Source organism: Xiphophorus couchianus, chromosome 2 (assembly GCF_001444195.1).
Source record: "Xiphophorus couchianus chromosome 2, X_couchianus-1.0, whole genome shotgun sequence".
NCBI lineage: Eukaryota > Metazoa > Chordata > Actinopteri > Cyprinodontiformes > Poeciliidae > Xiphophorus > Xiphophorus couchianus.
Window position 1 is genome coordinate 33,395,075 of NC_040229.1, and position 144,179 is coordinate 33,539,253.

The 144,179-nt window shown below is 37.9% G+C and overlaps 7 protein-coding genes across 17 annotated transcripts; 3 read left to right on the top strand and 4 right to left on the bottom strand.

Annotated features, from left to right (window-relative positions):
• The first annotated feature begins 4,135 nt into the window (after positions 1 to 4,135).
• LOC114153418 (C-factor-like) lies at positions 4,136 to 9,281 on the top strand. Its single transcript, XM_028031965.1, has 3 exons — positions 4,136 to 4,348; positions 7,730 to 7,870; positions 9,029 to 9,281. Exons 1-3 carry the CDS (start codon positions 4,202 to 4,204, stop codon positions 9,140 to 9,142), a joined length of 402 nt encoding a protein of 133 aa, XP_027887766.1. The 5' UTR covers positions 4,136 to 4,201; the 3' UTR covers positions 9,143 to 9,281.
• Positions 9,282 to 11,456: 2,175 nt separating this feature from the next.
• Positions 11,457 to 58,182, bottom strand: bcar1 (BCAR1 scaffold protein, Cas family member). 3 transcript variants are annotated; one of them, XM_028038098.1, is made up of 9 exons: positions 57,712 to 58,182; positions 49,107 to 49,154; positions 26,877 to 27,587; positions 20,287 to 20,436; positions 18,586 to 18,681; positions 17,947 to 18,324; positions 15,191 to 16,063; positions 13,878 to 13,967; positions 11,457 to 12,854 (listed from the first exon to the last, which is right to left on the bottom strand). In XM_028038098.1, the coding sequence occupies exons 1-9, from the start codon at positions 57,721 to 57,723 to the stop codon at positions 12,309 to 12,311; spliced, it is 2,904 nt and encodes a 967-aa protein (XP_027893899.1). In that variant the 5' UTR covers positions 57,724 to 58,182; the 3' UTR covers positions 11,457 to 12,308. The 3 variants fall into 3 exon arrangements, with proteins under 3 accessions (XP_027893899.1, XP_027893911.1, XP_027893906.1); XM_028038110.1 differs by lacking the exon at positions 49,107 to 49,154 and having other exon boundaries at positions 57,712 to 58,181; XM_028038105.1 differs by lacking the exons at positions 49,107 to 49,154; positions 57,712 to 58,182 and adding an exon at positions 41,040 to 41,387.
• Positions 58,183 to 61,773: 3,591 nt separating this feature from the next.
• cfdp1 (craniofacial development protein 1) lies at positions 61,774 to 71,716 on the bottom strand. 2 transcript variants are annotated; one of them, XM_028002686.1, is made up of 8 exons: positions 71,599 to 71,716; positions 71,335 to 71,405; positions 69,348 to 69,468; positions 68,171 to 68,342; positions 67,898 to 68,007; positions 66,072 to 66,197; positions 63,101 to 63,259; positions 61,774 to 62,855 (listed from the first exon to the last, which is right to left on the bottom strand). In XM_028002686.1, exons 1-8 carry the CDS (start codon positions 71,610 to 71,612, stop codon positions 62,765 to 62,767), a joined length of 864 nt encoding a protein of 287 aa, XP_027858487.1. In that variant the 5' UTR covers positions 71,613 to 71,716; the 3' UTR covers positions 61,774 to 62,764. The 2 variants fall into 2 exon arrangements, with proteins under 2 accessions (XP_027858487.1, XP_027858495.1); XM_028002694.1 differs by adding an exon at positions 69,572 to 69,650 and having other exon boundaries at positions 62,674 to 62,855; positions 71,335 to 71,664.
• A 12,310-nt stretch (positions 71,717 to 84,026) lies between these two features.
• Positions 84,027 to 91,295, top strand: gal (galanin/GMAP prepropeptide). 2 transcript variants are annotated; one of them, XM_028003371.1, is made up of 7 exons: positions 84,027 to 84,200; positions 84,283 to 84,363; positions 85,952 to 86,006; positions 86,423 to 86,494; positions 90,165 to 90,251; positions 90,417 to 90,488; positions 91,087 to 91,295. In XM_028003371.1, the coding sequence occupies exons 2-7, from the start codon at positions 84,283 to 84,285 to the stop codon at positions 91,146 to 91,148; spliced, it is 429 nt and encodes a 142-aa protein (XP_027859172.1). In that variant the 5' UTR covers positions 84,027 to 84,200; the 3' UTR covers positions 91,149 to 91,295. The 2 variants fall into 2 exon arrangements, with proteins under 2 accessions (XP_027859172.1, XP_027859180.1); XM_028003379.1 differs by lacking the exon at positions 86,423 to 86,494.
• A 354-nt stretch (positions 91,296 to 91,649) lies between these two features.
• LOC114135782 (C-factor-like) lies at positions 91,650 to 98,949 on the bottom strand. Its single transcript, XM_028003361.1, has 6 exons — positions 98,719 to 98,949; positions 96,688 to 96,739; positions 94,398 to 94,585; positions 93,233 to 93,388; positions 92,941 to 93,051; positions 91,650 to 92,564 (listed from the first exon to the last, which is right to left on the bottom strand). The coding sequence occupies exons 1-6, from the start codon at positions 98,857 to 98,859 to the stop codon at positions 92,451 to 92,453; spliced, it is 762 nt and encodes a 253-aa protein (XP_027859162.1). The 5' UTR covers positions 98,860 to 98,949; the 3' UTR covers positions 91,650 to 92,450.
• On the top strand, positions 98,197 to 109,426 carry tesmin (testis expressed metallothionein like protein). 5 transcript variants are annotated; one of them, XM_028003315.1, is made up of 13 exons: positions 98,197 to 98,330; positions 99,829 to 100,088; positions 101,164 to 101,256; positions 101,492 to 101,573; positions 101,682 to 101,765; positions 102,386 to 102,509; positions 103,201 to 103,229; positions 103,336 to 103,421; positions 105,810 to 105,881; positions 106,353 to 106,455; positions 107,101 to 107,229; positions 108,175 to 108,278; positions 108,862 to 109,425. In XM_028003315.1, exons 2-13 carry the CDS (start codon positions 99,853 to 99,855, stop codon positions 109,043 to 109,045), a joined length of 1,326 nt encoding a protein of 441 aa, XP_027859116.1. In that variant the 5' UTR covers positions 98,197 to 98,330; positions 99,829 to 99,852; the 3' UTR covers positions 109,046 to 109,425. The 5 variants fall into 5 exon arrangements, with proteins under 5 accessions (XP_027859116.1, XP_027859133.1, XP_027859125.1 ...); XM_028003332.1 differs by having other exon boundaries at positions 102,386 to 102,503; XM_028003324.1 differs by having other exon boundaries at positions 101,492 to 101,567; positions 108,862 to 109,424.
• Positions 109,427 to 119,021: 9,595 nt separating this feature from the next.
• On the bottom strand, positions 119,022 to 138,980 carry pard6a (par-6 family cell polarity regulator alpha). Of its 3 annotated transcripts, XM_028040453.1 has the most exons (7): positions 138,711 to 138,977; positions 138,485 to 138,591; positions 132,861 to 133,083; positions 127,761 to 128,050; positions 126,227 to 126,352; positions 123,904 to 124,103; positions 119,022 to 121,409 (listed from the first exon to the last, which is right to left on the bottom strand). In XM_028040453.1, the coding sequence occupies exons 2-7, from the start codon at positions 138,557 to 138,559 to the stop codon at positions 121,103 to 121,105; spliced, it is 1,221 nt and encodes a 406-aa protein (XP_027896254.1). In that variant the 5' UTR covers positions 138,560 to 138,591; positions 138,711 to 138,977; the 3' UTR covers positions 119,022 to 121,102. The 3 variants fall into 3 exon arrangements, with proteins under 3 accessions (XP_027896254.1, XP_027896245.1, XP_027896236.1); XM_028040444.1 differs by having other exon boundaries at positions 119,022 to 121,406; positions 138,485 to 138,980; XM_028040435.1 differs by having other exon boundaries at positions 138,485 to 138,977.
• Positions 138,981 to 144,179: the final 5,199 nt, after the last annotated feature.

Below are 144,179 nucleotides of genomic sequence, written 5' to 3' on the forward strand. Positions count from 1 at the left end.
GAGAGGCGGGGTACACCTGGACAGGTCTCTAGTCTGTCACAGGGCAACACAAAGACCGACAGGACAAACAGCCATGCACAGACACACTCACTCACTAAACCTGACAGTCATGTTTTTGGACTGGGAGGAAGCGGGAGAACCCAGAGAGAACCCAACTATGCACAAACTTCATGCAGAAAGATCCCGGGTCGGGAATCGAACTGCAAGGCAACAGTGCTACCAACTGCACCACTGTGCAGCCCAGAGAGGGAGAACCGACTTTCTCAGCTCCCAAATGGCTTTTAAATTATGTATCCTCAGTTTAGCTTAACTTGGCAAATATAAATGTTTAGTATGTAAATTCTTTTGCATTCTGTGATTTTTATGAGAAGCTTTATGCTTGCCTAATTTTATGTATGAATCAACTGATGTATGAATCAAATCATAGTAATGATTTATTATAATATTGTATATTATATAATATCTTCAAACTGCAGTCATGCTGCTTTGTACAGGGATCAGTCATATTAAAGTTTTTATTTTCCTATAAACTTTACACATTTAGATATTCTGTTGCTGCCTCAATATTTTTTAAAGCTAAAGCTAAATATCTAGTTGTTGAATTAAATATTTAGTTTGAAAAATGAACCCTCAGACTGTGTGCTTTGTGACAAGCTAAATAACCACGTTATTGCATAGTGGTCACTACAGTGGACAGCTATCTAAAAGCCATTTTCTTGTGCTTCCTGTGGATTTTTATGTTATAAATGCACACAGACCACTGAAGTGGACACTAATGCATCATAAAATATACCATCAACTACTGGCCATCAGCTGCAAATGCAAGAAATTATTTTTGTTAAATACAATATGGCCGACAGACAAAAAAGCATGAGAACCGACCCGGTCCCTCCTTCTACTGTAGACGACTCTTGCAAGTAAAAAAAATATTGTGACATCAGATAACCCCTAAGGAACAATACTACTGATGTATTTTTCAAATAACAACTTTGTATTTGGACAAAATTACAATTGATCACATAAAAAAAAAAAAAATTATTTTTACAAAAAAATTTTCCTACCTTTTTTATGCCTTAAGAAAAGAATTTTAAAAAATGGGAAAAAAATTCTGACACAAAGGATCATAATTCATGCATGAGAGGGTTAATATATTTTACTGCGTACTTTACATGTGGCTCCCCATACTGCGAGGTGTTCAAGGCTTGGGCGATTGTTTTAGTGCTCAATCATTAAGCGTCTCCACAACTTTCTCTCTGATCTTCCTGTATGATCCTTGGTTTCATGACACTGTTTGGTCACTGATTAGGACAAAGTGGAGGAGTAGCAACTATTTTTCATTCAGATCTCTTAATTATTTCTATGCCTATTAATAGCTGCAGTTCTTTTGAAAATCTAACTCTTAGTTTTCCTCATTCTAGTTGCAAAGCACTAAAACCACTGCTGTTTGTTGTTTTGTATTGTGCATCATTACTTTTCATTTTTAGATCAGATCTCAGATTTTCATCTGATTTAGTGTTAAATATTGATAAAATCATTGTAGTGGGGAATTCAAAATAGTCTACCTCAATATAAAAGAATCTTTCGGCAACTCACAACATAGTATTTTTTCAGTGGAGAATAAGAATAACCCTAGGTATATTTTTAGTGCAGTTTCCTGTAAAGCAGGGGTCCCCAAACTTTCTCCTGTGAGGGCCGCATAACTTGTCCCTTCTCTGATGGGGGGCCGGGGTCAGTTTGTAACAGAAAAAGTGTGACGATTGTAAGAGTGCTAAACATAAAAATGTATTGTTTTTCAGAAAGCACAATCAAATAACCTTTTCTGGATTCTTCAGAGAACAAAAGTCAGGAAATAACACTATTTATGAAATAAATAATAACCAAATAACACTGGGTTCTCCACATAAAAAAAAGGGTTAGGGTCAATTATATGCATGTATAAAATAGTTACTAACTAGTAGTTAATAATAAATAAAGTTCATTACTAAGGAACATTTATTTTATTGCAAAAGTCCAACTTATCAAATAAAAATGCACATATATGAAAATACTCTGGTATTGTTCAGGGGGCCGGACCAAATGTGGAGGCGGGCCGCATCTGGCCCGCGGGCCGTAGTTTGGGGACCACTGCTGTAAAGGAAAGTCTGTTGTTTCCTCCAGCTCTCACCAGTATTGACTTTATAGGATTCCTGATAAACAAAACTATTAGCTCTCAGCAGGGAAGCATGGAAACTATGTTTGGACTGTTTTAAGCCAGTTAAGATTTCCGAGTTATCAAAAATATTGGCTTCTTCCAAACCTTCAACATGCATGTAGGACCCCGTCTGAACCAAATAATTTAAATAAATGTTCTCTGTGATTTTTATCCCCAGATAGACATTATTAACTTGTCCTTGGTACATTGACATGTACCAGAGGCTTTTAAGTTTGTAGTAATTAAACCTTTACTTAAGAAACCTTCTCTCTATCAAGATGACTAAATAAATTACGGACCTAAATCTAATCTTCCTTTTCTATCTAAAATCCTTGAGAAAATAATGGCTAATCGAGTACATGAGCATTTAAATAATAATGACCTGTTTGAGGAGTTCCAATCAGGTTTTAAAGCTCATGATAGCTCTGAAACAGCACTGCTGAAACGTACATATGATATTTTCTTAGCTTTAAATAATGGACTTGAGTCTGTTCTGGTTTTGCTAGATCTCAGTGCTGCTTTTCACACAGTTGAACCACAATATTCTCTCAGAACGACTTGCACATGTACATATAATGGGAACTAGACTGGTTTAAATCCTGTTTGTCTGAGAGTTTCCACTTTGTTCATGGGAGCAATAAATCTTCACACAACAGGGTTACTTGTGATATACCCCAGGACTCGGCTTGGATTACTTCTCTTCCAATTGGAAAATCATCAGCGTATGGGATAAAATTTTTGCTGTTATGATGACGATACTCAGCTATACATGTCCATAAATCCTGATTAATCCAATCCCTTAAACAGATTACAGGCATATGTTCAAGACAATCTGTGATGAATATATGAATATTATAATTAGTGAGATGACTTTTGAAGGCTGCTCGCTGAACTTGATTTTATTTAAAGGATCAGAATAAAAAGATCTGAAGACAAAACACTGAACACTGGGGCGTGCCGTGGTGGCATAGTGGTTAGCGCGACCTGTATTTGGAGGCCTTGAGTCCTCGACGCGGCCGTCGTGGGTTCGACTCCTGGACCCAACGACATTTGCCGCATGTCTTCCCCCGTTTCCTGTCAGCCCACTGTCATATAAGGGACACTAGAGCCCACAAAAGACCCCCTGGAGGGGTAAAAAAAAACACTGAACACTTTTTCTTCTACTTCACAATTAAGCACTTATTAGTGTTGGTCTAATATGTAAACAGTTCAAGGAGTTTTTCAAATGCTTCGTCGTCCTCAGAGTTTCTGAGAATCACTGATTCATCCATTCATAGTTATGTCAAACCCTTCTCCTTTCTGATAATCACTGATTCATCCATTCATAGTTATGTCAAACCCTTCTCCTTTCTGATAATCACTGATTCATCCATTCATAGTTATGTCAAACCCTTCTCCTTTCTGTACTATTCTTGTTCATCTTGTTTAGGTCACCAAACTTGATGGACTCGTGTCAGCTATGTACTTTCTGTACTTCTGTAAAATGTAACTGGCTGGTTGCATGTGACCTGTCTCAACCCTACTGACAAGAAACTATTAGCATGCAGGAAACTTTCTGAAAATCTCCATAGGGAAATTAACCACACTGCTTGTTCATGTTCTGACATCATGATTAGGCAATGATTATCTCAGAGGGTTATTTCTCAGTACTTCTAGGGTAAATGCAGTACCAGGTACCGAAGAAACAGCTTCAAAATGTGAAGTTGATGTTAGGACAGAATAAAATTCTCATAGTTTAAATGAGGTGATGAAAACAGACAGACTTTGACAAAGGAATAGTTTTTTCTGGACAGACTTTGGATCCCTAAAAGTCACATAGCAGCTGCTTGGTGCATGATGACTGTCTGAATCTAAATGTGTAATAAGTTGCAAATGTTGACATAGTGATCCTGCCCACTTCAGAACGTACACCTATGACACAAATCTATGATTTCAGTGACACTGTGTTCTTTCAGTTATACGTACTGACTAACTGTACAGGCAGACGGCTCTGAGGGCTTGACTGCCAACATGTCAGTGAATCTGAAGGGCAACATTTTGGTAACTGGGACCAACAGGGGCATTGGTTTGGAGTTGGTGAAACAGCTAGCTGAGAAGACCGGACCAGAAACCCAGATTTACGCCAGCTGCAGAGATCCTGAAGGAACGAGGGCCGAGGTAGTGAACATTCTTCTCATAGTTTTCACATCCCCTGCAAACACAGACATATGCTGCTGCGCACACAGGAACTTCAGAGCTGTTTATTGATTCTTTGCAACTTTCATTTCTGTACATTTATTTCTGTTTAGAAAGGCAACCACTTCTAACAGTTATGTCGTAGCTGTAAATATAATGTTAGGCCACACATAGCTTTTTAAAATAATTAAAAGAGAATGAGTTAAAATGAACCCCTGTGAACGTTTCGTAAGTTTTCGTGTTTCCATTTGGGTCTCAACTGCTTCTAAAAACAGCCTAAGCCCTTAAAAACATCCACTCAGTCATTTAATGCTTTTTGGTCATTTAATGCTCATTGTTAATTAATAAGCAATGGGGACCCAGCTGAGCCCTGTCCATTACCTGGCAGCCCAAGTGGAGCTTGGTGTGAAGAAATAAACAATTTCACTTTTTATTCACCCAGCTAGTAGCTATTTAGTTTTGGACTGTATTTCCTTTTTCTTGAAAGTTAGCTGTTCAGTACATGGGCTCTGGTTAGGGTGTGTTATGCAGAGGTATGAAGACTTTAACTGTTGTAGTAAACCCTGTGCCTACAGAACCTGCAGGCTGTGAGTCTGTTTAAAATGAGGAAATTATTCTCTGATACTTCCCCTCTGACTACATTTAGGTTCATAGAAAACATCACCTGAATAAATCTGACCTGACATGTCTTCTATGGACCTTTGTGCTTTCATCTGATTTCCATCAGGTCAGATGGGTTACATGAGCTGCCTGACAGAGGCAGATTACTCTGAGGGACTTTAAGTCAGTTTTAACTAAACAAGATAAATAAATTGATCAATCAAGTATATTTGTATAGGACATTTCAGGAACAAGGCAGTTCAAAGTGTGCTATATCATGAACACACACACAAATACAAAGTTATAGAACACATTGTCAAGTGCCGTCATTACACATCAGAATGTTGGTTAATGTTTCATTTATGATGTTTCAAAAGCAACTTTAAACAGGTGGTTTTAGTCTAGACCTAAAGAAACTCAGTGTTTCAGCTGTTTCACAGTTTTCTGGAAGTTTATTCCAGAATTGTGGTGCATAGAAGCTGAATGCTGCTTCTCCATGATTGGTTCCTGTTCTGGGGATGCAGAGCAGAACCAACACCAGAAGACCTGAGAGGTCTGGAAGGTTGATCTAACAACAGCAGATCTTTAATGTGTAGTGGTTCTAAACTGTTCAGTGATTTATAAACTAACAGAAGCATTTTAAAGTCTATTCTCTCAATGGAAGGACTTTAGAACTGGATTGTTTTTTTAGACAGACCTGTGAAGACACTGCTGCAGTAATCAATGTGACTAAAGATAATCTCATGGATACGTTTTTGTAGGTCTTGCTGAGGCATTAGTCTTGCGACTGTTCCTGTTTTTCAGTGGAATTTCAGTCCAGGGTTTCCAGTTGGAGACATGACGGAATGTATTATGGATTGAGCTGGCTCATTAATCCTTGGTACTCAGATGAAGGAAAGTGGAATTATAATGGCTCCGGAGGCTTGATGTTTTTTCTTTGGTGCAGTAGGTTGCAGATGAGAGGACGTCTTGGCTCTAAGCCAGCCGAGCTGTATCATCTATGTATAGGGGTCAGTCCTGTTAGTCATCTAGTCACAGATTTATTTTGGGGCTTTGCTCCAAGGCAGTTCCTGGGGCGCTAGCTGCTTGTTAAGTTGCTCACAAGTTGTTTGGTAGATATGGTTTATTTTCCAAACTTGAGTTGATTTTAATATTTACCTCCAGTCAAGAAACTCTCAGTTCTATCGACTGATGTCTCTCTAAAATATTGTTGATGTCCTTGGTGCCAGCTGGAGGCATCTTGCCTCAGAAAAAATAAAAAATGAAACATAAAAATTCTGCAGTCCTTAGATCTGAAATATTCCAGTTATGAGTAGACAAGCCAAGAGTAGAAACTAAAAGAACTGGGTGCATTAAGTAACTTTAACAGGCAGAACTATCAGGTGAGGATGGGGGACAGCAGGACAAGCTGTTCCTCCTTCACTGACTCAGACAAACAAATAAATACAAGACATATATATTGGCAATTTATAAAACCCGAGATATAAATACACACAAAGATTTAAAACATCAACAAGATTTCTGGGAGTTTTAATGTGACACACCAACATGTCAACGGTGGCAGATGGCCGCTCGGACTGAACCAGGTTCTGGTTCTGCTGGAGGTTTCTTCCTGTTAAAGGAGAGCTTTTCCTCCCAACTGTCGCCACATGCATGCTTAGTATGAGGGATTGCTATAAAGTCACAGACAATGCAAGCATTGTCTGCTGTCTCTTCAACCAGGAGGAGTGAATGCTGCAAGTCAGTGACTCCATGCTCTGCTGGGCTTCATTTTAAACTAACTTGAAAAATGAACTGAACGTATTGCATTGTTTGATAATTATGATCGATTGGAATTTACAAAATACAAAATTGTAAATTTATTTCAATTTACTCAAATTTAAAGGACATTTTTGTAAAGCGTCTCTCTATTACGTCAGAAAAGTTCTATTTATGTGATTTCTTAATTCTACAAATTTGCTAATACTCAAGTTGTGTTGTACATACCAACATTATACTCAGCTTTTTTCATAATTCAAATTCATCCATGATTTAACAAGAGAGTCAATTACTTTTTGACACAGTGCCATGGTTGTTTAGGTAGATTTTTTCCCTTTATAATATGGTGGAACTTTTTCATCAAAATGAAGAGGAAACTTTTCAGTAAATTAGAGAAAGGTTGACCTTTGTCTTTAGATGTTTTATTTGAAGGCTCTGTCACTGAACTAGTCAAAGTCCTGATACGAGTGTTTTTTAAACACTTCTCTACATTCTGCTCTAGCAACACAGACGGACTTACCTCCGGTCAGTAAAAGGACAGCAGCTCAGCATATAGAGTTCTGCTAAACACCAACTCCAATACTTTCTACTCTCTGTGATTTCACCTACATTGTTCACCTGTTTCTTGCACTTTGACTGGACTTCATGCTTGTATGCATGAGCTGATTAAAGGAAATTAAACAGACACATATAAAAGAAAACAAAATAGTTGTACATATCAATTTCTATCCATCCATCCATTATCTTACACACTTATCTCTAGTGGGGTTGCGAGGCGTGCTGGTGGTGGGTCACCCTGGACAGGTCGTATGTATCAATTTTCCATGACAATGAAATCTGCTTTTTTACTTTCTCAAGTTGTCTTTGCCTGGAATTTTTTTTCATCACATGAATGATATTTAGGGACAAAACAAAGGAATTCAAGAATGGGAGAAACTTGTTACATTAAAATGCGTCTATAACGTAACAAAACGTGGCGATGTTCAGAAGCTGTGAATACGTTTCAAAAACAATATGACTGTTGTGATGTCACAGGCAGCCCTGAACATGCTGACTTGCTGTCAAGCTGAAGACTTCAGGCGCCATGGCATCCTGGTGACGGCCATCCACCCAGGCTGGGTCCAAACGGAGATGGGTGGAGAACAGGTCAGCCTCCATAACACTTTATAGTTGCTTTATGTGAGTGAGAGGTGGTGTAATTCCGGTCATGATAACGTGAAGGAACAGATTTGTAGCCCGGACATTGAACTTCTGGCTGTGGGAATGCAGCCGTATTATTTACCGAGGGAGTTTACGTCCGCCATTTTGATCGCTGTTTACATTCCCCCATCAGCTGATGCAGCGGTGGCCTGTGATGTCATCAGCTCTGAAACAGCCAAACTCCAGACTCAACACCCGGACGTTGTTATTGTGTCTTGTCTCTATGCTGTAACTGCGAAGTAATTTCCCTGCTGGGATGAATAAAGTACTTCTATTCTATTCTATTCTATTCTATTCTATTCTTTATGTCATGTAAAACAACTTTGTTCAATGGGTACAACGGTCATTTTGCAATCTGTATGTTTTGGGTTCGACTCCAGCTTCCTTAGTTCACATACTGAAGTGCCTCTGGGCAAGGCACCTAATCCAGGTTACCTACTGATCTGTGTGTCGATGCTGAAATGTTTGTGAGGTTGGCTGGGTGGATATGGCTCCAGTGTAAAGTGCTTTGATTGGTTGGTATGAAAGAAGAGCAAATAGCTTCATATACTCAGTTTATCATTTTATTAAATACTGCATGCATATGGATGCCATCATGACTGGTTTGGATTGTACTTTTACTTTCCAAGAAAAATATGTACAATCTTAAATAAAAAGTGGTTATTTTCATTTCCATCTAGTAACTTTATAGGGTCATGACTTGATCAAGTTGAGTTAAATGATAAATAGCCTTTTAAATTTAAATTTAATTTAATTTCCCTTTGGGATTAATAAAGTATTTTTGAATTGAACTGAATTTATGTGTATCAATTCCAAGGATCCAAAAACACTTTACACCACAGTCAGTCATTCACACACACATTCACACACTCGTGGTGGTGAGCTACATTGTTGCCACAGACTGTCAGAAGTGAGGCTGCCATTTAGGGTTAATGATCCTCTGATGACCTTCAGGAGGAGAAGCAGGTAAAGTGTCTTGTCCAAGGTCACAGTGGCAAAGTGACTGAGACGGACAAAGCAGGGCTTCAAACCAGCAACCTGGTTCATAAGACACGTCCATACCTGCTTTATGTAGTTTTTTTTTTTTCTGTTTTTTCCCCAAAGGCTCCTCTGATGCCCCAGGATAGCGTAGCTGGAATGCTGCATGTCATGTCAACACTGAGCAACAAACACTCTGGCCTCCTTCTGGACTGGGAGGGCAACACAATCCCCTGGTAGAAACCATTGTGAGGACCACCAGCATTAACAAAAAATAACTTCATAATAACAATGTTTGTGTTTTTGCCACTTTTGTCTGTATTGTGAATGTAAGCACTGAACAACTTTCAATAAAGCCATAAACTAAGATCACAATTCAGCATCTTGTTGACTTACCTTCCAGTTCGTCTTTTTGTGTCGCTTTACGTCTTTGTACTCAACTGTTTCTGGACAACTATTGTTTCAAGTCACCTCTGCATCCGAATGAGATCAAGATCTGGACTTTACTCTGCTCAAAACTTTCCTTTTCTTTATTCAGCCAGTCCTTTTCTGCTTCGGCTTTTTACAGATCCTCTCACATGTCAAACACTTTAAGATACACAGTAGTATTCAAAATGCATTCTATGATAGTGAGTTTGTCACAGGGGTGATTGACAGCGCTAAGACCTTCCTCCAGGCTCTGATTGGCTGTTTCTGAGTGAGCTGTATAATTGTGCAGTAAGCCCTGGGAGAAGGTACAGAAACTCCATTTTTTATTTTATATATAAAAAATTTTTTATATATAAAATTTACATACCGAACCTTTCAAGTCACAATCCAAAATGTCACCACAGTTTTTGAAAGTGTTCCTAAGGCTTCTGGCCTGTCCATTAATGTTCAGTGTGAGCAGGTACCAGTCAATGAACACACTCTTTGTGGCATCCCTGTTAGTTAAAGACTCTGCAACATACCTGGGTGTCAATATCACTAGTACAAACAGAAGCTTTGTGAATTTCACTCCCATCATTGAAAAGTTCAAACAGGCCAGTTAGAGGGATTTGTCCCAGAGAGGATTAGTTCTGTTTGCTGAAAACATCCAACATTAAGTTATCCAGTCTTTATTTGTAGACGTCAGTTGACAATGCTCTTTGACTTGTTATGGAAAACTTGAACATATCATTAGTGGAAGAATAAAATTTCTGGTGCCATTAACGTAATTGATTTGTAATACTTTTAATAACACTTTAAAATAAAATAGATTAAAAATTATCTTAAAAACCTCTCTATCAAACATATTGTATATAATACATGATGTGACATTAAAATCACAGTGATTGGCAGGAAAAACAAGGTGATGTAACTTCTGCTCTTCACCGCAGACGGTTTTGTTGTGGTCAGCCATTTATTGACTCACTTATGCTTTCAGTTAAGATAGTTCGTGAGAGAGCAGAGTGACAGTGATTCCCTATGCTGTGTGTGATAAGTTATTCCTGCTCCCAGCCAGCAGTCAGATGCTTCACCTACCAGTGGAAGACTGTTAACATACCTACGGTTACTTTGTCTCCGACGATGCCTTTGCCTTACTGTAAAGTATCCACATCCCATTTTTTTCTTTCTGTTCTTTTTTTCCCCATTGTTCTTAGAAAATGTGCAATATTTTATTGATCTGATATGTTGGTAGCAAATGCAAAGATCTAAACTCCTGGGTAATCTGGAGAAAAAACTTTTTCTTTCACTTATTTCTACTTGTTTTCAATCATTTTATCTGAGCAGCCTCTTTTATGTTCCCTTTTGCAGTCAAGAGTTTCAGTGAGATTCTGTTGTTCTGAATAATATCTAGAACAGGGGTGTCAAACTCCAGTCCTCAAGGGTCAGTGTCCTGCAACTTTTAGATGTGCCTCTGCTGCACCACACCTGAATAGAATAATTAGATCTTTAGCAAGGCTCATGGAGAACTGATCTACACAAGGAGGAGGTAATTTCATTCCAGTGTTTTGTACCTGTGGCACATCTAAAAACTGCAGGACAGCGGCCCTTGAGGACTGGAGTTTGACACCTGTGGTCTAGAAGGACTCATTTTAAAGGCTTTCTTGACTGTAGTGGCCTTTATGAACCTGAACCGGTCGCAGTCACACACATAGGGGGCGCTCTATCCCTGCTCCACAGCACAGCCCCTGGAATCACTCATTTCATTCCTTTTCAGAAAGGAATTCTCTGTAACCAGACCTCACTGCCTCCACTGCTGTGCTGTTGAACACACATCATGTTTGTTAAATGTTTTTCCATGTAGAAATAAGCATTTTAGCTGAAACAGCAATTGATCTGTGTAGTGATGATGACCTGCTGATATTTTAAATGTAACTTTAGATCAGTTACTGTCTACAAATGTTGCTTTCAGATGTCTCTACAGTCTGTGAAGCATATTTATTCCTTCTGAAACAAAATAATATTAAATTATGAGATTTCTGTTTGTAACTTTTCCATAGTTGATTGTAGTGATTCATTGTCATTCTTTGACTGGAACGCTGGTCTGGAGGCTCAGCTGCTGTCAATGTTTTCACCATAACCATGAGAAGAAAGACAAAAAGCAAATTTAATTGCATTGGTTTTTAACCTTTTACACTTTAGTTGAATACATGCCTCTTACAAAACAACATAGATACAGTTTGTCAAAAAAAAAAAAAAGAAAATTCTGTGAGATGGCACCGATGATATTATAGCTGCACATGCAGCTTCAGGGCTTTGGGTGTCTTTTGGGCAGCAGCGGCACTCAGGTGGACCAGCTATCATAACATGAGCCACTTTGGACACAGTTTCCAGGGCAACCGCAGCTCATCAGGTGACATTGAAAGATGTGTGTCTGGAATGGAGAATGGAGGCACTCACTACAACATAGAGCTATACGTAGCATCTGGAATTTATACATCCCTACCAAGAATGATACAAAGATCAAGAATCAGAGCCATAATTATACAGTAGAGGCAATATTAATAACAATGATTTATATGGTCTTAGGCTACAATTGTGATTTCATAATTTTTTCTTTAAAAAAGGAACATTTAGTGTTATTTTTTGATGAATTGTTCTTTCTGTACGTCTCTTTAAACAGGGAAGATAAATATTTACACTGATTATTTTACAGCCCATCTACCATAATGTTCCTGTACTGCTGAGACGTTGAAGACAGGAATGATCCCAGTGAGAACAGGGAGGATGGGAAGAGAGATGACGGCTCAGCTCCAGTGAACAAGGACTCCAGAAAGTCTTACTGCTGCGTCTCAGGATTAAAGTGATAAAAAGTCCTGGATTTAGTCCAACCTCAGAACAGGAGTGTGCACGAGCTCCACTCAGAGGACATACCCCACCTCCACTCTGGCCCCCCCACCGCTGGGTGTGGAACAGTGCAGTGCAGTTTGTGTTTGGCGTCCTACATGAGCAGCAGCTGGCCCAGGCCCATCCTGAACTGCTGCGTGCAGCCGGCCAGCTCCTTCACCCTCTCCGTCATCTCTTTGGCTGCTCCAGCACATGGATACTGCAGCGCAGCCGTTTTCGTACTGATTACGATGTCTTTGAGTTTTTCACACAGGGTGTTGCTGCTCTGGGCCATGCGACCCCTCACCTCTGGAGACTTGGCCTGGCGTGATAGCGTGTCCCCAATGAACACCAGCTTGTGCGCACTAAGGATGACAAATTTGCTGTGTGCCACGAAGATCTTTGGCGGCTGGTTGGAGTTGACGGCGGTGAAGAAGGCATCAATGGCATTGGTAACCGTGGTGATGTTCTGCTCACACTGCTCCTGGTAGAAGAGGAGGAGCTGGCGGTCACTGTGACACAGCTTGGAGGATGCAGGCTCTCCGGCGCCGTTCGTGGACAGCTGGTTGGCCAGAGGATGGTGCGGAGAAGGGACCCAGTCCGTCATGTCATTGTTTATTGGCCGGCTGACTTCCTGTTCAAGCCGCTCAAATTGTTTGATCTTAAAAAAAAACAAAAACAAAGGAGCAACATTGGAGGCAAAGTTTACCAAGGATCACAAATGATTAGACAGTTGGCCATAAACACAAAAGCAGTTAGGAATCAGGTAAATGTTCAAAGATTTTATAAAGTTCTGTCTCCTCGGATTATAAAAGTAATGGTTTTTTTTCTTAAACTGAATCTAGAATTCTGAACAGGAGGCTCTGGGCTGACAGGGTGTCCTGTTTTACCACCATGGCTGAAAAAACTAAAAAACTAGACAGAATTTGACTGACATGAATCGATTGAATAAATTTCAATGTATCCATTGAATGAAAGTGATTATCATTTTACTATATTAACTTTAGTGTATTATTGAGCTTCTATATAATAGATCAACACAAAGTATTGTACAATGATAAAGGAAGAAAGACACCTGGTGCTCAGTTACTTCTTTTGCAAATAAAAGTGTGAATAGTGGAGCATCTCCACGTGAAGGCAGTTCCCCACAGGCTTGTCACAAGAACAGATTTTGTTGGACGATAAATTGTTCCAGAAGTTATTGCGATAGACAATAATATTGTTGTTTTGCAATAATTTTGGAGTACTATAATGGTAATGGCATAATAATGCAAGAACACATTCTCAAAGATCAATAAACTTTAAATTCTAATGAACATTTAAGTCTGAAGAAGCTGCAGAAATACACACTCCAGTGGACGGTTCCAGCAGGATGGTGGCAGCCAGACCTTAGACCACAGGGTGTTCGCAGACCTTTCCCATCCATTGTGGGTGACTCAGTTTGAGCAACTTAGCAAAGTCTCTAGGTGTGCTAAGCTGGTAGAAACAGAACTGTAAATATGCATTTAACCATATGCAATACTTTGTGTTGGTCTATCACATGACAAAACCTAAAATAGTACAAGGGCTATGAAGTATTTCTACTCAGATGTAGGAAACTCTGATTAAAAGAGTCTTTAGTCTTTTTTCCAGGCTTGTATAACTTAATGATGCCTTTTGACTTGTTAAACAGCAGAACACAAACCTGTTGCTGCTCCAGCTGCGTCTTGTTGTGTCTGATTATGTTGCCTTTTTCCAGAAGCTGTCTTTGATTCTTCTCAAACTCTTCTTTTCCCTTCCAAACCAAAGCAAACATATTACATTACTGCTTCTGCTTCCCCCTACTGGAGACTAGAAGAACTGCCATAGCATTGCTCCCTCAGCCACAAAATTCTGTATCAGCCTGCTTAATGTTTTTTTTTTAATTAAAATGAAAATATCTGGGCACAATATTGTCAGACTGGCCTCTCCCTTCAGCTTCACAACATGAATTACAGGCTGTTGTGACACAGACCTGAATATGTATTGTGAGATGTAAAGACCCAGTTCCTTAGTTCTTATACTCACATTATAGCAGTTTGTTGGTAAGCTAAGTCCTGAACAAAAGGCATAAAACACCCTGTGTCCAAATTTGTGTCATATTTTATGCCAGGTGAAACAATAAACGCTACATGGTGTAAAAATACATCCCTGGGAGTCCATTATGATACCAGGTGTTACAAATGGTACCTGGCATCTTTTGTACATGTGTTCTGATAAAATATGTAGCAATAAGTCATCCCTGCTATTTCCCCAGTGAACAAATCCAAAGCTCATTCAACCAACCTGCTCTCTGTATGGGCAAACAAGACAAGAAGATCCCTGATCCTAAAAAACATCTAACTAACAGAGGAATGTGTCACTTTCCCATATCAGAAGTGTAGTGACTTGTTCTATCTCGCTCTTTTAGAAACACAATTTCATAACTTTTGTTTTGCTTTGCTATTTTATCAAAAATAATTTATCACAATATACTAATTTTTTTTTTAAATCTTGTTCAAAAACTACTCCATCAAATCAAAAAATTTAATTCAATTCAAGATACATAAACCAATAAAATAAGACAGATTCAGTCACTATAATAAGTTTGTGAGTGGTTTGTAGGAAGCTTAATCTTGTTTAGTTTATTTAATAAATCTTGCATTAAAGAGCAAAGATAGCAGCTAGTAAACATGGAGTCTAAATAACAGAAAGTATAACAGATTTTTAACAGCAGATGGTGAAATTAATCCCAGGTAATGTGTTTTTACATCACCTAGCAACCAACCTGGTGCAAAATACGGAACTTGTCATCTGTGATGCCTTGTGGAGCAATATTACGATATATTTTTTTCTTATTTGGTTAATGTGAGTAAAAGAGCTTGCCATATGTAACAATCATTTAACACATTACACTGATATGGACAGAAGGTATTGTGTAAAAGAGACTTATGCCATAATAGATTTTCTAGCTCAACGTCTTGTGTGGCAGTAATGTACCTGTAAATGGACGTAATCATAGTCCTCCATCCAGCCTTCCTCTGTGACCTCATATGGTCTGTCCACTCCTTCCTCCTCTGCAGACGTAAATTTTGGGGGAGAAGGGAGGGGCCGTGACTGAATATGCACTTTCTCCCCTCCCTGGTAGGTTCCGCTACCTGATCCTGTCATGTGACCACTAATCTCCCCAGGGATTGGAGGGAGGGGCAGCTGCTGCTGCTGCTGCCGGTTTGTCCTTTTGAAGAGCAGTGAGGCGTTACCATGAAGAAAGGAGGCCAGTTGTTTGGCGTCATCAGGGATCCCTCTCGCTGTTATGATCAGTCGATCTAAGTCATCCCCTCCTGGAGTCGGAGTGGACAGTGCTGTGGGTGACCATGAGATGCTGTCTAAGCTCTGACTGTGCCGAATCAAACTCTGGAAGACCTCCTCCATCTTTCCAACCTGCCGACCCAGTTTGGTCTGCAGTAAGCGGTCTGTGGCCTGGGCAGCGTTTGCCACAGCACCTCGAGCAAATTCTAGGAAGTCTCGGACAGTGACTCGCACCCGGTCAGCAGCCTGATGAATGGCTGTGAGGTTCCCATCCAGGTGAGCAGGGCTCCTCCAGTTGCCTGTGATGAACGACATCATGAGGGAAACACTGGACTCGACAGCCTGCTGTAGGCGAGACAGACGCTCCATGGCTTGATCAAGGTCCAGCATGAGAGGTTTTCCTTGGATGGAGCCGGAAGCAGGAAGTGAGGACGTGTCCCGGACAGGAACCATGTCTAACGAAGAAGCAGAGTGGTTGCTCCGTGTGCTTCCTGTGCTTGAAGCAGAGAGGCGCTTAAACGACTTGGTCAGCTCTTCAGCATTGGACTGGGCATCACGGACAACCTGGAGAACAACGTGGATGCTGATTACAACTTTTCATAAGTCATGTACATACTGTATATTAACAGTAATGGATTTACATTTTGATGAACAACTGACCAAGTAACTGGACTGTCAAATGCAATGAAATGAGTAATAGAAGGACTGGCTGAACTTTTGAAAGTTTATTCCATTTGGATAGTGGCTCTCTCTATCCTACACTAGAGAGCACCCGGTGCAGCCTAGATCTGAAACAAGGTAGAATATTTAGGAACAGAGCCAACAGCTTGTCACATTATTCCACTTTACTACATGTCATATATTTAGGCTGCTATGAAACTTCTCAAGCCTCAAACCAAATCAGTAATAATTTTCTCATTTTCTACAGCAGTGGTTTTCATAATTTCTTATGATAAATAAATTCTACCTTAGATGGAAAGATATTTTAAACTGTAACAGAACTTCAGCTTATAAAGGAAAGTCAGACAAACTTGAAATTCTGAGTGGGAAAATGAGAGAATTCTCAGCAACACAAACTTCCAAACACATCATGGCAGCATGTTATTTAAAACTGACAGATGAACTCAGAAAATCCAGAAGTCATTCTGTATTTTGGTGATTTGGTTCTCATCAAATCTTTTACATACACACTACTAATATAAAATTCTCTTTAGCACTCTCAGTCTGTACTGGGAGTCCATCCCCAGTACACTCCTGTTTTAAGTTTCTAATGAAATAAATGTGTTTGATTGGCAATTTTACTTCTGGTCGTAATCAGTTGACCCAGATGGAAATAAGGACCACTGTCAGCAGAGATAAGCTTTACTTAGGGTCTGAAAATTAAACTTAAACTATGTAAAATTATAAGTCAGGCTTAAAAACATTAAGAGGAAGAACATTTGTTTATCTCCTACCTTTAAATTAAAGGACAAGTTGGTTTTGCTCTCTGTAAGGATCATGCTGCTATCTAGTGGATTTACATGAGTACTACTCATCTCTGTTTGACTTATTCTGATCAGATAACACACACCATGCTCTATTTTGCTCTGTTTGTTTCAAATGAAAAGATCTCTGTAACAGATGGAGTACCGTGTTAAATACAGGGTGTATGCACATTACTGTTTGATAAAACAGTTTTTGTAAGATGTGCTAGTCTTTAGAGACTAGAACTGCTGTAGGACAGTCTGGTTTTGTCCAGACATCAGTGTCACTACCTCACCAGGTTTATCCGAACCTCTTCCTCTTTTCCAATCTGAGACTGTTAGCAGAGGTGGTTGATAAATCTATTACAATATATATCACAAAGGACACATCATCAATATCAATAGAAAATATATATAGATAGAATGTTCAATAATTTCACTGAACTCCGACTCAGCCTTCAGGGGGATGTGGACAGACGAAGGATTTAGCCTCTCGATTGAACTTAATTGTTTCAAGTAAAGTGAAAGTAAAATGTACTTTTAAGTTAAAAATGTGTAACATTTAGGTTAATTCCAAACAAAAAAGCAAGTTGTCATCACTAAACAAAAAGAATTAAGTGAGATTAATGTAAAAAAAAAGTTCAGAACATGAACTATAGCCCAAATAGACTTTTTAGAGAGTATAACACTAAAGGTCAATAATAGAATTGAAGTTTGAGTTTACAACTTAGCAAAATGTGAAAAAGTTCACATGGTATAACAAGATATTAACTAGACTCTCTACAAAAGCTATGTGTTTGAGCTAAGCTAAAGTAAAATCTCTGAATCTATGCAATAAAGATAATATCAATTGCAAGTTTAGAAACTCTGTTAACAGCAAAACAAAAATGTTTGAAAAGTATTGACATGTGTTAGAATAACCTGGACACTTCTTTACAATGTATGCATGAAGATAAAATGGACAACACACTGAAGCATCCTTACCTGTGGCGGGACATCATAGACATACTGGTCTCCCCTCTCGCCGCCTCGGTCCTCTCGTTCCCGTGGGAAGTCGTACACATCCTGGCTGGGGAGGCCTCCGCCACGCAGGGTGGCTGGGATGTCGTAGATCTCCTGGCTGACTGCACCCCTCTCCCCCCGGTGATGTTTCTCAGTCAGAATAGGAGGCGGAACATCATAAACATCTTCTGGAATTAGCGGCTCATCATCATCACTGACGTTGTTGTGCTGGTACTGGCCAGGAGCGGCGGGAACCTGGTGCTTCAATTTGGCAAAGTGAGGTGGCACATCATAGGTCTCCTCCCTGATTAACTGACAGTCAGGAACATCTTTACTCACTGAGGGGGGGAAGCTGTACACCTGAAGAGACAGAAGAACCAAAATACACTTACATTTTTGGTCCAAACCTTGTGTTTAGTGTTCTTGATGTTCTTGCATCATATCAAAAAATAAAACTGCTCAACAAAATGGCTGAGAAATAGAAGTGACTGGTAAATACAAATACTTGTGCTTAGAAATGCAATAGGTTGTGGTCTTTTCAGGAGGTGCAGTTAATTAATGACAACTAAAGGTCAGCAGCTTTAGGTAATAGTTATATTCTACAGCCCAACAGAGCCTTACAGTTTGCTGGGGGTTCTTGTCTGTGATCGCTGGGGTGTCATATATGTCTTGACCACTAGATGGCCCCTTCACCACCATAGGCGGAGTGTCATACACCTAAGAAAAGTGGAAAAGACAAAATTTGTAAATAATTTGTTGCAGCATACAGGAAATTGGAACAACACAAAACCACACATTCACAAATGTTATCTCCATGTTTATACATGTGTCTGTCTCATCTTACTGAAATGATTATTAGTATCATTAAACCCATTTCAGATTCCTTTCTATATGAGCTACACAAAAGATTGTGCTTCTAACTTCCATTTGGGGAGGTTGGGGTGAGAATTAGGACAGATTATGACTCCAGCATAAATTGAAATAAAATAGTCTGGAGTCGACTGGCAAGGTCTGGATAAAACATCTCCACTGACTACTATTACATCTGAGGAATTCCATCTTACACCAAGTAGTAACATCAACTGCATAATTTTTGAAATGCCCATAAATGATGTGACTTATAAAATATAAGCCCTGAATACCCAAATAGCAAAGGATGTTTATTTCATGTTGAATTATGGTCAAAAAGGTTGACATTTTCTACCTGGGATTTTATTACTGGGAGTGCTTTTAAATTAAGCACGATATGTTGGGATCAGTGGATTGTGACTGCTTTCTGTACATTTCTCACTTGTCTGTAAATATTATTACTGACGGTTAGTGGATAATGTGTTCCCAGGTAGCAAAACATGTTAATTTGATGTTGAATTATGGTCAAAAAGGTTGATTTTCGTTTAAGGTTGACGATTGATGGTGGATCAACCATCAAACATCCACCCAGAGATCATACATCTTCCACCCCGGTGCTGAGAAGAACTCAGGGTTCAAGAAGAGAGGAAACAGTGGAATATGTAGAACTGTAAATTGGAATTGTTGCTGAAACCAGCTGTAGAGCTCAGCATAACAATGAAAAGATACATTGTCTCAGAAAACAATGTGTCTCATCTGGTCCCTTTAGTTTGAAGCTGTCTCAGAATAAGCTCAGCATTGTAAGGACTAAGCTGTCCTGATGATGGAGGACCCCATTCTGATACATAAAATAAACAAAGGGTAACATTACCCCCATGTTGCCCTCCTGTCATTAGCACAAAAATGACAGCAGTCATGTGACCAATGACATTTCGTCCTCTTCTTCTCATGTTCTCAGGTTAAATCCAGCCTCATCAAAGTCTATAAACCTCTATTAAAGTCAGTTGACCTTTTTATATTTTGTTGTGTGCCCCTCATTATTCACCTGTGTGTGTGTGTGTGTGTGTGTGTGTGTGTGTATGCGAGGGTGTGTGTGCGTGTGTGCGCACACCTGGTCACTGAGTTTAATCCTTTAGGCCATAGGTGTGCTCATTTGAAAGTCTGATCGATTTCAGTGTGAAAGGGATGCTAGTGTGTACAGTGTTTTGCAAAGTGTGTGTATAGTTGAGCAGATCTATGCTGGATGTTCATAAAAAACTGTAATAATAATAGTTATTTATCTGAATCACCTGCTTTTGACAATGTAGACAAAAACTGAAGTTGTAAAATTGGCTATAATACTTTGATAGGTGGACTTCTAAAGAAAGTACCAATGGGGTTGTACAGCAGCGAACATTAGCCAGAATGTCAACTACCAGAATGTCAACCCATTGAGCCAAACAGTTTTCACTGCAATCACACATAAACACTGACCTGGGTACTGTACTGCTGGCGGGTGGGTGGAACATCATAAATGTCCTGCTGGGCCGGTGGCTGATGTCTGGGTGGGACGTCATACTCGTCCTTGTCGGCCTTTAGTGTGTCGTACACATAAAGCTGTCCCACTCGAGTGGGAACAACCACCTGCACACAGCAGCAGATGGACACAACACAGTTTAGACTGGAAATAAGAAAACTAATAGTGTTTATAATCATACAACCTGCATCAGCCTGAATCAAAGAAGGACAGAACAACAGGAACAAAAAAATCAAAGTCCAAACTTTATGACACACGAGCTGTGAGCAGCATACAATTATGTCACTATGACAACCTGCAAAGGTAAGAGCCAAGTCAGTGTAATTCAAATTCAAAAAGACTTTATTAATCCCAAAGGGAAATTAAATGTTGTAGCTCATATTAATTCTAAGTCTTCAAAGAGTTATTGTAGATAGCAATAGCTGTTGGCAGGAAAGCTCTCCTGTAGCAGTCTGTATTACAGTGATCTGAAGAAGCCTCTGACTGAAGACACTCTGTTTTCCCAAGAAGAGGATGGTCAGTGTTGTCCATAATTTTCTTAATTTTATGAAGAATCCTTCTTCGCATCATCATCTCCAGAAGTTCTACAGTCGTCCCCAGAGCAGAACCAGAACAGAACCAGAACCAGCATTTTTTATCAGGTTGTTGAGCCTTTTGAGGTCCCTGGTTCTGATGCTGACATATGAATCATTGACATTAGCACAAAACAAATCCTGTAGCCATGTCTCAGTAAAACACAAAATATTGCATTCCCTATATTCTTTCTGAGTCTTTGTCAGGGCTTGAAGTTCATCCATCTTGTTAGCTAACAATCTCAACCCATGATGATGGATGGAAGAGATGATTTGAACTTCCTCCTTCTTTCTCTCCTCTTTGCTCCTGCTCTCCTTTTCAACTCTTCTGGCACTTCCACCTTCAGTTGTGGTATTATTTCAACTTTTCCTATGTTAATCAGCTGCTCCCTGCTGTAAACCACCTTGTTGCTATGGTTACACATCATAACATCATAGCAGAGTATGAAAAATAGTGCAAAAATCTGTCCAACTACACACAGCATCCAAAACAAGAAGAAATGGTTATCCAAAAGAAAGCAATTTTCCCCTAGAAAGGCAGGAGTGAAGTTTTGAAAAAGAAAAAAATTCAAAGTACAGAGCTACTTCAACATGTTGTCATCCTCAGCAACGCAATTTTAAAATTGAATTATAGTTCCTGAGAGATAAAAACTCAAACATCTTTGAGGAAGAAGGGGAATTTCTTGTCTTCACACTGAATGGACCGAGACTAAAGGTGTTCTGTCTCATCACAACACAGGGCGGACACAGTAAAAACACAGCCAATAACAACAGAGCAGGGGTCCAGTCATAGTTGTCGTGGGAACCAGGCTGACCTATTGTGCTCCTGTTTAAACTGTGAGTTATATGGTTTGAGTGAAGAGTCAACCTGTCAGGCTGGGAAATCCCAACGCATGACCAGATGGAACCTCACAACATCTTCATCTACGAAGCAGAGAGTCACATTTATTCAGGGAAATCTCAGTGTTCGGGTTCATTGATACAATCAGAGTTTCTGATTCTCCTGTTTGTCTGGTGATGCTTCCTGTACCATTAGGAAAATGTATCAAATTATTTAGACGTTATGGTTATAATGAATTAATTATAATCAATTGTATTTTTGCTAAATACCAATATTTGACGCAATAAACAAAGTTTTTTATTAAGCATCACTAAACCGTGTTCTCAGGAAATCCCTTACCAGATTAACTGAAGAAAGAGAGCACCATGTGTATCTAGACCAGGGGAGGAAAACTCCTGGTCAGTTCAGGCCACATCAAGATCAAGAATGTCCTCAACGGCTTGTGGCAGAATGTATTGCCAAAACTACCCCAATAACAAATATGAATAAATAGCGGTCTCTGCATTCACTTAGAATGTCTTGAAATTAAAAAAATATTATGGTAAACATCTTTTCACTTTGATGATGGCAGTATACAAATTTGATTGATAAAATACTATCTAAGAACACAACTGTAATACTGAAGGCTTAATTTCTAGAGTCTGCAGGGCAACATAAAATAATCATAATCAATTGTTCTTTTACTAAATAATTGTTTAATGTTAAAATTTAGCACTACTTTACACTGAAGCGGTCATATCAAATAGTGATACTAAATAGTGATTTCAAGCATTTTCTCTGTGTTGACCATCACTCATGGACAATATTTATGCCTTCTGTTGTCAAAAAACTCAAAGTAAATCCATGTAAAAATAAATTTCCCTGTAAAGAGCCAACGTTTATCATCCATAGCATGTTGAACCGTCCTGCCCTTATCCATAACTAAACCAATAAATAAATTCATTCTAAAATGACTACGCATACAACCAGAGAACTGTCAGGAAATTCCATAGTGAAAATGTACAGTATATATTAATTTTGTAAATGGTATTTTTTCTGAAATTAATGACTCGAAATAAATGCTTTGAAGTTCCAGGCCTAATCTAGAAAGCAGAGAGTCGTTTCAGCACAATTGGCAGCAGTTGGCTTCGACCCAGATGTCTCCTTTCTTTCTCTGTCACACATACACATAAACGTGGGCGCACGCGCGCACACACACACACACACACCCACCCACACACACGCGCCCCCCCGCACAAGCCCACGCACACACCCCGACACACACATACACACACAAAACACGCCACTACAGAACTGTCAGGTCAGCAGTCTTTTCCATGGTTATGTAAAATGCTCATAATTTCTGTATTGATAATCTTGTTTTGTGGCTCTGTCTTCTTTAGCTGTACACCAAATTGTTTTTCCTGTGGTGAAGTAAATTTAACATAAATGAATTTGACAAATAAACAATAAAAATTCAAGTTAGCATCTTTACACAAATATATTTAGCATTGAGGTCAAAAATATTTGGTCATTGTAATTCTTTTTCAGAAAAGAAATTGTTTAAGTACTAAGAGCCTGCCTTTTTAAGTTCATCCACACAACAAAAATCTATTTTGTTGTCTTTACTGTGCTTCAGTCGGTACTTCAAAACAAAAAGTACTACCCATAATCCATCAGAGATCCCAAGCAAAAACGGACCAGCGGTCATTTGAAATAGAGGCCATTTTGTGCTAGCAGAAGTCATTAAGGCGGATATTTAGTTTATGACAACAAAATCTATCCACTTATTTTGCGTTTGCAATACTGAAATCATACAACATCACTTCATTTGCATTTATATGTTGTAATAATTGATTTGATTTTTTCAGGACAATAGTTTATATTTGACAGTCAGGATTGGCCAGCAAAATATCCCACGGTGCATTGAACCACCAGCAGCAGCAACTAATAAAACCAACTTTTTATTTGTCACAAAAAATAGTTTTAAGATGTTTAAGTCAAAAATGTAGACTCCAAAGCTTCATCTATGCAGGCCCTGCAACTTCATTATTAACACCATTCATTATTATTCGTTAATTTTGGTTGAACATCTTCAGTGTTGAAATAATAAATGAATGAGAATTGTTGACACACTGAGCACACAGAGCTCTGTCAGCATGTCCAGATTGGCTTCATTTCTTAAGTCTCAAAGCAGAACTGCCTGAGGATGGCTCTATACTTCCAGATTTGCTGACCTAAATATCCAGCAAAGAGAAAGCCTGAGTCGTGATCTCTGAATGAATCAGCACTCTCATAAAAGCAGCAGCTACTCTGACCTATAAACAATAAGTGCATTCACACACAGTGACGGAGAATTCTTCCACATGAAAATATGCCTGCAAATTCAAACGAGCTGTGAGTGGCACGAGCTGGGATGCTTCCTTTTGTTCCATGTTGTTGATGACGTCAACCAGGAGTCTTTGTTCAACAGATGACCTTCGCTCTGAGCAATGTCCCTCCCCCGCTCACTACCAGAACAGTTCAGGCTGAACTGAACCTCCTGGTTATTCCACCAAATATTGATTTCTGAACTCTTCCTGAGTTAAAACATTTGTTTTGTTGTTTCTAAATGAATATGAACTTGTTTTCTTTGCCTTATTTGAGGTCTGAAAGCACTGTGTCTTTTTTGTTATTTTGACTATTTCTCATTTTTGTCTTGTAATTTCAGAGATATGTTGTCAGTAGTTCTTAGAATAAAAGAACAATGTTCATTTTACTCAAACATATACTTATAAAAAAGCTTCAGTGACAGCTGCCTTCGCTTTAGTGACTGATGCTACGGCAGTTACCACCAGAAGTGCCTCTATAGCTGCCATTCCACTATTTGAGCTCAGCTCAATCCATGTAGATTTATTCTGGTATCATTTCAACTTCATTCTAGCACAACCTTTTACTAGCAATATCATGAGCAATATTTATTCTTGTAATTTACTTTTTCCTCTTAGCCTGACCCTTAGCTTGCCCCTAAGTTTTGGGAGACTGGAAAAACATTTTTTCGGGGTTCTAAATATCAATTAATCATGAAGCACTTTGAGACAGACAGTGAAACACAGATATCACATTTTCAGAGGCAGTATGGCAGCAACAGCACCTCCACCAAACACACACTCATCTGTACATCTAAAACACAGACATGATCTGCTCGTCACCTGCTGCCACAGAAGAACACAGTCATCCAACTGAGACACGGAGAATGAATAATTAAATCCTTTTGTTTCACCTCATCCACCTATCAAAGACACACAGGAGCGTTTGTTGATGCTCTGCTGCGTTTCTATGTTTCCCATGTCATGTTTTGTCTTTTAACAAGTGGGACAATCTTTCACCAAGCAAACACATTTTGATGCATTTGTATTGTTTGGCCACATGCAAAATAATTGTTCTGCCTTTTAAAGTGAACATTTTCAAAGAGAATTTTTGCATTTCCTTGTGGGTTTGGCAAACAGATTTTGAGAAACCCACTGCTGATGTTTTTGCCAGAAATCACAACTTTGGATGAAGTTTACTGATGTTTTTCTTCATCTGTCACCATCAAACTTTAATGGGACAACATCTAACGTTATCTGATCCTCTCATGTTGTGAAAAGAAACATGTTTGAGGTGGATAGTTACAAAAACATGTGCAACAGTCAAGGTCAAGGTCTTGGCATATTTAGTCTAAAAATCTTAACTGACATAGCAATATGTACTACTGTATCTCCAAAACTTTAAGCACTTCAGTGTGACTTCTGTCAACATGTTGCTTCCAAGTTTAGATTAAGCCGACCATGTTGGCGTGTTGATCCTTCTGTAGGTGCTGGCATTGCTCACTTAAAAACAACTGCGGCTCTTTCCAAATTTAAAGCAACAAATGTGGATTAGCATGTTTAATGAATATGGCTAAAAGAAAGTACACCCCCTTTAAATGTCAAAGGGTTCTACTTTGGGCCTGGTAACTTTTGGCTCAGCTTGAAACTGGGTGGAGATTCTTACACAAAGAGGAAGAAATGGTATGTAGATGGATCCTTATTTTCCATAAAGTCCATAAGAAAATGTATATGCAACTTTTGAAAGTCACTTCATGAAAGTCTCAGTATGAGGCTGCAATAAACATTTAACCAGTTTCTAACTGGAAAAACAAAAACTAAACAAATAAACAAAAAAAGTTGGATGACAGACAAAGGGAGTTTGTTCCGTTTCTATTTCTCTGCCTTTGACATGAACTTGTTTCTTTTTTACCTCTGAAATTAGAAGAGGAGGGGCTTACACATTTGAGGTATGAGAAGGGCCCAAACTATGTCTCACAGACAGGAGGCAGAATGACTCCACAAACTACAGTTCTGCATAAACTCTACATACATCCTGAAAAAAATGACAGTGGAGCAGGGACACAGCAGGAACATGGACAATGTAGTACTGACCTTGTGACATGAAAACACTGTTGTGCATTTTAATCTACCATCGTGTTGAGTTCTGCATGTCACATTTTACAGCACTTCTCTAAATGGAGCTTTAGAATATAGAACTTTATCTGGGGTTCCAGACAAATCCCGGTCATATTCCTAGGATAAGAGTTTTGAAATTAACTTACATTTTTTCATTGTATTTGTATTTTAAAAATTAGTCAAAGCCTCAAGAAAACAAGTTTAGATTAACAGCAAAAGAACACAGCATTTTTATCAAGGCCTTTATGACAGATGTGTTTAATTGTTTCCATTCAGGTATTAAAGACAAAACCACAGCAGGTTGGTTGGTCAGCAGGTTCACTGCCAAGAGTCATGCTGTCAGCTAGATTCTTTCAAACTTTAAACAATAATCAAAACTCTATGGATATTTTTAATCTTTAGTGAGAAAAAAGACACATTCACACCTAGAAGGGTCTTAAAGAAACACAATGCCCAGAACATAACAGTCAGAAAAAACAAATGAGCCAGTGCATGAAATGTCTTCTTCTGTTATGCTGCTTTTCATAATTCAGTTACAATTCATATTTAGCCTTTCATATTTATTCTGATTCATTGTTTGACATTGTATTAATTCCTCTTTTCAAATTCAAAAGCAAAAAGCATTTTTTGATGTTTTTGGCAAAGCACAATATTTTAAATTCTTACTCCATTTGCTTCCTCTTCCTTACCTTGCCATGTGGCTTTGTGCTGTTCTCCCAGGATGGAGGTACCTGGTACACATCCTGGCCAGTTCCTGTCACCCCAGCTGAAGCGGTTGCCTGACTGAGCCCTGGGCCTACAGAGGGGGGGACTTGGTAGATGTCTTGACCAGGCAGCTCAAACGGTCTGTGGCCTACAGCTGAGGTCTTCTTAGGCGGTCCTGGTGGGGCTTGTGGTGAGGATCCGTTTGGACCACATGGAACCTGATATAGACTTTGGGAGCTCACCTTGGGGCCATGGGAAGGGGGCATCATGTAAACAGAGTCTGTGCTTGGTTGGACAGGATTGGGGCCGGAGTACGCCGGATGCATGGATGTGTACTGAACTGAAGGAAGGGGCTTATTTGCGTACACTGGTGGAGTTGATGTAGAGTTGGCAGTTGGTTTGGAGTATGCGCTTTGAGGGAGGAGGGGTCTTTGTACCTGGGGGGTTGCACAGGAAACAGCTGGATCTGGTGTGGTAGGGGTGACTTGCTGCTGTTGCTTACTGTCGTACATGCCAACCAGAATCTTGAGACGATTCCCTGGGACGATGCCTTGTCGGCCATGGAGAGAGCAGAGCCACCATCCATCCAATCCCTGCGTGTCCCGCTCCAACACCGTCATGATGTCACCCTTCCGGAAGGAGAGCTCATCTGGAGACTCAGCCACATTGTCATACAATGCTTTGGCCAAAATATTCTGCCAAAAATCAGAAACAAACAGACGGAATTATAAAATTACCAATAACATATTAAATAACATTAAAAGTTGCACAAATCAATCAGTCATACATTGGATCTGTAGTCAGACGTCAGTACTACACATCGGGTAACACATTACAAAGATGATAAAAGAACACTCTTTACACAAGTATCAGCATGCAGCTGCGTCTAAATGTAGATTATAACAGTGGCCATTAACCTTTGAACTCTGGGTGAGTCATTTTATTACTACAGGTTTCCTGTGACCAAACATCTGATTTACATAAATGTCAAAGAATGCTTAGGAGGAAGGAACACATCTCAAAAATGCAGAACAGGCTGGGGACCTCTGGTCTGTAAAACTCTTTTCATGGGTTTTCTTTGACTGACTCCACTGAAGTTGGAGCGTTCCAAATATGAAAGAATTGAGGTTTGTCAGTAAATTGTCGGACAGGTGTCAGGAGGTAGGACACACTTATATTTGGGTAGGAAATCAAACCTATTTAAAGGGATGTGGTGGAGACCAGAGTTGCATCACTAAGAAAGGATTATTGATATTATATTGAGTTTAATTGATTTACAGACCCAATGTTTCTTGTTAAAGTTCTTTATTTCAGCTGCACATTGACATTTGGTTGAACATTCTCGTGGGCAAGGCGACTAGCCATCATTACTGTACCGGGAGAATGTGGGTACAAATGTTAATATGTTTCATAGGATTTTATTTGGTTCAATTTGAGTTTAGCAATTGTTTGAATGATCATGTATGTTTCCTGGTGTGTCTCCTCAGCAGGGTGGAGCAACAAAAAGAGGGAAATGCTCCAAGTACTGCTGAAAGTAAAGGATTTAAAGAGCTCTTGAAATAAATAGAAAACAGCCATTCCACTGGATGGAAAATAGTCTTTAATTAAGGACACTCATAACACCTTCTAACAAGTCCAGACCTGGAAGTCCAAGTCAACAAGTTAAAGCAGAAGCTGGAATGGACCCTGCAACATGACAATGACACACCAGGAACTGCTCAGAAATTAAGAAGTGGAAAGAACTGGGCTGACTCAGTCCAGATCCTCATCTCACTGAGATGCTGAGGGTGACTTGAAACAGGCTGTACCCCTCATACACCTTAGAGCTTAAAGTGAGGAGTGCATTACATTGGTCCCAGTCCTACCAATGTTAGTGGCTGGCAGATGGAAAGAAGACGCCTCTCACTGGCTCATTGAACCAAAGGGTGTGGCACTGACTCTCTATGGGTAGGGTGTCCTAACTTCTTCCTCAGCTAGAAAACATGTTTTGTTGATACATTTTGTTTAATGAGTAAGACAAGATTTCCATAATACAATTTAGTGTACGTGTATCAAAAATCAATAATGCCTGATAGGTAAATAAGATGTCCTGGTTTAAGATGTGTTATGAAGACAGGCTGAGGACAGAGTACAGGAAAGAACTGTTTTGGCCAAAGACATCAGTTGTTAAAGAAGAGAGATCACATCTTGTCAGATTGGCAAACCATCTGTACTAATACAGTCAGTGATGTTACAGATGCCATGGTTTTATCTGCACAATGGTTCAATAGTTGATTGAACACACAGGTGTGAAAGCCGGAGTGCAAACAGAAACACCGTCAGCCTTTGTGGAACCCTTTGAAACTAAATCAATATTAGTCGTTCACGTCAGACCTCAGCCATGTCCACTCCTTCTGGGCGTCAGAGTCCCACCCCAGTTATCACGGACTGGTACAGGCAGTATTGGCTCTATGCCAGAGCGACGCTCACATACAGACTCCTGAGCAGAAAGTCCTGCCTGTCTGAGAAAAACCAAGTAACAGCTTTTACTTTCGTAGCACACTATGGCAGTTTTCCCATTAATTATCCATAATTAATGGGAAATTATGAATAATTTTAATATCATTCACTTCATCATATAATTGTCTCAACAAAATGTAAACAATGTTTTAGAAAGAGGATCAGATTAAGGGAACAAATCAGTTTAGTCCAAAGAAATAAAACAAAGTCGTCTCATCAAGAAAGAGGAAGTGGAATGGACATGAATCACACATCAACCTTTGTTATGTTATCATGAGGCCTTCAGTGTGTTCTGCTGGCCCTTCCTCTGATGGGTTTACTTGAACTCATTTAGCATGGCTGACTCATAGATTCCAGTCACGTTTAGAATTTTGTTTCAGAATTTCCTTGTTCTAAAGTCAGAATCCAGTCAAACAGCAACATTTTTATTCATAGGAGGAGAATCTAATTACAACACAATAGGGATAAGCCTGGTCTAGAAATACCTCAGAAACTGAAGACTGAGCTCATGTAAAGTAAGAAAAATGAAAAAAAAAAAAACAGATAAAGATCTCATTCTGTTGAGTCTTTTTTTTAGTAGCAAGACATGGTGACAACAGCATGTCTACACTGTAAAAAGCAACTTTATATTTAATTGAAAAAAAGTGTGTGAATCTAACTTGACTTTGTCAAGGTTTTGCTAACACTAAATTAAACCAAGTCCAATTTAGTGTTATATTTAATTGAGTGTGCAATTAAATATAAAGTTCACTTTAATCAAATAAATTAACCAGATTTAACTTATTTTACATAGTTATAATAAACACTTTATTCAAATAAGCTGATGACCTATTGAGGTAAAAATGTTTTAAAAATAAACTTGAAGTAAGGTGAAAGGGTCAGAATCCATTATTTGACAGTGGAGATTGGCCAGCAAGGTATCCCACAATGCAGCAGAACCCAGGTTGGAAGTGAAATAAAGATGATTTAATAGTGAAAAAGGCACAAAAAATCCAAAAGTCCAGGCAGCACAGATGAGCAGAAATCTAAGGCTCACAACTGGTAGCGACTGGCAACATAAGATGCGACATGATAGAACTGACAAACAGGTAAGACAAGGACCCGACAAAGACACAGAAACACAGGTGGCATTAAATACACACAGGGTAATCACAGAACGAGACACACCTGGGAACAATCAAGGGGTAGACAGGACAACAGGAGACTCAAGACACAGAAACCCAAAATAAACACACAGAAAAACTCAATCCTGACAAAAACTGCATTATGAGTGAGTTACTGTGTTCTGTCTGATTGTGTTTGCTTTACTGGAAAATAGTGAGCAAAATATCACTGCTTTCTTTCTATATTTTCTATCAAATTTGAGCAGAGAAACAAAAAGCAGGCTCCAGGAACAGTTTCAAGTAAGGAATTTTCTTTTCACATAAGTAGTTGTAAGTTAAAATTGTCCCTTCAGAAAGCTTTGTCTTTATTTACATGTAAAAAAAGGTTTTGGGTACAATTTAAGTAATTACAACATACTCTGATTCATTAAGTTACCTTAGGTTATGCTCATTAAAATTGCACAAGTTAATGTTACTCATTCAGTTTATTTAATGAAAACAAAAAAATAGAGGCATTGAATTTGCATATAAGTAAGGAGCTGATTATGTTTTACAGTGTAGAGCCCCTCCAGATTATATTTCTACAATAAACATGCAACCATGCACCCACTTTGTCCTTTCCATCATACAAACCTCCCACATCATGATCTTGTTGTGTTTTTAGAATATGCAGATCACAGCATTAATTTCAGCGATTATGTATAATATAAAATATACAGTAGTTTGTCTGTTTGTGTCTGAGCTCACCTGTTCTAACCAGGCTGAATGCTGTTGTTTTGATGTGGTTTCTTTCTCCATAAGGTTAGATAAGGTTCCCAAATAGCAGCTGGGAGTCATCATACTCTGCTTTGTTTGTTAAAGAATTGTGTTGAATCTTATTATCAGCAATCAGAAAATGTGAAAAAACTGCGAAAAACACATTTTACTCTTGTTGAAGTTGTGCACAATTAGCTATTTAAAGGGGCAGCACTATATGTTTTCCAGCCACATAGTCATTTTAAGGCACAATCTAATAATTGTGTTACCTTCAGTTGTTATAAAAATTCTGTACATATAATGTGACTTAAAATGTTTTTTTGACTTCGTCATTTACATAATACATAAACATAAACATAAATGAATAAAGAATTAATTTAGAAAGAGTGTATTTACTGTGTACTGACATCTAGGACATAAATATGTTTTATAACATGAGAAAACAAGGCGTTCACTGAACAGAGAGTAATGTGAACAGCTGGTGGAGCGAGTTCAATGCAGACAGGTTGCTCATCTGAGCATATGTGTGTTTGTGTGAGGTGGGGGGGAGATGGAGCGTGTGTGTGGCCTAAGATCCTTTGTCTCTTGCCTCCTATTTGACCCCTGGGGACAAACATTGCCTTGCCACAGCAGGGGTTGGATGTTTGAGTTTCTGGAAGTGTCTTTTTTTTCTTACATGACAAAAAGAAAAGAGGGGAAATTATATGTTTGATGTTGTTTTTCTCTCTACGTAAATTTCCACAAAAACCACAATTTAGCAGTGATCCTTGATGATCTTTGATATACAGTCTGTTGTTCTGTCATATTTCATCATTAAGTAGAAGAGCTTCAGTGTGTGGGGGTGTTACCTGTATGAGGATAAATGTGGTTCTGTTTCATTGCTTAAGTTTAAACAATAGAAGATTTAAATTATGAAAAAACACTGGGTTTCTCTCATTCTCCCTGGGTTAAATATCACTGAATGGAGTCAGATTTCAGTGAACCAAGGAGAGTTTTGGTGCTTTATTGTTTGCTATTGTCCACTGAAAATGTCGCATGTTTTCCCGTCAGGTCAAAGATTGTAGAATACTGCACACTTTCATGCCACATTCATTTTGGACACTTGCCATTTAGAGAGTGAAAAGCTAAAGCTCATGGAAAATGGTGGGGACATAGTGGCATAGAATGGTAACAATAATGTGTAGAAATGTTATCTAATCATAATCAATGTAATCATCATCTCAATTTTCAGCATCAGTATCACTATTAAATGCTTTAATTTACTATAAGTTAACAACTTTTAGATGTTTGTGTTTACCGTAGAGGGTAAGCGATCAGGATGATGGGTAGGTCTAGACTTGGCTTAGGACATGTTATAAAATGTTTTAGCAAACATACAACACAGGAGTTGAATACTTTTTAAAGTTCCAAAAAGTGTCAACTGTACACAGACGCGTAAAATATAAGGGAACGTCATTCAGGTACATGTTGATTCTGAGAAGTCAGGAAACTGCTACACAAATATAGCTGCTTTCTGAAGGTTGCCCTTATCCACAGCCAGAAGCCTAAAACATCTAAAACTAACAGCTTAGGCTGGTCAAGGAGCCACATTTAGCCCTTCAACACAACCAGGTAGGCTGGAATGAGAAAAACAAAGACAACAAAGAACAGCAGTGATCAGCAGACAGAGTCTCCATCAGCCTACTTGCTAAACGGCTGTTTGGAAGTGATACCAGAAAAACAGCCTTTATTTCCCCCCATTGCAAATACAAACATGATTATCAGTGTTTATTATTAATGCATTTCCTTTTCTGACTGAATAAATCAACTCATCAGTGAAGGATTGAGTGGGTTGCTGTGATTAGACATTCATGCATTTTATTTCTTCCTACATCTTTACCAGGACATGAAAATGGCCGATATGGAAATCTCAAGTAATTTTGTATTTCATTACCCAACCATGTGTATCTTATATCTGACTGATATCAGAGACAGGAGAATTGGATTTCTTCTCTAGATGTCTACCTGGTTCCACTGAAACACACCTCCACCACTAGACTGTCATATTGTAGCAAAACGATAAAAAAAAAAAATCCCAAAGCCTTTCAATTTAAATATGATTAATATATTTCTATTTAGCACTTTCCCCCAGTTTTCATTAGCAGGAGCTATGTTAAATTTGCTCAGAGTCAGAATCAGATCTCAGTCCAGCTTACAACCACAGGCAGTAAATCACTTCAGCCAAACCTGCTGACAAACATTCTGCTTACATTAGCAGCACAATTATTCTCTGCAGATAGTAATCTTTGGAGCAGGAGCTGACAGTCTCTGAGAGGAGACGAGTCTGATATGTGGCTCTCTTGCTGCTGCGCTCCATTCTTCCCTCCCCCTCTTTCTTTCCTGTCTTGGCACGTCAGATCTTGAGAAATATTTGGGAGCGCACGGCTGATTTGTTCCATGACAGAAAGAATGTTTCACCCAGCAGCAGCATCCAGTTGCAGCTGGACAGGTATTGCTTTAGGAAACTAAGTCTTAAATTGTCCTTACAGGGATACGGCGCTAGAAGAGCTCTGTTACTTTACTTAGCTTTATTGCCCAAGAAATCTGACACACAAGGAATTTAACCCAGGCTGTAAATCTCTTCCGTTTCACACACAAACTGAAGATGCATGAACAGAGCTACACATCAACAAAGGTAAAAGTAGAGACATGTTTAACTATGTTAGCTTTCATTTCTCTATGAAAAACTATACATTTTTGATTTTCAAAGTCTTGAACAATGTCCATCATGGCAGGAGGTGAGATGTGCAAAAGAAACAAATTGTTTAAATAGGAGCTTGCAGTGTGGATTTTACCTACAGACACTGATTTTGTTCCCTTCAGGCAGATCCAGATTTGTTTTGATGAGCGATAATTCCATCTGAAAAAAAATCATGCCTCAGGCTATGACTAACAGGAGGAATACGGGCCAGGATAGTGTAGGCTCCAGTGGGAGTGGCCTGGGATTGCTTAACCTGTTTGCAGACAACACAGCGAGGTATTTATGTGTGCTACATTTTCATGAACAACCCTAGTGCTGACAGCTAAGCTGCTGGCAAGACACCACAGGCAAATCATGCACAAAAACATCACTTTAAGAGCAGGCTTAGAGCATCAGTTCTGTATTTACTAATAGAGTAGATATTTTTTACTATTATTCTGACTGAGGTTTTTGTAAGTGTTTGTCATGGAGCAAACTGGTAGAAATTTGGGTACCAAAATTGTTTGCCGGCATCCAGTAACAAGGTATACCATGGTTTGAAAAAGTCACAGTTTAAAAATCACAAAACAGATTCTATTCATGTATTTCCTTTGTATTCATTTAAAAATAATACAATCTAATTACTTCACCTTACTTACAAAAAGCAAACTTGCTGCCTCAAAAAAGTAAAGTTTACAAAGCTTAAAAATGTTAGCATGTGCAAGTTATACATCTTAAGCTTACACCAATTGAGTCTGTTATTGGCAGTAATTCCCTGATCCTTACATCAATGAAATCATTTCACCCTAAGCTTGTTGAAAATGGAAATCCATCCTTGGAGTTGAGGAAACTAATCAGGTCAAACATACACCTAAACTAAAGCAACTCAAAACTGAAAATGTTTAATATTGTCAGAATATATTTTCACAATATATTTTTGTTTTAATACCCTCAAACTGTTGGACTTTTGATTCAACTTATCATGTTGTCAGGATCTCTTAATTGTCCATTCCAGAAAATAACAACACATTTGGAAATGATTGTGTTCAACATATGACAGAAGATCCACAGAGCAGCATATATTTAAGGGCTTTCCCAACCAGTACTTACACATCAGAGGTAAAACCTGTCCACACATGCTCTGTGATAACAAACCAGCTTTACCTCTGTGCTAAAAACATCTTTGTGATGCAGACACAAGTCCTCATCTTAACACTGGGATACAACGTTTAAAACCACAGAAGCTCAAGACAGCTCTGGATCAGCAAGAAGAGTCCTCATGTATGAACACTGAAGACTAAATCCAAGCTGAAGGAATCTGGCTGAGGTTGGTTTTTCAGCTATAGAAGCAGAGGTTTGCTCATAAATCCTCTGAGAAAGCTGCAGCTGAGACGTCACCTTGGACAATGACTCAGCACTGAGCAGCAGGACAAACACGCCGTGATTCACAGCATGTTGTCAGCTAACTGGAGTGCCAATCCAGACACAACAATACACAGACAGATACTGTTCATATGGACAGTGCACATGCTCCTGCTCTGAGACAGCCAGGAAGGGATAAGAGTTGAGAAATTCAGCTCAGAAAAAAAACCACGCTGCATAGCATCAAAACAAAATACACCCCTCCCTTGAGAGGCGCTTCAAGAACAACGCCCATGCTGCACTGTACACTCCTACACTGTGTGGTCAGGAGTGGATGACACATCTTTTTTGACCTGATGCCAATTTTGAGACTCATTCAATGTCAGTGTTATCTACATGGAGTCTGATCTACAGCACAAACCAAAAATCAAAGAGAGCTACCTTTGATTCAGTATCAATGAGATCATTTCATCCATTTTCTTTTATGGCTTTTATTTCAACATGTGGATTTTTTTAAGAGCTCAAAATTGAATAATTGGGAGAATAGCAGTAAATATGACAACATATTTCCATATTTGTAGTGAAATTTCAGATGGAAACATAATGCATCTGTAGTTTCATTAATTATTGAGTTGTGAACTGACAAGGCGACTCCTCAGAATCATCACAGACTAATTGTGGTTTGGTTTTATAAAATAGAATGGCAGTAATTCAGAATCAATTTCTATTTCCAACCAGCAGCAATTTCAACCTGCAAGTTCAGTCTGTAATTATTAAATAATGTTATTCATTCCACATCTAAAACAAAAACCCACTAACATTTAGTAGAAGTTCATTTGGTCCGGTCAAGTGATGACTGCAGGGTTCTGATCCACAGTGAGGGCAGATCACAATGGGTCCGACTCCATTAACTCACTGCCTCACTGACTGACTGCTGTAGTTCTACTTCTACTTTATTCATTTGGTGTCCCATCAAATACAGCTCTTTACATGAGCAAAGTTAGACTTGTTCTGTAAACGTGTAGAAAATGGTGGATTTTAGCCTATTTCTGAAAGTTGTTTTTTAAAACCAAATCAGTTAAATCATTTCAGAGATTACTGGAAGGGAGAATATGGACAAAATAGACTTAATTCAGTTTACAGTTTGATATTTCACTTACAGTCTTTTAAAAGTTTTTGAAACATGTACACAGTATGTGACTGAGGCGCAGATATGAATGATTCTGAACTGATATGCAACTATTAAAACATGATTATGTTTAAACTAATTTCGACAAATCCAGAAGGCTGAATGATGTAAGAACAGCACCAGGTCAGTTTACAGTAAACACACAACAAAGTCTCTAAGATGGCTGAACCAGAACCAGAACCGGAAACTGAACCAGAAACCTCCGCACTAAAGAGAAAACTGGTTTGGAGCCGAGCCACACCAAATCCGTTGCACAAAACTAAGATACAATATTCTGAAGCAGGACAGACATGAGGAACTGCATCACACAGTCCAACACGGAGGTAGCAGTAAAAACTCATTACAAAGTTCATTGAAACTTTTTTCTGTAAAGGATTAGAGATCTAATTGAGTTGTTGAGAAGCAGGGCTTGGCATCATTTTGAGGTCCTTTCTGTCAGGTCAGTTTGCCACAATCAGGATGATTAACAATCAGCATAAACCAACCAGATTATAATATCATTCCAATCAAGTTGAATCTGATCAAAATATTCAGATTGGGGCATTCTTATGATGCATTTTTATTCTCATCTGCCAGTAGTTATGATTATTTACATCCATGTAAACATGCTAACATGTCCACACTCTAAAACAAGAACAAAACAAAGTCAGGAGGTCTTTCAGGAAAGCAGGGAGGATGTCTCTAACGTGAACGTGTGAACTGATATTGGCATAAATGTCCACATGTTTGGGTAAGTACAGCTATGGTGTTGTTCACCAAATGAGAGCAGTGAGGACTTCATATTTGGAAAAAGAGCTGAAAAGGAATGTAGCAGAGGATGATCTTTAGGGATTTTGCTTTAGTTACTGATGAAGTAAGAAGATTGTTCAGATGACGTAAAGCAAAAGGTCATGTGGGGAGTTGGGGGGTGCACCCTGTTGCACAAGTAATTGATTTATAAACAGCCATATGAAATGTAATTAAACTGAATTATGAAACAGCTACTTGATAAATATGACAGAATATGTTGAAGGACCTGGCTCAAGAGATATTTTGATGAAAACAGAAAAAAAAGATGTCAAGATTATAATGACTGAATTTATGGATCTTAAGGTGAGTTCTCCTCTAGGTATGGGAAATGCCTACACTCTGAGCTGATTGCATCAGAATGTTCAATTTACTGACAACAGTTAGAGTAATCACTTAGCCAATGAAAAATACAAACCATTTGTAGTGATACGCTTCCAGTTTGGGGAAAAATCAGTAAGACAAGAATAGATTCCCAAGAGAGCGGAGCTGAAACAATGGTGCTGGGAAGAGGATGACCTCTATTGTTTAACAAAGTAATCCCTCCCTGCAAAACGCCAACCAGAGACCAGCGGACAAGTCAGTCAGGGCCAGAAGAGAATCATTTAGCCAGCAGCAGGTACTAACGTCAGACCAAAATGTTAAACATGTTGGACTAGATTTAATATGATAAATAAACAGCAGGTGTAAATGCCAGCCTGGTTTCATCTGAGTTCTCTATTCACATTTTCTGTCCAAACTGAAAAAATAATTTCAATAAACAATATTTTGAGATTTTCAAAGATAAATATATTGCTTCTGATCACAATGAAATAAATCAAGTCATATGTTTTATATTTCATAATGCTTCTGAGTGAAAGAGAGCAGCGCCTGCCTTGTGGGTGGCTGACTGGCATCAGTCACACATGATGCCTCTGGATGAGCTGTTAGGTGAAGTAAGTCCGAGTCGGCAGAAAAGTCAGAACTTTTCTAACCAGCTGGTTCTGGATAACCGGTCAGATAACTCACAGCTCCAGGTGGGACATTAGAGCAGTATGAGCACATTAGACTGCAGTCAGTGGAGCGGTTGGTTAGAGTGTGTGCTTTTCTGTCATGTTGGGGACAGAGGGGAATTCCAGGTCTCCATGACTCAGCCAGTAAATCAGTGACAAGAACAAGATTTATGTCCTCACACAAGGTCAATTCCTTAAAATCTTCCTTTCAGTTTATATTTAGATTTAAGTGTAAAATGACAGACTGAACTTATATGAGGAACTGCGTTAATTCTGAACAGATGTATCTGAGTGGCTTCCAGAAGTTAAGACTGAAACCAGAACCTCTAAATATCTTGATCTGATAAAGTAGCAGTCAGTCAGTCAGACATAGATCACTTTGATTTGAACATTTTCCCACCCTGAGGGGGATATTTTTCACCAGTGTGATGTTGGACAGGATGTCATCTTAGCTTTATAACCACAGCCTTCCTGCACATACAGCAGCACTGATAGTTTACTGATATTACTGGATTAGACATTGGCACAGTAAGAAATGATATTTCATCCTCAGTGCCAGGTGTGAAGCTGATTTTCAAACAACAAAAAATAAAGAGAAAAAAATTGCAACATGTAAATTAAGTCAAATTTTAGGTCTGTGTAAGCTGTCACTTAAACACTTGAAACTGAGACATCACCAAACATATCCAGTCGAGTTGGTCCACAAAGTTGACTGTAGACTGAATTCAGAGTCACCTGTGAATAATTTAGGCTAAATTGAACATTCTGCTAGACCTTTTACTGGAGTTTCCCTGTGGGAAATAATAAATAAAGAATTTATTCCAGATAGTACACTAAGATATTGTTTTCATATCTTCAAATAAATATTTAAAGTCATCATCCTGGTCACTGAGGCTGCACAGTGGTGCAGTTGGTAGCTCTGCTGCCTTGCAGCAAGACGGTCCTGGGTTCGATTCCCGGCCCTGGGTTCAGTTTGCATGTTCTCCCTGTCATGTGTGGGTTCTCTCTGGGTACTCCAGCTTCTTCCCACAGTCCAAAAACATGACTGTCTGTCTAAATTCTCCTTGGTTGCATCTACTTGCTGATCAAGAAAAGTTATGACATAAAAAGATCAGTATCTTTTCCTATAATGTAGTTTTTCATACATCAAACTTGAGACTAAAAGTGAAGTTTGAATCACATTGCATTTTGCAATACTGTGTTTCCTTATTAAAAGCACTTTGAACTGCCAATTCAAAGGAATTGAATTGTTTTTACTAGCATTATTCCTTCATATATTTATTTTATTTGCTTAAGTAGCTACTACAGTTTTTTATTTGGTTCCTCAATTATTTGTGAGAATAACTGATCAATTACTAAAGTACTAAAATAATGGTTTACAACAATGTTGGAATATAGCTTTAGAACCCAGCCTTGCTTAAACTTCTCCTCAGCTCCAGTTTTCTCTCTCTGGTGTTTTCCTTGCTCCTAATGATGTTGGTTCATTCATTCAGTCGATCTATTACTTGAAACCTAGCAGAATATTTTAAAGTTCATAGTTATAGTGTGATAAAAGGTGGAAAATTGTAAAGGGGATAAATACTTTTCTAAATGTTTGGCTTATTCAAACCAAAACAGTGAAATGGGTAAATAAGCATCAGTATACGCCTCATGTTTCTGTTGAGAGAGAGAAACAGATTTTCAGTGGTCTGGAGGGAAACCTCTTGGTCTCTTTAAGGTTTTTCTGAAGTCGCAGACCATTCACAAAAATGATGTGGGATCATTAACATGACACAAAGATCCGACTACATGGACCTACTTGTCTCCATTCTGTCTCTAAGAGTGGTACTGAAGGATGAGGAACAGCCAGCAGTGGAGCTCTGACAGAGCAGCAGCTGTGTGCCAACTCACTGGAATGCTATCCCATATTAATTACACACTAATTACTGGCGTGTAATTACTTGTTCAACTCACAGCAATCTACTCTGCAGTGTTTCTCTGTCTGCTACATTCCTGACTGTGTAGTTACCCTAAACACACAAACATGGAGGCAGGATGTGAACCACACAACTGAAGTCTCACAAACAATAGCAGGGAATGTCAGGGACTGTTAGCTACTCCCAGCTAGCCGAAGCTTTTCTCTTAGACTCGAGTTCGTCTCTCCTGCCCTTTGGCCATTAAATCTGTATTTCTCTCTACCATGTTACTGAGTCAGCAGAAACACACACACGTACACACACTGAATACCCCCCAGCCCCATCTGTCCCATTCTGTCTTTAGTTTCTCACTTTTCCAGAGTAATAAACCCATCCAGTTGCACCTCAGACCTCCTCCTTTGGATGGTCTCTCCTTTCCATATTTTCCATTTTGCCTTCATTTAACATCATCGTTAGCTCGGCTGTCGATCTTCTCTCTGTAACTTAACCTTTAATAAGAATGGGAGAAGTTTTAAACTTTATGTTCACATTCCACTACAGCGCAGTCAAAGTACACACACACACACACACACACACACACACACACACACACACCCTGCTGAGAGCCAACAAAAGGTAGGAATCCACAGAGAAAAAAAGTTAACTCCAGTTTCTCTCCCTCCTCCCTGTCTTTTTCCCCCCTCAGCTCCCTCCACCCAGACAGAGCTGAGGTATAACAGGTCCTGCTCAAATCCTCAAATGCTAAACCAATAACATGCAGTCAAACACCAAGGAAAGAAAAAAACCCTGAGGAAGCAGTAATTTTCCACACACATACACACTCACCAAATAGTTCATTTTATCCCTGGAGCTGTGAGCTAGATGGTGTAATTCCAGGACAGGACTTTCTCAGTCCCTGGGAGACACTTAGATCCTGAAGGAAGATCCTCAAGTTCCCCCCGAAAACCCCTTCAGCTTTACCCCTCCTCCCTCCTCCCTCTTCTTTCTTTTTCCTCTCCGTAGCCCCTTTAGTCTGGTTCTGTCTTCTTTTCAGCACTCAACCAGATCCCGATGCATCCTACTACTTCCTGATCTCACACAACAAGAATGAGAGTGCTGCGTGGCCCCTCTACCAGCCCCCTGCTGCCCCTTCCTTCTTCCCTGATCACTCGTATCTCTGCGAGAGGAAAAGAGGGAGGAGAGAGGAACCCGACACGTCACTTCCTCTCAGATCCTGGTATCCCCTGTCTACACTGGTCATTTGAGCTCTTAGCATGCAAATGGCTTTGCCCTCCCAATGTCCCCACTGCTCCTTCTCTTTCACCCCCTGGCTGTGAGAGACCGTCAGTGCACTGTAGACATTCTGCCCAACAAACACAGCAAACACGTCACGTCATTTTTTCAGCCTGAGGCCTGATAAAAATCAACTGGATGTAAAAGCACAACAAACAGAAATCTGCTGAAGAAATCTTAGCGAAACCGGCATTTCCCATATTCCTGCAGATTTCAGTGGTGAAAAGCAGAACTGGTCTGAGATCCTGACCTGTTGTATAAAAACCACAATATGTTTCTCTATGTGTTTAATTTATTTGTATAAAGTGCCTCCTGAAAGAATCACAATGCTTGACTTTCTTTGCATTTTGTTATGTTAGAAGCTTATTCTAACTCAAAATGAAAAATAATATTTAAACAACAAGATAAACACAGAATAGATCACAATGCCTAACAAAAAAGTTCAGGTCGAGGTGTAAACCTATAAAAAACTTTAAAATTCAACAAAATACATTCGTAGCTAATGTATGCAAATTTTACTGACTGCATTAAAACATGGCTCTCTTGGTTTTGGGGGATTTTCTCCCAGCCTTCTCTCTGGGCTCAGGATCAGTCAGGTTGAATGGGCAGAATAAACAGGTTATATTTTCAGGTGCACAGATGGATTTAAGTCTCATTTTCCTGTGTGACTGTGATCTATATCTGGCTGCTATCATCTTAAAATATGTTTGGTGTCCAGCCTAGAAATGTCTATTTTGGACTAATCAGTGCAGATAATAACTGTATTTGTTGTGGCTTGACAATCTGTAAGCTGTCACCAGGTAATGTTTAATCAAATTGACCTTTGCTTTTCAACAACAGTTTTTTTCCTTCTTGCCTCTCTACCATAAACCCCTGATTGGTGGATTGGTGAAGAGTGTTAGTGAAGTTTAACTGTATGGGTGGTTCTCCTTTCTCTCCGCCCAAATGACTATTGTGTTCGTGGTCCCCTCTGACCAAGGCCCGTCTTCCATTTCCAGTAAGGGAGACCAGTGTTCAGTACTGCTGGACCTGGTTCTTATTCTTTCACAGATTTCTGCTTTGACACAAGTTAATGAGGTCTACTGGACGTTCCTCTGACTCCATTGTTTGGTTTCTGCTCTAATGTAAAGTGTTGACTGTGAGACCTTATCAGGACAAACGTCCCATTCAAAATTATTTCCAATCAACTGAACGTGATGAAGGTGGATAGTTTCAGAAACATCTCAAGTATGGATGTAAGATGTACCTGACCTCACTTCTTCATTCAAAAGGGTGTGAATACTTTTGTCTCTATGGTATTAAATGCTTACATTTTTTTATGAATTTACAAAGTGCCTGAAAATATGTTTTCACTTTGTCATTACAGTGTGCTGTAGTGACTATTCTGAAATAAGATGAAAAACAAGTCTAAAAAAAATAGATTTAAAAGAAATAAAGTAGAGAAAACTGACTAAACAGTATATCGGCCTTGTACAGTCAGCTATGTTGATCAGTTTTTAATAATTACCTACATTTGTAAATGAGTCCCAGATCTCACCAAATGAACATGGTATAGAAATGAGCATGACTGATTTTATTACTGGACCATACATATTGCAAAGTGAACTATCCAGAAGATCAATTATAACCTTTGTATATTTGTAGTTCCTCAAAATTGAAGATATGAAATGAAGCTATACAAATAAATATACAAACCACCTATTTATTTGTCACCAAATTAGTTTTAAGATGCTTTAGGTGAAAACGTAGACTCCAGCGCTTCATCTATGTAGTCAGTTTATCAGGAAAGAAGCTACTTTCAGAGCAGTAGAGCGCTTTTTAGCTAGTCTGTAGCATTTACGTGAAACTGAACCATGAGTGAGCTGGATGCTCATTTCATGACCACCCCGCTCTGCCTGATGTTGTAGCTTCAGGCAGAAATGACTGTGTTGGATTTACTGAAAAAAGTGAACAAGCTATTAATGTTTCCATATTTTTTGTCAAAGTTTGAATAGAGCCAGTAACTGTTTCAATCAAATATTTTCTAGTAGTTTCTAATTCAGAAAAGCTAGGCTTTGGTTGTTGATTTAGTTATTACAACATACTCAGATTTATTAAGTTAACTGAAGATTTTACAGTGTACTTGTAAATTTCACTGACTGCATTAAAAAAGTTGAATAATTAATACAAGGTTTAGTTTTGCTTGATCCACTTGACAGAATTAAGTTCACTTGGATTTTCCTTTTCATGTAACAAAATAAGGAAAAACTTTAAACTAAGAACAGTCTTGCTTGATAACCATACAAATTTAGGCAACCAGTTGCATAATTTATTTAAATAAATGCAGCAGAATATTTTTATCGTTGTAGTTAAAGCCAAGATATTTATCATTAGGGATAAATTTTAGACACATGAAGTTGGATGGTGTTGATTATTTTCACTTTCTTAAACCCTGACTCTTTGAAATATGAACAATGTTTGGTAGATAAATGCCACAGAGATGCATTTTGGGAAAAAATCCCCCAGTCAAGCTGAGCCAACTGACTTTTCAGCCACCACTGCCTGGGATCCATGTTGACAACAGCTCTATTATGTCTGGTCCATACTGCACGATTGCCAACTATCCACAAGATCATACCACACACCTACACACACTGCCCCACAGCCCTCCATGTCAAACTGACCTCCACACACACCAACAGTGTGCAGAACAAAAAGACACAACTCTGCAAGATGTAGGTCAGGGACAATCTGAATATGCTAATGTTCTCTGTAGGGAGGCAGCACTTGTTCTGTCTCAGTTCAGATGAAGGACATCTTCACTCACACTGCCATCTTTCTGTGTGCAGGACAATTTTTTGTTTAAGCTTTAAAAACAGTGGTGGCTGATGAAAGTTCCTGACTAGCCTTCCTCCTGTCTTCCTCTCTCCCTGTTCAGAGCTGATGCTGGCCTGCATCAGACCTCAGCAAACTTTTACATTTCTGGTTGACAGCACTGCCTAATCGGCTGAGAGGAAGGAGAATCCTGCCAAAAGTTGTACTTGCACACAGGTGAGGGAATTTGAGTCTTACAAAACTTTTTGCTTTTGTCAAGGTCTGTAAATAGACCTTGACAAAAAATAATGTAACTTGTGCAATCACTTTTTACAAGAAAAATCTTTTTTACACATATAAATTCTTATGCATGGATGCACAAAGATAAAGTTTCATACATCCCAGTTTAGCAGGTGGCAAAGTGTATTTGCAACTACACATTCATAAGCACAACATTACATATTTAGATACTCATGGACACATCAGTATCTAAATTCCCAGACATTTTATTATATAAGGCTATAAAACTCAAGTCACAGGTTGCTGTGGTGGTGCAGGGGTAAAGCACAACCCAGGTAATCAGGCCTTGGTCCTCGATGCGCCGTCACAGGTTCTGATGATTACTGCATGTCGTCCCCCTCTGTCATTACCCACTTTGCTGTTTGACCTCTCTCAAATAAAGGCCACTGGAGTCAATAAAAACCTCAAGTCACAACTGCATGGTCTGATTTACAAGGACAAAATATATGACTGGAATTTGTGTCCATAGTAGAGAGCACTACATGGTTCAAGTGGGTTATGAACAACAAAGCAGCCACCAAGCATCACTGTAATATTGAACTAATGTTATTTTTCTGAAATGTTACAGGTTTTGCAGCAGATGTAAATCTGACCAAAACGTTCCACTTAAATAGAACTTAAATAGCTCAGTTTTTGTTACTCGCCATATCAATCAATGGCTATAACTTTATATCAAGTAATGCTGAGGAAGCAAGTGTAGTAAAAGAAATATTGCCACCCAAATGTTGGAGTTTGCCATCACTTCAAAATGTTAAAAATTTTTGGCTTAAAAATAGCAATAAACTCAAAATGATGCTGTATTGCAGTGATCTGTTGATTTTGCGTGAATTTTTGCAATCATTGAATCACAAAAAACTGATGGGACTGAAACTTTCACAGCCACCGCAATGAAAATCCTCTGTGCGCTCCACTGGATGAGGTCAAAAAATGTTTCCTTAACTATTAACGGCACACAGCATATTTCTCTCTTCACTCTTCTCTGATGCTTACTTTGAACTTTGATCTGCAGCATGTCTAGATGTCAAAATGAACTCAGATATGTGATTGGCTGATTTGCTATTTTGGTTAACAAGCAATTAAAAGGCATAGCTAAAAGCGACCAATAAGCTTAGGTTTTGTGTCTACTAGAGTTTAAACATTTTGTCAAATGCAACTTCTTTACATTTTTCATGCATGTTTCCTGAAGTTAAAACATTCTGCTGCTTACTGACTGTGATAGTTTGGTGTCATATCTATATTGTTCTCTGAACATGAACGGCCATATTTATGATTCCACTGACTTTTTTGTACCATAAATGTCATGAAAGAAGCATTGTACATGACAGGTATCTGGGATCATTTCGCTCCAGCTTGCATGCCTAAGGTCAACAGTCTTTACCAGAGCAATCTCATTTATCATGGGACTCAGTTCACTGCACAGTAGGAACCATTCAGATGTGGTTGAGTCATTATGATGAAACATGTCACTGTACAATACCAAAGGTCTGCTGTGAAAAGCTAATTAACTGTGTTCATTAAATTCTACATTTTCCCAGCTTTTATGAAGCTGACAGGATCCAGAGATTTTGGTTGTGGTTTAAACAAAGTTTCATTGATTAACATCTGAGGGTCCAGATTGAGCCAGTGTCCTTAGCGTAGCCTCAGAAATATTACGAATACGTTTTTTGTAAAATTGGCATTAGATGAATACAATAAATAGGAATATTTAGTAAATTTTGCATTATTGTTTTAGCACTGATTTCACTGAATATGGACCACATGAAGCAAGTGCAACTCACCCACAGCATGCAGGTGATGAGCAAAGTAGACATTAAATGTTTGAAAATCACAGGTAAACAGGGTTGCAGGAATCAAGTGTTTTAGTCTTTTGAGTATTTCTTAGTTATGGACCAATCAGTCAGCAAGTGGTCAAAACTGGAACAGTTTTCCTTAATGTGTTTTGATCGCTGATACTGACAATAAAAAACTGACAAATCTGGAGCATTAAAAGCTCAGAAAAAAAGTCACTTTCTATTCTGTAACAACATTTTAAAGAAGCTTAGCTGACTGCAATCAGTTTTCACCACTATTCCTCCTCTAGAGCCAAAAAGTGGGAGTAAAATAAATTGTGCTTTTACTTTTGCATCAGAACCATCACTAAAGCTACATCTTCATGCTGGAACTCGCCCTTAACTCACCCTCAAAGTAGATTCACTCTCAACTCTGTATCAGTTGCATTAAAATAATTATTGTTCACATTAATATTATTGTTGGGGCCAGCTCTTTGACTAGGCCACTAACTGCTAAAGGGGGTGCTGCTGTGGCAACCCAAAAGAAACAAAGTAAAAATGAAAGACATATCATGAAATAAATAATAGCACCTTGACTGCAGCCCTTTCCTCATACTCTGTATTGAAAACAGAAATTCTAGGAAAATAAAAAATCTCTGGTTGTTCCTCATTCTGATGGACTTCTCACTGCCGCCTATCAAACGCTCCAGAAAGGAAAACTGAAGTCACCTACCAATGTGCCACAACCAGCTGATCCAATGTAAGTTGGTAGAGAATATTTATGTCTGACAGTGAATGTTGAAGCTGAAGTTACCCTATGACCTGCACAGTTTGTGTTTTTCATCTTAAAAAGCTGTGAGCTCACGCTAGAACTGTTTTAAATGATTTCACCATTTTAGAAAACCAACAGAATCTAGTGAACACTGAGACAGCCTACTATTATTATGCAAAAAGCTGTGAAATAAAATATATTTGATGGTACATATGGTTTCCACAAAGATGTCTCAGTCATGAATATGTATCCATCACCTCCCCATCAGGCTCTGATCAGTGTGCAGCTGTGCAGCTCGACTCAGTTTCTAACAATGAATTCAGGATGTAGAGAAACAAAGCAAACCCATAAGGTCAATATTAGTTCTCTAAACACATCTCATTTACTTACACAGGACATAAAGCATTACAACTTAACAGCATACGCTAAATACAGAAATTCAACTTTTTTCAGTCAAGAAGGATTCTGGGAGCTGCAACAAATAGTTCTTTTTAGAATAGAGTGTATGGAGGAAGTGATGTTTTCACTTATGCATGTTTAACAGCTTTCACAGCATCCCGAGCAATAAATATTACACTGACGCTGTTTAGTGACATTTCAAACACAACCACGTGTCAGTCTTAAAAGTATTAATTTACTCTGAAGTAAATTAATACTCTGACTCCAGTCCATGCAGCTGGCTGTGAGGGAGAAGCACACGTCACACAGCCCTCATTCGGTTCTGGATGAAGCACTTCCTGGAGAGCATTTTTGAAAATATTGTGTTGTTTTAAGTCCAGACCTGTTGCCCTGGACCAAAACGTCTGGGGCTCTTTCTGTATGAAGTCTGCATGTTCTCTCTGTTCTCTGTGGCTTTTCTCCTGCTCTCAGGTTTAAATCTGTTGAGCATGTGGTTGTCTGTCCTGTGTTGCCCTATGATGGAGTGGTAACATGTGCAGGACGCACCCACCCAGGATATTGCTGCCATAAAACAAATCCTTTTACCATAAAAAATATAATAGATAATAAAACTCTCCAGTTACCCTTTTTATTTAACAATTTGCCATTTAGTTTTACAGCTTTAAAAATATTTCCTTTCTGATACCCTCGTATTTTCCTCATACCACTCATTAAAGTGGGGCCTTATGTACGGTTTATCATGGTGGAGCTCACCATGGAGCTCAATATCCCACCACATAATATGGTACAAACTTAAGATATTAATTATGGTCTGTTTTAACTATATTTTGAGAAAATGTGTAACTGGACACATAATGACCAGACTCCACTCATCTTTATTTTTATTTACAGAAAAAGCAGATCATTAGTTATTGTTGGAACTGTGTGTGCATTTTGTTATGGTCAAGTAAATATCCACTGATGGCTTTATGTTTGAAAAATCACTCAAGAGTCCCTAAAGGCTTGTTTCCATTTTCTCACTAGTTTAAAGCTTTTTATTCAATCTGTTTGCTTGAAGATGTCAAGTTTTTATTAATACAGTGGTACTTGAAAGATAAAATATAAATGTTTCTTATGAAATAAAAATTGTGCTGGGCTTTGTGTACATGCCTCAGCTCGAACTTATTTAACATTCCATAAAGTTAAAGTTCTTAAAGTTAAATATTTGCTGCCTGTTTTGTTTGACTGGTTTAACCTTCTCTAAAATGATGGCAGATTACAATGATTGAGTTCTGTCAAGTAATCCACTAAGGACTGACTGGGAAGGACTAAAGAATATGAAACTGAACTCATTTTAATGATCAAATGATTGGTGGTAATAACTTATGAATATGGTTTATGAATCTGTAATATGAAATAAGTAGTATTTTCAAAATAAAACACTCTCTGGGACTACAGCTGGGATTTGCTCAGACTTCATGTTCTGTGCTGCTCATCTTTCTAAGGACCGGTTCCCTCCGCCTCCCCCAGCTTGACGCCCAAGATAAGACAGGACAGTTCAAGGCAGATGACAGGAGTTAAATTGTCACGCCATGCTTGAAGACCTACCTCCACCTGTGGTGCCCCTTGCAGGCAGTCAAACATTCTGCAGAGCACCTGGAGAAAAGGGACGTCCACAGAACACACAATACATCTGTGAGCTCAGGAAACGTGAAATAAAGTGTTTAGGAAATAAAATGTTTTAATGTTTTATAATATTTGCTTGCCTTTATCGGTTTGCAAAGAAAGTCAAGAAAAATTCCAAGATTAGTCAAAGACCATTTTACACTTAAAATGGCTGTACTCTACCCAACTCACTCAACAATAATGGTGTTATGTGTTTAAGTTTAAAGGTTTATATTTTACATTGAGAGTAATACACAATTGTGTCAAAAACAGGTCATTTGTAGAAACTGAATATGGGTTTTCGTTTGTAAATTGTGAGTCTATCACTGACTAATGGATCAAACAAACATACCAGGACCAACAACTGTGTTGGTCCTTAATGCTATCTGAGCATTACGTAAATTCCTATTCTTCAGAACCTGATTTACTAAATAATATTTAGGGTAAAAGATTAACTGAAACAGAAATCTGTTTGATGTATGGTATTTCAGACCGACAATAAAACTGGAAAAAAAAAAATTGATTAAATCATTTAAATGCTGACCTTTTGACCTGAGCTGGTCTCCTTGCACATCCCCACAGGTTTTGTTTTGTTACTGGTTCTAACATCCCACTCGTTATGTGTAACGTGTCCCATTCTACCCAGCATTACAAACATCAGTGTCATGTTCCGTGTTTTTCTGTGTTTATTTTGAGTTTCCTGTGTATCTGTGTCTCAGTGTTGTCCTGTCTTCCCCTTGATTGTTCCCAGGTGTGTCTCGTTCTGTGATTACTCCCTGTGTATTTAACTCCACCTGTGTTCCTTGTTCCTCGTTGGGTCCTTGTCTTGCAATTGTCTAATGTGCACTCAGTCCTTCGTGTGTCCAGTCATGCTGCCTGTGTTTTTGGACTGTTTGGATTTTGTCCATTAAATCACCATTATACATCTACCTGGGTCCATCTGCGTCTGCCTCACCACCGCAATTCATGACAATCAGTAAATAAACACATCCATGCAGCTGAATCTGTGAAGAAGAACACATCATTCCCTCAGTAGCCTTCAGAGGCACTGCAGCCTTTTTATAGGCCATCAGAAGTAGAGTAGGCTAATTAGCATTCAGTCCCAATATAGTGCAGCACAACATTCCATGTTGTGAAATTTTACAGCATGTTGAAGGAATGCCAGAAATCTGGTTTGGGGAAAAACCAGAAACAAAGACAGAGAAATCATTTTTAAAAAGCTGTCTCATGTCACCTCGGCTGACTCCTGGCTTCACACCAAGTCTCAATATTTACCTAAACTAAAATTTTGAGCAGAGGAAAACATGTTGGCACAAAACCCAGCTAAGAGGTTCATCTTGGTAAACAGGAGAACTTTATTCCACGTGTGGAGTCAACACAAAGCCAAGCTGCTCTGTAAACAAATGAAGAAAAAACCTGTTTGCATTACTTTGCTGTCATATTTTTGATTTGGATGTTAATTCATTTGACTGATTCTGATTTAGACCTACCTCCTAGGCCTAAATCTGGGAGGTAGATTTAGACCTCCTAGATTTTTACAGCATGAAGGTTTGCACTTTTGTAAGTTCTCCCCTGTCTGTGTGTGTATATGTGAGTTTCATTATGATTATATTGATGAAATCTCAAAGAGTTGGAGCTCATCACCAAATAAAATTCATAAAAATAAAACATGAAAAAATCAGGTCTACCATTATAGGGTTGTAATGTTAAAAAAGAGTTTTCTGCTGATTATCAAGAAGAGAATAAATCATTTTTGATAGGTTAACAGCTTCAGTGTTAACAAAGCCTAAAAATGAAGATGTTCATGACAAAGAAAGGTAACGATATACACACACACACACACACACACACACAAAATAACAAGTAAACACCAAATGTTTCCAGTTGGGCCTGGTGAGCTGGTTGGATTAGAGGTTTGCTACTCTGTCAACAGTCAATCATGCTTTCATTACTAAGTCTGTCTGTAGGTATCTGTTTGCTGCTACATTCATTCTTTAAAAAGTAAAAAGTTTGAATTCACCTCTGGAAACACAGACGTATTAAAATGTCACAACATCTGAACAAACGTTAATAAGATTAAGGCTCTTACTGCGCATCTGACATTGTCACATTGCTGACTCTAAGCTGTCCTCCACTGCTGTCACTGAAGTACAACAAGAACGATTTATAAAGCACAAAAGAACATGCTGGAACAAACAAATGGGGACAAAAGGACCTAGACTGATGTTCTAAAAGTTTGGAAAACTGCAATTTCTTTGTTATGTAAGGCTGGGGGGGGGGGCTGGCCTGACTGGCCTGGTTTTCAGCCACACTTCTCCACTGAGGACAAGAATGTATTTCAGAGAAGTACAGAGACAAGTATGCACATTCTGTACTGCACAAGTGGTGCACAAGTATATGACACTTACACACACACACGCACCCCCACACATAGTGCAGTCTGGCTCATATCCCAAACTTCCATCTCTGTCTGGCCAAAGGAATGCTGCGTTTCCTGTGAGTGCTGGGATCAGCGCTCACTGGCTGCTTCCCATGGCTCTCCAAACAGATTCCAGCACTTTGATAAGGAAGTAATCTTCTCCATGATTATATGTAGCAGCTACTGAAACCACTGCACTAGCAATCAAATCCATATTTCAAGTTACTTTGTGTCAATCTATGTCCTTCTCACAACTCTCTGCCTTGCTGTAAACGTTTTCTTTCAGAATTTTCAAGTAATGTTTATTGTGCCAAACCCGCCCGCTAAATGAATTTGAGCATCTGAACTCGACCAGAATCCTTCGGTCTCAGCAGGGCCCTGAAGACATATGAGCCTGTTTTCTATTTGACAATCAAAGGTTGTTTCAGCTGTGAAAATATCTCATGAGAGATTTAGTTTTAGTTAAAAATAGAACGGCTGTGACAAAAATAGCAGAGGGACAGATCGTTTTATCCGTCTGAATATTTAATATGGAAACTACAAAGAAAACGCAAAAGAAAAGAACGGAAATGAAATGAGAGGAACAGAACCGCAGCTAGGAAAATAATTTAAATGGAATCTCAAGATTTCCGGGAACGACGTGGACACAGTGATTCAGCACCGAAAAATGTTAGCAGAAACAGAAATGTAACAAAGTTGTGATTTTAATAAAGTGAATACTTTATGCTGATGTTACAGCAGGCGTTTCGCAGACATCTCTGTAGATCTCCCTCCTGGGGGAGCTGCTGCTGCAGGGACAACATGTCAGCTGTGGAAATGTACCAGAGGAGCATCCATGTCACTTCAGAGAGGATGTTACAGGCTGAACATTAGCAGTCAGAGGTCTTCATGATATGCACTATCAGCAGTGCTGTTTACCAGTAGGTAGAACTGGACCTAAACTAGTTCTGGTTCATTCATCACATTTCACATTCATTTATAACTGGGGACATCTGTATTGAATTTAAAGCTGTCTATAAGACTGGACTGACATGACTGCATGTTTCCCTATACACATCAGAGCCGTTTCCTTTAAGTGCCTTGAGAAGACTTTTGATTGAATCAGCATTTTAAAAATGACCTGAACTAAACTGAATAAGTCATAACATTATTAGCATATTAATTACAGCGTCACCTACAACTTGTAACCTAGCCTTCCCCTGCTTACTTACACCTGTCTGTACAAAAACTACAGGGAATTTGCAAATTTAATTATTTCATCAACAGAAAACAAAATGAGGGACATTTTTGTTAAAAGGCTCCATTTAGACAACATTTGTCATGTTCCCACTTCTAAAGCATTGCGAAGTTTGTGCTGTGGATTCTGTTTAAGCACATTACCTGACAAAATCTTCCAACATGTCAGTGAAAGAGCTCAGTGTGATCTGGACAGTTATAGATCACACAGATGAGCTGACAATGGTCAGAGAGGTGTCAGAAGTAACAGAACCATTCAGCATCTTGTCTCCTGCTCACTGGCAGTATATTTGGAAACAAGCAATGATCAATTTAATCTATTCATATTAATGATTAGGTTAGGAGTCTTCAGTTCCTAGTCTCACATTTTAAGAGAAGCTACAGGCCTAAAGGTTAAATTTGAACAAAGAGAAGGGGAGGTTTGCATAATTTATAACCATTGCAAAATCAGTGTGTGCATACATAATAAAGTAAAGCAGTGTTTGGAATATCAGGTTTGTTGGTTGTTATTGTCAGCTGTCATAAATACTCAGTTTGAAAGATAAAACATTCTGGAGCAACAGAAGCTAAAGGTCAGAGAGCTGGAAGCAACAATATCACTGTCCAATGTCTTAATGTGCTGCAGGCAGCTACTGAAGCTTTAGCAACAATAAACAGGGATGTTGATGGAAAACAGACAAAGCTTAAAACTGGCCAGACTAACACTGAGAATCAGTCAGCCACAAAACATTTAGATATGTTTTGTTCTGTTGTTTAGTTCTAAAAGTCTTACCTTGATAAAATCTCAGCTTAAAACAACACAACATCTGAATTCCCTGTTTGAAACTCAGAGACATCAGAGTGAGTTTGTCTCCAGAACAAAGTCCAGCTCATCTATTCAAGAGGAACCAGTACTATGCTCTCTACAATTCTCCATGTTTCAATGTCACATATTTCCTTCAGAGTTTGACTTGTTTTCTGTACAGCTGCAGAAGAAAACTCAGATTATGTGTTGAGAACACTGTGTGATTTGGAAAACACAAAGAAGTGGTTCATGGGAGGACCAGCTTTTATTTCCAAATACAGCAGATATCCTGCTAGAAGCTGAGTATGACTGCATCATCATCATCATCATTATCATTATCATCATCATCATCTTCATTATGCTGCTTATTCCCTGGGCCTGTCTGCCCTGCTGGTGCCCTTTTCCCTGTTCCTGTATATATTGCTGCGTCTCTGCCGTGTGTTAACCATGTGGCCCCATCATGTCAGGGGCAAGAGGTCAAAAACACATCACTGACAAGAAGGTTATTCAAGGACAAATCAGGCAGTGTGAAAAAACTCACAAAACAGCCTTGAAACTGATACTTGATGAAGTAAGGTTTTCTTAGTAAAGATTTGCTGCATCCACACACATCTGTGACGAATCCCTTCTTTCATTTCATGATTTGTTTTCCTATGCAGGTTAATCATAGTTCTGTGCTCCATCACCAAGTTTTACAGATCTTCAATAAATTACTAATAGTACATTTTTCACACTGAAATACCAAAATAGGTCCAATACAAATTCTGAATAAAGGAATTAAGCTAAAACTGCAATATAGATTAAAAAATGGATGAATAATTTCATTTAAAACATGAATCGTTGTCCTGAATATTGTGTTGATTCACATGGCAGTTAACACTCTGACAAACACATGAGCTGCTTTTACTGGAACATTCAATATTAATGGAAAACTTAACTGCCTCATTGCACATAATGACTGCACAGGTTTACAGTCATGGTTAGTCAATGATACCTTATTGCATGTGGGCCAAGTTAGAAGGCTCCCCAGTGTGGGAGAGCTAAATATGAGACACAAACCATGTTGTGTTCTTACATCAACACTGCTGCCATATATACAAATCTATGCATCAACTTTGTAATATGGAGCAATCCATTACCTCACATAAACATCCTCATATTCCATTCCAACACTGTTGAAAAAATTGCTGTTAAAACTAACATAATCTTCTTCAAGTTAATATATAATAGAGAAAACCCAAACAACCAAAGAATAGAAGATGTACATCACACATGCTTTACAGGACCAACAGCTGAGCCTTTGGATGGACACAGTAACGGGGGAAAGTGGTGCTGACAAGCAGAACTGATCTGTTTTCTGATTAAATGATCAGACTAGAAACATAGATGGTGGCAGCTGAGCTGTTTTGGGGCATTCCTGTGAGGGATGTAAGGATTAACCAACTTCTAGCAGTTTCTCCTTCTGAATAGGATGTGGACATAACCCACTTCTATAATCCAGAAACACGACATGTGAAACACGACTGGAAATATACAGCAGCAGCGATCAGACAGTTTCTGGATAAAATTTGTATGCAGCAGCTTTGAATTATTTGCTCTGGTATAATCTGGAAATTGCGTGGCTCAGTTGATAGCACTGATTACTTGCAGCAAGAAGGTCCTGGGTTCGAATCCCAGCCTGTGGTCAATCTGAAATTTGTATGTTCTCCCTGTGTGTGGGTTCTGTCTTGGTACTCTGGCTTCCTCCCACAGTCTGAGAGCATTGAATGTTTTTGACTAACATCTAAGGAGACATCAACAGATGTCTCCTTAGATGTTAGGGCATGATTATTTGTTCTGTCCGTCCCTATGATGGACTGGTGACCCCGCCTCTGGCCACTGGAGATAGGGACCAGCTCCCCTAGCAATCCCATTAGGGATAAGATAATGGATGGATGGTCTAATCTGAGACCTCGGGTACATGAGAGTGCGCAGATTTCACACTTAAAGTTCTAACAGCTGGTAGGAACAGAAAGTGCTTAGAAAGAAAAGAGGAGACAGTTCAATTGCACAGTAACACTTTGCATTTAAAAATGGAGATGAAATAAACAATTATGTGCAATACTTGTCTACAAAACAACCCAGTGCAACCTGGAATATGAACACAGATTCACTGATACAGAAAATGACTGAGATGTGTGGAATATAGTTTCCATAAACTGAAATTAGAGAAAATTTGTTCAGTAAAAATATGTTCACATGTTCATGTTCACAAATGGTGAATATAATTGATCATTTATTTAATTTATAATTATTTTTTTAAATTTTGCTTTACTTTTAATATTTTAATGTTTTTTTAAATTTATTTCAAGATAATGTGGAATGGCACTAATTTTTCTTTGTGTGTGTGTGTGTGTGTGTGTGTGTGTAAAAATCTATTATTCAACATTTATATAAATACTTAGTTATTTTAACAGACTGACAAATTCACTCTTCAAGAAAAACAATGTTTTTCCAAAGTCAGTGGGTAGTCATTTAAATAATCACGATTTCAACATGGAGGACAATAATCCTGATAAAACATGTCTGTAACTCAACAGCCCTGATTTGTATCTGACTTCTGCTGGTAACTTGTCATGACTTGTGTGTTTGTGTTGGAATCCAGAAACTGACTCACTCTTTTTTCACTTCATTTAACTGTATTTAATTCAGGCTCGTAGGATTGTTGGTGTGTTGTTACACAACACAGACGTGGCTCCAGGTGTGTATACGGAACAGAACATTTTCCAGTTCATTTTCAAATGTCTGGTTAGTTACTGCAGACCACAATACAGGTCAGCCCCAGTCCCACTCTGACACTTCATAACACTTAATTAAATTGGTGCAAAAGTTTATGATGGACAACTCAGTAGGGTCAAATGTCATCAGTATTAGCAATACATTGGTATTGTGATTATATACCACTGAACTCACACTCCAACTTATTTTGTGAAATTGATTTTAAATTGAGGGAAGTTTCTATAAATGTAGATATTTAATATGCAAATTAACAAAATCATGCATAAATGGGCCTGGCAAAGCAATTACATGGCAAAGTAATTGATTTTAAAATCCTTGGTGTTAAAATGCATCAACCAGCACAAGCTTAAAGATAATTCAAAACTCCAGCAAGTAAAGGATATTAATAGACGTAGAGCTGTATTTAAATAAGCATCGGATTGAAACACGAAGGCATTTTACAGGTTTCTAGAAGCTCATACGAGCTCATGACATTTTTCAGGCTGACATGGTAGAACTCTGATTCTGGGACGCTCTCCGATTGTTTAATCAAGCTGGCATTAAGGATTTCAGATCCCAACCTCTCCATAAAAAAATCCTGGTGGCTTTAGGAAAGCAGTGCATTTCCACTGCATGCAGCAGATTGCTGCACCAATTATTATCAACAGAACTCAGATCATTCCTCATGCATTAAATGGAAACGCTTTTCCATGTAAAGACACTTTGACATGCAGACAAGTGGGCATCTCACCTACTCCCTCTCTCACACACGCACATATGAGGCCCACAGTTCCAGCCTCCAGGCAGTGTTTGTGAAGCAGATACTGTGGAATGTGATAAGGAGGAACACAACAAGCTCGAGCAGCGTCTGATTCCAGCAGATCTGAGACAGTCTCCAGAGACAGAGAACCCACTGGAACCTCAGCTGCTGCTGATCGTGTTGACAGGACAGGGCAGGTCAGCCGGAAATAGCCAGTCGAGCTTCCAGCACAGAGCCTCAGTAAAATGGCCTAACTGCTCCTTTAATAACCAGCAGGCTGTGCAGCAGCAGCAGCTAGCTGCTCAGGCTGACTGTTAGCGTGGCACAGGGCTGCAGGGGCAAACTGCCTCTGCATTACAACAGCACTAGTGTGTTATAACATATTCATAATTTTTTTTGCTGTTACTCAGTAAAGGAGCAGCCGAATATGAGTCCTATTGAGTGCCCGCTGTAGTGAGGTGGAACAGGGTGTGTGATGGAGCTGTCAGCTGCTCTCCAGCCTCAAGTATCTGCCTTTGTGGACTGCTAATGAGAGGCAGTGGAGGAGGAAGGCTGGCATGCATATGTCGAGCCTCGGGGCTGAGATACTTACAGGAACAGACATCTTGCGCTGCTGTCACTCTTCTCTTTAAAACGCCCGCTGTGTTGGTTCCTCCGCCGCTACTTTTATCTGACAAAATGAGGCAGACAGCCTGCGGTTCAGTCCTCCGAGCGGCCCATAGTGAAGTATCCGGAAAGACAGGCTCCCCTGCAGCAGGAACACATCAGGATGTGCTGGGGTTGGGAGTAAGTGTTGGAAATGTGCGCAGCCCCGGCTTGGATATGCGTCAGCGCCGATGAGTCCGCCTGTCAGCAGAGCCGGTGCGCTCGCTCTCCTCTGTCCTGTCTCCCTGCACCGCCCTGCCGTTTGTCCCGGAATGCTTCAGCTAGCCATGCAGCCGCTTAGGGGGAAAAAATGGAATATGACGCAGCTGGGTTTGCTGAGGTCAGATGTGCAGTGTTCTGTTTGCGGATGAGAGCGCTGAGCTGCGCCGCTCCGCTCCGCGCCGCGCTGCCGTCCGCTCCTCCACAGAGACGATCCGGTCCAGCCTTAAAGGGGCCGAGCAATCTGCGGCAGATACAGCAGAACAACACAGGATCTGAAAATAATAATAATAATAATAATAATAATAATAATAATAATAATAATAATACATATTAGCAGTGTAAAACTTTTTGGTAGTTAGATTTTGAACTCTATTTCGTTAAGTTTAACATTTGTTGGATTCTTAAACCATTACATTTGTTTTACGCAGGGCCGCGCAGAGACCTTTGGAGGGGCAGGGGCTTAAAGTTAAAAAGGGGCACATAGAACAAGATCTTAAAACACCGTACAACAACATAGCAACAACCCATATTAATCAAGGATTTAATTGGATCCTACTATATAATTGCCATCTTGTGGGGACAATGCAAAGCAAATGTAGTATATTTTCCCCAACAGGTATAAAGTTGCTGTTTCTGCTGCTGACAGTCCTGGAGGGCTGAGCTGATCTGAGACTGTAGCTGTTAAACAGACCAGAGGAGAGAAAGTCTCTGGTTATGAAGTAATGAAATAAGCTAATTTGCTGCCATTTTACTAATTAAGGCCTAATAATATCTATTTAACCTCTAGAACAACTTGACTGCAGACTGATATATAGATCAAAAAACTCAAAGGGGTTAATAGTTTAATGTTAGCACCTCTGAGATCTAGAATTATAGGACTGAGATATCAAGGCAAAGAAAACAAAGTGGCTGCTGTCAGGGGCCTCCAGCTCCAGACATTCAGGGGCCCCTAGAAATGCTTTAATTGTAACACAGACCATAGATCTAAAGCTGTAGCATCATTTATAAAGAATGTTATTACATTTTTTTAATGCATTCAGCTGAGAAAAAAAAATACATTTAGGATTTAATTAGGAAGTTTACTTTGTAAAAGTTTAAAGAATCATCTTGATAGTTTGATTGTTGTGTTACCATGGCTACAATATGGTGCAATCTTTGTGTTTGAATTGGGTTTGTTCACAAATACATCACAGCACATAACCAATAATCAGCGATTGATTTTAAACTCGGCCAATAAACTTGGTCTCCCTCTCACAGATTCACCTGATCTAGATTTAAACATGTTAGTGATGCTGAGGTTCTTAGTAGGAAGGATTTCGGGGAGATGGGGGCCCCATATCAGGCTGGCCCTGCATGAACAGCCGCTGCGATGCGCATCCCTAGTATTTACCTTTAATCCCCCGGTGGCCCCATGTCAGTCCGCTGATGCTTTGGGGACATTTTGATTCATTTAATTGTGGCATGTTTGGCTTTTGCTCCGGTTCTAATTATTGCTACAATGTTTTCACTGATTATTTTGTGAACTGCTATGAAATGCTATGGGCCGAATCTTCCTTTAACACTTGAGGTTCTGCAATAACTTCTATTGATTCTATTGATAACTTCTTCTAATAAAAATGATTAAGTTAAAGTAAGAAGTTTTCTCTGCAGCCGAAGCATTTGTGTTTAGGGGTAAGGACAATTATGAAAATATGAATAGAAACAGTTTTTCTAACGTCAACATCAGACCTATGTTTTTATTCACAAACCAGTGTATGGAAAAAAATATTCTTGCCCATAATTTGATAGTTAAGAGGGCACAGATCTGCCCCACTCCTCACCATGGACCCGATGTCTGAACAACAAGGAGGAAGAAACTGAGAGTCATTAGACTGAGGGCAGCCAGACTAGTTTATTTTGCTAAATTATTATATTTAGCTAAACATTATTATTGAGGGGCACAAGCAGGCCTCCTGATGCACAGATTAAAAAAAATTAAAAAACTCAAAAGGGGCACTAGGGCCATCAAGGATAAAAGGGGCAGGGGCTCAAACCCCCTTCGCCCCCCCCCCCCCCCCTTCCTCTGCAGGTGCCTGGCTTTACATGAATAATTATCTACGATTTTAAGTAGCAGTGGCCTTTGAAGGGTAAATAAGAGAATATAACACCCTAGCTGAGCTCTGCCTTGTCCATGTCCCAATATCACTCCACAGCTCCCGTCACCCTGCCCGTCTTCCTCCCAACTAATTTCCCCAGTTTTGCACTTTCTTGCTCGATCTGATCGTTTCTGTTCAGGATGCCATTTTATTCAGAACCGCTTTTAAGGAATAACAGTGGATGCTGTGTATAAATTACACCACCATCACTCCTGGTATGGTTTTGTTCTCTATGGAGGTGAAGAAAAGTTTGAAGGTTGAGCTGTTTTTTGTCAGAGTAAACATGAACATTTTGAGAAATGTCCTCAGTGATGCGTTCAGGACGGATGTACCTGTTGCTGAACAGTACAAGAAGAGACTACTGGATGTGTGTTCAACATAAATTATTTAGTTTAGGTAATGAATGTGTAAAATAAAATAGGTGGCAAAACCCATAGTTACACAGCAGGTACTGTTTCCACAGCAGCAGCTTCATCAGGAACCTTTACTGTAGTTTAATAAGCTTGTCTAAGAAATTCGGCTCCTCAACATACAATAAAAGCACTGCAAAAATAATACGTCAAATAAGTACACATAACCCGATAGAGAGAGATATGTTCCGATCAAACATTACTAAGGTTTATCCCATTCTTTAAATACTAAGAACTTGACGTATTACTTAGTGAATACATCAAGTTTTTATCTGTTTTTATATTTAAAAACAGATAAGAGAAAGTTAAAAGCTTCATCTTGAGCCTCTGATCCTTATCATTTACTAGTACATCTCACAAAAACTAATATTGCATAAAAATTGAATATTTCTCACCAGTCCTCTTAGAAAGGGAAACTCATATTATATACATAGAATCACAGAGTGAAACACAGAGTGATATTTTCCAGGCCTAGATTTTTTTTTGCAATTTTGATTGTGGCTTACAGAAAATAAAAACTCAAAATTCAATGTTTCAGATGATTTGCACATCATGAGAAATGTAATGGTGCCTGACACCTGTAGAGGTTTCCTGGTCAGCCTGGACACACGTCCAGCCATGGACACTGAAGGCCACTGCTGAAGAAGCTTCTTGCTCACTGTGTATTGTTTCCAAGCATATCAGCAGGAAATTGAGTGAAAGGAAAAGATGTGGTAGGAAAAGTTGCAGCAGCAACAGGGAGAACCGGAGCCTTGAGGCGATTGTCGAGCGATCTTCACCAGGCGTGTGAGAGGTAGACTGAAAAAAAATTCAATCGAGTGAAGTATGGATTTGATGGCCCTACCAACCACTAATCCAGAATTCCTGTTAGTTCATATTTAAGAAACCCTCTTGTCCTCCTGCCTTTCATTAACTGCAACAATTTGAACTTGCAGCTTGTATAGAAGACACGTCTATACTCACTCAGACTCCATCCTCTCCGCTATGAGACAGACAAGCAGGGACCAAACTGTAGACGAGGCCAAGCTGGGCGACAGGATGACGGGCAAACAGTTCAGTCAGAAGGAAAAATTATACATTGTGATTTTCTGGATGTTATTTAGATTCTGAAAACACAACGCTAAAAATACACGGGTTCTGTAACAAAAACTCTTTAAAACACTGCACACAAATTACACACAGACGTCTAACATTGAATTCAAGTTATGTAGAAAAATAAAAACAGCTAAATAACCGAATATATATGTGCAAAAAATCATTAGGCAATTTATTTTATTATTATTTTAAACAATGGCAAAAATAGAACAAAACAATACAGCTACTTAAAAAGCCCTTTTCACAGTCTTCTGGAAGCCAGGGTGGATGCCTTGGTGAGTTTTCCCATTCAGTGAGGAAGAACAGAGACGGATCGCTGCTGCTCTGAGCTCCCAGGCAGACAGAGCCTCTGCTGCTGGAAGCAGTGAGTGTTCAGAGGGGGACCCTGCTGGAGGAGGGGCTGCTGACCTTGCTGTCACATCCACACAGCTAATCCTCCAGTGAGTTCAGAAAATGAAATCAGCCGTTTTGTTCAAAATAAAACTGAATTCCTTTTAAAAGTAACAGATTAACAGTATATTTACAGATTCAACCTCAAACACCACACAGACCACATTGGTTCATTTACAAGCAGTAGCTAAGGTACAATCCTCCATAACCACATCCTAAACTTTGACTTCTGATTCTTGTGGAATATCCAGCTGGTTATTCCATAAGTTAATGTGTAACTTATGTTTGATGACATACAAACATAAGTTACAAAAGGTAAAGTTTTATTTCTGCTCTGTGATCCTTAAACAAACAGGACAGCCAGTTGTGTGCACCTGTACAGCTCAGCTGTGAAACAGAGATGTCAGTTAATCCAAAAGTGCAAATGATTGGAATGCGAGGGAGTCACATGTCAGACTGAATCAATATTCACTCCAGAGATAATTAATTTGAAACTTGATGTGAGCTGCAGTAAAAGCAGCAAACACAAACTGGTTCTCACAAGGATGAACCCCCAGAGGCATCAACACCCGTCCATTACCTGACCTCAACCTATTTATACAGCCAGCCTGAAATAGGCTCAGCCACAGAGCCAGTCACATCTCCTATTACAGGATGAACATAAACTCTGTCGGGTGGGAAACAAGTTACAGGAGTTCAAACCCCGCTCCGCTCCGCTCCGCATGCCGGTCTGTTGTTCATCAGTGTCTCATCGTTTCATGTTGCTCAGTCGGACTGCTTTTTCCAGCTCAAACTGCCGGTGGTCGACGCGCTCCAGGAAGTTCTTTCGCTCCACAAAACTAAACGCACAAAAAGAGAAAATTAGCCTTACCTTCCCTCAAACACATCCTAACACACAGAGAGGTTCAACAACTCCCTGTGCAATATGTACGTAAAATGATCTGCTGTGTCTGAATGGCTGCAAGTTGGTCCAGTTCTCTGAATCAAATGCAAAATAAGGACAGAGTTCAGACAGATGACAGCAGATACTCAGAGACATGGGGATCATCCAGTGTCTCGACACTAAGACACTCTGCTCTCTTACCCTTCTCTGCCTCTGTTATGGATAGCCAGCTCCTCTGTGATGCCCTCCTCTGATTTAAAAGCATCCCAGTCCATCTTTGACTTTTCCAGGGTGCTCATTTTTTGCTTTTTTCCTCCAATCCGATTAAGGATGCCGGACATGCCTGCTGGACGCTTAGCACTGCAGAAACAAAGGAGGTGAGAGCAGAGATGACCGACGCTGAAACACATTCACAGGAGAGCTGAACAGCCCTAGTAGTTGAGCTTCCGTTTGCGGAGCTCACAGTGAGCTGACCTCACCTGACGATGATGACCTAACTTTGTATCGACTGGTTTTGGAGTGAAAAATGTCAGTCTATTTTTCACCTAAATTTGAACACAATTTAAGTTTTTACTTCTACATCTTAGAGTGTGTGTTACATCTGTGGTCAACACAGAGCTCTCAGCTAAAGTCATGTTGAGATGAAAGCTTCTGCTGTGAGAACCTGCAGATCAAAGTTAGTTCCAATCAATCACTTTGTGAAGGAATAATAACACATCAGATGAGATGAGCCTTGTAATTTCATGCTGCATGACAAAGTCCTGCTTGGTTAATTACTGACAACCATTTCACAGCAGTTATTTTGGCATTTTAAAATGACATCCAACCATGAGAGCTGTGCAGAAATAAACTCAGATTATAATTTGCTGATGCTTGGTTTGCCGCTGTACTAAACACAAACTTAATCTAATTACTCTCTCTCTGTAAATCATCGTCTTCAATCTTCTTCTAATCATTTTCCCTCAAAATCTAAGTTAAAAGCTGCACTGCCATCAACTGTGAACTGTGCTGTGCTCCTGTTTACTGTGTCAATAGGTTTGATATCTTTCCAAAGCTGCAGCAGGAAAATAGAAATATCGAGGAAGTCTTGCAGTTTAGTTTCAAAAGAACAGATTAAAAATTTATCATAAAGGATCCAATTTAATGTTTCTAATACTAAATGTGCTGCTGTTATTTTACTGAGCTTCACTTTTTCATTAACAAAAAGTCTCCCTAATACGCTGCAGATTGAGTGCAACTCTAATCACTGAAATGTTATACTTGGAACATCCGAGAACACACACACACACACACACACACACATATAGTATTTCTTTTTACTTACTAGTTTGTCATCACCTACAGTTCGGCGTCAACTCCGTCAGATGGATTTTATGCTTTTAATTTTAAATAATATTTATTTTGTTTCTTGAGCAGACAAATGAGTAAAAATATCACTAATCGGGTCATTAAAAAATAATTTTATATTCATTTTTGGCAGATGGTGATGACATAGTTCTGAGTCAGGTCCATTAAAAATTCAATTTTTTAAAAATGTTACAACTGGGAGTCTGCACCTTACCATCTTTACATTTCCAAAACATTATTTGTCATATTTGTATACATAAGCTTAAGGAATAATAACATTTTTGGGGGGGAAAATTTAAACCCATTTCGTCCCACTTCTCAAGAATCACTGAACTACAAATGACTTTCATCTGTAGTGATAATATTCTATATCTATATCATCTTTCTTGTATTGTGTGAATGAACTCAAGTTCCTCCTGTGTGTTCTACTCTTTTACCACTATCATCCCACTCATCCTAGGCCAACACACATGCACACGCCCACACACCCCCACCCACCCCCACACAGATAGGAAATGGGCTGTGGACACTGTGGTTCCCTTTTGCTACAGAACTATTTCCCATTTCCTCTCTGCTGCCAGAGCTTTCTTCTCTGGAAAAAGGATGTGAACATCCCCCCTCCCTTTAACATTGTGGAAGTTAAATGAATTACAAATATGAAAAGCCTCTCAGGACAAATAGGCTTGAACATTTTATTTAACTTTCGTGCTGTATACTTTTAAGCATATACAGTGTGAAGGCATAGCGAAAAAGTTGGCATGTTTATGCGTCAAAATTTCATCAATATTTAATGTGCAAACTATATCCTAACAGCATGTCAACATCATGTAAAGTATGCCTTTTTGCTAAGGTGTAACAGCATCGGTTTATGTGCTGTCACTGCACTTACTCATGAGTTAATAGTAATACTTCCATTAGGATATTTGTTTTTCTTTTGGCAAATAAAGATCTGTTCTTGTACACAATGTGTCCACTAGAGGGCGCACCGTGTGTTAAAACTTTACAGTCAAACTCAATGTAGACAATTTTCTACTAAATTATCATCTTCAAACTTATTTTCATAATTAGCAATAATTAAGGGAATTAGACCATTGTCTAGGAAGATAAGGTCTGATAGCAACTATTGTTTCATTTAATATAATTTAATCATATATAATACGCTATTATTTTTAGACCAATATTTTAATAATGATTGAGACATGAAGTATTTCTTTTAGCGCATGTGTAATGAGCAAACATGCAGTGACATGTTGCTTTAGGGGAAACTTCACTTCTTGGCAGTTTGAAATGTAATTATCACAAAAATATCATTCCTGCTTCAAATTTCAGAAAGTGAAACTCATCAATTCATCACATGTAGTGAAATAGTTCAAGTCTTTATTTCTTGACATTTTGATGAAACCCCAAAATTCAATGACCCAAAAATTTGAATATTACATCAGATCAATGTTGGGATTATAAATTATAGCATGAATGCAGTGTGGCATAGAGGAGACCAGCCAGTGGTTCTGCTGAGGTGTACTGGAAGCCCAGGCTGCTTTCAGTTCTGCCTTCAGGTCATCTCCATGCTTGGTTCTGGTGACTCTTCTTTCTCTTGACAAGACTCCATACACTACTTTTTCACAATATTTGAATTTTTGCAGATGTATCTCCATACAGAGTAAGATACCTGCAGGCTTCTGAGTAAATCTTTATCTCTGCTTTTAGCTAGACAATAACTATGGAGAGACAAACTGAGGCACACAGTATTTTTTTAACATGCAATTGATAATTATGTCTAAAGATATTTTGGTGAGGCCAAACATACTGTAAGGTGTGTGTTTACCTGGGACCAGGAAGAGATGACTGTGTGTGAGATGAGCTTGTTTCTTCATCTTGCTCCTGGTGAGCACTTTGACTCTTCAGATAACTCTTAGCTTCCCTGGAGTCAGCTGATACCTCCTTATCCACCCTAAGACAGACAAATGCACATGAATACTGATTCTGCTTCTGTGTTTGGTCATTGGATAGCAGGTAAGAGAGCTAGTAGTCACTAAATCACTGAGTCTTTTTTACATAACATTCAATTATTAGCAATAGGCTTCTACAGGATGGTGAATACTTACAGCTGCAGTATGTAACTTTTATAAAAAATTATTCATTTACATACATTTTGAAACTGTCACTATGTGATGACAGTAGATACAATAACAGAAAACATGGCTGGTCATATATCTAGAAGATATAAATAAACATATATAAAATTAATAAAATAGATGACAAATTTCCTCCAGCAATGCCAATTCTGAGCAGCATTACTATCTTATAAATCCAGTAAAACATCACATGATGACACAGCAGCGATATGTCTGGATGCTCTGGGTCTGTAGACCAGAAAAAGTGCCAGAGATTATATTTGCTGCGTGTTCCACAAATTATGTGGGTTACAGATGCCTGAGTGGGACGGATTAGAGCAATATTACTCAATAAAGACAAAACATAAACACCATGATTAAACTTTAATATTGTGCCATGTTATTTAACAAATAAAAATGAATTTCAATAGCCACCAGAGAGGAGAGAACCATCACAGAGTCAAAGAGATATGGAGGTAAAGCAAATAGAAAGAATTCATTTGCAACACATTCATCTTTGGCGAGAGATCCTTGGGTTTTAACGCCAGTGGATACAAATATCAGCTGAGTGTCGCTGATGTTTGTATTAAAGGTTCATCTGGACCAGAACCTTGAGGTTCTGATTCTGATGGACCCAAAAAACTCACATATTTCATTTTGTCTTATAGAAATTTTTGCTGGCCCAAACTTAATGATAAAGACTCTGAGATCAGCAGATTATTTCATTATACATATAAATATAATTATATTCTGGCACTTTATTTTTTTAAACAAGAAACCTTTTGGATTTAGGTAATGCAGCCAAAACAATGGAAACCAATAGAATGAATTTTACTTTCCAAAAACAAAAAAAAAAAAATCAAATTCACATCACAAGCTAATATGATGCAGTTTTGGTCTGACCAGATCTGCTAATGGAAAACGAATCCGGCCGAGGCGGACCGAGACCAAACCGGTCAGAGGCGGGCCAGTGGAAAAACGCATTTATATTGTTAGAGGAAAGGGAGTAAATTTTACTCATCACTGTTGACTGAGTTTCTATTTTATCATAAAATTTTTTATGAAGAAAATTTTAAAAAATGATGCTTAGTCCTTAGGGGGTTTTTTTGTTTGTTTTTCTGCTATTCATGCTATGTATTTGTTTTCTATTCTTTTATTATTTCTGTTTTCTTTTGGGATTAAGTTGTTTAATGTTAATCATATGTCAAATGTATCACTATCATTTGCTTGTGTTATAAAAGAATTCAATAAATATAATGTAATATTCAAGTATTAGCAGAAACATATTTTAAATATGTGTATAGTACAGTAATGATATTTTACTGTATGTTTAAGTTTAGTCCAGACAGTAGTTGTGTGTGTGCAGCTCCATCTGCTGTTCATTGTGTAAATGATAAATTTCACCCATACATATGGCGAGAACTGATAGCAAACAGTTGAATAATTGATTATGTAAACAATGCTCTGTGTCTCTGAGCTTTAATAAAACAAAAACCTGTTATGTGTCTCAGAACAGCAGCAGGATTCACACACTGACCTCACTTCCTCTCCAGCGAAGTCAAACACTTTAGTGATGGTGACTTTAGCTGGTCCTGATGGTTTGGCTTCTGTACTTAATGACGTCTCCTTTAACACTGAACATTCAGTCTGTAAGTAAAAACACATTCGTCAAACCAGGACAAAGACATTTAAAGAGTCATAAAGTGGTGATTGCAAACAGACAAACACAACATTCTGTAGTTCAGATGGTTGTCATGGTAACATCTTGACGTTTTTAAAAACTCTGACGTCTCCCCTGGAATATATTCACCTCCTTAGTGGAATCTGACTGGCAGCTGGGCGCAGAGTCTTTGGGTCTTGATCCGACATCGGACAGGAAACTCGCCCAAAGATCATCCGACTTCTTCTTCCGTTTCTCGTCATCATCACTGTCTTCCTTTGGCAGCTGAGCCTCTTCCTGATTTAGCTCCTCTTTCCTGCTCCTATTTCAAAGGATTCATAAAGTCTTCACGATTATCATTTATTTTCCCTAAACTCACTCATTTTTAATTAAATATAAAGAAGACTCACTAAAAAAATACATACGTTTTTTTTGTTTTGTTTTACTGTGGAAGATGCTGCATTATAAATTAGTTTATTTATATGGCAGCTGCACACTCCATAAATAATTCTAGATGAGAATGAAAAAGTAAACACGTTGAAAGCATATAAAACCTTATTTGATTTCATTTTAAATACAAATAATTTAAATATTAACTGTTTTTTCTCATAATCAAAGGGATATTTAAAATTGGTTCCATTTCATTTTCATATTTTTAAAACATAGAAGATATTTCTCAGATATAACCAGGCACCTGGTACAATGGCACGCACACACATGGAAATGACAAAAACCTCACACTCCCCCACACACACACAGACAGCAGGTTGCTTCAAACACTCCATTTGTCTTGACGCAGCCTATTGGACTCAAAAATGGAAAAACAAGTAATTTTTTTATTTTCAGCTTTTAGATTTTAAAAATAAAAATGTATTTATTTTTAGCTTGTTTTTACCACAACAAAATGTGTTGTTTAAAACGGGATATTTGTCAAATAATCTCTGGTCTGGATTTTTATTCCTGGTTTCTGATGACCAAACCATCTCTGAACCCGAACGGTCAGAGCCTGGAGGCAGGCCATCGATGCTGAGAGCCGATTCAGACGTGAATCTGTGTTCCGTCGTTAGGAGCCTTGACTCTGTTTCAGCCTCATCAGTCCCAAACCCGCTTCTTCCTGCCTCACTCATACTTCATTACCACAGTTCCATTAACTAGTGCAAACACACTATTGTCTGTCATCACACCATAATACCAAACCACACACACACATACACAATCATGTGACAATCATACAGTGACAGGGGCGTCACCTGTGCAGCTCAGTCTCTGACTGTGACAGAAAGTTGTTCTTTTGATTGGACCCCTGATTTTTGTGTCTCAAACTCACTTCCTGCTGATGTCTTTTCTTTTCTTTTTCTTCTTGAGGTCAGGATGAGGCACAGTGTCATCCTCATGGAGGGGGTCTTCCTTCTCACACTGATTAATGTCATCCTCACTGAGGTTATCGTCTGAAAGAAAGACCAGTGGCATACAAAATTTTAAAAACATACAGAAAGTTACTATTTGTGTATAGAAAACAAATATTTACATACAGTATATAAAAAGACACACTCTTTTTTTCCTTTTTATCTGACATCAGACCAGATTGAACCTTTCCTGTTTTGGCCCATCAAGATGATCAAAATTATTTCTGCAATAAAAAAAACATCTGAATAAAGAAATAATCATTTTTAGAGGGTTATTATAGAACTTTCTTGGAATTCAATATTTTACATTAACCACGATGCGTTTCCATGAACTTCTAGTAGCTGTGTGCTGAAGCAGGAGCTGAAGGACGACTTAGACACAACCTGGAGCTCACTGGTCAACTGACAGACACTGAGGCAGACTAACATTTCAACACCCACTGTGTTTAGAGCCAAAGTGAATTAGTAATTAGTGCCAGTGTGTGTGTGTATTCTACATCTTCTTAAACCCTCACTTGGTAGTACGGTAGATGGTCAGGTTCTGGTTGTGCTGGAGGTTTCTTCCTGTTAAAGGGAGTTTTTCCCCTCCACTGTCACCACATGCATGGTCAGTATGAGGGATTACTGTAAAGCCAACAACACAATGCAATCTGGTGGGTTTCTTTAGATAGAAAACTTTGTAACCAGTCTGAATAATAAACAGAATTTGATTGTGTGATAATTAGGATCAGTTGGAATCTGCCTGTGTGATCGTCATGAGTTGTGTGTTGTGAATTGGATCTAAGGCTAGTTATGAGCTGACTGGTAACTCAGTGGGTGAAGCTTACTACAGTGTCCATACTCAACATTTTGTAAGACAAACTAAAGATGAATGCTGGAAACTTCAAACAGAACATCTGATTATTTGACATAAGAGGAAGAGAAATAAAAACGTTTTATAGGTTCGGTCAGTTAAAGAGCAAGGATCTGTTGGTTCATGTTTTTCTAGTATCAGAATCAACCGGTTTGTCAATTTTTAAAAGGAAGATGTTGCATTCTGGATTTTAAAAAAAATGATTTTTTTCATAAAACCATAACTAAACAAGTGTAGTAGAAGATTAAGGAAAACCCACTGAGGTTCACTGAGATCTATATAAAGCTTATGGTGAGAATAATTTCTGACAGAGTGAGTAAAACTTAATCTGGAGGCAAAACCACTCTGGTCAATAAGTTGGTTTGCCCCCACATCAAGACCCGCTGTGCAGAAAAAGGCTAGACATTCCACAGCAGGATAACTTGGCAGGGAGGAAGAGTTTGCAAAAAAAAAAAAAAGAAAGTAAACTTTAGTCAATCCACAAACCTAAACAAACATATTGTTTGTTTAGTGAGGGTTTTTTTCTAAACTGCATGGCGTCTGTGTCTGGTAAGAACGGAAGGTTGTCTGGGATTTGAAAACATTAAATTTTAAACTTGTGATGAATATTTTTCACTGCGCTTTCACGGAACCAAAAGCTGAACTCATTTTATCCAAGGACTGCTTCGGCGTGTTGTCTCAGTTTTCATTATACAAATGTTAATATGATGTAATTAACATGTTGATGCCGTCTATAATGACTCATACCGTCAGAATTGTAGTTTGTTTCTTAAACCATAGGATACATAATATTTACCCACATAAGAAAAATCTACAGTAAATTGTTCAAGATTTAAATAAAATATCATTATTAATGTCCTAATAAAATAAAATATCATTATTAATGTCCTAATAAAATAAAATATCATTATTAATGTCATAATAAAATAAAATATCATTATTAATGTCATAATACTACTATTAATATATTACATCTAGACTGAAGACATCTGGCTGGATGTCATCGTCCTCTTATTCAACAGCAAAGCGTTATTTAACGCAAGGCGCAGCCTCACCTGATGGAACATAGTCGGCATCTTCATTTGACAAATATCCGTCTGAGTCGTAGTCAGAGTAACTCATGGCGCTGAGGGGGAGGAAAACTTCAGTGAGGTCAGAATAATAAGGGGCTAATAAGGGGCTGCTGTGTTTCCCAACAGCCTGTTTTGATGTTACACAGTTTAAGAGGTGCAACGCGCGCTGCGTTCAGACGTTTCCTTAACACCAGAACAAAGACGGGATCCTTAAACACTGGCACAAACTGAAGAGTACGTTCTTACTCGTCAACAACCATTCGCTCCCGCACACCGAGGCTTCCGGTCCGAAATCGCCCAGCTCCGAAAGGAAACGACGTTCTCTTTAGGAAGGTTCCGGAGCAATATGACCTGGAAGTAATTGTTCCGTTTCAGTTTTTATTTCTTGTTTTTTGCCCCTTTTCCCCCCCACAAAGTAAAAAAGACGTGTCTGGACATTTTTGTAATTGCAACTTTGTCAGATTTAAAAATGAACCCAATATTTCATTCCACTTTAATGGGTGTTTAATCATTTGTGTGTTTAATATTTTTTTAAAGTGTGTCTTATCAGTCACTGTACTACAGTTTACAGTACAGAATTACAAAGCAGACAATTTATGCGGTGCTGTAAATTTATGAGTGTCTGTAAAGTTAAAGATGACAGACAGCAGAACCAGCAATGCAGCTGAAGGCAGAGCAACCTGGGCTTCCTGGCTGCAGAACCACAGCCTGGTCTCTTCCATGCCACGCCAAATGGAGATGATCACCCTGTGCTAAATGCAGTGTTTCTCAATTATTTTCTGTCATGCCCCCCCCTGGGGATCATAATTTCTTTCGCCCCCTCCCCCCCTGCTCAGTGCCCTTCCCTCCCCAGAATTTAAATACTATTGCGAATCTGTTCATATTTAACCCTCCTGTTATGTTCCGGGTCAAATTGACCCGTTTTAAAATTTACAAATTAAAAAAAAAAAATAGAAGCATTTTTTTTGCATGAAACGTTTTCTATTTGTCTTAATAGGTGCACTCTAGACATAAGTTGAAAATTTATTCATTTTACACATTTGTACCAAACCCTAGGTCTACTTTTTACATCGATACTGTTCGGGTCAATTTGACCCGGCAGTCAGGTTAAAGTGCAAAAAAAGATTTTAAAATGTCCAATTCTATATGTTTCCTTGCAGTTATGAACCATATTTCACCACACACACACTCACACACAAACACACGCAACCACACACACACAAGCCCACTTTCTCACTATTCTCTTTACTTCACTAGGAAACTACGAGAAAGCAGGTGTTCACACAACCTTTGACGGGAATCTTTTCTGTTCCTGTGGACAAACTCCACCCACTCTGAGTGACACTCAGCAGAAGTGGATGAAAACATAAATACTCTCTGCATGACTCATTTATCTTGATTTTAATCAGCGGGTCAATTTGACCCAGAACAGTGTGTGTGTCTCAAGTTCAATTATAAAGATCACCCTTTGGTAAAAAAAAAAAAAGTATAATATAAAATAATTTACCAAAGGTCAACTACAAGGAAATTATTGTTTTTTTGTGTCTAGGTTTTTTTCAGTGGACATTAAAAATCTAAATTCCATTTTTTATGTCCAAATGAGTAAATGAGCAGATTGTCGTCATTGATCCTTAATTTCTGAGAAATAATAAAACATCATTGCACAAATATTGATTGAAATGGTTAGTATTGGAGTTAATAATCAGATACAAAAATGTTTTGGAGGAATTTTTTGGTTTCTGACACTATTGCATGATTAAACACTCCCTGGGTCAAATTGACCCACGAACATTTTTGCTGTACCTCAGAAACGAACATAACAGGAGGGTTAATAATTACAACCACTGGCTCCAGCATTCTATCTCTCCGTATCTCCTCTATGACTTTTTTTTTTTTAATTCTTCTTGTTTTATGGCGGTTGGCAAACAACTTATAGGTGCATTACCGCCACCTTCCAGATTGGAGTATGGATCAGACGTTTACCTATTCTAATCTCCCCATAATGCCCGTTCTTCTTAGAAAACAAACAATACTGTTAAAAACTACATCCTCAGATGATCTCTGAAACAATTCCCTAATATCTCACTTGTTTTTATTCCTACTTAAATCTCTAAGTAACACCTCTCTTTCCTGAACATATCTATTACATTCTAAAAATATACTGTATGTTGTACTGTTTCTAATTTACCACAATAATTACAACAACCTGTATTATGTTTATTAATTATTTCAAGAGTACTATTTAATCCTGTATGTCCAAACCTTATTCTAGATATAACATCTTCTTCTTTTTAAATTCTATTACATTTCCTTAATTCCCCAACGTTTTTTGATACTATAATAAAATCTAGCATTGCCTCCTCTATCCCACTGTTCTTGCCATTTCTTCTTGATATACATTTTAATAATATTCTTCACCTCATTTTTACTTATTTTAATATTTAAATCAACAATGTTCTTTTTTGCAGCACTCTTAGCAAAACTATCAGCCAACTCATTTCCTACCACACCAATGTGGGCAGGAATCCAAACTAGTTTAACATGAGAACCATAATTTTTAATCCTAAAAATGGAGTGAATTATATCCAATGTAATATCTTGCCTTGATTCTGAATTTAACTCTAGAATACTTATTAATGCACTACTTGAATCTGAACAAATTAAAACCTCCCTCTCTCTTGTTTCCTCAATCCACTCTAAAGCCATTAAAATAGCCATAAATTCACCTGTATACACGGTCAATTTATCCGTTTTTCTTTTATTTCTCATAATATTTAAATCTGGAATTACAAATGATATACCTACTCATCATTTAACATTTTAGAAGCATCTGTATATATTTGTATATACTCTGAATATTCTCTTTTTATATAACTTTCCACCTCCTTTTTTTTCTATGACCGTTTTTCCGTGGTTTGTTTATTTATTATATTTTTTCTTATCCACTAGTAACAGGGATATTAGTCTTGTTTTAAACTGAGACATTGTTTTTATCTGGAGAATTACCCACAAATTTCGTTGTACAATGTTCCATTGTTACAATGACAATGTTCTGTTCTGATAGCAAAGACGGGTTAAAGAGTCTCTCTGGTGAAACAATTGGAAGCACAATACCAACATAGTGTGGTCAGTATGTGAACACATAGGGAGACTGAGGTCAGGGATATTTTTATTCAGTGGAACTCCATAACCACTGTTTGACTTCATCGTCATCAGTCAGACTTCAATCAATGAAGTGATAAGTCAGAAAAAAAGAAAAAAATCATTTGGACACCTTAGCTAGGATGAAACAACTGAAGTGCAATTATACCGTTTTTTTATGTTTGTTTTTAAGAGTTTATAGTTGATGTTTAGTTATTGTTAATGTCTTCAAATAAATAAATAAATAAATACCTAGTGATATTTTCAAATTTCCTGTCAACTTTGGACATTTCTTAACTGAAAAACACCGTAGGCCACTGGATAACTGCCTGAGCGACCCTACCACCAGGCTTAGCAAGTTTTCTGGGGGAAACCCTGGAAAGCTTTTCACAGCTTTCATTAGTTAAATTTCAGTCAAAGGAAATATGGTATACTCATTGCCTCCAAAAGATGGCAGCAAAGCATCTGATACCAGCTGCTGCTTAATCACACGAAGAATGAAAGAAACATCCTGGGTAAGTTGCATTTCTGAGACTGACAGCTGAAGCTTTAATGTACCTTGTTGATCAAACATTTAATCTAATTTATTTCAGTTGTTTGTCAAATGAGTAAGAAAAAAAGGTGTTGGCCAAAGTAATTATTAGTTAATACAAACATGTCAAAGAGAATTGCAGAAATTGTGGACAGAAGGGTAATAACACTGACTCTGCACATAAACTTGACACACTGACTTAAAAAGCTTTTTGGCCTTTTCATAAATACATTTAAAAAGTTCTTCAGTAAATCACGGAAATAGAAAAAGGTCAAATGCATTTCATTGCAAAAACTTTTATCTGTGACAATATTTATACATATATTTATAAGAACCTTCATTGGAGATTTGGATTTGTATTTACTACATGGATGTGAACAGTTGTTACAGGTGGCTTCTTGTTCAGTGGAGTAGAATTGAATCATAGACTTTTATATAAAGTGGAGATGCTCAAAAAACCCAGGTCCAAAAAGATGTTCACTCTGTTATACTTTTAAAATCTTTCTTTCTGATATATTTGCAAGGCTAGCTTAACAGAATGACATTTCAGTGTGTGTTATGTTCTGCTAAGTAGATAAATAACTTTTAAAATATCTTTCAAATAATAGCTTTCTGAATCGCATGTTCTGATTTAAAGGAGGAACACAACGTATTAAACAGCAAAGATCATAGGAAGCAAAGAGATGCTCCAACAAAGAGAGGCAGCCATTACACCTTCTCCTCACAAATAACACATAATTGTCTTCTCCAAATCTAATGTGTTTAGATGGCAGACTCAGCTCCATTTGAAGATGACCTAAATGAAGAGTGATTACATGTAATTTGCACATATTAATAGCAGGAGGTGACAGAATGGCCACATAGTGGAGTGGACAGTCAAAGTGTTGCGTGATCAAACCAGGTAACATGAACAGGAAAAAAAAAAATACTTTAACAAGAGTTTGGATGAGAAGAAGTAAGAAATTTATGAAAGTGAGTGCAAGGTGAGAACAGCAATACTGAGCCAAAGGAGTCAGTCAAGTCTACACCAGCCGCTGATCCTGGCTGCTTTCTGCAGGTTCCGGTTAGCAGATCATATAACAGCTTCAGGTTGTCACCATTTCTGGGTGTTTCCCAACAAAGAGAAGAGAGGCTGGAATGGACTATAGAGGGCTGTTTCACAAGGCTTAATAGTGGATTAAGCCTTGATTCAGTGTCACAAAAGCTGTAACATATAGGTTACCATGGCAATTTATTCTGTGCAGTTAGCCTGCTCCAGACCAGGCTAACAGCCAGGCCTGGATAAGCCTGGAGTTTTATCTGTTCAGTCAGCGATCTCACCATGGGCGTAGGTTTGGGTATGGACGGTCGTGACATGTCACGACCAATATTCAAGGGATATAAAATAGTCCCGACCAATTTTTGCCATATTAAAAAAAAAAAAAAACATATGTATTTTTTAACAAAAACAAAATAAATAAACGAAAATCTACATTGATTAGTTTAATATTTCAATATACTACGCAGTGGTAGCATTCATTTTAAATGCTGGTGAGTTGGTGAGTAAGTTGTAAGGTCCCACCAAAACTTAGACCAAACCTACGCCCTTGGATCTCACCAATCAGAAACCAATGTGTTCTGTCTGTGATTCTATTGTCTTATGTCTGTTTGGTATTTTGTTAATCACTCTGCATTAAAATATCACTAATTAATTTTGAAATTCAGTGAAGTACTATTATTGTTTTAACAGTCTAATGTTATAAAATACAATCATCAATTTTAAAACGACCCATACAGATTATGTTTGTGAAGACCGTTGTTCTAAGTCTGACAGAAAGCCTTTAATAGACTATAGCAGTGCTGAAGGGATTAGAGAAATGTCTGATAAAGAAACAAATGTATTGTAATCAAGTCAAACCACTATTTTTAGCATTCTTTACATACTTTAATGATGAAATTTAATTCATCATTAAAGTGAATTAACGTAAATTACAATGTAAATTAACTTTAGTTCTGGCATTAAACAAATACACAATTTAAATCAACATTTAAAACAAGTACTTGTTTACATCATAAACATACCTTTTGTCTCCATCAAGCAGATTGATAATAGGATATATTTTTATAAGATTATCTTATGTGATGTACACATTGTAAACCTTACAGCCATAACATAGTCAAGGATTTGCTAAAATTACTTTGTCCAAGTCAGTTTGACATCATACTGTAAGTCCTTTCAATAATTTTATGAAATCCCTGCATCCCCTCATTCTTAGCTCCTTATTATTTCTTGGATAGAAATCAACAATTCCCTTTGAAAATAAAATAAATTGATAGACATGCTTTCACAAAGAAAGCATTTAGGTTTAATGTGGGTATTGAAAGTAAAGCATAACTGAATTCAGTGCTGAGGAAGTCCTAGGAAACAAGCCTTAATATAGATGCTTCATCTCCCTTTGACTCAAACTGACCCCAGGCCTCCAATATAGAGAATTAATGTCAGGAAGCAGAAGTAAAAATACTTCTGTTGTTTCTTCTAATATGGCCATTTTCTGAGAAAGAAAATTACACACTTCAAATTCTGCAGCCACCATGTTGAGTGCAGAGTCCATGATATAATTCTATCAGGAAAACACTTCAATGCAATGTTTTTTAATGTAACAAAAAAATTAATTAACCCAACATTGTTCAAGCCAATTTTGACATGTTTTGAAGTGCTTAGTGGGGAAAAATCTAGTAATGCTTTCATTGAGGATTGAAATTTCATGCACTGAAAGATATCACTAATGGTATCATATTGTATGAGTCATCAGTGTCTGGTAATAACAGACCCAAAGGAAAAATAACATTGACCTGGCAACAATATTGACACGCTGTTAGGCTCTGAAATAAGAAGGTAGAAATAAAACAAAAATATTTAATATCGGAAAAGTTCAGCTTTTAAGTAAGCCTTGGTTTAGATTTGAGACAAAACAGATCACCGTGTGATCACACTGTAAATGGTCTTCACTTTTATACATGTTTAAAGGGAACATCACACAACCTGTGGCTCATTGGATAGAGCAGTCATCTTGGTTGTAGGTTGTAGATCAGGCTGAAATCATTCCTGATAAAGTTCAAATCCTGGGTTCTGCAGCAAATCTGATTGCTTGTTGATCATTTTCTATGTTTTGTCAATGTTTGTTATAAAAAGATGTCTTCACAAATTTTATACAGTTGCCTTGGTAATAAACCATTTAACATTTAGCCTAAAGGCTGACGTTAGACCTAATAATCATTAATTTTACTTCAGTCGTTTTCCATCCTTGATTTGGACCTTACCCCAGAGTTATTGGGCTAGCACAAACATATTGAATTGAGGAGATGTAAAAGCAATGTCTATAGGGAGATCAATATGGATTTATGCTGATGCTGTTGGAAGATCTGGTTGTTCTCCTGTTCTGGTTTTTCTCTCTGCTGTCAGTAATGACCCATGTGAAGCTGTCAATTGAGTTATAGTGGCAGTTATGAAAAGATCTCCTCAATGTAAACTATTGACTTGTTTATTTCCACAGCTCTAAATAAAGCTGACTTTGAAGTAGTGATTTAAAAAATGATCATCTTCATCAGAGTTTTATGCTACAATATAAGTAACTCTGATCCTATCTTAAGAGGGAATTGGTGGGAGGGTTTATCATTTCAGTGCTGGACCGCTGCCATGAGTCCTTAAGGGAAAAATCACAGAGTGGCCCAGAAAGTAAAATTCCACTCCTTTAACTCATCTATCTAAACTACATCCTATGGTGTTCCCCTGTGAAGTTCTTTTCATAATCTTATGATTGATAGGTAATCAGAGGCCACCAAGTTCCCAAAGAATGGAGAAAATATTTTTCCCCTAAAAAATAAAAAGTGATGCCACAGACAGCTGAAGAATGGTGTTTCTGCCTGCATGTGTCTTCTTGCAACTAAGATTTACATTGAAAACGAGATGAAGATTGGCCGTGGCTCACAGCGTGGTTTTCTTATCTCAAGATTGCAGGGTTGGTCGTTAGCACAGATACCATTGTGCAATGATACCTGACAAAGTACCATGTATCATACTAATGGGGGATTAACAAGCAAACTGTCCTAAGTTAGTGTAGACCAAATAAGAGCTAAACGTACAAGATAAAAACAGTAAAATGTCATTGAAAAACAAATGAAAGGAAGAAACTGGAATGTGAATTGTAATGGTTTTTTTCTTTTTATTCCCCAAGAATTTTCAGTTATGATGCTTTAAGAGCTGGGGATGGGACAGCCTTATGCGCGTTGCTGTTAAGCTCAAAGCAGACAAGGGGAGGACAGGGCAGGACAGACCCCTATTTTCTGAGAACACAAAGAAAAGCAAAGAGGATATGACTACTGAGCTATTATGGTAGCATTAACAGGTCCAGGAAAAGGTAGATGGAGTTACAGCCACAATAAGAAAGCCACAGCAGGCCACAAAGACATGCACCGCAGAGTCCGTCAGTGTTGAAACTGGCAACATGGGGTTAAAGTACTCTGCACAGCCTTCTTACGGCACCATCTCCTGCCAAACAGTTAGCAGGTGAGTTGGGTCCTTCTTTTCATGCATGCTGACTTGTGTGTTGAGGCTTGAGAGTTGGTGTTTAATTAAGCACACAGTTAAGTGTTTAATTGAATAAAAAGGCACCATATTTTACTTTTGAGGGGTATTGCTACAACCCTCAATTTACTGGAGGGAATGTTTGCCATGATCAAAATGAACTCCAAAGAGTTTATGAGGGATTATTGCCAGAAAACTGGAGAAATTCTTAAAAACAAGTTGACTTTAGGTCCTTTTTTTGGAATCGCTAATGAATATTGAAGAAGATGAGTAAAAATCTTTTGGGGATGATGTTCCTAAAAGAGAGATGTTAAAATATATCATGCAGTCAACGGCAACAACTCAGAGACAGATGATGAGCTCTAATGTCTTCAGAAGATGATGGAGGCACCACAAAAGAACAAACAGTGTCATCCAAAGAGTGTTATCCCTAAAGGGATAATGCCATGGTTCCAAGGAAGACATCATACACCTTGATGCAACTGGAAGTGTCAATTAGAAACATAGTTTAGACAAAAGCTTACATTATGTTTTAGCTGTAAGAAATGCAACAAGGGAAGCATCTCCACTTCCAGCTGCCACATTTGACGTGCGACAACTGCACAGCCTCTGTAACATGCTTCCTGCAGTCTTTTCTTACAAACATCAAAGATATGTTTGGCAATCATCAGAATGATCATTATGCAAAATGCAAAATGACATTTTGCATAATGAGTCTGGAAGATCTGCTGCAGAGGTATGACTAGCTAATAGTAGAATAACACGAGGTCTTCCGATTGTTCATTGTTATTTGAGTTGTGATGAAAAACACCAAAGATTTCTGCATAAATCAGTGTGTGAAACAGTTTATTCAATACGTTTACACAATAAATACATTAACATTTAGTGTAAACTTAGACTTTTGTTCTGGCCAGATGATTGTTTGTGTTGCAGGTATATTGTGGTATATTTGCCGATTACAAATAACCAGTTTATGACTTTGACTAAAAGATTAATTTCAAGCCTAAGTTTAAAATGTAGAATTGCACGTAATCTATTCACAATATGTAAACTAAATTACAGTATCACAAATTTTAATGGTATTAATTAGAAATAAATATTGCCCTTGACTCAAAGTGCATCATCAATACTCACACTCCACTGCTTTGCTAATATTACACAAAAAGCCAAGACAATTTCAAAGACAAATGTATATCTTTTATTAGACATAGTTCAGTCTACTGAGGCTGTAGATTATAGCTGGCTTCTCAGAATATGCACACTGAGTGAAGCGATCAAAAATCGGGAACACTCCAAAGAAGAGGTTTCTTGATCCCCTAAGCCTTTGCTTCATCAGGAAGAAAATTCAGTAGCACCAGTCTGTGACTCTTCAACATGCTGTCATCTCCAGGACACTGAGAAATACTTGAGTATGGTGCCCGGGTCAAAGATGATGCTCTGGTATATACTGTATATATACTGTATATATATATATATATATATACAGTATATTGAATTCTCATTGAATACTTTGTTCTGTACAAAGTTCCATTTGCACAACAGCAGGTGAAATTGATTGTCAATCAGTGTTGCTTCCTAAGTGGACAGTTTGATTTCACAGAAGTTTGATTTACTTGGAGTTATATTGTGTTGTTTAAGTGTTCCCTTTATTTTTTTGAGCAGTGTATATATATATATATATATATATACTGTGATCATATATATATACTGTGATGAGGACAACTGGTTGGACAAGCTGAACATGGTGAGGATGTGAGGATAAGTGAAAGAAATGTTGCAGAGGTGATTTGGTAAAAAATGACTAAGTGACTATAGATAAAGGACTTCTGAAGGATCTTGGACGCACTCAATTTATTTTTGGCTATCAAACTAAAGGGGCTAAATTCAAATCCATAGCAGACCTTAAAGACTTTTGTGAAACATAAAAAGGAAAATCATTTATATTTTTTTCCCTTTGGAATTATGCTGAGTTTTTTTTGTTAGTCTGCCACATACAATTTAAGTCAAATTGAAACCTGTGGTTGTAATATGATACATGCTAAAAAGTTCAAATGATATGAATACTTTCACTTTATCTGTGTAGCCCTTTTCTCATACATCCATCCAGACATAGAAGCAATGGGCTTATGAGGAGACACGTGGCAGCTCAGTGTCGAACACCTTCAAACACTTCATCACAAAGCGGGGCTGAGGATCGAACCATTGATCTCCCATTGGAAGCCAACCAAACAACTTCCTCTTCAAGTAAACCTTCAAAGAGATTCCATAATCAGGTTTAGCAATAAGAATGCTATTGCTTTTGCAAAGGCAAAATGATTTGTGTAAATGCTAATTAGGGAACTATGCAGCCCTGAAGCAACCTTTGCAGATAAATGACATGATCAAATGGAGAATAGCAAATGCTCAGGGAGTTCAGGGACAAGCTGGAGAATGTTATCTGAATGATTGAACATAATCAAGGTAAACCAAATAATATGTCTAATAACCATTACAGTGTTTATTTATTTATTGTTTGTTTGTTCACACATACAAACACAGGCATGATCATTATGAATATGAGAGCAGTTTCATGTAACCCAATCGAATTTTCAATTTGTCTTCTATTATCTCTCACTGAACCTGTGGATGGGTTGGCCCATTGTTCAGAACGGTGCTGCTCGCTGACTCTGTGGTAGTAAAACAGCTGGCAGGTTGGGATTAGTGACTTTTAAAGATTAATTCATGAAACCAATCGCAGCTGATTGGTAATCAGCTATAACACTAATTCTTACTCGAAAAATATAAACTTATGATAATGTACTCCTCTGCATCTTGTGCAGAGTACAGAGATAGTGTACAGTCTGTCATTTATGCCACTGATGTTTAGCTGTCTATGCCTATTCTCCATAAAAGCAACAAGCATAATCAAATATAAAACAAAATCAGTGACAAAGTTGTTGTTGTCCATGTTTATAATCTTGTCAGTTATGTGCCTTTGATGTGGAACAGTAATCTCTAACGCTATACCGACAGTCTGATGATATGTTGTTTATTGTTACTGAGTCTTTCCCAACAGTTTTTCAGAATTTTAGAATTTGCAAAGTCTCCAGCTTTAAATACTGGAGTGATTTTGGCAATTTGATGCCAAAACATTTGATGTGGAAATGATACCGTTGTGAATGACAAGTTATAGATAACGGTCAATGGATCTTTCTTGACTATTGTCATATTTTTTTTATAAATAAAATGAAAAGTAAGATAATTTTTGCATGTTTTAATACATATGGGGAGAGTTGTAACATCATGTTACAACTCTCTCCTTACTGTATGTACACAAAATAGATTTTTTCCAAAGCACCAAGCTTTCATGTCATAGACTCCAACTCCCACACAGCTCAGAGGACTGAAGGGCCTTTGGACCTTTAGGTGTTTTTTGCTGAAACAAAGTCCTACTGCATTGTATATTGAGATAAAACTTTTACAGGCTGTTCTTCAACTGATCAAAATTTTAAGACTATAACACAGAATTAAAAGTGAGCTAAAAATATTTCCAGCTGGCTGATTGAAAAGTTGCTCCATGTGGTGAAGATGGCATCACAAAGGGAATCTGTTGTCTGAAAACGATCTCCATTATTGTAAATCTCTCCTGACATTCGTCCCAAACATTCTCAGTGAGTTCAGTTGGAGGATTTAGAGGCAGGAAGGGCCTCCTAAAAGAAATCATACGGAGTGATGAACTGCATTCTCAACAGAGAATAAAACTTTCCTGTCTTTTATTGTTCCATGTTTTATTCTCCCTTGTAAAGTCAAAACTGGCAACTTTGTGGTGGGAAGAAGTTATATCCTACAAATATATTCTTTTTGTTTTTTAAGCTCTTTTCTTACATATGATATTTTTCTTTAACAGCACTAAGAATTTAGACCATTTTTCACTTTTTTCTGTCCTCTTGTCTTCATCAAAGAAGGGCAGATTCTAATAATTCATAAGTCTTCATCATTAAATATTTAAATTACAAAATATTTTATCCATTGACAATAAATACATAAATACAATTGTAATATTATTTAACACTCCAAATCTTGATGTCTCCAGGTTTACTCAATGTAAAAAGTGTGTTTGAATCATATAGGTTAGCATTCTTATTAATGAATCTCAGGTGGGGTTTCTAAGGACCACTTCCTGTTTAAACAGACAGCGGGACCGTTGTTTCAGAACTAAATGCTTCATAACTAAAATAAATAAAAACGTATACGTTATAAAACGCCTGACAAGAAGATGCTTTATCGACCAATAGGACTCTCAGTGATGGAGGGAACTCAAGAAATGAACTCTTGATCAGATTAAAAGGAAAAAATATAAGACAGGCGTGTTTTCTCCGTAAAATTCAATCTCAGGTCTCCGAGGGCGACAAGGAAAAATCTGATGATGGCACCATTGAATTCTGCCTAACCTCCCCATCCTGTGAGCAGGAGCAGGAGGGGCTGCTGACGGCAGCAGGCGGCGGCAGGATCAGGCTGCTGAGGCTAATAAAAGGAGGCCGGAGTCCTCACTTCATCCCAAACAGATCAGAGACTCTGCGGCAAACTTCAGCTCGGACAGCGCCACCTGACGGACAGACCGATCAAAGAAAGGTAGGCGCACTTTTTTTCTTGGCCAACACTGTTTCTGATGAAACGGAGCTTTTATTCAGCCTTTATTCTGTTTCTGACTCAGATGCAGAGGTGCTTCGGCGTTTTTTGCGTGACGCTCATCTTTTGCGCAACCCTCTCTGAGACCATCGGTCTGGTTATCGCGGTAAGTTTCTGCGCAGTTAACGCAACTTTGTCCATTTGGCACAATAGCTTCACATTACCAGCTTCTGTTTAGCTTTAGTTCAAAGTCTAAACATTTTAAACCAAATCAAATCTGTATTAAATGTTTGAACATAAACATATCAAAGCTCACCTCTGTTTGTTAAAACCTCTAATGGATGCTCTCTGTCTTTTATTCTTTTTTTTTGTCCTTTGATATTCTCACAACAAATATATTTATTTAGTTTTAACTTATTCTTTTCATACAGACATCAGTGAATTTAGAAGTAGATTTGTGTATTTAAATACACGGCTAAACCACTGATAATTTTGTTAATTTCATTGTATTAGCAGAAGGTGAAGTTGACTAATTTGGACAGATTTAATCATTTACCTATCCTAAATTTACAAATGGCTGCATAATAACGTCTTCTTTTTCCAGCCATTTTAAAAATGTATTTGTTCATGTGACATCCAAGACAACCAATCCAGCTCTGCTTTTCACAAACATTACAAGACGGTTAAGGCTTCTGTTAGTAAAACCCTGAATTGAATCAAAGCTGTTGCTCTGTAACCTCATAGTGTCATGTTTAAATGATTGATATTATGTGAATTATGAGGTAAATATTCAACTTTGCATAAATTGATATTTGGAAGGTGTTAGGCGGTTATTTATTTTGCATTATTTTAAACATTTAAAAAAAATAAAATCAGGTCTAATTTTCTTCTCATCTGTGTCTTAACACAGAAAAGAAAAAAATGTTTGTTTTTCAATGTAATATTTAATACATTGTAAAATGTTTCAAACTGATATCTAGATTCCTTAAAAGCCATGAAAGAAACAAATTTCCAGAACTTACAATTGAAGATCAAACTGTGAAATGCAGCAATGCTAAAAGACAGCTGTGAAAATTTAGGACTCACTTAGCAAAGGTGACATTTAGCATAATAGCAGTTGACTGGATAATAAATAATAATATGTTTGATAGAATATTCAATATTCAACATATAGCTAAGCAAGGTGAATGGCATCAGCTGACTCCCTCACACTGTGGTTGAAACCTGCAGGTTGCGCAGCAGCAGTTGAATTTTTCACCCCTGTGCTTCTTAACTACTTTAAATTAAACACTGGGGAAGAGTGAAAACTGTGTATCAAACAGACAAGGTTACTCCACCAGTCTGGTAGTAATACAGATATTTAAAACAAAAATACAATCAATAGTTACCAATATCTACAGATCTGAAATGCTCATACAGTGATATGTTTTTCAGCCATATCATGCAGACCCAGGTGTAACAAAAAAAACATGTTTAGCTTACGTACAGTATATTATAAGAAAAAACCCAACTGAATATATTTTCTCTTCTTATTCTTAATAGGGATGTCACAACCCTACTAACAATAAGGGTATATGTTATACAACAGATATTAATATCCATATTGTTGTTTTACATTTGGAAGTATTCCATTCCTTCTGATATCTGGGGTCTAGAGTTCCAATCAGCATCATGTCATCTTTTATTGTTAGAGAACTAAAACGACAGGAAAACGTATGAATGAGTTTGTTCTGCTGTGTTTTTGGAACCTTCAGGCAAAAGAGAAACGTGGCTGGACTCTGAACAGTGCTGGCTACCTGTTAGGTCCTCGTAAGTAAGACTGCACACACCCCATGACACACACACACACACTCACGCGCACCCCCACCAGCTCACACCCATCCGCTATTCTTTGTTCTCCCTGAACATGTTGCTCATTTAACAAAGTGCACAAAAGAGCTGATGGAGCTCATCTTTGTGTTGATGTGTTTCTTTGTCTGTGTCCATCTTCTCTGTGTATCAGCTAATGTAGTGTAATTTCATTAGCTTCAGAGGACACATTAAGTTAACAATGGGTGTCCCAGATGTATGTGTGTGTTCTTAATAAGGTCCAGTTAGTTGAGAACACAAAGCCTGTACCCTGAGCAGTGTGTCTCCGCGTGCGAGCGCACTCGCGTGTATGTGTGTGTGTGTGTGTGTGTGTGGAGCCCAGGTAAAGGTTGCTCCTGCCTCATCCTGTGTTTCAGGTCGTATTGATCACCTAATTCAGATAAAGGATTCCCCCAGTGCCAGAGGCAGAGACGAGCTGGTCACTCAATGTAAGATAGAAACATACGGCCGCTGCAGGGCCTTGGCATCAGGCCAGGAATTGCTCTTTATTAACATCTTTTCTTTTTAGCTGCTTCTGTTGTCCATCAGAGGACACATCCTCATGCTGTTCTCTCATGCCTCCATTCTTCTCCATCCCAATGGTGCATTTTTGCCGATGCGTTAAACAGAAGGAATTGAGTGCATCATGAATAAGATTGAATCACAAATAAAAAAAATCTGTAAAACCTCCTGTAAATCTCATAAATAGTCTGATTATATGTTCTTCTAGACTGTTATAACAAGTGGAATCATATTTGAAAAAAAGCAACAATTAAGTAATAACTACATAATTTTGGAGAGGACAAAGGAGGTAAATTTGAATGGCAGTCATTATTTTCCATTGATATCAATTCAGATTTGTCCAGGTGGGGCTCATGTTGCTTACAGCAAGACTGAGTAAAACCCAGATGAGTGATGTTGGAAACATCCTGAAAGATACTGGAGAAAATGGAAATTGAAGAATCTTAAAAAAAAAGACCTCGATTAAATAAAAATACATCATTTATAAACAGGAAGAATGGAAGTGCAATACCACCATTCCCACGGAAATAATAATAGTAATAAATCATCTGACTCCCAGCAAAAGCCAAAACACAAAAATCATGACACCACTGTCTTCTGATTGTCCTTATATCTGGGGTGTATATTTTCTTGCAAAATTCTGCAAAATATTCTATACCCAGACATAAAATCTCTGTAACCATAAATACATACCTGACTTTATGCTTGTTTCTTGTTGTTTTGTTTTTCTTTTTACATTTATGTCTATCAGTATTTTTTGTAGTAATTGACATTTTAAGATACCAAACAGCAATCTGTGTCCTAACGCAAACCTTTTCTCATTGTGGCTTCTCGCATATTTTTATTAACACACATAGCAAATAAAACAATATATGTATATTTTAGTTAAACTAAGTAAATTCATCCGCAGACAAAACAAATTTAAACATGAATTTAAGCATCTATAAAGAATGAACTGATTTGGATGTAACTTGACCCACATATTGACCAGGAAATGGTACGCTGTCCTGCCAAAAGTATTCACTCACCTAACTACAATCAGATTAACTTGAGTTAAATCTTATTCTTAATCCATCTGGTTTCATATGATTTCTACCCACCTTTTGCAACTATAACAACTCAGACTATCGTGGGAGGAGTTCCACTTCCAGAAGCTTTATGACTTTATTTATGGCACCATTCTATAAAAAAGGTACAGTATTTCTGCTGTCTGTCTGTTTTTGGACTAATCCGGCTCACAGTCTCCACTAAGATTTATCCAAAATGTAATATGACTAGTGCTCAGTCATATTACATCACACAGCTAGTTGCATCTAGTTGTCCAAAATGTTTGGCATGGAGAAGCATTGGGGGCTCTCCTCACTGAAACTAAGGGGCTGAGACCATCTGCTGAAAAACTGTCTCATATCACCATCTCTTTGGATCAAATTTTATACTGCACTCTACGCAGTCAGAGTATGTTCTGTTGTCCTGGTAACTGCCAAACCCAGACTTGTCCATTGGCTTGATAGACAGAGGTGTGTTTCATCACAGAACGTATCTCCACTTCTTTAATGTCCATCGTTGGCTAGTTTTACACCACTGCATCACTTTACATTGCTTTGCATTACTCGGCTTTAAGGCTTGGACGCAGCAGCTCAGACATGGCAACCCATTCCATGAAGATCTGTCTGCCCTGCTCTTGAGCTGATGTGAAGGGAACATGAAGTTTGGATTTCAGTCATTGACTGCAGGAGGTTTGTGGTTGCTGTACATTATGGCCATCAATACTTCATGGCGAAGTTACTGAAGTCATTTCCACGTTGTTATGTTGGTGTGCAGTGACTGGTTCCACATGTTGGAACTAAGAGTTACCTGTGTCTGGATGGCAGACCCTGGTATCACTGACTTCTATTATGACCACAGCACGATACATCAACTGTCTCTAAGTGTGATCTGTCTCAGGCAAACAGATTCACTGGGATTGTTTCAATTGGTTCCATTATAGGGACAAAATATATATATATTTAAAAATGTTTTCCTTTTTTTTTTTTTTTTAAGCACAACCATTTGAAAATTTCTACTTGCTGTTAGACATACAGTGTTTCCCTCCAGTGTATTATAAACCTGGATTTATGTACACCAGTAACCCTGAACTGGAAGCATCTTTGCTGCTCTGAGCATTGAACCGGCAGAGCAGACTCATTCCTGAGAAAAGGGGTTTATATATAGTTTATTGAACATGGCATGAAGCTGGGAGCATAACGATCAGCTGGCATCTTACCGCCAAGCGCATCACCGCAGCTGCATCTCTCAAGTTTACTCCGGTGCGGCTGGCGCACCACTTCTCACTCAAACTGGACGATTTGGCAGGTTTTCTTTTAGAGAAGCTTCACCTGCATTTATATCAACGCCCTGAGAGGAGTCATGTTTCTTTGGAGGACACTTCAGATTGTGACTGAAGTACTCTCAATCTTAACTATGAAGGCCGCTCTTTGAACTTTTACAAAGTAAATGTTAAAAAATTTAACATTTTTTAATTTATTTGGAAGCATTTAATTTAACAGCACTTACATTCTCAATAAACAAATGTTAAAATTTCTGTATCTGTGGTCTGTGTTAAAATGTTTGCATTTATGGGTCCATGGAGATGCCTCTGGAGATGCTTAGTTAATTTATGCCTTGTTGCCGGCTCTGAATGCATTAAAAGTGTTTTTAGATCTACTAACTGATGACTTAATTTGGAAGTGCAAATCATTTCTATTCATTTTGATTGTTTTTTTTTTGGTTTGTTGTTTTACAACTCTATAGTTGTGTGTTGGCAATGTCTTCCAGTAACATAATTACCCAGTAATATTTTACATTTCCATATTATGTTTTAATACAAAAACATGGTGGACCGAACACCAGGCTTAGCAGGTTTTCTGGGGGAAACCCTGAACCCTGTACATAAATATCATAAATCGTTTAAGACAAATAGCCCCAGTGACTGAATTCATAAAACAAAAATATATAAAAATAAATCAAACAGCTTCTAGGATAAGGTGTGAGAATCTGTTGCCTTTTCAATACAATCTAAAGCTCTCTTACTCATTGTTAGTGACAACTGCTACAACCTAGAAAACCGCTTTGCTTTTCTGTTTTTATTTTTTAATTGTTCTAGGACATTTTGTGTGTTTGCATTAAAAGTCATATTTTGAATGTACCTTTCTGTTCTCAGCTTCATTGCAATTCCATGAGCCAAGCCCTGCAGCTGGTCTGTACAAGTTCTAAAACTGAAGAAAACATTAACAAACCAAATGTAGTGCTTAGTTATCCAACTGTTAATACTATCCTTGAACTCTTCTGTAGAGAGCATGTATGTATGTATGTGTGTCTGCATGATGCCTCTGAAACAGTGGGGTGTTTAAAAAATACTGTTTATCCTCAAAATAGTTAAACTTTTAATTGCCAAATGACATTTTTAGCTGAGCTAGCTTGGAAATCATTCTTCCATTAAGTTGTAGAAAACAAATGTACTGTATTATTAGAATTAACGCTGCACTGGTTAAAAAACTAATTTGACCGCTTCACTGCTTATATGATTACATTTGACTGTGGTCACTCCTCACTGTCCAGATGGAATAGATGGACACAGGACACTAGGAGACAAGGCGGGTCTGGCTGGCAAGAGAGACATGGGCCAGGACGAAGACTTCAGAACAGGTCTGTCACTCTCTCACACAGATTTTATACTACATTCTGGAATAGATGTGGCTGAAAGTTGCTTGAAGAAAAACCTGGGAATTAGAAAACCTGCATTTGATCATTTGTAAGAAGAAAAAAAAGTCAACTCTAAGGTTCATGCATTTTCCTGCTGTGCCTCTGTAGGTTCCTTGCGAATAGGAGATGAAGACATCATCCATACTGTCATCGATTTCCTGTCGTACCTCAAACTTAAAGGTATTTTTGAGTTAAAGTGAAACTGATGGCACAATTTTGAAATATGAAATAATATGAAAGTGTTTAACTGCCAGAGCTTGGAAATAAATTCAGGAGAGGTGTCTTATTTGAACAAGAAAACTTTCTTATAAAAGAATGCAAATCTTGTCAAAATAATAAAAAGATCATAACAGTAAAACAGCCAAATCTCCTGGGATTTTTAGATGTTACCTAAAAGAAAGAGTGAGAAGGATGGTGGCGAGCCCCTTTACGCAAGTCGTAATCTGTCAGATGTGCGTATTTTTATATCTCATTGAAATGAGAAACTTCCTTGTTATAACAAGATACTGCTCCTCAATGTATTCCCAAACTCTGGCCATGAAAACGCTTCTGAAATTATCGGATTAATTCAAACAAATAATTATCTCACCATTTGGGGGGCATTCATTAAATTCAGTAAATATTTTTCCACATATCAAACCTGTTCAAGAGGGTTAGGGTTCTTACTGTTACACGCCCTGTCGAGACATCTCAAAGGTAATGATTAACATGTGGCTCTAGAGGAAGCAGGACAAGTTTTTCTGAATGCTGTTCATGTTTGTCTTGTGTGTGATTTCAGAGATGGGAGCCCTGGACAGCCTGTCTTCTCCTGTGTCATCAGATGAACTGGCCAATCCCTAACATCTCTCCTCCAACAGTGTTTCAGATGTTTGACCTCCCAGTTCCCTAAATGTCCACTTATCTTAACTCCATGGGCAAACTTATATTCCCCAACTATACATCTTGGTTATTTCTGTTCCTGTGTAAATAAATATTTTATCTACTGAAGCTCACTCTGTGTTTGTCAGCTGCAGATGGGTGCAAATATTAAATATTGTTATGTATATTTACCATTCTGTCACAGGACTGCAAAAATACAGTGAAATTAGCAAATTAAAATAGATTCATGATATGCCTTATTTTATATCCTTGTCTTTACCATTTGAAACAACAATTAATTCTAAAAATGACACAGCTCTTATTTTAAACAGCAAAAAGTAGTGAGTGGTTGAGTTTTGCCTTCTTTGTCCTCAGGTAAGGCAGCACACACCTGGTGAGCAGTGTTAACATGTAAATACAACCAAATTTTACATACTGAAACTTTATTTGATGAAAATGAAAAAACGTAATACAAAGTAAAAGGTTTTGTTAATCTGTTAACATTTATTAAACCACACAGACATCTGCCCTCTTGGGTTTTTTTATTTATACAACTCATAAACAGTGAATCCAGAGAGAAAATAATAATAATAAAAAAAGAAAACTGAAACTACTTGACACATTTTGTGATGGAGTCTATGTGCCAGGGGCACGACGGCATGTTCATGATGCGTCACGTTAAGCATTCAAAAACTGTAATACCATTATTGCACCACTAGATGTCAATAATGTCAAGAAATGTTTTTTCTTTAAATCAGAATTTAAAGAAAGAAACTGATTTTGCTATAGCAGTGATGGGCAAAATATTCTTTCAAGTGACGTTTGTTCTTTTTGAGATGTTTGCATTTCCCTCCTATTTATCGCCTTAGTGACTTAGATATTGGTCCAAAATAAGTGATTAGTACATAATTTAATGGTAAACAATATTGGTTGAAGTGGTTTAAAAGAACTGTGCAAGAGAGCAGCAAGTGTGTATGGCAGACTATATTACCATTTAATTAGCTTGGCTATTGCCTTCCTACAATTCTGCTCAATTCTCATCTCCATTCAATGCTCCGTCTGGAATTTCTCCCATTGACCTCAATTTCTCATAGTGAGCTTCAACCAGGCCAATCAGTGAACAAAAGTTGAGAAGAGAGATGCAGCCACGGTGGCATGCTAATGCGCAGAGATGCCAGTGGTGTGATTGGTATGCTCCCAGCTTCATGCCATGTTCAATGCATCGACTATTTTTCAGGAATGAGTCTGCTCTGCCAGTGAAATGCTCTGTGCAGCAAATACGCTTTACCACTGTAGCTTCTGTCCATGGTAGTCAAGGAATTCTCCGTGGTCCCGCTCGCTAAGGCTGAAGAGGACAGACAGGATTCCAGAAACACTCTGCTCTACTGTTAAGTCAGCCTGTAACACAGAAATAGATTGTCAGTGGAGGATTTCCTCTGATATACACAAATTTCTCAGATATAGACCCAAATTTATATTGGGTTAGATGACGGTTGAATCAACATTGATATAGTATCAGCTATGGTTGAAACCCCAACAATGATTCAGTATATAAGTCACAGACTAATTTTTGTATAATTTCAATGTCAGACTTCAACATGGATTCAATATTTCTGCCTAACCATATTTCAATGTTGATTCACTCATACAGTATTTTGCTGTCTGGATCCCAAAATTTATCAGTACAACACCATATAGGATGTTCCTGTGAACCTTTTTTAAGTATTGTTGAAAGAAGCCCGGAGAGATTGATTTTAATCTAAAGAGTGCTTACATGAGGTCCTCCCATGTCCGTCCTCACCCAGCCAGGGTGAAGAGACATGCAGAGAATTCCACTGGACTCCAAATCAGCAGCTAGACACCTTGTCACCATGTTTAGGGCTGCCTGTGGAAAATAAACAAAAATATTCTTTTAGTCTGTTGTTGTGACTCACAAAAACATATAAAACAGTTTTATTGCATCATTTCACAGTGACACCTAATATAAGTAGTTATGGGTATTACTTCCTCATATAAACCAAATCTACCATCTGAATTTTGTAACTATTTCTTGTGCATGTTCTGACCTTAGAGGTACGATAGGCATAGCTCCTGAATTTGGCGGCATCTCCACAGTTCAGTGTGATGGAACCAAGGACAGAGGACATGTTGATGACAGCTGCTCTGTGGATCCCCATCCCACCTGACCTGGCAGCAGCAGTCTCCAGCAGAGGCATGAAGGCCCGATCAAAACCAACAAAACAGCAAGAAGAACAGGTTGCAAAACATAATCAGTGTCAGTGCTCCAGAACACCAGAAAGGCCAAAACATGCTGACAGAACAACATCATCTGTAAAATTAAAAGATAAGTACCTGAGGTGCCCAGACCACACACTGTCTTTTCCACGATTATATAATTTGTACATGAACATCACAAACAGGTTCAGTGGCAAGGAAAAACCCTGGCAGAGTCCAGCTCTCACTAGGATGAAGCTTGAGTTGAACAGAATACAAACACAGCTCGTATTTTGCTCGTCTCACTTACAGTGAAACAAGAAAATGTCACCTCATATTCCATCCATGAAAGGTTTTTTGTCCCGTTAAAACACACTTACTTGGTGAGCAAAAGGTTGACTCATTTACAAAACACATACTGCAATTAAGTCCACGCTATCACACAAAATAAACGGAGAGTAACAGTGGATAACAGGTCAGAATAAGAAGAGTTGGATTGCTTTTAAGGCATACATGAACATTATGGTCTGGCAGAGGAGTAAATCAGCTTTCAGACATGGCTTTTCTCAGGTCGTTATGCCTTTTTGTGGCACTTTTCTCTGTCAGACAATCTAGTCTTGTTAAGCATACATTTTAATGTTGAGCTGACCCACCAAATTCTCCAATTCTCATTATAAAGTTAACTGTAAAGTCAGTGGGCAAAATATAATGTAGAACTTATGTATTTGTTGATTTCATACACAGTGGAACATCTGCACATTTTATTTGCCAACTTTAGACCTGAAGGTGTTATAGAAGGTAAAAACGAGTCTCAACATCTGAAATAAGAGGACAAACTAGTGGCACAAAATATTTCCCTAAAAGTTAAATGTGATATGAAAAAAAACGCACATAAGAAAGTTTAAAAAAAAAAAAAAATGAAATCCATGCATTTTATTGCATTCAAATACATAACATACATACTGTAACACCAATCCTATTTTGGTATAAAGAACAAAGCATTTGGGTCTTCCATACCTTTGTTACAAAGAGTGGTGCAACAGTGTTGACCTGGAACATCGTCATCATTGCCTCTGGGGTTACAGTGCTGATGTTAGTGGAGAATCCAATGGCAGCATTATTAATCAAGCAGTTGAGTCCTGAATTTCCCACAATAGACTGAACCTGTTCAGAGGCTGAACTTATGCTCTGCTCACTGCTCACATCTGGAATGAACGGAAACATGAATGTGCAATTTACAATCTTTTGTAAAAATGTTTTTGACACTAGAAGTCTGTGTTGAACTGTCATTTGACAGGAAACGAGGTTAGAGAGAGGAGCCTGCAGAAGGACAACCATGTCAAGGACTATAGTGTTTACACATGGGTGGCCACCCAGCACCAATACAATTTAATCTTTAATGTGATTAAATATTCATCCATGACTGACTGTTTGGCCACTAAAGGGTTTGACACACAGCAGGCAACATCGCTCCTTCTCCATTAAATTCCTATAAAATGTGAGTGATGAGGTGACAATCACTTGCCCTCCTCCTATAAAATTTGTGCTTGTGAAATTTTGAGCTTGTACACACAAACGTGCAAGAGACAAGAAAGCTGAAAAATATCAAATTGTCATCACTGCTGTTGCTATTGAGTCCCATGTGTTGGGTTCACCCTGGGTGTCCTGGGGCCTCAGGGATACAGCGTGTGTAACTCAAAAACTGTTGCAGCACATTGTTTGATGCACAAATGAGTATGTTAAAAAATGTATGTTACATGAAAGGTTGTGTAAATACACAAACTTTTTACCTGAAAATATGTGGCAGCAAACGTATTGTCAATTACAAACTACAAAATCCAAAACTTACCTTAATACACTGAACTGTCACTCCATTCAGTGTTATATATTCAAGGTGCATTGGAACCAATATTTTTCACCATTTCAATATTTTATTATTTAAAACTAAATCACAAAACTGATCCCATTTAGCCACATACAATCATATAACACACACCACATGTCTTGAGAAACCCTCAAGAAATGATTACGAAGTAAACAGAATGTTTTCTCTGTTTTTGTGTCATGTAGATGTAATTGTGCATTGGTTTGGGCACCGACGAGCATCAAATGCATGTTATCTGAGGGCACTTTCATTCTGACTGAAAAAGAAAACGGAGTCGGATCAGCAGATTAACTCCAAACAGGTCAGGTTTGGTCGGGTTAAGGTTTTTGAACCTTAAGGAGAACAAGGTGTGTACACAATGTCCTTGTGCAACTGCCTAACAAAAAGTGACATGCTGGTCTGATTCAACAGACGATTCCTTACTGTGGAGTAGCTTTCAACAGCATGTTTATTTCCACACTTACTGCAGAGAACTCTCTGGCTCTCTGCCTATTTTTTAAGTTCTGACTGAAATCTCAACTCGAAGAAGCATTTTCACTTTGATTGCTCAATGAGTCTGATAATTTTACTCTTTAAATTTCAATTTATTTCATACTTTAAAATATATGTCTTTTTAATCATTAGTAGTTCGAAAACAGAACTATTGTTATGGTTATTTAGATGTGTGGTAAGAGTCTTTGGATATTTATAATACTTTACATATGCATTTAGGGGCGGGAACAGGACAGTCCATGTACCTGCAGCTACTCTCTATTTCACGCAAATTCAGTTTTATGAAGGAACAGTGCATAGCCAGGTGTGTGCGCATGATTTTATACATCTGAAATTTTTTCTGCGCTGCAATTTTTAAATTATGTTCCTAGAGCCAACTTTGAAAGCTACAGATCCATGAGGCCCCTTTAAACTATCGGCTTTCACTGTCATTTATTGATCCCCATATGTCAAACCCATACAAAAGAATCAGTTCTCCAGAGACTGACGTTTGACTGATGTAGAATTAATTAGTTGCCAAATGAGCAAATTATTTAAAGTCATTTTTCACCAGTTAGTAAGTTTCAGATAATGTTATTATAGCATGTGTCCATTATACATACCAATTAGCCTCAGTATTTAAAGCACACCCCTCAATCTGGTCCATTCAAACAACTTTAACCCACAATCATAAATGTAATGTGGGTTCATGTGGTGTTGGGCACTGGGATTATATTATTTATTTATTGCTTTGTGTTTTCACACTAAAACTTTGTTGTCCACATTCATATAAGCACTGCACAGAGGACTTCATGAAGTTCCTGAAGGATAACATTAAGCCATCTCCAATTAAACAAAAAATTGTTATTCCAACTGGTGGGTTTTACCAAGACAGAGATTTTAATGTTGCTGATGAAATATAAGGGATGGACAAAGTACAGACATACTTACCAAATGTAGCAATATGAAGACCTGAGTGTGTTTTTGACAGCTCCTGCAGAGCCTAGGGAAAGGAAAGTCAAGTTTAGCATTTAATGTGTACTATATATACTGCATGTATGGTAGTAAGTTACACTCACAACACAGTCATTTTTGTATGACATAAAATTTGTTTGATGAACATTTAGCCATGACAAGTAAAAGCTTTTTCACACCATTGAATATGTGCTTTGTAAAACTCTATAACTGCAAGCACAAAGTCTGCTTTTATATGAAGGAAAAAAAATCGATCTATTTTTTTAACATCTGCAGCATCATCTGCCACTTTTTATGAAGGTAACAAAGCTGGCTGCCCTGCATAGCAACCTGTGTTGTTGCTACACAATGCAATAAAACCCTTGACGCCAGTACAAACTTTTCAACACAACAACCATGATCAACAAGCTTTGACATATAGAGCAGTTATATTTGGACTGAAGTAATCAGAGTGATAAGGCACTAAACACAGTGTTCAACATCTTCAACTTAAGTCTCACTACCACCACCTGAGGAAATGTTCAATAAAGCTGTGAGCAAAATTAATGTAAACAAAGCCTATTTATACAGAGTAATGGTTGGTATTTTATGTGCAGCTAATCTTGTGTCAGATGGACGAGACTGTAGTGACAAGAAGTTAGCATCGCTTTGGAAAAACTGTTTACTTCTGTAGCACAGCTTATCACTTGGTAAGTCACATGGGTAAACTACAGAAAATGTATTTCCACAATTACATTAACATTACATTAAAAAGAAAAACTATGTTTTTCAAATGTAGGGGTTTATGTATCAGGACATAAGAGAAATTAGCTGTTCTTCACCAAATTCTAATATATAGACTTAAGACCCAGTAAACAAAAACTACACCAGTTTTATCTGTTGTTATGCACCAGATAAAAACAGGTGGCAGAAGACAAACAGTTTTCCTGTAATGGTAAATTGTTTCTTCACCAATGAGGAGCACATACACAATCATGATTGACAGTGCTAAGAGCTTCCTCTTGGCTCTGATCGGATGTTTCTTACCAGGAACATGCATTTCTGCTGATGGCAATAGCAGCAACAAACTAGCACTGTGTTTGCATTCTCATTTATCCATAACAGTAGTATGGAAAATATGTTGGAAAACTGCACTTTTCCCAAGTTCTGTGCATACTGAAGAAAAAATAACAAATATGGTATTTATTAAAAATAGGGTTTCGCATATTATATGGTTTGGTCGTCTTACTGGGGTTGTTTGTCGACTCCAGTGGAGGCAGACTTAAGTGACAGACTTTATTTCCAATTATTTCAATGTTTTATTGAAAGAAACATTGCCACTCAACAAACGCAGCATAATTTTAACATTCAAATTGTCTGCCATCATATTCATGCAATTAAAACCAACTTAACCCAATTATTCCACCAAAGTGGGACGTGGTGTTGGCCAAAGTTCCCGGATGTGTTTTTGCTATCACATTCCATCCGTCAGTTAGGGTACCAGTATCAGTTGCCATGGTGATAACACGAACCAAAAAACGAATCAGCTTTGTGACACTGAGAACTGCATTTTACTATTTTATCTTTCTCAAATCAGAATATCTGACATTGCTTTAAGATTGGCTCAAGAAATAAAAAAGGTAAGCATGACTTTATGAGCCACAGCTTGTTACAGGATCTTTGTGTACAGCTGGGGTCCCCAAAGTCGGTCCTCTAGGTCCGGCATCCTGCACGTTTTAGTTCTCTCTCTGGTGGCACCAACAACCTTTTCAGCATGGCAATGTTCTACTTGTAATGAGCCATCATTTGATCCAGGTGCGTTAAACCAGGGAGAGAACTAAATCATGCAGGATGCCGGACCTACAGGAGCGACTTTGGGCACCGCTGGTGTACAGTATAGATAGGAATCAACCAGACTTTATGGCTTACGGACCGTATTTGAGCCGTTGGGTCCAAACTATGAATTCAGTCAGTGTTATCAGTGACAACATAAAAGAGCGAAACTAAATGAGCAGCTCGGGTGGTTACCGTGGAAGCAGCAGGGTTGCGGGCTGTCGCTATGATGGTAGCGGGTCTGTTGCTGTTGTTAGCCAGCTGTGTAACCAGCTGCAGTCCTATCCCTCTGCTGGAACCGGTTATCAACACGGAGCTCCACACACCCTGACTCATGTTTACTTCGTAAAGTTCTTCTGATAGTTCTTCTGTAACAGTTATCCAACCTTTTCTTCTTTGACATAATGTTGTAACTTTGTTCGCACATTATACTGCCACCACCTGGAGAGAGGTAGCTACTGTGGGAAATGACTACATTTCAGACGAGGTCAGCCGCATGTAGCAGACTCGCCCTTCAATTACTGGTTTTGCGTCGTGTTCACTGCACATGAGAAACCATAGTTTAAAAGAGATTGTAATAAATGTTAAAGCAAACACATTTCAGTTACATTTCATAAAACAATTGTAGAAGTTTTAGTAGGATACATTTCAAGCTCTATGTTGACATGTGTTCCACATATCTATCTGCTGACGTTCAGAATTTATTGGAACTTTATTGTTCCCCTCGGATCATCTGATCAGAGGTTGTTGGTGAAACAACAGTCACTTTAAACTCGTCTTTCAGGCTGTGTCCCCGAGGCTCTGCATGAATTCCACTGTCTCTACGAAGCAGCTAAAGACACTGTTATTCCAACACGTTTTTACCCAGGCTGTTACATTTGGTCAGTTTTTATATTCTTGTGTTTTGTTTGTGCCTTTGAAGCACGTTGTGTTTTTAATATCTGTGATAGGTTGTATATAAATAATTTTTACTTACTACATCTGATTCACTCAACAAAGGTGAAACAAAAATGAACTAAGACATAAGTGATGAACTAAGAAAAACAGAAAAAACACAGAAAAACAAAACCCCAACTCAAAAAGCCAGAGTTCTGACACTCATCCACGTCACCAAAGGTCAGTGTCAATGTCAATGTCAATGTCAAATTTATTTATATAGCACTTTCAAAACAGGCATAAAACTGCACCAAAGGTCATGTGATTTTATACATCACTACAGAGACTCTGTTAAAATGAGCTGATAAAAGTACACTTTACAAAAGACAGAAACCAGAATCAGCTAAAGAATCATTCTTCTGATTTCAGGACAAAACAGGTTTCTGCGTGGGCATGATGAACCAGGCTTTGACTGAGCCGAATCCTGGACAGTCCACACAGGTCTATACTGAAGATGACAAGCCTCCTCAGAAAGATCCCTGCTCTGAAAAAGAAAATGTCCATGAAACCTGTTCTACTATGATTCCTGTTGGAGCAGGTTCTTGGGGTGATAGCAGTTTATCATGGATCATTCCCCATACTTATCAACAAATCATCTCACCAGAGATTCTGGACCCATTCAGCTTTAGGTAATGTGACATTATGTTTTATTTCTGATAAAGTGATTTTGCTGCACTGTTGTACCAATACAGTGGATCTAAAAAATATTCACACCACTTATTTTTACTTTTTTTTTTTACACAGTATTACACTGTAAACAAATTAGACCACTGTCAAAATCATTAGCATTTTCAACCTTCAGTGTGATACAGTGAGTAGAATAAGTATTGATTTCCAATGGAGTCACTAACATAAATGTTACACCAAATCCTGGCAGCAACTGAAGTCATGCAGACATACAAACAAGTCAAAAGCAAATTAGTCCACAAATTAAGTCACGACTTTTAGAGCCATAATGGTCAGGGTCAGTGGTGGTCCTTGTTATGGGTAAAAAGGCACTCTGCCCAGGACACCATAGCCCTAGGGGCAGAGCAACCATCAAGGAAAAAATGTCTTTCCATTGCTTATTTGCTGAACATAATGATACTGGTGGCAGCATCATAATAAGGTTGTGGGTTTTTTTTAGACGGAAACAGTTTATTTTTTTAAGGTAGATGAAATAATTAATATTTTAAAATCAGTTCTTAAATTAAACTTTCAGGTGGCAACTAGAAGGTTTTTCAATGAGTCTAATCATACGTCAAAAATAAATAGACATTGCTTCATCAGAAGAAAATGTAACTTTTGGAAGGACCAAAAGGCAAATAAATCTGGTTAGGTCATTTGGAGAGGACTTAAGATGAGAGATGTCATGCAATGTGGCAGATTTGGAGAACTTCTATGAGATTTATTGGGCAAATAGTATACTATTTGAAATAAAATGGTGAAGAAATAAAATGGTGAAGTTCAATCAAAGGTTGCTCAAAACAAGTATTAATTAAGGGTGGCCACATTTTGTAAAAACTGATGCTTACAATTTTGTTTTTCAGTGACTGTATACACATCATATTACAGATGGAGAAAAAATGGGAGATTATTCCTTATGGTCTAATATTTTACTTTGCAAGGACTTTGCTTTTTACCAGGGGTGTGTTTGCTTTTAAGATCTACTGTATAAGAATCTCTGAATATACTTCTAAACTGCCCAAGTTGTATTCATCTCAGATTGGAGTACCCATATCAGGCCATGCCGTGTCAGCTGACCTACCAAAACTACCACATGGAAACCCAGATGAACCAGAACCAACTCCCTGCTGAGTATGTCCTCATTCACCCCTCTCTACCAACATGGCTTCTCTAAAGACATGCAGTCCTACAACTGTCCAACTTGAGCTACAGTTTATTTTTAGTGTATATTGAACAAACCTGGTTGTGGGCATTGGAACAACATACATTATTGTGATGTGTGGGCTCTGCAGCCTTAATACACCATTGTTTGAGTAGTGCTGTGGTTGGAATTTAATGGTGACTTAAGTTACTCTGATCTCTCCAGTCCTGGTCCCTCCTACAGCAGCCACCTCGACTCAGCCTCTGCCATTTGGTCGAATAAGGAACCAGCTTTCTCTAATGTAAGGGTTAGTTCAAACATTCAGAATCAAGTAATGACTTAACAGATTTAATCAGATTGCATACATCTGTTTCCACGTTTCCAAGAGTGTGAGGTTTCCCTGTGCTTATTTCAGGTGGATTTATACAATCCTGTACCCATGGAAAATCTGCAGTTTCAGCAGCAACCTACTGAAGTTGCATCTCACATCACTCAGACTGTAAGTGCAGCTAATTATTTTAAATTTGGTGGGCAAAAGTGTATCTGCAAACATTATCACACACAGATCAGTGGATTTCTGTGTCTAAGAGTATATATGTACAATTTAAAATTAAAACAGACAGATAGAAACTTTATTTCAGACTCCAGGCCAAACTAAAACAAAAAGAACAAAATAAACAACCAAATAAATTGACATCTGCTGTCATCTAAAGATTAGATAAAATTTGATATAAAATGACATAAAAGGTAATAACAGACAACTGTACCAGTGTTTCCACAGCTGTGAATGGTATCATGTAGAGCTCAACTATGGGTTTATTAAGGTCATGATACTTTTATGTTCAGATTCATTTAAAATATATATAAATTTAAGCCTCCCGCAGTTTTATCAAAACATCAAAGTCAAAGTAAAAAGTTCCTTTAAGTAAAAAAATTTTAACTTTTAAATTAATTCAACACAAAAAAGTAAGTTGTCATTACTAAACCAAAATGATTAAGTGAGATTTATGTAAATAAGTCCATTACAGCCTAAATAAACTTTTTAGAGTGTACAATATTCCCACATAGAGCCAGGGGCCAGGATTAAAGTAGTAAAGATAACCTCTTTTTAATTGTCAGGTGATGTATGACGTCGTTGGAGGTGGACAAGTAGTGCTAGTTACTCCCCCCGAGGCAGGACCCACATATCTGTCCCTGGATTCTGCAGAAACACATCAACACAATAAAATGGCCCCAGGTGAAGGTTAGGAGGAACTGAAACAACAGAGATTATAAAACTGCTTCAGGCTTCTTCCCAGAAGTTTTTACATACACTAGCAGCACTACAACACTCAGACTTTTTTAACATGCTGGAACTGGCCTAACATTATAGACTAAAGATGTCACACCTATTGTCATGCAGTTAAACATAATAAAATGCTTATCCTATTTCATTTCTAGCAGCTGTACTTGATTTGTTTTCCTTTGCATAGCTTGCAAACATGTGATAGCTTTATCACATGTTTCCTTTGTGATAAAGGTTTTTACTGCAAAACAAACATGCTACAATGATCCAAGTCAGATAGTATCAATTATACAAGCAATAAATAACATAGCTTAGAATGTGGCATCTCCTTGATGTATCAAAGAGCAACCAGTAGAAAAAAAGAATCATATTAGTGCCAGTATTGGTTCTGAATGGAGGATCGTAAGGTAACAAGAACAGAGACTACAATCCTAACCTGGTATGTTTGGATTACAAGTCAGGATTGTAGTTTGGGTGAGGCAGAGAAAAAGGGCCAGACTCAGTCATTTCAAAGGTGCAGGTGTGCCTAGACACGTATATTAAAGTGGGACATCAAATCTCTTAATTTGACTAAAAGTGTTAACTAAAAAGAATGGCTTATGAATTTTGAAGTAGATAGAGTCTCATAACTCGTCATTGTTTTTAACAGTTGCCAATGTGTTGGAGACTACCAAACAGGTAAGAGAAGATTTCTGTGCTGCATACTGTGCCATTTTGAACTTGTTTGTCTTTAATAGTTAGTTATTTTTCATATCCATTTATTCAGTGATGTATTTATCCTCAGCATCCTGAAAACCATCAGACAGCTTGTTCTCTGTATGAGTGCAGAGTTCAGACAACCAGCATCCAGCCTCAGGCCTCTCTGCAGAGGTAAGATTTATGGCTGTTAAAGGTTTTTTGAAATAATTACCATGAAAATAACAATAAAATTACTGTTTTTCTATAACTATTTTTGCTATATTATATCTCTACATTATATATAGAAATTCTTATAAACAAAGTAAATGAATGAACAGTAAAAAATTGTGACCAAGTAATGTTTAATGCATCTGTTGAGATAATTCATATGTTTAATTAGTTTTTAAGTTGCAAATCTAATCATTCTTTTTGATTTTGGAAAATGACATTAAACGTGTGCAAACCTGAATATATTAGACCAAAATTTATAAAAGAACTTTAAATCAGCAATATGTTTCCTGTTTTGCCTGCAGCTCTATTTTACCTGATTAACAGGTGCTGATGGTCTTAAATAATTTACAATATATTTAAAGTATTGCATTAATAAGCTTTCAACAAAAAAGAAAAAATTAAATGGTTTAATTCAATATTCTGCCTCCAATTATTAGCATAATCTGGCTATAATTTAGTATTTTGTGCGCTGTTTTTGAATAATTTTAATTCTATGTTTAATTGCTCATGAAGTTAGATGGAACATGCGTTACCATGTGTGTCTATACATTCCCTGAATCTTATAATTGTGTCTCTTCGCTGCACAGGAAGCGCCTGTTTAAAAAGATTTTAAAAAACAGTTTTCTTGTCTGTGTGTTTCAACAAAAATGCTACTCATAAAGTCAAGTTTTCTGAGATATTTCCAGCCATGAAGGCAGATACTGAACTGAACCCATTACTCCTACTAAGTGAAGACCATTAAAAAATATATATAGACAGTTGGACAGCATTATAAGCAAAAAGGACAAAAATCATCTAAAAATTAATGTTTCCAACTGGAAAATGAAAAAGAAAACTCTTAAAAAGATTCAGCACTTGTTATATAACAAGCTGTAAGTTTTAGATATCACAGAATTAACTCTAATATATCAATTAACATAATTAATGTGAGCAGTTATTCTAGTCTAGCATCTAAATTCAGTTAAACTCATGCTATTGTTTTACCGTTTATTTTACGAACAGGACGACTGTACATCAAAGACATTTTTACATTATCAAGTTGTGGAAAGCATTCCTTTTTCATCTATATTTAATGTGATGCATTATGTGTTTAGCATGATCCAATGTTAAACTTGGTCATGTTAGCTTAGCACCAGTTGTTTCCATTTCTGCCTCAAAAAGCCCAAACTACGTAACTCTACTATTGTAAAATTTCTATCCTGGTACCAACTCTTTACTAAGCCTGAATAAGTCAAATCAAATTTTATTTATGTAGCACATTTACGTCAGTTGACCAAAGTGGTAAAACAAAAACTATTTTATTAAGTTTGGTAAAAATAATAAGAAAATCGTAAAATATCAAAAATATGAATAAAAACGAATACATACTTAATTTCAGTTGCAGCTATATTTCTCAAAAAACTTCAGTGAAGTACAATTTTTTTGTTGTTGTTTAACTGGTGTTGAAGATAGTTGTGTCCCTGGCCTTAAACTGATCAACTGACTAAGAGATGTTAGCAGACAAAGGGAAACTGTTCCACAGGCTGGGTGCTTCCACAGAGAAGGTTCTGTCCCCTCTAGTCTTTACTGGGCTTTAGGGACAACCAATAAAAGCTGGTCGGTTGACCTTAGGTTTCTGGGTGGAGTGTAGAACTACAAGAGTTCACTTAAGATAGGCCCATAGAGTTTAGACACAAAAATAATCAATAAAACCTTAAATTATACCTGAAAAGCAATAGGAAGCCAAGGAAGGGTTTGCAAAAGGAGGTTCATGCCTCCTTGTTTTCTTCAACAGACTGACTGCAGCAGTCTGTTGATGCTCTGCAGTTGCTGCAGGGAGCTCTGGTCCAGCAATAAATACAAAGAGTTACCATAATCTAAACATGGTGTAATAAATGCATGGAATGCATAAATGCCCTTTCAAAATCCCAAAATCGGGCAGAAGAAGATAAGATCTTATTTTATCAAGATCAAAGCCAGTTTCTGGAAGACACTGGCTTTGATAATAATGCTTTTATGCTTATCAAATTTAAACATATAATCAACCATAACACCCAGATTTTTCACTGGCATGTCCAAGCAGGGGATTGCATTGATCGAACACCAGAATCTCAGTTTTTTCCTTATTTAGGTTTTTTCTTAAAATTGCGTTCGGCTATGCCTGTACATCCCTAAGACAATCCTGTATGTACAGCAGACTGGCTGTCAGTTACAGATAGATAGATTTGAATCTCTCCTGTAAAACAATAAAAAGAAACTTTGCGCTTTAAAAAACACAAACATCTATTTTCATCAGAGGACTGAGCCTGGCTTCACATTGATGCCGATTTTAAACTGGCTTAAGTTGACTTTCATCCTTTACCCCTGTAGACCGGTTGGAGCTTTGATGGAGTTGAGATCCAAGAAGCCCTGCCACTGTACAAGATCAAGGTGCCTCAAACTGTGAGTCAACCATCTTACATCATTGTCTTCATCTCTAAAATAGCTAAAAGCTATAAACTTTTATCTAATCACTAACCCCTACTCTAACACTCTTTGTTTGAGCTGAAAATGTTGTTTGTGATGCATGTCTTAAACAATTATTATTCTCAGTTATTCAGGTGTGAAAAATGTTTTCTCCAGGTTGCGTTCAAGTCAGGCTATATCGGAAATTTATGTTTGTATTACACTTAAATCCTGATCCTAACCCTACGTTTAACCATTACCAGTAAATACCTATCCCTAGCCTAACTTAAACTCAGTTCACACTTTAGTCCTAAACCTCACCCCTAGCCCATATGCAGCAGTTCTTATGGAGCCAGAAAAAGAAGCAGAAAAATGGTCCTTACAATGTATCAAATACAAGACCACACACACATGGGCACAGCATAAAGGGATTTGGTGTGATTTATTTGGTGTTTTTATCTCTTTCAGCTACTGTGAGTGTTTTGCCAATGGAGTGATGTGCAGCAACTGTGACTGCTCTAACTGCCACAACAATGAAGAGCATGAAATGAAGCGTCGTGAAGCAATCAAGGTATGACAACCCAAGTTCTCTTAATCATGGATTTATTTGTAAGACTAGAGTAACTAGAGTATGCTACATCAGTAGTGTCAAAGTATTTAAACACTATTTGCTAATTGCAGATTGCTGGCAATGTAAAATACCATATATCATTCAAATCATTTGTTATGGCTTGTTAACACAAATAGTTAATCAGCCAATACCACAGCGACCACACAATACATTTAAATGTCGTCGTAAAGATGTCTTGCTGAATTTCAAAGTGAGCATCAGGTTGGGGAAGAAACAAGATTTACATAATTCTGACTCTGAGATGATTGCTGATGCGCTGACCCAAGTTTTGAATACAGTTACTGTTCTAACAGACTAGCAAATGATCAACCTGAATTGTGAAGAACAATCTCTGAAATTTACACAAGATGGTTAGACAAAGAGAAAATTTCAGTAAGCAGCAGCTGACATCATAAACAATGTCTTGTTTATGTGAAAGGTCAGAGAAAAAGCAGCAGACTAGCCTGAGAAGAGCTGCTAGGGGAGGCAAGTGGTTGTCTCCCAAGTTGTTGACTTCAGGGGGGCAACCACTGGTCATTCTGATTGGAAGTGCTTGAAACTTAAACATTTTTCTCTTGAATCTTATCTTGTTTTCTGGTTTTGCAGCTACGTAACCCCAATGCCTTTAAGTCTAAGCTTGTTGATTGGAAGACAGGAAAGGCCAAAAGTTGGAACAACAAAGGCTGCAACTGTAAACGTTCAGGATGCCTGAAGAACTACTGTGAATGCTATGAGGTAACTCCAGCACACACACAACACATCCCAGGGTCAAAGAAGTCTGTTTTGGTGATGTAACTCCATTAATAACGTTTTTGTCCACATTCTTCTCTTGTTCTTCTATTTGTATTTGTCTAATTCACATTTTCTCACAAAGTCTTGTCTACTTTGATTAACTAAGTAATTATATCACAAACACCTCTTTTCTTAGAGAGTCAACTAGCTTATTTATAAGGTGCCGGAAATTCCACAACTTGATAGTGGGGGAAAAAAATCAAAGTGCAATTCAACAGAATACAATTTTATAAAATATGACAAGCAAAGGCAAACTGAAGAAAATTTGTTGTTTATATCCAAATAAACAAACATTTTTTGATAATAGCTTTTAGTTTGTGAAATGGTTTTATTCAAAGTGCTGCATCAAAATAATCCAAAAATGTGCGAATCTTGTGTCAAATTAACCTAAAATTAGACACTGACTGTAAGTTCTGAAATCAAGCAGCATCTCACTCAGTAAGGTAATTGCTTAGGAATATTAGTAGATAAACATGGTGTTGCTACACCATGCTGAACTGATGAACATGTATGATGAATATTTTTTGTAGGCACAGAACGGTTACCAGTTTTCAGGGTAAAAACATTGTGTATAGTTAAATTCTTTGAAGCAGCATTTTCAATGAGCGCTTTAAAGAATTACATCTTTAAATAAATGAACCATCTTCTCTCCTACAATCAGGTGGAATATGTTTCATTTCAAGTATTTCTGTAGGAAAAGTTGTTGCCAGAAAGAAAAGCATGTCCCTTTAGTTTGTGGTTTTTAACAATTAACTTTGAAGAACAATTTCTGTTAGATCTGTGGTTTTGCTTATTTTCCACACTTTGATAACACTGAAAAGCATGATAAATATAAGCACGTTATACGTGGAGTGAAACTGACGTATCACATTCTTATTTCATTTGCAGGCTAACATCCAGTGTACTTCCAGCTGCAAATGTATTGGCTGTTTGAACCATACAAACAACTCTCAAGTGGGTGCCAAGGGGGGTGGGGGGAAAGTGAGGAACAGGTGAGTCTGTCAAGCTTAACTTGGAACATTTTGTGGCTAGTTTTAATCTCAAAGGTTGAAATTTCCTGAGTATTTTTGTGTATAAACTTATTATGTGTATACTGTATACTTGCATTGAGCTACATCTTTAAAGATGGAACTCACCTAATGTAACTCCTGTTTGAAATTTAACAGGTATTTTGGAGCAATTTACAATAGGTCTTTAATAATGTTTGGTCATTCTGATTGGATAATCAGCTTTCTGCAATGCAACAATGAAAACATACACATTATGTCATGGGATGCCTATCACATTCAAGTTTACAAAAATAAACTAAGTACTTTTTACTCAGAAAAAACAGTTAAAATTATTCTTTCATACTGATTGTATTTTGTTTTTCACAAATAATCTGCATGATGTATGGTGTGTTTACTTGCTGTTTTACAGCCCATCAGGAACACACTGCATTTAAACAAATAAATCGGAAATGTACCACTCCTTTATGATATTGCTAATAGTTACCCATGTGTAATACAATAAATGAAACATAAAAGTAAATCTTTATTTTAACTGATAGCCCCTCGTTTGTATGTGTGTTCTCAGATGTTCTCAGTCAGTGTTGACCCCTGAATGGGTGGAGACTGTATGCGGATGTTTGCTGACTAAGGCAAGTGAGGCTGAGAAGGAGAACAAGTCACACACCATGGCTCAGCATTTGGTCCTGGCAGAGTTCGGACATCATCTCTCAGAAATTGTCAAAGCCATGTTCGACTACTGCCCACAGTAACACTTTCCCTATGAAGGACCAGAAAATCTCTGGAGCCCTGTGGTGAACTGAAAAGCTGGGCAACATCTGCTTTAGCTACACAATTAGCATGTTTGAATGTTCTACAGGCTGTTTGTTGTTTTAAAATGTTTCCTGACATTTTGTGAAACTTTGATGAATTCTTTAGTTTGTTATATAACAAAATATAAAGTTTCCTTCTCATTTATTTTTAATTTGTTGTAGTTGTATTTATAACAAAAACAATATGTAAGATATATGGTCCCGTTTAATGGATCAGCACTTAGCATTCATCAGCATAACACAATAAACCAATGTAGCATTATACACGTTTTAATCTTTATTGTTCAGCTCACATTGTCATGTAAACATTGTAACTTTTTGAATTTTTAAAATCTGTTTTTAGGTTTGCCTTGATAATTGACAAATATCAGGCAAATGAAATAAAATACTACACATTGCTTTACAACCATTTGAAATCAATTGAGTATTTTCTAAAAACTCTTTGGGACTGCTATTTTTAAGACAATTGTATACCTTTATGTAAAACACAATTTCTATATAGAGACATATAGTCACATTCTTAACAACACTTCACCTGCCAGGCAAATACGAAGCTCCAGGCCAGTGGTGCTGTGAGAGTCAACGTCACAAAACTGTCACGTTGAAAGCTCTTGGGAGCATAAGTGTACATGGTCTATTGAAGATAGATCAATAGATCAATAGATCTATCTTCAATAGATCTCATGGTCTGCTGAAGAAATCTGTGGACGCTTATTTACCTGGATTACTTTAGCCTGGCTTGACAAAGCTGCACCTGAGCCTGGTTTAGTCTTTGTGAAACCAGGATGAACTGATGGCGTTATGTCAGCCTGGCTTTATCTCTGATCCTGGATTTCATAATCCTACTTTTGTGAAACAGTCCTTTGGTCATTTCTCTGAGTTTTCTTTTGACTCGCATCCATCTCATATAACTGCTGTTATCAAAACCAGACCTTGTCCTACGCTATTTTTTTCATCCAGAGGTTCTGGGTTCTCGGCTGTTGAGAAACGATTGTTTCATTGAGGTGTGTTGAGGTTTTAAATTTTATCCAATTTATAACATTTGCTTGTGACGTATGTAAAGTACCAGTTCAATACTAGGAATCATACTGAAAATTGCCTGCGCTGTAAACAAACAACCTCCACTGAAAAGTGCAGTTCTAAATGAGGCAGCTGGTGATGTTAGTTGAATATTTGGAAGCGTGACAAACACAGGCTGAACAACTTCGCTGCCATTGATAAAACTACAGGCAGACTAAACCAGCGCAGAAAGCCGACATCATCATTAACAACTACTCATTCTCTCTGCTGATTGGCCTGGTAGGAAATCTGCTGGAGAGAATCAGAGAGAATTGGAGAAAGCCCACAGTGTGCTGTAAAAAAAGACTTTTTTTCCAAGAGAGGTTGTACAGTGTTCCACATACAAACAGGGATCCAGAAACAACTTCCATATGCAGACCCATCGGTGGCAAAACGGTGGTTGACACATCCACAAGAATTTAAATCAAGGGAAAAATATTTCTTTGTGTAAAACTGTTGTATCTTTGAAACTTTTCAAAGCTAAGCCAATTTCAATTTCCTATGTAAATGTTACTATGACAACAGTAAAATCTTTGTATCTGACCTAGTCCTTTAAAATGAGAGCTGGTTCTTACTGGTTCTGACTCGTCTGGATAAGCCAATGTAAAATATAATTTAAAAATGACTGATGAAGTCTGTGGGATCAAATAGTTATGTAGTATGAACACAAACAGAAATAAAAAGAGCGCTAACTAAAAACCTATTATTTTCCTAGGATGACATAACTTACACTTGCAGAACTCAAACAGAGGAAGACTATCGACGTGCAGATCATTGCCATGACGTCAGCCTGTTTTTGTGCTGCTTTTTTACCTTTGAGTAAACAGGAGTCCTGCCAGGTCCCATGGGGAGCAGGATCGAATCCGTTCCTGCTTCCAGCGCTCCTTATGGAGGATATAAGCGGCCTGGAACATTGCTCTGATCCACAAACACATGCTGTGATTTGGCCACTTGTTCTTGCTACAGCAGATATGGTGAGTGCAGTTTAGTGTTTCTTTATTGCAAAGCTTTTTCTAAAAGTAAAAATATCTAAATCTGAATATTTTAAGTGTCTGCAGGTGACTTTATTTCAGAGTAGGTAAAATTGACAATGTAATTAAAGAAACTGGTTTAAGATTGACTTTGTACTCTCTTATAAATAATTAAAGTAATCTTCATTCTCCAATATTAATTAAAAAATTAAGTATTGTTTGTAGTTTGACTATAGATTTGTTGAAATTTTATTTATTTATTTAAACTCTTTCATACTTTTAAGACGCTTTTAAAAAATGAAAACTAAAAATGTCTACAATTTGATGTGCTTTTTGACAAGGATGAAAGTCATATCAGTAGTATGATAAGAAAAAAATATTTATGGACTTTGCTGTGCCACCCTAATATTATCAATGCAAGCATGTGAAATGGTGACAGGCTATGATAATTAGTGCACCAACTAGAAACTGTTTATTGACTGTGTTTAGATAGTAAGGTAACTAATTCACAACTGTATTTTGCAGATCCTCAAATCAATATGGATCCTCGGGCTAATAAAACAAGCATGAAGAAGGCTTTTATTTATGAATTCAAAAGCAGAATAAAAGTTTCAAAAATCCATCAATTTTTTTCCCCCCAAAGAATCCATTATATGTTTTTCTAATTACAATTTTTTCTCATTTTATTTCTGCATGTTTTCAATATAAAAATTTTTGCACTTTGATTGTGGTAATATGCCAATTTAAATCTTTCAGTAGAAAAAGGTCAAACATGTTATGTGGTCGAATTAGATAGAACAATGAAATGTTTGGGAAATTAACTCGAATTCCACCCATCAGTCATCTGGACACATTTTACATACAAAGTTTATATTTGTATTTTAGTTGTCTTCTATACTGCATCATTCATTTAGCAAGATCTTCATGTTGCTATGGTCTTTCCTTTTAGAGCCAAGAGAATTTGGTGCATCATCTGTTGATTCCCTGTTTTTATACTCTTGTGATGAAATATATATTGTGACTTGCTCTACAGAGCAAGTCACAATATATATTTCTTACAGTGCTTTTAGACCAAATTTACCAGAGGGATCAGAGTGGGTCAGTGTTTTTTTTAATGGATTCTTGGTTTAGACTTAGACTTATTTTGGTAGTATAAAATAACAGGGACGGCTGGTAGGCTATAAGTGGGCTAGTAGGGCTAAGCCCTCCCTGACATTTACAATAAAGTTGTTAAAATAAACAACTTAAAAATAACTACCTAAAAATAAATACATTTTATAAATAATGTATCACATTTTGTTAAATTTTCAACAAACCTGGTGTCAAACTGCCTGGGGAAAATCCCGGGGTCTTTCCGAAGCGCGCTAACTTCTGACAGCCCCATTCAGTGATACTGTCTGTCACGACTCAGAATGATTGACAGGCGTCTAGCCACGCCCCTCGGTTTGCGGCTACTTGGGGCTAAGTTTGGTCAGCCCAGGACCAGCCCGCGGCCACAGGATTCATCCAATCAGGATGGACTTTTCTCGAGCTCAAGTGTGTGTGGGCGTGGTTTGGCGTAGGCTGAGTAGGTGCTATGGCGAGCAGTATTAGCATAAAGGAGGTGGATTATTTAACCTTTTTGTGTCCCAGAAAAGTCGTTGGAGTGAGTTTCTCTTTACATAAGGTAGGTCTCATTTAAAAACATATTGTAGCTTGTTTCATTTTATCGGTGTGATTGTGTCCAGTGTTGGGGAATTAATTTGGACAACTGCAGAGGCTCTATGTAAGCTTGGTCTTTGGCATGTTTCCATCGTTGTTTTTTTATGGTTGTCTATAGCAGGTTTTATTCTTATTTTTCAAATTGGATGGGTCTCATTGCCCACCCTTCAAATATTACCACCAGCCTCCACTGTAAAATAATATAAAGTGACAAAAGAATGAAACAACCATTCAAGAACTTCCAGGTTCCAGACCCGTAATCTAGCAAACAAAATCTGTGACCCAATTTCAACGGTACTGTGATTGTAGATGACGTCAGACATCTGCGACGTCAAATTGAAAAGGCTTAGCTCATTGGCTGGATGGAGCTAGTGCAATCGGACCAACCATACGTCATTTACTCATAATGCATTGCAAAGTAAACAACCTTGCGACGTCTGTGTGACTATGTTTTATTTAAATGTACAAAAACCAAATAGCCTACAGTATTATTACTGTATTGTTTTACATGTAAAATTAATATTTCTCAAATAAGGTCTATTGTTATAACCTTATAACAATAATCCCTTTAATTTCCTACTAGGCACCAAAACTGTTGCTGCACAATAGAAAAGTGGTGTAGCCATGTCCAATTTTAATTTCACCAGACAAACTCATGCTGGATACAACTTAATAGTACTTCATGAGACTGATTATACCAAAAAAAAGGTTTAGTGTCATAATGTTTAATCTAACAGTGTTTGTATGGATGTTTCTGATCTGATCTGCCAAACAGAAACATTTTGTTATAATAAGAAATTGTACAATATAAAATACCACAATACTGAACTCTACCCAGTTTGGTAGTAGTTTGTGGTGGCGTTTCCTGGGAATTTTTGTACAGTTCAAATCAAAGACCAAGGAGGATTACAGATAAGGTGAGGACAGAGATATGGTGTAAGAATGGTAAAATGGTAAATGGCCTGTACTTATATAGGCCATTGTATAGCGTTTATCATGGCCAGAGGTCACACAGTGCTTCACTACATTCACCCATTCAAGCACACATTCACACCTAATGGTTTGCGCTACTGCATTGTAGTCAAAAGCTGCCCTGGGGCAGAGTGACAGAAGCCAGCCTGCTATGCACTGGCACCACCTGGCCAGTGGGTGGCACCACCACCAGCAGACAAGTTGAGTGAAGTGTCTTGTGAGAGGAATCAAGGGCCTCCTCATTTACTTTATATCTGAAGCACTTCAATATTTTATTACCTAACTCCCCTGGCACATATACCCTCCAAAATAACTTTTTTGCTTTTGTTTACTCTTGTTTCAGAAGACAAAAGCCACAGTTATCTGGACATGCAGCTTGCTGATCTCTCTGACTGTAGAGTCCTACCATGCTCAGAAGGTAAAATTCTCCAGCTGTGACACCTACTGGCAGGTTTCTGTAACACCATCCTCTCTTACCAGTAAAATATTATCGTTTCAGCTCAATATTCACTGGGGTCCTCAGTCCATGATGTACTTGAAGGGCAAGTGTGAGTGCAGATAAACTAACATTACACACCAATATCACAGTCATAATCATTTTAAATTAAATATGGTTGTCCGTACAATGCAGAACAAATGTGTTTTGAATGTTTAATGTTTAATGTTCCACGTTTAGGACAGTACAACATCTGCATGCTCTGCCTCCCATGCTACCATCCAGCATCACCCAAACCAACCATGTGACCTCCATCAAGTTCTGCTCAAACATGCTGCTGTGTCATCAAAACATTCTGTTTCTCTGCTGATCTCCATGCACCGCTTTGGCTGCACAACTCATCAGTTAGCCCCTCTGGTCCATGATCCATGTTAAAGGGACTTCTAATTACATACCCTAATTCATATTACCATTACTGCTTTTTATGCAGAGCAAACTACATACTAGTTAGGCATTTTCTGTATGTTTCATTTGGTACTTCACCCTTTGGGTCGTTTCTGTGTTCTTGTGTGAACTTACTGGAGCATTGGTTCCTGAAGGTGAATTTAGGTCCATTTAGTGATGTAACAAATTTAAAGGCAACTTCTTATCACGACAAGGAACTTCATAAGACAAACACCTAGGTTTTTCAAAGATGTATATAATCAACTCAATCCATTCATCCGAAGTACAAACATTCCTATTTGATCGTAGCTAACATATAGGGCAAATTCAGTTTATATTCTCAGTTTCTAAAGTTGTCATTGGAAGCACATTTGATTGCATTTAGTCAATGTCTCAGCAGCAATTCCTCAGACTGAGTAAGCATAAAACAACATTAAAAAGGAACTTGCTTGACAATTTCTTGTCTGTTTTAATGTCTCTATTATAAGAGAAAATCTGCAAAATCTAATGTAATATATATTATTATTTTTGTTCTTAGATGGGAAAAGGTTTGTTTTGGAGGACAGCACCAGTGTTTTGAAGCAGAGTCTTCAGGGTTTCAGTGGACTGCTCCAAGGTACAGTAAGACCTCCACTGTCTAATTTGGTTATTTCTTGTATTATAACTAACCATCTCACAATTATTAGTGAGCTTATTTGTAGAAGATTTTACAGTGAGAACATTTTATTTTTTTTAAATATAGCCATATTGTATTTAAAGAACATAGAATAAAAAACAACTATGGCAAGCCAACAACAATCAAAGGCAAAAACTAACAGGAGAGACCAAGAGAAACTACTCTTCCTCTCCAGACAGTTAGAAAATAAATCATGCAAATATGATCAGGCAGTCCAAAGTTTAGGAGTTTCTCCTTTGTCTTCACTCTGACTATTAGTTTGCTAGGAAACTTCTTTTAAGTTGATCAAACTGCCATCATTTAAATATTTCTCTGCTCCAGGTTATGGAGTGTTCCATTTGATTCAGACAATAATTCAGACAATAACCCTAAGCCCAAAGTAATCTTTGTTTAATTGTTAACTGATAACCATTAGTATCAATACAAACTAAAAGGAATATACTGTATTTCATAACTGTATACATTCAGACACTACATGAATATGTTTATTAATAGATGTTGTAGATTACTATATTTAGTGTCGTATCCAATTCATTTCAGAATGAAAATTATTTGACGATAAACTGAAGTAATACTGAAGGACAGGAGTGTGTTATATGTTTATTCATTCCAACAGACCAAATGATATTACTGTTTCAAATCATTGTGTCATTCTGCACATCAAAAAGCAGTTCCCTGTTCCTTTGAGCAAGTTGCAAATTCTCAAAGTAATGATGAAGATGACAAGCTTGATTTGTTTCCTCGGGAGGAAGTTGTCTTCTCTGCTGTTTCCTGCATTTTCAATTGCCATTATCATGCTGATCAAAATGTATTTATTACTTTGTTGAATAGTCTCGACCTCCACAATATCTAAACATAAATTCATTGTATAAGTCTTAACATGCAAAATCCTTGAATAAGTTGTGATAATATGCCAAGCATATTTCTATGCATTTCTATTAGACATTTTTTCTAAATCTGTCCTGAACTGGTAACTTTCTCCCAGACGAATCATGAGTTTCTCTAACGTAGGTAAATGTGTGAAGCATTAGATCAACCAATGATCATCCAGTTTTCTGAAATAACTCAAATGTGCTTCCCATCAACTGGCACTTTCTGACAATGGAAGGACAAGGATCAGGACAGGGTCAACAGCCAGAGAGAAGAAGAGGAAGAGGAGTGAAGATGAAGACATAATGTCAGCTTTCATCGCTTCTACATCATCAGACAAGAGTTTGTGACCCACAACAAGATGCAGATGGAGTTCCTCTCACCCCACTCCTCATTCCTGAACCCTATTGAGACATTTTTCTCAGCATGGAGATAGAAAGTAACTGGAGACTGCGCTGTAACTCCTACAGCACCTCATGTGTTGTTTTTTCTGAAACACCACATTTTCTATGTTTTCATTTTGTCATGATGTGTGAGGGTTGTAGTGGATCCACGTGCAGGGAGGCCGAGGCATCAAGTGAATTTGAAGATTTTATGAAAATAGAAACATACAAAAACCACATCGAGCCAGGGGAGAACAAAAACCATAATCCACAAAGAAAGAACCAGCAAGGAGACATGGGGAATACATGGGGTAAACTGGGAAATAACAGGGAAACACTGGGAAAATAAGGGGAGGAATAAGCAAGGAGTAACTAAGAATGAGTTACTGGGGAGGATGATTACAGAACAAGGACCAGATGGCTGATTGGAAACGGGTTGCAGGTGTGGGGGGAGAGAGCAGAGGGCAGGCTGAGGAGAGAGAGAAAGAGTAGAGTAGACAGAGGACAAGGACATAAATCTAACACTAAAAAATAACAAGACCTAAGAAACATAATTAAACTAGAGTAATTAGTTTAATTACTCGAACACAAAAAAATCAACATAATAAAGTAGAATCACTAAGAAAGGACCAAATTCAAACAACCCAAGATCCTGACACATTTCTACTTTTTGTTTTTTTCTTTGTGCTCTCATTACCTTCCTGTATCACAACGACATGGTCTGTCAACAAATCACAGTATTAATGTAAATCTTGTCCAGTCTCTTACTATTGACCTCCCACAATTACTATCTACAATACTTGTCATCAAAACTTTAGCCATGGTTTACAACAGAACATCCCTCTATAGCACACTGTTATATTGACAACATGACTAATAAATCTGACTGTCTTATCCGAACACAATGAAACAAGGACTTGTCTTTCTGAGGGCTTGACAAGTTCACTGACAGATGTTTACTTTTGATAGATTTTAAGAAAGAAACAGAATTTTGCAGGTAATCCAGGTTATTTTACTGCTTTTATGAACTGTTTTTAGAAATGCACTCAATACATCCCTGCTTCCATCATTTGATAGTTGCAGCTTTAAAGAGTGCCTGTAATGTTTTCTGGGGTTATTAAACCATAGTTTAGCAGGTTTGGTTTTTATTCTGTTCTTTGGTTTTGTAAAAGTGTATGAAAGGCATCAAACGTTTTAAAATCTTATCCAGGTTGACAACACGTTAAACAGGTTTTGAGTGTCTAAACCTTTTAAGCTATGTTTCTAGTCACAGCTATACTAGAATATTGTCCATATCAGATGTATGTTGTATTTTGCAGGTATCCAGATGCTCCAGTCATTGGAACTGAAAGAAAACCCAAAAATTCTGAGTTTGGAGAAAATCTTCATCCAGAATCTCCAGGAGAGATGAGTCACTCTGCCTTACTTTACATCCCAGCACTAATAAAGAGCTTCTTCGTCAACCTTTTTAAATGAAAGTTTTGGGTTTGTCAGTAACCGGTTGTGTGATTTCTGTTGGTTTTCATGTATCAGATTTAATTTTATCTTGTTGTAAAATGAAAAACTCTGTTAATAAAAATTAGAGAATGGTGTCGATATTTCTTTTTCCATCTGCTATATTTTCTGCTGTGGTGAAACAATCTGTTTGGCTTGGCTATGAATTAATAATTATGAATTATTATTATATATAACAATTGTTAACAAAGTTACTGTTGAATTATTAGTTGCAGAATTAGTTTGCAAATATATGAAAAACATACATTTTCCCATCTCAATTTTTTATTTTCATATGTAAGAAGTAAGAAATACCATGCCATAAGTCTTTCATCTTTAAATGTTGTCTTTTTTTAAATGTTGGCAACAGTGGAGTGACTATTACTAACCACACACACAGAGATGTGACCTGGTGGGTCTTTATTACTGCAGAGCAGAACTGGACAGTGGATATGGTTGGTTTTAACATGTAAGTAACAACTGATCTACTAGAAATAATAATATGGTCAACATACTCACTTTTCAAATAATTATACACACAATGTTGTTAGGGCTAGGAACCCTAACCAGAAAAAAATTGGCCTCAACTGTGCTATTTATAGCAAGTTCAGTGTTTTGTGTGTTATTTATTTCTCAAATAAATAAATTCTCTAAGAATTTATTTCTTGAAGATGTAATTAAAGTGACACAAGGTTCATCATAAACCACATAGCATGGTGCAGCATCCTGGGTACTGGATTTAGGCCACATAACAGGATGTACTTTTCTCTTTCATCTAACTTTCCATTAACAATGCTTTGACAGAGCAACCTTTGAACAAGTTTCTTTAACTATACCATTTTACTGTAAACCATAATAACCAACAAAAACAAAAGCTTTAAATATATCACCTGTGTATAATCACTCTGTATTGTATTCTAAATTGAATTTTATTTCTGAATGATGTATGAAAAATAGTAAAGCAGCAAACACACTAGTGTAGTTTAGGCAAGGCTGGCATCACTCAAGGCTCAGAGAAACAAAGCTCACAGCCACTGCATTTTGAGCCTTAAGTCAAACAATCAAATATTTTGGGACAGTTTTCACAAAATAACAAAAAACCTGTCTTAATGTGTTGTGTTCCATCTGCTTACTTCTACTAACCATCACTTATATTTAAGATTCAGATGTTCAGAAAAGTTTTTTTAATGTTGAGCTGTCAATGTCTCACTTGCAGTTGGTAACTCTCAGGGGTCTTTTTAATCAAACCAGTTCCAGTGCTTGGCTGGTGCTAGAGCTTCCTGAGCACCAGTGTTTTTGTGTTTCCATACATAGAAGGCCCTGGCCCTGGGACCGAGTGGGCGGCTTCATTGGGAACAGCAGCCAAACCAGAGCTTGTGAGAGTCATGGTTAAAACATCGTAGATTCTCTTCGGTTGGAAAACTAAATCCTAATCCTCAATGGCCGATGTCCTTCAACCTTTAGATGTATCTCATGTTCAATACACCTGTGCTTAATACTGAGGTCATTAGCAGGACTCTGGAAAACTTGACTGCATAATGGTGTGACATGATGATCAATCAATGCTGGTCTGAACAGATGAGTTTTCAGCCAGTTCCAGTGATCCTGATGTCAGGAGGGAGGGCATCACAACCCTTCTTTTCATATTACTTTGTGTACCAAGTCTGCAGTGTGCAGGGGTGTGTGTGTGTGTTCAGTCTGTGTATGTCAGCTGAGCTTGGTTCCAGTCTGTTTCCCTGTTTAATGTTCACATGTTAAACAGGCAGCGACTTTGAACAGCCAACCAAATCCCATTAAGTTTTGTAGATAATCACATTTAAATCAGAAAGACTTCCATGGTATACAAAGTTATTTGTCATTCGGACAAATCCAGTCTAAAGTTTGAACATAAAGTTCAGTAGAAACATGTTGCTTTTAGAGTTGCATTCATATGAACATAGGTCTACCTTTGTTCTTTTTCAGCTTAGTCTCCTCTTATTTGACATTCAAATTACTGGACATCATTTCTGGCCACTTATTTATATTCATAAATAATGACTTCATTTAATTTATTTTTGTCAAACAGGATGTGCCACCTAAAGTATGTTAAGCATGGCATTTGGAGGTAAAATAATAATTAAAATGACAAAACTGTTTGAATAAATATCATTGTAAACATATTCACTGAGTAATGACAGCCATACTTTAAACCACTCTCATTTTCACCACTGAAGCTTCTGGTTGTCCAGCTGGAGGCTGTTTAGCGAGTTAACAAATGCAAGTTAGATACTGACTACTCATAACCTCTACAAAGAAAACCCACTTTTAAAATAATCTCAGCTGTTCATTCAGGTAACTGGGTCAGTAATAGATGTAATGGAGCATTGAGAATGATAAGCTTCTGGTCAAACATTAATGCAGCAGAACTGGCCACGTCTGTCATGTGTGCTGTAGAATCCATAAGATTTAGGGATCACAAATGAAAACAAAATATAAAATGTCAAGACAACATTGAAAGCAGCGTTATATAGCTGTGAAAATGACTCTGATTTGTCCAGAACTAAGTTATTAAGTTATTACCATAAAAATGGTGAAAACAGAAAGTATTACAAAGGTCACTCACTCCCTTAGAGTTCACATAGTAGGTGCTAGACTGGTTTATTGTTTGCAGTTCTTCTGTTCTCTTTCACAGTCAGCAGTTCAAAATATCATTAAAATAATTTCCATAATTCCTTCACTATAATAAAAGAATACATAATTACTCTTTGCTCACAGAACCTGATAATGAAGCTTCCTAAAGAAGCCCAGCTCCGTGTAACCCGTCCTTCTGGCTCTGTTCTCTGGAAAGCGATGGAGAGTCCAGAACGCTGGCGCTGTTCTCAACAATGTCTGTGGTCTAAAAGGAGAACCTTTAAAAGTAATTGTGCAACTGATCTGCTTATCAGATGTCAAGTTTACAGCATCATGTCTTAATTGTTCCACAGTCAGAAGTTGTTGCCGTGGTTACATGTGTCACAGTGTTATTACGTTGCCATCTTCTTTCATGCTCTCCTGGCTGCTGCTGACTGAGTGTGTGGAGCCGCCGTTGTGATGGGACATCATGGTGGCGCTGTGGCTCAGCGAGGTGCCGAGGCTGTTTGGCATGGACACGCTCTGTGGGATCACGCTGTGTTGCCCTTTATGAGGAGAGTCCCTGTTCAGAGTGCTGCTGTTGCTGTTAGTGACTGGATAGTATTTATTGGGCGACAGGCAGTCATTCTCCAGAATGACATCACCGTCATCATCTTCCTCGTAACTGTCTCCCTCGGCGATGCTGCTGCTGTGGTAAGAACACACAACGTGGGAAAATACTGAGAAACAATACGTAATTTAAAAAAAAATAAATCTCATCTTTCTCATCCTCAAATGTTTCACCATATTATCTTATACATTTCCTTCTTCATGGTAAAAGTGTTTGTTGTTATGATATAAAAAATGTTGGAAAAACTCTACTTCATAAAATAAAAAAATCAAACACCCTTATGTCTACATACACTAGAATATGACAATACTGTTTAAATATTTTAGTTGTTGAATACATGGTTTTATGGTTCTTTTGAATTGAAACTGAAAGGTAAATCTTAGGGCTCCGATTGCACCGATTGCAGTTTTTGGCCGATCGCTGATTAGCGATCTTTAAAAAGCCTGACTTGCTGATTCAGATTTTGGCCAATACTATTTTTTTTTGTCTGAAATGTTGCTACCTATCCACCTTATTCCTAGCCCCCATGAGGCTTTGCGTGATTTATGGGTGCGACTTCCGCCGCAAACCGGAACCACCATTTGTTTACATGTTAGCAACTCACAAACCGGCATTCGTCAGAGCTTTTTGGCTATAAAATATGTGGGGACACGAGCTATCAAAGCTTAAATATGACAATATTGTTTTGCTACAACTTACAGCTATTGCGGAGAGGGATGGCAACTTGAAGAAATAGCCGCATTTCTTCTCAGTTGCTCAGTCGACTCAGTTGCTTCGGATGCAGACGCGGTTTAAATGCACATAAAGCATTTAGGGTTCTCTCTTCAAGTTTAGAATTTTTATCCAAATTCTTTTTGTTTGCTTATCTGTTGGTAGGCAATGAAAACTACTGCTTTTGATTTGGGAGCCCGTTCAAAACACTTGCTGCAGCCACAAACTAAACGTGGTCACGAACAGCACAAGTTACCCGAGCTCCACAAGGGCATCTTACAACACTTTCCAGTGGCAAGTTGCTCTCTATAACAGGTTAATGTGTGATTCGGTTTGGTTCTAGTCCAGTGGGGAGATTCTCCATATTACGGTCTGGAGCGCAGCAGCTGCGGATATTTCTCCGCTGATTTGCAGCGACACTCAGAAACAGAGAACCTCGAGGTTCTGGTTGTGATGGACTAAATAATCCCAGATATTTTATATTGTCTTATAAATAAATTTTGCTGGCCCAATCATAATAATGACTCAGATCATGAACTTGATTGTTTTTTAAATTCAAACGAAAAATAAAATTCACATCACACCAAGCTAATATTATGTAGTTCTGGTGTTTTATACTGTCGGCACAAACCTGCAGCTCATGTCTCTGACCAGCTTCTCCTCTTTTCTCTTTATTACTGTCAGTTCTTCAGAGAAACGAGCTGCTAGCAGCGCTGCTAATTCACAGTCATTCCGTTACAAAACTTAACGATCGTGTAACTGTCGCTCCCGGTGATTAAACTCACAATTACAATAATCTGTACTGAGCAGCTCTCTGATAGCAGACGGTGTGTCTGTAAACAAGTTTGACTAAATATTGTATTATAACCGAAAAGAGAGATCTAACTTCTATCATGAATATAAACTAGCAAAAAACTCTACAAATTACAATAAAATCCTGCTACTTCTGGTGGGCGCTTGAAGTAAGACCCATAATCGTTTCCCCAGTAAGCCTCACAGGAATAAGGTGGATAGCAAGAAAGTTGCTGAGGTGGCAAAAATGAGGTGATTATTATTAACCACAAACGTGCAGACATGACCTGGAAGGCCAGTCTGTCAGTCAGACCTCTCACTGTAGAGCCACAGAGGACAGTGGTTAATTTTTAGACCTTTGCTACAGTAGAAAAGAGTGGTGGATAACATTGACTTCACATCTAAGTATTGACAGATCATCAATCTCCTAAAATTAAGGAAATCAGTACACCCCTGGTAAATTTGTTCGAATAAAGTCCTGTGGAAGAAGCCCATCCAGACATATATAATCCACTGATTGCATCAGGAACCATCATTTATCAACAGCTGATAAAACCAGTGGGGGAAGACATTACTCCAAGAAACCTACTGGTACCACAACACTGCTAAGTACCTGGAGTGGTACTGGGCCCTGTGGATTAGGGCTGCATGATGAAAATGTTGTGATGATGATATCAGTTGTGATATGCCTTTTTTCTTCTTTCCTCTCTTTCTAATTTATCCTTCTATCTCTCTGTGACCTTTAGCATCTTGGACATCATCATTTACAACATCATGTAAATGTTGTAATGAGCAACTGCAACTGACATGAGCAACTGCTACCATGAGACTATTGAACTGTTTAAATATTAAATTAGCACAAAACATAAAATGTTCATGACACCTAGAATAAATTAGCCAACAATTATTGCACTCCAACTAGTCCTGTGCACACACTTGTAACAATGTATCCACTGTATATTGTGCAGCCTTAGTGTGGATGCAACTGGAACACTTACTTAATGGCTCCAGTAAACAGTATTTGGTTAAGTATATAATCTCAGATGTATAGATGGGGGTGAGGTCCTACCTCGCAGTGATAGGGTTGCTCTGAGAGGCAGGACTTGGGGAGTCATGTGACAGTGCAGAGCCTATGGATCCACCCGAGCCCACAGAACCAGAGTGACCCATCGAGTTTTTACTCCCACGAGGTGCAACATTGTTCCTCTGGTTAGCTGGTTTCACAGTCACAATCAAGTTGTGACTGTTAGCCACCATCATGTCTGTGACCTGAAATGACATAAAGGCTGCTCAAAAAGTACAAATACACTACAACAGTGAAAGGACTTGTGAAGTCTAAGAATTCCCTTTATTTTTACTGACAAGCAACACCAGTAAAAGCTCTACTAAACTAAGTGAACTGAATCAGACAGATGCCAATCTGTTTCCCTGTCTTCTACCCAAGTACTTGTACACAAACCATCTCATATTAGGCATGAGTTAGCCTGGCTATTACCCTCCTGTATAACTGCTAAAATAATCCTTGCTTACAGCAAAGTCTTGGCTTTCTCCCCTTTGTTTGGATTCCCTTAAATTCTCCTTCTGTTTGCCAATCAGTGAACAGAAGGAGAAGTTGTGAATGATGATGCTGATTTTGTGTGCTGTTTTAGAATTGTAGCCTGCCTATAGTTTTAGTGATGGCAGAGGAGGAAGTGAAGGAAGTAGTTCAGTCTGTGTTGATCACGCTTCCAAATATTCAATTAACATTAAAAGCTGCCTTATTCAGCTCAGTGCTTCTCTCTTCACAGTGAGCGACGGTTGTTTACAGTGCATGTAATATCCTGCAAGCTCCATACTGTTGATTTGGCGCATTACACAAGTCCCAGGCAAATGTTAGCGATTGGGTAATGGCCCACCCAATCGCTAACCTGGTCCACGCCTCAAGGAAGCAATCGTTTCTCAGCAGCTGATAGCCCAGTCCCTCTGGATGAAGCACATAGCATAGAACAAGTTCTGGTTCTTATCAGGCCAGGCATGGGCTGGTTAACAGCATTAAGGGATAGCAATAGTTATTAAAAGCTTCAGTTTAAAAAAATATTAAAACATTTTGCTATGTTCTCAATACCACTCCTATACTAAAACATCCCTTTAGTAAAATGTCCTAGTTGTAGAGTGAGGGGAGGTGGGAGTGTAGTCTATTTCTGCTCTGCGCTTTCTCAGCTAGCTCCTAGGAAACTTGGGCTGGAAGTAGGGGATACTAACAATTGTAATGTTTAAAATAATGCTCTTTGGAAAGTAAAATTGTTATGCTAATAATCTGCAGACTATGGTCTGGCATGGCCTGCAGGAATGGAACGTATGGGTCACAGGGATTTATCTATACTTTGGTGGAATTATCATGGTTAGCGAGATATTTCACCAAACCTGCAAAGGTATGAAATGGCAAATAGACAAAATAACCTGCACCCCAGTCAGACACAGTTCTATCAACTCTGCTTAATGAACAGAAAACAGCAAAAAAAACAAACAAAAGACATAAGAAGCAGTCTACACAGTGGAGTCACAAGGTGGCAGTATAAGCTGTGTTTCCTGTTTTAATGGTGTAGCATAAACCACCTGTCCTAACACAATCCAGAAGAGGGGTTTCTCTGACCTGCCAGTTCTGTTGCATAGTGTAAAACACAAAAATGCATTTTAGAGACAAGTAATTTATGCATATCATTCTACAAACTCTTGTTGATGCTCTTCAAGAAGAGAAACTTTACACAAAAGCTATGGACTTTATTTAGCTCACTCTGCTACTTTATGTTCTATGAGGAGATGAACTGAGGTCAATTTTGACTTGTTTTCATCTGCACTGAATTTCTGAAAATGAATTTTCTGAAAACATTTGAGCAGTCTGATGGTCCATGTGGATTTGGCTCAGCTCACATCAGTCCAGCAGACCAATTGGTGGCAATTGTCTAAGCAACATAGGTGTTAATACCAGGATACAGGTTTTCTACTGTACACTGCAGTTTTTCATTTCCAACAAAGTAAGAACTCACATAAAGTGGTCATAAAATCATGGTGGTTCAACATGAAGGTTTATCTTACCACGCAAAACAAAAAGAGGACCTTTAGATGTGTTTTAAATTCTCATGTTGCATTTTCTCTTTCTGTAGTTTTACAGGAAGGTAGTTCTTGTTACGTTGCTCTGCCCAAACTCTGTGGGGCACCTTTACACTGAACTATGAAATCAGTATAAAATTTGCACATTTTCTACAATAAAATAGAAATAGACTGTAGAATATTTAAAACCATACGCCTTTTTATTCACATCTTATACACTCAATCTTTTTGGGAACATGTTAACATCTCAGACAATTGCTTTTAAGTATGAATTTTAAAACTTTAATCTTCACTGAGCTTACCTGATCTAAAGATTTTCCAGTTAAATCGATGCCGTTGACTTCGAGGATTTCATCATTAACAGCCAGTAATCCTGTGCTCTCTGCAAGCCCACCCCGCACCAAGCGAGATATGAAGACCCCTGGAACCTACAAGAAGACAGAAAAAAATGGAAACAAACAGATAGAGCAGATAAGATATGTCCTAAGTTATATGCTAATACATCATCAACAACAAAACATCGCTATATGTATGAAACTGCCACCAATTGATTTTTTTTAAAATCAATTGGTTGATTTTAAAAAACAATCTTATGCTCAACATATCTTTGCGTCACAGGTGGGCAATGTTATTACAACAGTGACACCATAAAATTTGATATGCAATACTAGATGCCATGAAGAGCAGCTGTAGTAAGTCTTTTTTTAAAAAAACATTTTGCTCTATTACAGAAGAGATGTTTTTACTTATGGCCCGAGTACGGTATAGTGAGCATTCTCCTCATTGAGCTCACAATGCCCTTCATATGAGTTTTGTTTTCAGCAAAAAGTGCCCAGAGCCGATAACCCCTCCCCCCCACAAATTCTAAAAGATGAGAATATCCCTAGTATCCTTGTGATGTGTAAATGTGAATATGCTGACATGCAGCATATTCACCTAAACTTTACATGCAGAATCAATGTTTAAGGACAGTTTTCCCTAGTAGTTCTCTTTCTGAAGCCTCAAGCCTGATAAAGATATTGCGTAGTGACAACCTGGTTATGTACTTCTGCCAGTTTGTAACTCATTAAATTACTGAATGTGGACTTCTGGATGTGGATCTTTTCTTCACATACTGACCTCTTAAGGCACTTTTCACTCTGGTCACATTCATCCAGTCTCTCTAATACATACAAGCACTACAGATCAGTAGATTTGCTTGCGTGCCTTGCCCAAAGGAACATCGAAATGTGGCAGAAGGACAACTGCTCTTCCCTCTGAACCACAGTCATAGACATCAGTAAGTGACCATTACAACACTGAGGAATACAGTGTTATTGCCTTGTGTTGTTTAAGCAGTAAGTCTGGTAAGTGAGTAGACTGTTTCCTGCGCTTTGTTTTCTAATGAAAAAAAAATAGCTTTTTCTTTTCAAAGTGGAGATTTTTTAAAAAACTTTTGCTGAATATCAGTTTGATAAATCAACACTGATGTACAGAACCCCACTGTATGAATTCTACAATTGTTTCCAGTCTGTTGTGGGTTAATGTCTGTGAGGAAATCAAAAACAAGCTACAAACATTTTGGCACACTCTTTAGTCTCATATTTAGTTATCATAAGGAACTCCCACTTTTAAACAAAGAAAATAATGATCAGTTTAGGAAAAATTACAAAAAGCAACAAATGGGTCCTCTATGTAACACAATTGCATTCATTGGCAAAATACTAACATCATCCTTGCTGTTAGTATTTAGGCAGTAAAACCCAGAACCAACACAAATTACAGCCATTACTCCTGAACTGGACTCATTTCAACAGGATGCTCAGTCATTATGCTCAAAGAAAATAAGAATCTCACCTTCTCTACACCCTGCGGTGTCACCCGCACGCTCACCCCGTCCCGGATGTAGAATCCCAGAGGCTTTTTGGAGCCATACTTGTGCAGTCGAACTCGCCTATATGACTCAGGTAAAATGTCCACGTCAATAATGGATGAGATCTGTCTGAAGTCCTGTGGTGGGCCAATCATGAGGCCCGATTTGTTCTTTGAGTGGATGGAGCCAGAGCCAGCTGGGCGCAGACCTGTTAAGCCCAGTCCTTTTCTGCGTCTCTGGAGAGAGTTGGTGGTATAAACAACGGAGTCACCCTCTATGTGAAAACATGAAGAAGGAAGGGGAGAGCTGGGATTAGATGACAACTATGTATTTAGCTTATGAAAACATAACATTTTTTTGTTGTTCCTTATTTTTCAATCTTTGATACTTTGTCTTTTAGTTTTTATATTTGCTGCAACATCAATTGCCCAATTTGGGATACGAATAAATCTGAAATCTGAAACATGAAGAAGGAAGGGGAGAGCTGGGATTAGATGACAACTACATATTTAGCTTTTTTAACAGGGTCTTGAAAATTTATTTTTTCATTACAGCTTTCATCTGATTTGTCTTTTGTCCCACTGAAACGTGGAAGATCATCAAACAAACTTTAATGTAGGACCAAAATTATCTGAGCAAATAAAAAATAAATAATTTTCTAATTGATTAATTTATTAAGCTATCCTATCCAACCTGGTACCCTGGAAAAGATTTGTGATTGTTGAATCACAAATTAACTGTGAGAAGCCACATTTAAAAAAAATGCTGAGTTCAGGTTGATACTTAGATATGATAACAAATCAATAAACTGGAACTGTGATGTCAAAAAAGAAAAACCTTACCCTGTCCTGATGTAACACAATCTTTTGAAATGTCACAACCTTGATCCCAACACACATGCCCTATTCAGAACTAGCACACATCAAAGATGTGAAGTTTGATGCTCCAAAAATAATCTCTTTCAATTGCTCACATTTAGGTCAATCTAACACCCAATTTCAATACAGCACCATACATGGCAGGATAGGACACAGCATGAGTACAATTTACAAACCAACAATAAAAAACAATGTGTAAAGACAATGACTTGTGGGGGTTTATAATAAAGCTTTAGACCTGGACACATCTGAACCATGGGAATGGAAAACTGAAGCTTTGGTACAGATTAAACACTGACAGATTTAATCAGTCTATAATCTGTTTGTATTTGTTCAATAGAACCAGATTATTCTTTGTCTCCTTTGTTGTGTGGATGGACACATCTGTTTGTTGTTAGTTTCTGTTCTGAGGTTTGTAAGAAATCCCTTTAAATAAAACAATAACAGCAGAATTTCAGCATCATATCTTTTAAGTATTACAATATAATATCATCTAATTTGAAAATAATGGTTGAAGTTTAAATTTTGTCTGTGACTTCACTAACCACAGTTAAAGAATGGTGTTCTGAATCATCAGTTTACAGAAAAAGATATTTAAATACTGCTAGCCCAAAATTATGTCATTCTCATAATAAGTCTTCATGTACAGTAATGGAGAAAAAAAAAAACTATGTACTCGCTGCAGTCATGAAAAAACAAAACAAAACGAAATACACCCCATGATAAAACAGCCTGTACAAACTTCAGTAGCTCTACATGTAGTTTTTTTCTGTATGGGTTTATCAGTCTCCTGCGTTGTCATTAGAGAAATTTTGGCCCACTTTTCTGAACAATGTTGTTTTAATCTGTTGAGCTGAGTAGGTTTTTGTTTCTGTACTGATTTCTTAAGGCCCCACCACAACATTTCAATCAGGTTTTTCAGTCATTCTGTTGCAGATTTGCTGCTGTTTGGGATCATTGTCCTGTTTATGACCCAGTTGCATATGAGGCCATCTGTCATGCAGATGATCTCACATTCTGCTACAGAGTATGTGCTCATACACCCCAGATGACAGTGAACTGCAAGGCGCCACATGCCAGAGGCTGTAGAACCAACCCTAAATCACTACACCTCCACCTCTGTGATTGGCAGCTGCTTTGAGACATATTACTTCTATACCATGTTTTTATTTCTCCAAAAAGGCACAGCTCTCATCTGTGCTGAATCGCTTGGTTATTTGAGATGTAACCATATTTGTTTTTTCAAGAAGAGAAAAAACAAATATGGCAACTCTTCTTACAAACCACATTTTCATCAGGCTTTTTACTAAACTGTACTGTGACAATTATACAGTGAAGTAGTGTAACAATTAAAATGATAATTGAGGCTTGTAGAGTCTGAGACTCTTGTTTGTTTTGTAATTATCCTGACAGTTGGATGGTTGGAGTCTCACCTGATCTATTTTCTATGAAAATTCTATTAAATATTTTTTTCTGATTGGACATCAAATTGTTTGAAAGAGTTGTTTCTCTATCGTCCTTGCTAAAGCATTTTGTCCTTAGAATTGTTTTGTGATACCTGTCTGCTCAGGACACCAGCTAGTTCTTCAGAGGTGGTTATACTTGCTGACGGCCAGTTAATGAAGATCATTTGATAAAAAGCACCTAGCTGTTCATTTCTATCTTTATTCTAAAAAGGTAACAAGGATGAACTATGGCTAAGCTAATGCTAAATCTCACCCTTGAGATCTGTGTACCCTGGTACATGCTAATCATCCCTGTGACAGTCAACTCTGACCTCTGGCACTTAACAAAACCAAAGGCTTTTTTATTCTCACATATCTTAATCACAAATCAAGCACAGAAGGGCAAGAACACCAGTATAGTAATACTTCCTCAGAAAGCAAGGAAGTATTACTGCAACACAGCACATTCGACTGCAACACAGTCAAATGTGCTGTGTTGCAGGTCAGGTGTTCAGGGAAATATCTATATTACCCTGGAATTTAGAAATATTTATATTTCCCAGAACACTGGATCTGCAACACAAAATGTAAAAGTCTTGCTGAGCAGGAGGCTGTGTAAGCCAATCAGAAGCACATGATTGCTGCCCTGCAATAAATCTCCAAAGTTAAGGCCAGATGTGATCTAGATTCTAAAGCAGGGGTGCCCAAAGTCGGTCCTTGAGGGCCGGCATCCTGCACGTTTTAGTTCTATCCCTGGTAGTACCAACAACCTTTTCAGCATGTCAGTGTTCTTCTTAGGCCTACTTACGAGCCATCATTTGATCTAGATGCATTAAACCAGGGAGAGAACTAAAACATGCAAGATGCCGGCCCTAGAGGACCGACTTTGAGCACCCCTGTTCTAAAGCATAACTGACAATGTTATTATTGTTTACCCGATTCCAACTATCAACCCATTCATCCACTTAATCCTGGCAGGGTTCTGGGGAGTTTATAGGCTGGGTAAACCCTACATCTGTTGTCACTAGATCACGCAACTATCAAGAATAATTTAGAAAAATTAATCCACACCGTCATTCAGTGTGTTTTCTCTATGACCATATGCCAGTAAAAATAATTATTATTATGTCAGATTCAGACTCAAAATGATGCATGAAGACCACCACTTCAGGTCTTGATTATTGCCCCCTAGAACTGTCCTGAATCAGCTCAAATAGATTTAGATGTTATTAACAGATAACCTGTTCTAGCTCCTATGGATAAGGATGAAAAGGCAGGAGCAAAAGCTGTAGCCACCATTAGAAAAGTGACTCCGATATGCTTAAAACACAAACACATCACTTAAACTTGTAGGTTTTTCTTTAAAAATATCTTCATGGTTGCTGCAACCATAAAAACACTGAAAACTAGCAGTGAAATATTAGACAGCTCCACTACAGGAGAAAAATATTTGACATGCTGCATTCCTCAGACAGGAATTTTTATTTCTAAAATACAGAATCTATTTCTTTTTCCAAAGGCAAAGATAATCTCTAATGACATTTCCATGCCCAACCTAGGCCCAATAGTGTTCATATAATCATTAGCCAAATTAGTCAGACAGTAAGTCATGCCAACAGTTTTACTTTTAGCTCTTTCATAGTTTTATACAAGGTCCAGATGTCAGTGTGTAATCAGCTGTTACAGGATTGTATTTATTGAGTGAAGGAGCTTAATATGTAAAAGACATTAACCTGAAATATGACATGTTTCCCCCACAGCATCTCACAAATCAGATCAGTGGTGTTATGACCTACTAGCAGAGCTGCTAGAATGCTGTTTCTACAACTCTTACTCGGTATGTTATGTTCTTCTTTCAGAAGCCAACTCTGGTGATGTGTGCTCTTGTTTCCTAGTCCCGGTTAGAAGTTTCACTGCTGCATTTAGAAGCATCTGAAGACGGTGAAAATTATTGTGATCTAAACCCTTAAATATACTGTAGAGCTTCAGTTATCCAAACGGGTTGTAATAAAAGTATGAACAATTTCTCAACATTTTTAAAACAGATGCAGGATTTAATCTTAGCTAAAAGAGGAAAATAAATAAAACTCAATCTAATGACATGACTCACTTATTCATCCATCTTCAAATGGCAGTCAATGACAGGAAATGGAGATAATGTACCAAGAATTGTTTCAGGACTAGCATGAAAGTTCTTCTCTTCTTCAAATAAAATTACTTGAGTTTTCTTTTAATTACTTGAGGGTTTTTTTTGTTTAGGTGAAGAAAGTTTGATTTCATCCATGATTTGGTGTGAAGCAAGGATTTTAGTTCGAAAGATAAGGTGATGAGGTCAGGAGAATTGATTTGAAACTGACCTTCTACATGAGGAGTGGAATAAGGGTTAGTTCTAGAGTGATCTCTCTGAGACCTGACACACTTCCTCATGTTGTATTGGGTAATCCTGAAGCAAAGTGTGTATTCTGTTTTCACTTGTTCTTTTTGTCTTGAACCTCCATCTTACTTTCCCTTTAATCCTTCCTCTACCAGACCTCAGAGTAAATCTGATTAAGCTGGCAGCTGAGTGTAATTTGAAACAATACCGTCTGCTGAGCAGCAGATTAACATCATTACGTCACAAATTATGACAGACACAGGGGCACAGCAGCAAAATGAAGTTAAATGAAACACTGCAGTGCTTTTAAAAACCGAATCCAAATGCAGCTGAGATAAATGAGAGCAAAGTGTTTAGCCAAAATCATCTCACGTCTATGACTCTTACCTTTCTTTGTTATAATAATCCGCAGTACGGGATTGGCCGAAGAAACAGCTTTGTGGAAGTTTTCATCATTGTTGATTGGGAGGAGATCTCCATGGATGTCAGCGTATTCCAGCAGCACCTCCACACCGTGGATGTGATGGATGTTTTGGAGGAGGTGGTAGAACTCTTGGAAGCCACCAAATCCATTCCTCTTCAGACCAAAGCGACGGTACTCTGCCTCAAACTGCACATGTCAAAAAGTAACCATCAGAAATAATTCTTATAAACTATACACAAACTATACATCTGTCTTTTAGTTTAAGTTTCAAACCCCTTAAGCTACATCTTAGCAGGGCCGGCCCAAAGTATAAGCCTTTTTTTTTATTAATCATTTCTATGTCATTATAATATCAAAAGCACATAATTTTACTATAAAGTGATTTGTTTTTACAATAATATATATTTGGTAATTTATGTAGAAATTATTATTTTATTGATAAAAAAAAAAAAAAAAATTGCTCTCGGGGGGCCCCTAGTGGCCGCGGTAGGTACCGCACTCTTCGCCGGTATGCAGAGCGCATCCAAACCTTCAAAACTCCGGACAGAAGTTAACTAGGCAAAACAATGTCTTTTTAAAAGGACTTACCCTTCGGGGAGGGAGAAAAGAAAGAGGACGAATAGAAAAAAGCCAAGATGAAGGTTTGTTTTAATGTGTCTTGGTAATGTAATGTAAAGATTTGTAAAGCTATAGCTTGATAGCGACCTGGAACGGTCCAGTTCAACAGCCAAATATTTATGCTAGGGTCTTTGTGTTTGTATGAAACTGAGTTTAAACTTTAAATGAGTTGATTCTCGTGGTTGGCTCTGTATATTTCTGAGGTATTTTTGGCTTCAAAACAGTGTGTTTGATAACTTTTGATAACAATAATTAAAACTACTCAGTGTTTGACATTGTCTAGCAAAATGTTTTTATGTCAGGCTACATAGCTGCTGCATCTATGAACTGCTCTATGCTGTAGTTGGGGATTTGTTGTTTGCTGCTGAGCAAAATCATTTAGTGGCTGAAACAAACATTATTTTTACATCAACTTCTAAGTTATGTGAAACTTCTGTTAAAATCATTTGAAGGCTCAGAATCAGTCCAGTACCAATCCACATTCTCAGGGGAGAAAGACTCGCCTGGTATAAATTACATTTTTAGCTATTGGAGTTATGCTTAAGAGAAATTTATTTAATCAAAGAATGTCATAAATATGTGTGCATGTATTCCATCTTAAGTTGGGCTGCACCGATTGCAGTTTTCTGGCCGATCCCTGGTTACCGATCTTTAAAAAAGCCTGACCTGCTGATTTTGATTTTAGTTGATATGAATTTTATTTTTCTGAAATGTTGCTAAATATGGTAAGAAAGTCACTGAGTTGGCAACAATGGGGTGAAAATTGCTAACTGTAAATGTTCAGACATGACCTGGTAGGCCGGTCTGTCAGTCAAACCTCTCATTGCAGAGCAGAAGAGGACAGAGACTGATTTTTAAACCTTTGCTGACGAAGATAAGATTAGGGGATAAGATGGGCTTCACATGTAAGTATTGGTCGTTTACGATCCCCCAAAATAAAATCAGTGATTTCTGGGCATTTAATCAGTTGGCCAATAAATGTATCCTATATAATACATGTATATAATGCAAACAACACTGCCAGAGACGCAGTTTTATTTTTTTAGATTGTGTCAAAACAGAAAGCAGTGTGTTCCAGCTGAGGCCTTAAAATGCATGCACAGGTGTGACTCCAGTTAATGCAAATGTGTCAGTTACCCTATCAGACTTTTCCAAAGCCATGACATCATCATCTGGGCTTCCCCTTAAATACCAATCATTCTATATGTAAACTTTTGAATTTAAAGAAAGTTATTTAAAAATTCTGCAAAATGTTCTTGCTAGATTTTTTGTAATTTAGTAAATAGAAATCCTTTTGGTAATTCTAACTAACCTAAAACAAGATCAATTTGCTCAGATCTAACTTCAGACCAAAGAAGTTAGTTTACACCATACATATTTGGTGTATGTAAACGTCTGGTTTTCAGTTGTACATGAGGTTCCCGCTCAACACCCAAACTAAATGACTTTGAACATATTTTAAGTCCTGAAGCAGGAAATATAACAAATGTGAAATTCAGAAAAGAAAAAAAACAAAAACTACTTTCACTCAGTTTAAAACACAGATGGAGATTACGTTTCAGGTTAATATTGAAACATAAATTACTAATAAACTTTATCCAGATTTTAATTCTGTGTATTTTACCTCTTCCAACAACAGTAATCGGATACCTAAAACTTCTTTAAAATAATCTATGAGGCAGTACGACTTAAATACTTTCTTACAGATTTGCTAAAGAAATATTTATTTTTTTATATGTTTGGTTAATTTAACTGAGACCCATGCTAAACCTGGTTCAGCCTACGGTTTCTTCATTATATGGGTGGGCGTTATGACCAAAATTGATCATGAAGGATTAAAACATGTTAATCTGCTGTTCAATGTTTTAGCTATCAGATTTATGTTCCTCTTGTTCTTTTATTTTCATAAAGTAACTTTTATTTGAAGAGCAAGAGCACTTTACCTGACCACAGGTCTGAAACCAATAATTATTTTAGTAATTGATTATTAATTGGATACAAAAATTGACACATTTTGCAGACTTTTCATTTAATCACTTAAGCTTATTTTATACAGCAATAGAAACACACACATAAATAATTCAATTCTTTTTTCAAATGAGAAATTAATTATTTTATTGCAAATAACAGTATTGCTTTGGAGATCATTTATTGCAAAGGACGCAAATGACCAAGATGACCATGCAGGCAATTTAGGACCATTGCCATGTTGACCTTTTAAGATGCATGGAAAGAAAAAAAAAGACCTCTATGTTGTAAGTTAAATATGACTTTTTATGAAAAAAAAATATATATATATTGCTTCATATGAATCAAATGAAAACTGCTTCTGAATTGGAAAACAAAATAAATGTGTTTGGAAGTTGATTTGACTTTCTTTTTTGGCTGCTGAGATGTTGACTATTGATCAAAACATTGCACTGTCTTGACTGGCTGATAAATAGCCAGTCAAGACTTTGCACTATGCGGACATCATTTTTATCTTTCTCAGTCTGTGTATGACATATCCTGGTAATTCCCAGATAAAGATCCAAAGAACTTCCCCTGAAGGAGCTCAAGATCTTCTGACAGTCTGTGTGGACCCGGCAGATTCAAATCAGCTTTGTGAGGATCCATGTGGGTAATTTATGATTATGGTTCTTCTCCTTGGATAAAAATTGACTATGCTGCCTTTGGAATAATATTAACTCAAGGCTGACGCTCCAGCACTTAAAACTATCAGGTTACACTGAGAAGTTTTGTGCTGCCACATTTATTTTTGTTATGGATGGAAGCAGTTTGAGGCTGCAGATCTTTCCATCCATCCTCCAAGTAAATAACTGAAAGGACAACAAAAGATGTATTTAATTGATTATAACATCTACTGTGCTTGAACAGAAGCAAGATTTTATTCAAGAGGAACACTGCAGAGGGTTAAATTATTTTGTGACTAAAAGTATATAAACATAACCTGATTTTATTTTACAGTTGAAAAAAATCTGAAAAGCTTGAATCCTTTTGTCCAAGACAACTTGAACTTTCAATATTTAGCAGTTATTCAGTGTTACTCTATATGGTTTTCACATTATTGTTATCAGATTCAGAAACAAAACTATGAACTGGACCAAGTTAAATGATAGCTACTGCTGATGCTTTGATGATATCAAAGTGAATTTCCCTCAGTCTGTCTTTGGTTTTTGACAAACTTAGTGATTATAATGATAAACAGCTGATAAACTACGAGTGTATTACTTTACTACAGCATATCCATGGAACTAAAAGTGGGCAAAATGGGCATTATGTTTTAGGGATAGACCCAGATATTACCTGCTTAAGAAAAAACAAAACACACTCTTAGATATCAGAATAGCTATACGTAGATTAAGAAAGACAAAAACTGTGTTAAGATTTCTGCTTGAGAAACAGAACAGCATCTGTATGGACCTGAAGTTAAGAGTTTTGCCTAAAGATTGGACCAATTTGATCCCATTTAGTTAGTTGCATTTGAGAATAGACTGCAGAGAGAGCCTTGTTGTTCTTCACAGACCACCATTTTACAACAACCTGCTCAGCCTTGCTCTGCTTCTTCCACAGGACGAAATGGGAGGAGGGTTACTGGGCTGTCCTTTTCAGCCTACCGTATTTGGTTAATGTCAGACCTTAGTCACTGTTACCTATTTTCCTGTTTTCTGGAATGAAAACCTGTCCAAGTATGCTGGGCCAAACCCATGACTTATGATTTCAGCCAAAATAACAAAACATATAATCTATATTTTTAATATATATTTTCAACCGAGCACTTAAGTAGAACAAGCAGTACCAGTCAGTGTCTGGACCAGAGCAAAGAGTGCCCTGTGACTAGTTAAATCTAGGCCTTCTTAACACTTCTGTTACCAGTGAGCTCTGGCTCTTAAAGTGTCACAAATACTATTTTTGATTAGTCTAATAAACATTTTTAAATTGTTTTTTATGACAACAAGAAAGCACCTTTGTTAGGGTGGTTTGAATGTTATCATTGAATGAGACTGCCTTATTCTAAGTCTTTTGGAGGACAATGTTACTTTCCAAAAGGTGTCCAAATCTAACACCTGAAGTTCACAGTTAACTCAAGTCCCCTACTGTTCAGACTGAAATCACACATCTTCACATAAATATGGTGCATTTTCATTCAGACCAATGTGGCGCCTGTTGATATTTTAATTAAGCTACAAAAAAAGAAAACATACAAGGTCATGTTATATCCTCATCTAGGCTTTCTGAGTTTCTTTTAAACGGTAGTAATCATAGAGTATGTAAATTCTGGAATTAAAGGAATTATATCATAATTATCAGGATAAATATAATTATTCTGATATGTAGTTAATTTTGAGACCTAAAACAGGAAATAGTTTAGTTTGCTTTTGTGATACACAGTGAAACACAAAATGTATGTTCACAGTAATGATCTGAGTAATTACTACACCTTTAATTAGAGTCAAAAGAAGAGAAAACTTCAACTAAAAACCAGAAACATTTCCTATCTTAACCCACCCTATTACAGCTTTAGTAAAAGTTACGGTAAATTTCAGCTACTTGCCAGTTTCACTGTAGCAAAGAACTAAACATTGTGTTGTTTTAGGTCAGGTTTACACTTTGAGGATCAGCAGGAACTGGAGTGACGGTAACAATTGTATGCTTCTGGCGGCGACAATGGGGTAAATGCAGCTTTAAAAAGACAGGCTACCCGGTCGGCCTGGTGCCTGAATGCGCCATCTATCTGCTACTCTGTCGTGACATTTAACATGCTTACCTCGGGAAACTGTAATGTCCGAGAATTTCTGCCGCTCCGTGTAACAAAAATCAGCCGGTTTCACCCCCACGCTCCAGGGAGACATCATGAATCTCACCTGAGCTACAGCACAGGATTCTGTCCGAGCCACAACACGAACGGCACCTTCTAACCTCTTATTTCATTACAGTAAAAATATAAACGATGAAACACAGCACTCACTTTGCTCTTGACCTCCACCGTGTTATCAATGTGTCTTATGGGCGTCCGGTGCTGCTGCTGTGACTGTCTTGACATTCTGCTCCTCGGTTCTCCGCTCGGCTGAGGCACTGCAGATAAAAACATCCACTAGAGCTGGGATATGTGTTTCCTCCTGTGTGACTGCGAATAGAAGGAAACGGAATGCTAAGCATAGAGTTGACTCCGTGAAAAAAAGCAGTCCCTTCACCTGAGGTAGTGTTCCGTGTTCCTGTTAGTCTAGGTTAAAATCAGAAGCAGAAATCAGCCGCGATTAGCTGCTGCGTCGCATTTCGTCCTGAGTCAGCACGCGCCAGTGTTATTCCCCCACAACACACACACACTCACGCCCTCGCTCGTGCGCACGTGCACATGCACGCGCATGCAAAAAAGAAAGAGAGCAGCCATCCTGACAGGTGGAGTCTAGTAGATCCGGTATGGGACGTGAGGTGCCAGTTGCCCCACACCCCCAACCCCCACCCAGGGCCAGACAGAAGGACGCAGCAAAAGGGGGCGGGACATGGCATCAGGGTAATAACACAACACCAGCCAGCCCTACTGTCCCACTGATATCCACTACTGTCAGCTGCAGTACTGACTGCATTTCTGCACACGTCATAGCTAATCTTAGCCTAAATTTCTTGGCTTCCAGATTACTAAAACACCCCCCCTCAGTACCCCCAAACCCTTCTACCCCACTATCATAGTGAATACAAGATGCAGTTACTTTGTGTGTCAGATCCATAGTTGTCATTCTCTTTGTTATCCCGTGACGTTTGCTCGACGTTTGCTCAGGCATGACAAGAATTAAAACCATCTGGAGCCTGTGGCTGAACATACCTGAAAAACCTGAGTTTCCACCCTGTTTCACAAGGGTCATCTCTGAGGGCAAAGATGTTTGGGCCAATCCTAGCAACAAGAAAGACAAAATAATACAGACTTAGAAGAAAAGTTCAACCTTTTATTTTAAACTGAGCTCATTTTATAGAGCCATAAGGAGGAAGAATGGGAAAGAGAATCCGAGTGATGTTACGGTCATCTGTTGGCTTTTCAGCGCAAGGTTGGAAAAACAGAAAACATCCAGTGACACTATCCAGGGAGGGACATTTCTGTGGATAAGAATGCCTTGTTGATGTCAGAGATCAGAGAAGAATGGGCAGACTGGTTGGAGATGATAGAAGGCAACACTTGCTGAAACAACAGAGGGATGCAGAATAACACCTCTGAGCACATCGGGAAGTCATTTTGCATTGGAAATTTGTTGCTTTGAGTCCAACTTCCTCCCACATCTTAACTTCAAGTTGTTTAACGTTGTTGCTGTATGATTGGGTTCTATGACTGCAGCTGGGCTCTAGTGTAAAGTTGCTTTGTGTGGTCGGTATGACCACGTTTACTCCATTTGCCTTAAATCAGATGGGTGACAGCAGAAGACCTGTCAGCTATGAACAAGGACATGGAGCTGTCTATCCAAGAGGCTCACCAAAAGCAGTCCCTTCTGATATAATGAGTTGCTTTCAGCTGCAACATTCAGATGGTAAGGTCAAAATTTGGCATAAAGAGCATAAAAGCATGGCTGGTGGTGTGAGGATATATTCTGCTGCTGACCATGTCCTTGTCTTTATTAGTTTAGTGTTCCCATCTTCTAATGGCTACTTCAGAAAGAATATTAAAGATCACAAACCTATGATAATGTAACAGTGGCTTCTTGAACAGGACAGTGAGAACTTGGCAGCTAAAATCTGCCAGATTTGAACAGTCTAAACTGGATTGAACAGACTTGACTTTTCAAGCCAACAGAACAGTTAAATCTTCCAATTCCTGACTCCAAACAGACAGTATTCCCAACTATATGTTGAGTTTGCAAGTATTAATAGTATTTCAGTTAATAAAGAGACAAAGAATGTCAACAACCAATACATTTCACATTAGCTACAATCACATTTGTTTATTTATTTTTTACCCTTGACGAACTTTGGGAAACACCACAATAGAGCTCCTACCATAAGGCATGGTGGAGCAGTGGAGCAGCATTATGTATGCGCAGCTGAAAAATCTGCACCAGCTTTGTGACACAGTCATGTCAACATGGACCAAAATCTCTAAGAAATGTTTCCAACACCTCGTTGGTTCTATGCACTGAAGAATTAAGGTGGTTCTGAAGCCAAAAGGGGATCCAACCAGGTTTTAGCATAGAAAACTGAATAGCAGTTTTATGGAATTTTACACAAACAAAACCCCCACAATACTTAAGAATTATGGTCTGCTGTTAAACAGACGGAGTATTGCTTTTTAAGGTTTAGTTTTCAAGTATTTGCAGTCCAATGTTATTGTATATTTCTATAGCTTTCAACAAAACAAAGTTGAGTTACATCTTAGTTTTTGTTACTTAAATATTAACTTAATTGTGATGAAGACAGGAGTAACAACTGGTTCACAGTGACGTTTGGAAATGGTTGCATACCACATCACCAAGTGTGTGTGTGTGTGTATAAGCTGTTTGCCCCCCTCTTTTTCTCTTTTTACTCAGTTGGCTTTCTCCTCCAGGCTCTTAGTTCTAATCATCTCAGTACCAGTCGGCACCAGGGCCCGGGTGTTTGTGTGCACCTTCAAAGGAGCTCAACAGACTTAAGACACAGATTTTACTTCATTCAAGGCAGAAAAACTGAAAACTGCATCATAAACTACAACTACTTTGTTGTAGTTTGTGATACATTAAATACCTTTAATTTACTTAATAAATGCTTTGCCAAAAAGCATGTTACAGAGTTCTGCGAGTTAATGACTGTATGCAGACTGCTGGGTTTACTTAGATAGAAACTTTTAAAGCTACTTTGAATAACTAATTGTATTGTATGATAACTAGGATCAACTGGAACATATTTTTTGTAAATGCCTCAAGATGGCATTTGTTGTGAACTGGCACTATGTCAATAAACTGAATTGAACTGAATAATAAATGTTTAAAAGACATTTTGTTAACTATTTCATAATGTCCTAAAACATTTCTCAGAAGAAATTAATAGGATTATGCTTCAGTATATGTATATTTTCAGTTTTCACCAAAACTATCCTAGGTGATCAATCATTTCCAGTCCATCTACTTTTTTGTAGCTCATTTTAACATTTCTATCCCCAGCTGTCAGCTGGTAACGGTGGTTCAATTATTCCTCTAGAGCAAGAAGCTATTTTGAACAGCAAATACATTTTAAATATGCCAGTTGATTAAAGAGTGCTTAACTTTCTTGACCATTCAACATTTGCCAATTGCTGGATTCTATTCGAAAGTTGAAAACAACTATGTAGGAACTAATAAGGAATCCTGCAAAAGCAGGAATTTAAAAGCCAACCATAGTTCCTCTAAAACAAAACACATATAGGGAACGAAGTCTCTCAAAAATAAGAACTTCAAAATGGTTCTTGTGATCTAAATGCTGTTTTCAAAATGGTCACATAGCAGGAACAGGACAGACGAGTATCATCTGAATGATGCAGGTGTGGGTGGAGCTAGTGTAATATTTGTATAAGTCTCCACTAACTGAAAGAGGAAATGGTATCATGGCCAAAACCAGCTTAGTACAAACTTTATGATTTTGATCTTGTGCCAATAATTCTGTCTTGTTGTCATTTCCCCATTAATTTCCTTTCAATTTCATGACATAAATTGCTAAAGGACTTTCATCAAAAAGTCTCCAAATGACTGAAAGATTAAAGAGGATTGTAGTTTTTAAACCAGATGTCCCTTCCTGTGAGGTGTGTGACATCAGGTTCATCCGATGTGGATCTACTATGTGTGGTATGTCCCAGCTACTGGGCAGGTCATACCCATCTGACTGGGTGTGGACCTGTGGAAGGACTGGTTTTTATCTCTGACACAACTTTACGTGAATCCGGTTGGCTTTCTGTTGCACTTTACCTATTTGTTTTTAGAAAGACAAGAGGGAACAAAAGCCTGTAAAAACCAACTTAAAGGGATTGTTTGAATTTTTAATGAAGGGAATCTATTTACAGGTAGTTAATAGTTAGAATCCTGTCTGTATTATAAAAAAAAACAAAAAACATTAAACCACACTGCTTAGCTAAGAAGTTTAATCTGACCAGTCAAAAACAGACTTTTTAAATTCTAGGAAGAAATTATCCCAGCAGAGTGAATCCTTATGCAGTCTGCATAAAAACCCAGATACATTAAAGTTACTCTTGTTGAAGCTGAAGATTAAGAAATGTTAGGAAGAATGACAGGACTGACTCCTCAATTCTCTGAACACAGAGTACATCATGCTAAATGCTTCAGAATGGGTTTTTTCACTTACATCCATATTCACATTGCATGTCTCAGTTTTTTAAAACAGTGTCTTTCAAAGTGCTCCATTTCCTCACAGACTGACCTCAATCTGTAAGGGTTGGTGAAAATACGTTAAGGGTCATCTCCCTCAGCACTGGCTCCACCCAGGGCTGTGTACTGAGCCCACTGCTCTTCACCCTGAAGACCCATGACTGCTATGCCAGGTTCAATATGAATTATGCGGACGATACGACGGCAGTGGGTCTCATCAGGGACAACTATGAACTGGTCTACAGAGAGGATCTGAAACATCTTGTGGACTGGTGTGATGCAAACCATCTAATCATGAATGTCTATTCAGGATTAGACAACATTTCATGTTGTTGATTTCAGGAAAAATCACCCAAGTCACACAATGATGCCGCAGTGGAACAAGTCAGGAACATTAAATTCCTGGGGATACAGATTACTGACACTTATACTTGGTCCCTCCAAACCTGGTGAAGTAAGTTCAGCAATGTCTGCACTTCTTACGTTGAATGAGAAGAGCAAACCTCCCCCCTCCACCACTTTCTACAGAGGGAGAATAGAGAACAAACTGACCAGCAGCATCTCTGTTTGGTTTGGAGCATCTAACACTTCTGACTGGCAACGTATAGAGAGAGTGGTGAGGACAGCTGAGAGAATCATCAGGACTGAGCTTCCTTCCATCCTTGACACCACTCCCAGTCGCTGCCTGTTCAGGGCTCAGCCAATCACAAAGACCCTTCCACCCTCACTATGATCTGTTCTCTTTGCTGCCCTCTGGGAAAAGGTTCAGCAGCTTCAAATGCAGAACAACCAGATTCCACAACAGCTTCATCCCTCATGTCATTAGACTATTAAACTCCCTTTAAACCCTTTATTGTATATATTTCTATTAATTCCTTTTGTTACTATTTCTTTGTTTTATTATTATTGGAGCCTTGCAGTGACATTTCAATTGGATGACAATAAAGTCTGTTTTTGTCTTCTCAAAAGATACTCTCTAAAATCAAATATAATTTTCAAGACTTTGAAAGTTGGAAGGACTTGGTTAATATTCCACTTGTCTGCTTCATAAATTAGACATCTGTATCACATGATTTTTTTTCTTACTCATTTAAAAGAAAATGAGTAGAGGAACAAGTCATGAATAAAAAGTTGTTAGAGCGTAGGCAGGTTTTACATTTGAAATGAAAACGGAGCAACATCAGCTTCAACATTCCATGCAGTCAAAACACTGCCCTCTGGAATGCTGACAAACGTGTCTGATTATCAGACTGCCAAGGCCTTAGACCTGACCACACAGTGTCACAAATAACTGTGACACACACACACACACACACGCCCACACACCCCCACACACGCATCCACACCTTA

Bases quoted from the DNA above. Each gene is read 5' to 3' on its own strand.
- tesmin (XM_028003315.1), top strand. From the start codon at position 99,853: ATGATGAACCAGGCTTTGACTGAGCCGAATCCTGGACAGTCCACACAG. The intron at 100,089-101,163 runs GTAATGTGACAT...TATTCATCTCAG, and splicing joins CTGGACCCATTCAGCTTTAG to ATTGGAGTACCCATATCAGG. The intron at 103,230-103,335 runs GTAAGAGAAGAT...ATTTATCCTCAG, and splicing joins TGTTGGAGACTACCAAACAG to CATCCTGAAAACCATCAGAC.
- bcar1 (XM_028038098.1), bottom strand. The intron at 16,064-17,946 runs GTAAGGATGCTT...GTTGTTCTCCAG, and splicing joins TCTATGATGTCCCGCCACAG to GTTGTCCGTGATGCCCAGTC. The intron at 13,968-15,190 runs GTACATTACTGC...TTGGTTTGGAAG, and splicing joins ATGATTACGTCCATTTACAG to GGAAAAGAAGAGTTTGAGAA.
- gal (XM_028003371.1), top strand. From the start codon at position 84,283: ATGCAGAGGTGCTTCGGCGTTTTTTGCGTGACGCTCATCTTTTGCGCA. The intron at 90,252-90,416 runs GTCTGTCACTCT...GTGCCTCTGTAG, and splicing joins GGACGAAGACTTCAGAACAG to GTTCCTTGCGAATAGGAGAT. The intron at 90,489-91,086 runs GTATTTTTGAGT...GTGTGATTTCAG, and splicing joins GTCGTACCTCAAACTTAAAG to AGATGGGAGCCCTGGACAGC.
- pard6a (XM_028040435.1), bottom strand. From the start codon at position 138,607: ATGTTTTTATCTGCAGTGCCTCAGCCGAGCGGAGAACCGAGGAGCAGA. The intron at 128,051-132,860 runs GTAAGAGTCATA...GTTTTCACATAG, and splicing joins GATTATTATAACAAAGAAAG to AGGGTGACTCCGTTGTTTAT. The intron at 126,353-127,760 runs GTGAGATTCTTA...GTCTTCTTGTAG, and splicing joins CACCGCAGGGTGTAGAGAAG to GTTCCAGGGGTCTTCATATC.
- LOC114135782 (XM_028003361.1), bottom strand. From the start codon at position 98,859: ATGAGTCAGGGTGTGTGGAGCTCCGTGTTGATAACCGGTTCCAGCAGA. The intron at 94,586-96,687 runs GTAAGTATGTCT...CGTTCATTCCAG, and splicing joins TCTTCATATTGCTACATTTG to ATGTGAGCAGTGAGCAGAGC. The intron at 92,565-92,940 runs GTAAGCACTCTT...TCTGTGTTACAG, and splicing joins CGGACATGGGAGGACCTCAT to GCTGACTTAACAGTAGAGCA.
- cfdp1 (XM_028002686.1), bottom strand. The intron at 69,469-71,334 runs GTGAGGCTGCGC...TCTTTCTTTCAG, and splicing joins TGCCGACTATGTTCCATCAG to ACGATAACCTCAGTGAGGAT. The intron at 66,198-67,897 runs GTCAGTGTGTGA...TGTCTGTCTTAG, and splicing joins TTCGCTGGAGAGGAAGTGAG to GGTGGATAAGGAGGTATCAG.
- LOC114153418 (XM_028031965.1), top strand. From the start codon at position 4,202: ATGTCAGTGAATCTGAAGGGCAACATTTTGGTAACTGGGACCAACAGG. The intron at 4,349-7,729 runs GTAGTGAACATT...TGAATACGTTTC, and splicing joins CTGAAGGAACGAGGGCCGAG to AAAAACAATATGACTGTTGT. The intron at 7,871-9,028 runs GTCAGCCTCCAT...TTTTCCCCAAAG, and splicing joins CGGAGATGGGTGGAGAACAG to GCTCCTCTGATGCCCCAGGA.